Source organism: Parasteatoda tepidariorum, chromosome 12 (genome assembly GCF_982258835.1).
Source record: "Parasteatoda tepidariorum strain Cologne lab strain chromosome 12, Ptep-v5.0, whole genome shotgun sequence".
Taxonomy (NCBI): domain Eukaryota; kingdom Metazoa; phylum Arthropoda; class Arachnida; order Araneae; family Theridiidae; genus Parasteatoda; species Parasteatoda tepidariorum.
In genome coordinates this window covers 790532-897447 of record NC_141766.1, presented here as the reverse complement: position 1 = coordinate 897447, position 106916 = coordinate 790532, and the positions used below count along the sequence as shown (strand labels likewise).

The 106916-nt window shown below is 28.8% G+C and overlaps 2 protein-coding genes and 3 long non-coding RNA genes across 5 annotated transcripts in view; 3 read left to right on the top strand and 2 right to left on the bottom strand.

Annotated features, from left to right (window-relative positions):
- Positions 1–12242: 12242 nt before the first annotated feature.
- LOC107450429 (protein D3) lies at positions 12243–71680 on the bottom strand. The gene is made up of 4 exons (XM_087156120.1): positions 71421–71680; positions 36948–37071; positions 18029–18166; positions 12243–12603 (listed from the first exon to the last, which is right to left on the bottom strand). The coding sequence occupies exons 1-4, from the start codon at positions 71616–71618 to the stop codon at positions 12389–12391; spliced, it is 675 nt and encodes a 224-aa protein (XP_087012246.1). The 5' UTR covers positions 71619–71680; the 3' UTR covers positions 12243–12388.
- LOC147800879 (uncharacterized) lies at positions 67380–69600 on the top strand. Its single transcript, XR_015430894.1, has 2 exons — positions 67380–67563; positions 69557–69600. It is a non-coding gene; the product is annotated as an uncharacterized LOC147800879 (long non-coding RNA).
- A 15153-nt stretch (positions 71681–86833) lies between the features above and the next one.
- Positions 86834–87670, top strand: LOC147800878 (52 kDa repressor of the inhibitor of the protein kinase-like). The gene is made up of 2 exons (XM_087156045.1): positions 86834–87191; positions 87297–87670. The coding sequence occupies exons 1-2, from the start codon at positions 86834–86836 to the stop codon at positions 87668–87670; spliced, it is 732 nt and encodes a 243-aa protein (XP_087012171.1).
- A 2167-nt stretch (positions 87671–89837) lies between these two features.
- Positions 89838–94792, top strand: LOC147800877 (uncharacterized). Its single transcript, XR_015430715.1, has 3 exons — positions 89838–90070; positions 92951–93073; positions 94583–94792. It is a non-coding gene; the product is annotated as an uncharacterized LOC147800877 (long non-coding RNA).
- Positions 94793–103929: 9137 nt separating this feature from the next.
- LOC147800876 (uncharacterized) overlaps positions 103930–106916 on the bottom strand; it is a 4529-nt gene continuing 1542 nt past the window's right edge. Inside the window, exons 2-3 of the long non-coding RNA XR_015430836.1 lie at positions 106327–106413; positions 103930–104642 (exon numbers count right to left, since the gene is read on the bottom strand). This is a non-coding gene — a long non-coding RNA (uncharacterized LOC147800876). The remainder of the gene's footprint in view (positions 104643–106326; positions 106414–106916) is intronic.

Sequence of the window (106916 nt, the reverse complement as noted above, 5' to 3'; positions counted from 1 at the left end):
GATGTTCCAAAAGCTTGCAACTGATTCATCTAGTATGGAAGCAGAATATACAGCCTTATATGAAACTTTTAAAAGAAATTGTTTGGCTTGACATTCCGTAGCTTTTATGTGATAATCAAAGTATAATTTGTTATTTCAAAAATATAGTTGAAAGTCAGAGAACAAGACATATCGATACCAGATATTATTTAGCAAAGGAGAAGTCTAAATTACTCTATGTGCCAGGAAAATTGAACATAGCTGACTAAAGTATTGTTTAGAGAAAAAAAAAATTGCCAACACTTATTTTTGAATATATATTAAGAAAAAATAATGGGGGAATTGGCAGTGACAATTTCAGTTTTAAATTGAATATTTTTGACTTTGTATATTTGGACTGAGAGTATCTTCCAAAATATTTACTTCAGGCATATATGTTTGTAAACAAAGTACATCATTGAGGAAATTTAAACACAAGGTGAGTGACCTCACAAACTGATATAACATGCTGTTTTAGGGGGGGGGGGTTGCTAGTCTTGCCCTTAGAGGAGTAATTTAGGTAGAGAGAACCAGTCCCCCATCCCTCGTTGCTAAGAACATCGTCACGTGATTCCTGGACAACTTTTCCTCCAGTAAACCCTATCCCCAGTCTTTTACTATGGAGGTGGATTGATGAGCTGCGTTTTGAACTATAAAATCTTAAAATAATGGTAGTACAGTGCTGTAGATACGAGTGTGACGAAAAATTCATTAAAGGAGGTCATTTCGCATTTCACAAATAACATTTTTATTCTTTTATATTCACTTATAAACATTTATTTGCAATTTTTATGTTAGCACGTCAGGTTATGAAATGAATTTAATTGGTTTTTAACTAGCAAAATAGCTATTATTTTTTTATATAAATTGATAGATTATAATGTAGTTAACATTTATCGGCATTTCCATTACAATTAAATTTCATATTGATATAAATATTCTGATATTTTTACTCCTTTTTTGATGAGCACGCGCATCGGATTTGGGCGCATTTTTTTCACGCCAATGTTTACAAACAAATCGCATTTTATTTTCGCTCTGTAACTTATAATGATTGAGTTAAAATAATTTTTTTTAAATAATTTCAAGCAAATTTAAGTGCATATTTTAGTTGAACAGACTTAAGAAGATATGAAAGTACATTTCATGTAAAAAATAATTTTTTTGATCAAAAATAAAATTTTTTTTTAAAAATTACGTTTTTAAATAAAATTTATAAGTCGAAGAACACTTTTTTTATTATATAGGAAAAATTGTTTGGATATTCATATTTATGTAGGAAGTTCTATATTTATTACTGTACATTTATTGTTCAGGAAAATATTAACTAGGTTATTATAGGTTATATTATTAATAATAGGCCCTATTATTAAATAATTGTTATAGGATTGTCAAACGAGTAGCTATTTATTATTATTATGTGCATTTTATTTTGATTTCTAGAAATAAAAAGTGAATAATTCTTTTTTTTTTAACATTAATTAATTTTTTTAATATAAAATGTTAATTAAGTCGAAAACTATCAATATTTCAAACAACAGGTAGATAGTATGTTCTTATATGGAGTTTCGTAATACTTTTTTTTAAATAAAATAAAGTGACAAATAACGAAACCAAAATTTGTTATTTTAATTTAAATTATTCTATTATATTATGTTAACTCACTAAAATTTTAATTGTATGCATTGGTTGAAATAAATTATTATCGCATGGCAGGCAAACTAGAATTCCAAATTGTGCAGCATGTAAAAATATTAATATTCATTTTAAAAATAAAACAAAATATTTTGTTATTATCAGAAAAATTATGAATAACACTAAAACCATAAAAAAGTTATGTAAAAGATGAATTGCATACCAGTGTATGTATATATACAGGTGGTACAGTGCCGTAGCGAGCTTAACTCGCGCCCGGGGCACAATACCTTTTTAGCACCCCCCCCCCATTTGAAAACCATCTAATATAAGTAAAATATACTCGCAAAGTAATAAATAAATAAAGTCATAGGCTCTAGCTAGGCATTAAATTTGAGACAAAAAATGTAGTTGAGAAAACAAGACTAGATTTTGAAATGTATATGATCATCTAGAATTAGTTCAAAAGATACCTATTATTTATTTTACATATTTATAAAGAAATATTTTAAAAACACGCAGTTTTAAAACAATAAAAAAGTAAATATTTATTATCTCTAAGGAGATACATATATTTAATAATATGATTATAATGCATTAATAAAACTAATTACTATGTATAAATTTTCCGCTTTTGATGAAGCAAATTTATCAATAATATCATCAAAGTTGATCATTTCAAATTTTTTCATACCTTATTCACTGAATAATAGAATCGTCGAGTAGATGTAGTAAGTAATCTTATTTGTTTTATTACTAACCAAGAATGCCTTGAACTTGAAAGGTAGCAACACAGTGAAATATACACTATAATTTATGCTAACATTAAACTTACAACATTTAATAACATTTCATTTTTATTCTAAGCAGAGCGCGATGACAATGACGCAAAACTGAAAAATACAGGCACAAAATAACTTAAACGTTAATATTTCGGGTATTTACCTAACTTGTAGCGGAATTCCACAACCTATCGCAAGTGTCACGGATATGTACAGTCACGGAAAAAAGTATCCGGAAAGTAACAAATAAAGAATCATTTATTTTTTGAAACAGATAATTCTCAGGTACACAACAAATACGGCGCTTTTGTCCTTTCCTAGAAACAGCAAAACGCTGTATTTGTTGTGTGTCTGAGAAGTATCTATATTAAAAAATAGACAATCTTTTAGTTGTTATTTTCAGGATACTTTTTTCCGTGACTGTACATATAAGTACATTAGAGTGCTATTGTTATCGTTTTAAAATAACAAGCGTAAGCTACATTGCGTTTATAGAAACAAAAATAAATAGTGTTCTGAAAGAAAGAATGTTTGTACTTTGTACACTGTACAAACACTTTGTGCACTGATGTTTGTACTTTGTACACTGCAAATATTTGGAGATAATATATGTAACCACACAGCGTAGATGCCATAAGGAAGTGCTGACAGGCACAGGTCGAGTCAGCCCAGTGGAAAAGACGTGTCATTTCTATTATGAATATATTATTACAGTTTGATTAGTGTTCCTTTTTATTTACGAATTAACATTTATTATATTTCACCGGCACTAAATTTAAAATATATTTTCCGGAAATAAATTATAATAAAAATAAAAATTATCCAATAATTTTTTTTGTTTTGCTGACCATTTGGCGCCCCTTTGTGTGTAGCGCCCGGGGCATGATGCCCCCCCCTTGCTACGCCACTGGTGGTTATCAAAATAATGGAAACACTTGTGAATAAAAGCGACATTTGAGAATTCGCTTCATAAGCATTAAAATATAATCTCACATATCAGTTTTTTTTAATATAAAAAGTAAATATATTAGGTGGTATGAGAGAGCTTTAGCAGAGTTGTCTACGTTTTGATTTTCTGTCAGAAGCGTAAAATGTCAGACCTCACAGATTTTCAGAGTCGCCAAATTGTAGGAGGCCGACTAGTTGGAGCAACAGTGACCGAAACATCCCACCTATTAGGCGTTTCTAGAGGTACGGTGTCTAAAGTCATGACAGCATACACACAGCGCGGAAAGACAAGCTCAGCAAAGCAAAATAGTGAACGGAAGGAGAAAGAGACCGACGGGTAGTGAAGCGGATTGTAATGTCTAAAATGAAAACAACTGCAGCCAAAGTGACCGCAGAGCTCAATCAGCGTCTGGATTCTCCAGTGTCAACAATTGCAGTTAGGAGATACCTTCATAAAGAAAACATTTACAGCAGAACACCTTCATAATCTAGGGTGTTTCCATTATTTTGATAACCACCTGTATATATTAATAAAAAAATTTAAAATTGCCATTTCAGTTGCCCTGTTAAATTTTTTTAAATTATTATACGTAATCTAAATAAGAAAAATTATGCATCGATTAAAATTAATTATAAAAGGCTTTCATTGTAAAGTATGTATAAATGTTAGGGAAATATGTTTTAAAAATTTAACTAAATATTTTTATAATAAAAATTAAGAAAAAATAGAAGATAAGTAAATTATTAACAATTATTAAAGCAAAGCATTCCCACAATAGCCCGTTGAGTGCCTGAAAGTCATGAAGGTTAAGTTAGCACAATTTAATGATCAACAGTCATAAGAGTGATAATGTGGTTAGCACTGCATATCCTCCGCCTTTACTTCACGGACAAGCTGACCCATCGATCTGAACCTGAATTAATAATTCTTCGTTGTACTAATAGAAGCTACACATTTTCTTTTAAATTACTTTGTTTTTTAGTAACAATTTACATAATTATTTAACTCAAATATAAAATTTCTAATTTTTTATTCACACATATTCTGCATTTTAAAAATCAGATACTAAATGTGTAGTGTATTGTGAGATTTTTTCAAATCATTTCAGTTAATACTTTAATTTAATTTTAAAAGACATTTTACGTATTTTTCAGCAAGTTTCTTTATTATTTTATTTGTATAATAATAATTTTAAAACCACCCAGTATTAATAGCTAACTGACGTGGATTTCCTAAAGATGAGATAAAACGAAAAGTATGGAAAGTAAATGTCCACAGAGAAGAATTCACAGCATCCAATAATAGTGTGTTATGCTCTAAGCATTTTACTGCGGATTCATTTAATGGACAAAGATTCTTATCTATTATGAGCTTTTGACAAAAATAATTAATACATATAATCATTTGCAATTGTTTCTTTATATTTTACATACTTTCAAATGTATCTTCGATTCAAAAAATCATTATTTTTATTTCATTGTTTGGTAAAATCATGCTTAACTAATGTTATTAGCTTTTTATGATTAAGCAATTAAAAGCAAATAATTAAATGTAGCGCACATATTATGATGCATTTTTATTAGAAAACTTATTTCTTACAATCATGAATAAAATTGGGAAAGCATGCAAAATAAAATACAAAAAAAGACAGAAAAGTCCTTAGGTACTCTTAAAAATATTCCTGTACGATGCGACCGCCAGCTATGAATTTTTCGCCAAAAAGGTAACCCCCATCTTTGAACAAGTTTTCCGAGCCCAAACAATAGACTGGCTCTCTCTACCCTAATATCTCCTCTAAGGTCTTGCCTAATATTGTGTGTTAAGAGAAACTCTAGTAGATGCTGTTCTGAAGTAGGAATGCGTCGTTTACCAGTTGTTCTTTATATTGGTTTTGCAAGTGAGCTGCTTGTAAATTTTCATGTTTAATTTTAAATAAACTTTTTGTTTAAAGAAACAGTCTTTACTTAGATAAAATGAAGAAAAACAAGGAGTTTATAATGTTTTCGTTTCAACAAAACATCGCTGAATTTTAGGAGAGAGAGAAAAGGTCACAGTATTTTTGTGCGAAACTAGCTTCTGTGGCTTACATGCCAAGCTAAACAAACCACTGACATATAATCTATGGATTTATAAGCCGGGTGTGAATCATCCTGTAGATTATACACCACCTCAAATAATATGCAGGAAACTAAGGTATTAAATTAAAATCATACTAGATAAACTGTAATAAGAAATCAATTCAAATCTAAACAATTTAATCTTTATCAGATAATATATAATTTTATCTTATAAAAAAAGCAAGTAAATGATTCCCCATTATAAAATTTCAAGATAAAGTATAATTAACTATTTATTTTTTAAAATAATATTCAGGAGTCCTAGAAATTTTAAAAGTTAAAAGCTCTGTATTCAATTCTGGATGGTTTTCTACTTCAACATATCAAATTCATGCTACTTGGGAAAAATTAAGACTATAATTGCAGAAAAGGGGCACATCTAAATATCAGAAACAGCTACATGTAATACAGGAATTTCTAACAAGTGTGAAATACTTACTCTCTTTTTTAAAATTTTATAACAAACTTTTTATCTATAGACATGTTTATGATAATAGAGTTTTGGTCAATAAATTACAATAAAAGCAGCTGAAAAAATAACTACAAAAATTTCATAAAACCTTAATCCAGACGTGCCAACCTAGCAAAATTAACGTTCAGGAGTTTCCCTAACAAGAATTCAGGAGATTTCAGGAGGGGTAAAAAAAGGTGCATGGTATGCAACATTTGGCACTTCTAAGGAATTTTAAGTAAAAAATTTATTAAATATAAGAATGCAAGAAATTTTACACACTAATAGAGCAATAATTGTTTAAAAATATTAAATGGAAATAAAATAATTAAACACAGATTTAGCAACACAAAACTATATTAGGTAGATACTCTTTAAATAAATACCATTTCCTTAATAAAACATTATTCAAAAACCCTTGACACTGTAATAACAATGCACAAAAACTTTTAAAAAATAAACAAATTGAATAACTATTTTATTTTAAACTAGCCGCCTAAGGCGGCCAGCTGTCCGCCACGCTGAAGGTTTTCACAAATAAAGTTTTTTAAAACGTAGCAGGAAATCTGAAGATTAGTGGACAATTAAAGTGTTCCTGTCCTGCAATTTTGTCTTCATATCCGGTTCTGCTGCAGATGTGTTATAGCTCTTGAGGATGTTTGAAATTATATAGCTACAACGCTTAAGGAAAAAAAAAACTAAAATGCTAAATACATGAAAAGAACACGAAAACGAATAAATGTTTTATGGTATCAATTTCTATTTCTATATAATTTTTTATGGTATCAAATTCTATTTCTATATCTGTTACGTCAAGCACTCAGGTATTATAATTTGATCTAGTTGTGCTTGTATAATTTTGATCTAGTTGCGCTTTCTACGTCATTTTGTTAACATCGTTTGGTTTGTTATTTAACATCGTTTGGTTTGTTATTTCTAAGTTAACTTTCAAAAAATTGGCTGGCATCAGCATTTTTATTCTTTAAGTTGCTTATTTTTTCTTTTGGAATTCGTTCCTTTTTAGCAAAATGTTTTTCAACCTAATCGAATTCTTTGCCGACTGTTCTCTGTATATATAAAGAAAATAAAGTAAATATTTTTAAAGTGTTGTGAAAAGAATTTTTAGTTGTACAAAGTACTACAATATCGCTACAAAAATTATCGTCTTCGCTTAAGAAAAAAAAAAATAGAGCGTGGAAAGAAGAAGAAAAACTTATTATAACAATTATGAACAGCGACAAATATATCAAAGCGAAGCGTTCTATTTACGTATCGAATATGTTGCCACATTTTTAATACAAAAGTTAAACTTTTCTCCACTTTAATAAATGTAAACTAATGCGAACTTTACAATTAAATTATTAATTCCTTCGTATATCATTGGTTTAAGTTGTCGAAAATTAATATTTCAATTGTAAGGTTCGCATTAGCATACATTTATAAGAGTGGGGAAAAGTATATGCATTTTTTAATAGTTTTTTGAATATGGCTCTTTGAAGACGAAAAAGCAGACGAAAAGCATAGACTTACAAAATGACTGATAACTAAATAACTAATCCAAATTTTTAAAAAAGAAAAAAAATACTTCATTATGTCAAAACACAATTATGTGCCGAGTTTCGTGCCTGGGCGAGGCTTCTGGGGCGATATATTGTGATTACAGACACACACACACAGCCGCTTTTATTATTATGTATAGAAAACCAATTCAATACTAATGTATAAAAATACTAATGTCTGTACAATAAAGAACCAATTATCCGGGATGCTCGGGACCATCGCTATCCCGGATGTCTTAATTTCCCGGTTTCCTGGATCGACAAAAAAGTGTCGTTAATCGATGTTTTATCAAACCCAAATTACAAGGATAAAATGTAAACACATTTTAAAGTAAGAGAAAAAAAAAAGCACTCCTAAATCTAAAAAGGAAAAAAATTGTAGAAAAATAAAATTTAAAAGAATAAAAAAATTTGCAAGTTTAGACAAGAAAAACAAGTTTAAAAAATAATTACGATTCCTAAATCAACTAATAAACAAAACCAATGATTAAATAACGCAATATACACTGGTTATCATAAATTAAGGAAAAATCACAAAAATAGCGATAACTCTTTCAAAAGTAAGCCAAACCGTGCAAAATTTGCATATGTTGTCCACTAAGAGTAGCTGAGTAAAATTGCAATATGCAAATTAGTGGCGCTGCACTCGGCTTACGTCATCTGCCTGGAGCATAAAAGTCCAAGTTTGAGAGAAAGCACACAAATTTTACTGTGATTGCGACATTGAAAATCTGAGATAGCCAATTCGTAATAATGACCTCTAGGCATCATTTGCCTGAAGAACTACGATGGAGAGCCATCGGGAGACTAGAGGCAGGGCAGAGTCAATCAGAAGTGGCCAGATGGCTAAATGTGAGTCCATCTGTGGTTCATAGACTTTGGAGGCAATTTCAAACCACAGATTCGGCATCTAGGAGGTTCAGTCAAGGACGGCCAACTGTTACGACCAGTGCCGATGACCGATATTTGACATTAAGTGCACGCAGGAATAGAACCGCTACTCCGACACATCTTAGATCCTCTCTTGCTGCAGCCACCGGAAGGTTGGTGTCAACGTCAACTGTGCGCAGAAGGCTCCACGAAGGTGGTCTGTATGCGAGACGACCAGCCATTTGCGTGCCGCTCACATCACGCCATAGGAGAGACCGTTTGCAGTGGGCCCGACAACATGTCCACTGGACGTCAGATCAATGGAGGCCTGTTCTCTTTACGGATGAGTCCAGATTTAGTCTAGAAAGTGACAGTAGACGTTATTTGATATGGAGAGAACCTGGGACCCGTTATCATCCATCAAACATCCGTGAAAGAGATGCATACGGAAGAGGCAGTGTCTGTGTTTGGGGAGGCATATCCTTAGGAGGGCGCACATACCTCCATGTCTTTCCAAGGGGAACCGTGAATGCTCAGGTTTATCGAGACAACATCCTTGATGCTTATGTGCGCCCATATGCCGGGGCAATTGGTGATTGCTTCCTGTTACAGGACGATAATGCAAGACCACACAGAGCTCGCATTGTTGATGATTATCTTCAACAGGAAACAATTACTCGCATGGAGTGGCCAGCTCGATCCCCGGACTTGAATCCTATCGAGCACGTTTGGGATGCTCTAGGGAGGCGTGTATCTGCCATCAATCCGCCCCCTCAGACCCTTGCCACGCTTGCAACTGCTTTACAAGAGCAATGGCTCTCACTTCCTATTGAACTGATAGACCGCATAATTGAAAGCATCACACATCGCTGTTTGTGCTGTATTGCTTCTAGAGGCAATCATATTCCATATTAAAGGTACTTTTTCTATTGCAAACCGATACTTCCAATTTGTTTATTTTATACATGTGCTAATTTCTATACTACTATTAATGCCTGATAATTTCTTTTTATGTTGTTTAATACCTTACTATGTGTTGTATATTGTGGGTAAGTTTCATAAAATTCCATGTGTAATTTCTTGAGTTATCGCGATTTTTGTGAATTTTCCTTAATTTATGATAACCAGTGTATTTCATGGGGGGGGGCGAAAATAAAAGGAAAACCTATTAATCTAAATAAAAACAACACTTGAAAATTATCGAACCGAAACGATAGTTAAAAAACGGCACTAGCATAAATATTAAAACCTAGAACAAGGCAAGATCAACGGACTTAAAAAAAAAAAAAAAAAACTAATGAAAAAATTTGGTAATACAAATAATTTTATTGAGTGCAAAATTTATCATGAAAAAAAAAAAAAAAAAAACGTAGTGGAATCAGAAAAACGAAACTGCAATCTGCTTCATAAAATAATTGTATGCTTAAATTAATAAACAATTCTCCTTTTTTTTTTTTTTAAATAAAAACGCGATTTTTAATTAAAGCAGGTGTGATTCCACATCAAGAAAAACTTGCGAATGATACCGCACTTCCAAGGAATCAGAATTTATTCAAAAGAAAAACATTTTATTTTTATTAATCGATGTCAAATAGATAAATATATTTTTCTCTTTCATCTTCTGTTCTCTGATATGCATGTGCAATGCATTTTCCCCACCCCCTCGTAAATCAAACAGCAAACGAAATCATCATGCCACTCCTTTGAGTTTAATGACCTAAAAGAGAATAAAGATCTAAAATCTTCAAGGTCGCGGAAGAAATGACGTTTCTCTGGGTAAACGGGGAAAAAAATTCTTCCCTTCCTCACATTTTCCTCTACTCAACTTCAAGGATTAGTCCAGTTTCCGCTTTTTTTTTCATATCGTTTTAGTTCAAAATGGCGGGAGAACCGAGCAAATTTTTTTTCCGGATTATCTGGATACCAGATAAATGGTTCTCTACTGTATGCATGAAAAAAAGAGTTGCAGACTTAGCTCTCCGCAATTAAGTTTTGCTAAAGTCATTGTTACATGATTTGTTGAAATTGATCCATACTTCCGTTTCGACTTAAGACATCCTTGAATTTTTTTTTTTTTTTAAATATACGAAGACTAAGCGAATAATTGATATCACGTTGCTAGTTTACGAGCTTGTTGCCAACCGTGGAAAAATACGCATTAAAAACTATAAAAACAGCAAGATACAATATCAATTCCAATCCAACTATCGAGAGTACGAGTTTCCCCACTCCTGAACGGACGACACTCGATAACGACATGTGACGTCATTGCATTCAACTCCACACGAAAGAAGAGGAAGATTAGTTCAAAATCTTCAAGAGGATGTTAAGGGAGGTTAAGGGTAGAGTGCCTGTATTGAAAAGAGTGATGACAATATCCAAGAGCGCATGCGCTGCCGTCAGATTTTTGTCCAAGGGGGTTGCCAGATGATACACCGAAATTGGCGCCACTCGCTCATTTGGTGTTATTCTGAAGGTTCTGTTATTCTAAGAGTATATACTAAAGTATCAATAATATAAACTTTAAGATTGGAAAGCACATGATATTACAGATTTTTTAAGAAACATTGTCTAGCATCTGAAATTGTTAAAAAATTAACGTCAATGAAAAAAAAAAAGACTAATGAAAAGACTTCAGCTTTTAATAAATGCCTTAAATAAAATATAAAAATTAATAATGATTATGCCATTTATTTCAGAAATAATAATTAATAATACAAATTATATAATTTATTATTATTTAGTACTTTTTCAGGAAAAAATTATCGCATATTCACCTGAAAAGGTATTGTTTATTTCAACAAATTGTAAACAAAAATTTCCATAATTAGTTGAAATTTAAAACAAACTAGCATTTTATACAGTTGGTAACGAAAAGTAAACAAATGCTACTTTGTAACGCGCATTGTAACATTGTAACGCGAACATTGTAACGCGCCAACATGTCAAAGTAATATCGCCAAACTCTGCACTTCTGAAGTTTTGATAAAAAGATGCTCAAATCTTAAAAAATTTATAAGTAATTTAGATAGAAATTATGTGCATTAAAAGTAAATACATTTATTCTTATCTAACCATTAGTTATTTCATCACCTTGTTCTCTTTACAATGAGATAAACATAACTTTATATGCACGCAAGTAAGTGATAATAAGGATAAATTCTAATAACTAACAACTATCCAAATTTTCAGCCATAATTTTAACATTTACTGTAACTGTGAAGTTTCTTATTGAAAAAAAGTAAGTAATGAACTTATTACATGCATTTATTAATACAGAACATAATTTTTTTGAGTCAGATAATTTTCAGTCCATGTAATTCCAATGGCGAATTTTCCACTCTCGCCTCCGGCGGTAAAGTTTTTCTGTCCACCAATCAGGAATCGTTTCTCCCTTGTCCACTCTCTTTTACTCTAGGCTCTCTAGTTAAGGGATGTTAAGGAGTGTTAAGAGGTAACGTTGAAGAGGGGGGAAAATAAAGCATGTTCAGCTACGCTTCAGGCAGATGGTAGTTTGATAAGAGGGGATGGAATTCAAGCTGAAAGAAAAACTTACTTTCGCACTCGCGGAAAAATTAGGTAATTTTGAATTTGGCCGTCGATCGCAGTAAAATTCGGGAGTTTTTCAAATCAATTCCGGAGGGCGGGAGAATAACTCAAAATTCGGGAGACTCCCGCAAAATGCGGGAGAGTTGGCACGTCTGCTTAATCTTTAAAATCATAATTGATTTCGAAAAAAAAAAAATCCTGTAATTAAAAATTATTTTAACAGCATTTTTTTTTAGTTGAAATAATAAAAATGCATTTTTCTTCATATTTTCTTTTTTTTAAAGAAATTAAAATAAAAGGAAATTCAAAGCATTAGCATATTGTAAGAAATTTATTGGACACATAATTCACAGCCAGATATTCATTGATACAAGAAATGCACCAGTTAATATAATTGAATACAACACAGGGTATAACAATATAAGGCTCTTTTCTTCACTCATAGTTCATAATTCTTTTTAACCAGCAAGCTGCTCATATAATTTAGGAACATAATCATCCCATTGAGCTTGGTAAAAATTTCCAGCAACTGGGTCACCTAAGTTGTATTTCTTAGCAAAATTCTTGATCTTGAAACAACCACGATGGTCACCACTTCTATTAGTCAAACGTCTTTCATCACAATTTAACTTACCTGGTTGCTTATAAATCAAATATACATATCGATGCAAACCTAAAAAGAATCGATAAAAAACTTTATGAAGTTACATACCCTAATATCAACTACTGAAGTCAAATTGTTAAAATCAATAACTTAACTATTTTTTTAAATTGATTTAAACTGTTCAAAATGGCCACTTTCTGGCCACTACACTAAAATTTCCAGACTAAAATTTAAAAATACATATATACTGGACATCTCAGTTAAACTTTTAAGAGGGGTGCACGCATTCTGCCCACTGGAAATCTTATAGCAATGCCGGGTATCTGGCGGTGCGCGAAAGTCTTGCTTGTTCTAGTACGGAATCGCCATTTCGCAGAAGTAATAGATGTGATGTTTGCTTCGCAGCCAGTAGAAGAAACTTTAAACACTTTTACCATGTTTCTTTTGCTTTTTAACATTTATTATTAAGACAAATATTCACAAATGGTCTTACTTTAGGATGTTTTTGTATATATCAATGCTTTATGAAAACATTTCAGCATTTACCTGCATAGCTAAATTATTTCGAGTTAATGCATTAGCTTTTAATTAAATTTCCTTAAATTAAAATATCTTGCGATTTCAAATTAAAATACATCTTGTAATGGTGTAATATGAAACACCTCATGAGCTTTTAGAGATAAGTTTCGTCAATACAGTTAAATTATAATAAGAAAAACTACAAATATATGTACCCGAACTGTTTATATTTAAGTTAAAATTCTATTTATGAAATGTTCATTTATTTCAAAAATTAAGGTAAATAAACTTCATGAATGCCAATTCTATCTAGCACTATTTCATAGTTATGCATGCACTTCACATGCAAAATGATTGAAACATTCAAGCTAGCATATGTCTAATAACCCTTAGAACTCATGCTTATTTGAATTGACTACACAGTATTCGGGTTCTGCAGAAGGTGCAACACAGATTGCCTAGAAAGCTTGAGGCGCTGCTGGAGTACCATCTGCAAAGATTTGCTGCCCAGTATGAAGCAATGCACGCCAACAGAATGCATGAAATTGAGGCAGGAGTCACCCAATGTTGGTAGGTCTCAAAAGACCGAAGAAAAACGTTTTAACATTTAATATATGATTTCCCATAAACCATGTATTTATGGTTGACCGTTTGATTACTACTTCGAAAACTACTAGATTGATTTTGATGTCATGTCGCTTTGGAAATTTGTAAAGAATTGGTAAAAAAGCAAAGAAAGTAATATTTTCTAAAAATCGGATTTTATTATGCAGGTTTAAATGCCAAGAAATCGCTTTTGTTAGCCTATTATTTAAATGGCCACAATTTTTTGAAAGACATTTTTCTACAATTTTTGGTTCTAACCATAACCAAGCTCATACATAATTGTTAAATTTTGGTCTCTTCTGTTTCAGACTGCACGGTATGGAGATCGAGCAATGCATGTGCACTGCAATCATCTTTTTATGTTAATTTATGATTATTTCAAGCTAGAAAATTTTAAAATGTAGCTAAAAGGTGACAAAATCATATAACTTATCCTCTCATTTCACTGAAAAAGAAAATGCTAAAAATTAGGCTTCAGGATGCATAGCCAAATTTTCAAAAAAATAAATAAATTTAAAAAAATAAGCACATTAAAAAAAAATATTAGGATATGCGCAGTAATAAATTTTTTTTCTTCCTCCATTCGTTAAAAGTTAATGCATATACAAAGCAACAAAATGCAAAATAATTTTCAAACTTTACATGATCATGATGAATTAAATACAGGGTGGTGGCTAAAAAATATTGAATAATTTTATTGTACTGATACAATATAGAAAATGATAAATACTATACGTAAAACACTACAAATGGAAGTTTATCTTAAAAAGATTTTATTCCAATCGACTACCCTCTTTATCGATTACTAAAGATAATCTCTGACGACATTGCCCGATGGCACAAATCATTTTAAGAAGAAATTTGTCACATTCATGCAATAAAGAAGCTTTGAGAGAGTCCAAACTTCTGTGCTGCTTAGCATTAACTTTAAACTCTAGAATCTCCCAAACACAATAGTCTAAAGGATTTAAATCCGGTGAAGAAGGGCGCCAATCTTCTTGCTTGATAAACTTCGGGCAATTGACATGGGGCCCCGCCTGTGTTGTTTTGGTTCAGTGCAATGGTGCAGAATATTGATGAAATATCCAGTCAATATTTTTGGATAAAATCTTTCAGCATGTGGCAATAAATGTGTAGCCAATATTTTCTATTTGTAATATTTAGCATAGAATTTTATTCCTTCCTTAATGAATTTTAAAGGAAATGTTTTTGTTATTTGACACAGCAGGCCAAACTACTATAGAATTCTCTTTTTGAAAGCGTTGTACAGTTAGAATACTTTCGTTGCTGAATATACAACATTACTTTTAGCATTATAACTTCGTTCTGTGCAAAATATTTTCTTACCGGAAAATATTATTCTTTCATCACTTTTTCGACAGTGCCAGTCATGCAATTTTTTACATCTTTGTTACCCTTTTAATTTTTGAGCAGTTGAAAAACCTTGAACTTTTCTTTTGCGATAAGGGTGAAAACCCAAGTCTTCATTTAATATAAGTTTTTTTCTGCAGCCATTTTATTAGTAGAACATTTTGGATTTCATCTTTAAGCGGATTCTAAATATTTTGCTTTAAACAAAAATCTTCTGAGCTTATAGAAAGTGTTACAGTATTTTAGTAGCCACCTTCCAGTTTCTGATAAAGAACTCTTTTTCTTGATTATATTAACCACCATAAAAACAATTTATTCACAATTTTAAATATATAAAAAATTATTTCAATTAGTTCTATCATTTAAAAAAGTTAGTGTTTTTTAAGAATTAAATGCAAGTTATTTATAAAAGCTTATTTAACAAAACATTAAGCAACTAAGAAAACTTTAAATTCATAGTATTAATGCAAATTAGTGAATAATCCCTTTAAAAGTTGTTACTTGGTTCAGTATTTCTTTAATAAAATTATTTAAAAAATTTCAATAATTTTGAAATGTAAATACAATGAGTATTGAAGCTACACATTGTCAAAAGTTAATTATTATATGGTCCCTACACTCATAATATTTAACAAATCTGAGATTGGATCAGAGAAAGAATTATGTAATATTGAAACGCAAGATAAACTTCTTAAAATGAATTACTTAAAAGCCGAATAAATTTTTGCACTTGTTGGGGATGGTGAATAGAAATGTGAATTTAAGGGGGAAGCCAGAACCAGAAGCACTCACAAATAAAGGAAACAAAACTATGATTTCAATCACTTACATGTTCAATTTAATAAATTAACTCCCGAGTTGTAAGCAAAACCTAATGTTGTAAACTCAAAAAAAAAAAAAAAACTGTTGAATTTTGGGAGTTTACCCAGCTAAATAACCAGGGAATTTGATATCTCTAACTATCCAAAGAACGCAATAGGGCGATGATTTCACTGTGTAGAAAAATTATACAGAAAATATTGGATTTATAGGAAGATTTTGACCCCTGTTTTTTTCTACCCAAATTGTTCATTATTTTTTTAATCAAAACTTTAGACCTGAATTAATATTTAAAAATGTATGATCTTATTGTAATTTATCAAAATATCACAAAATAAGCACATGCACAACCATCTGAAGGAGGGAAAAATTTTTTTAAAAATAAACACATCAAAGGTAAAAAGAAACATAGCTTAGATATTGAAGTGCCAGTGATGGTAATCAACCGGCATGCATGTACCCTTTCTTAGAATTTCTCAAATTTCATGCACCAGTTTTTAAAATTTCCTCACAACTGATTCAAAACAATAAATTTTGGCAGGAGTTCAATTCATATTTTGCAGGAAAAGTGTATTGTGGATTTTTACTATTTTGGAACATTTAATGCAAATCAATCATTGTAGTAATTAATTTTTACTTAATTAAAAACGAAAACACAAATTTAGTGGATTATTTTTCTAAAAAATATAAAACAAATTCTAAATTGATTGCAGAAACAACCAAACAAGAAAAAGAACATTACAAGAAAACAGAAGAAACACTAAGTACCAATCAGGAAAACAATACTAACATTTCCTTGGGACACTAGTAATTTAAATATTTCATCGAAAAATATAAGGGAATATATAGATATATAGCTGTTAAATTATATAGGTGTTAAAGGTAAATTCGGATGCAATTACTGCCGCCATTTGGATAATGCAAAAACTGGAGACATTCACGTTTCTAAAGAATGTAAAAAACTCTTAAGTGTGGAACCCTCAGGAAATGCAAAAAGAAACCAGCAAAAGCAACAAAAAAAACTAATTCAAAATAACACAACTTATGTCAGGATAACTTTTGATAAGTAACTGAGGATTGAGTTAGTTACAAAAATATAATTGCTTAAATCAATCAATCAAAAAGTACGAAAATTATGCAATACCGAATGTAAAACATTAATGTAACGAAACATTGCAATCTATGGAAAGATAGTTATTTTAGAGTGATGATACATTGTGTTGCCAAAATCTAAACATCATTCAGTCTTACTAGGAACGTCGTTTATAAAGATTCGAAGAAATTTCCTCAATGTGGCAAGCGAGGGGGAAAAAGAAAAACTTGCAATATAACTATGAATTTTCAAACTAAATTCTGGCACACCTAGTGGCTGCCCACCGCTAAGCACGCCAAAAATCATAGGTGGGGCATGGAAAAAAAGGAGATGCTGTCCCTGGAACACGTAAGTTTCCATTTGGGTTATGGGGGGAGGAAGACAGAATAAAACCAAACTAATTTTCAAATAAACGAATAAAACATTTTTCCTTTTCGTATATTGACAGAGTAAGAACATCAGAATACATTGACATTGCTGCCTTTTACATTTAACTTTAAGTTTTTAAGCAACTGCACATTTTACATCTATTCTTTAGATCAAGCACCTAACTAAAGGGAAAAGCAATATCACTAAAATAATGTTTATGCAGTATCAAAACAAAACTTATACTTCAAAAACTTACAAGTACCAAATATAAAAAGAAATCACACACAATATTCATCTTTTGAGTATTTTTTTTAAAAAACAAAAATTGTTAAATAGTTCCATGAATCACTTGTAAAAAAATACTCAAATGATGAATATTGGGCATGAGCGTGAAGTTCTACCTAAAAAAATTCTAACTAAATCTATAAAAAGAGCCTATTAAGTCAAGTGTTATTCAAAATGGATATAGAAACAAAAATTGTCAAATGTGAACCAGAATAGGAAGGAAAAACTGGAAAAAAATAATAATAATAATAAAATAAAAAAAAATCACATGACTTTTCCTGTATCACCTTGCTTCTTAAACTAACCCTATACTACTAATTGAAATTACTACCACAGTAACAATGAGAGTGAGATTTTGGTGCCAAGAAGAATTTTCATGATAGTAATAGTTAAAGGTGGAGACAAGGTATTTGTTGTAGCATGAATACAAACCAGTTCCACTAGGAGGTCCAGAGCCAACATACTCTGAAAGTACATCTCCACGCTCAACTTCTGTACCAGGAATGTTTACAACCAACCAATGATGCCATTCCCTATACTTAGGAGTCGCACGACTTGGAGCATCAGGATCTAAAATAAAATTTTATTCTAATTCATAACAATTAAATGCATCATATCTAAATCATGCAAGGAAAACTACTGTTTGTCTACGATAGGTACTCTGACCGACACAAAGTCTGCGACATTCTGGTGCTGTGGAAACAAGAGGGCATTTTAGGGAGGGTAGCTTTGATGATAGCTTGTATGGGAAGTATACCAGATTGGCTGCCTCAGCCACCAGTAGGAGACTTATTTAATCTGATTCAATAACTTTTTTAAAGATTCGCATGGATATTTAATTTCTTTCTTACTTAAAAAGATTCTCTTTACTCAATCGTTTGCTATTTTTTATATACAAATGGAAAAAAAAAGAAGAAAAAAAGTTTAATTTTATTTATTATGAATGTTCATTGATTATTAGATGGTTTAATTTCTAAACTTGCACATTTTTTAAAGCAGTTAATTTCTTTTATTGAGTTTTCTGGAAAAAGTGAAGTGCTTAAACTTATTAACTCTGATTTTAAAAGGAGATAAAACTTTTGCTGAAAATAGAAATAGTTCACGTTATCTGTGCGAAAAAATATTAAATAGCTTCATTTTTATTATTTATTTTTTACTTTTTTTTAAACTGAAAGCAAGTTACCGCAAATAGGATGAAATCTAAAACTATCAACGATGATTTTTATCAACACCCATCAAACCATCTGAAAGTTTTTTTTTGTTGCTTAAATTACGTTTTCTTACTCGTATTTTAATGTAACCTGTATAGTTTTTCTCACTATTTATTAAAAAAAATAATTCCAACAGTTTTTTATTAGCAAATTTTTATTTTTTTTCTTCTTAATAACCAATTTGCTATGTATGATAAATTTATAGATGAGTTATTTATTAATAAAACATTGAGCTTGCTTTAAACAATTTTATACAATTTCCATACACATCCTATTTATCAATCATTACATAGAAATAACAATTTTAATTTGTCATTGAATCAACATTTTAATAGCGATTACACCCAAAATTTGATATCATAATTTTTACATTTTTTGAAAAGTATATATTATACAAAACAATAGCCCAAAACGATTTTTTTTTAAATTTAATTTATTTTACAAGATGTTAACAACTAAATTTTAAAGCTCTTTTTAATTAAAAAATATCTAAGGATAGAATCAATGGTTTAAAAAATTTTATCTCATTCTACGCAGAAGTAATTGAAATTTTTGATAAAATAGTTATAAATAAAATATATTCTTCTAGTTCCAAGTTTGAACTCAAAAAATTATGTAAATACATTAAAAATAACTAATTATTCATAATATTATTCACCTAAAATTATAAATTTATTATTTAATACAATGTTTGCTATTTTGTGAAACTTTAGTTGAGGTATTTAAATTCCCTCCAAATCAACTGATACAGCGTGATTGAGAGATCAGCGGAGTGGAGTGGCAGAGTGCGCCACGGTGCAGCGTTTTGCGAAAAAAGCTATAACTTTTTATGGAATTTGCTTATGGATCCATTTATTTTGAAAAGCCATTTTGTTCAGAATAAAATTTACTTTAAAATGGGGTTTGTTTGAACTTTGTACGACATTAACAACATTTTTGTTTCTCATTTTACAACTTAATTTTGCAATAAAAATTACATTTTGTAAACATTTGTTTTATTATAATTATTTTATCAAAAACTTCAATTATTTCCGCGCAAAATGAGATACATTTTTTAAAAATCCATTTATTCTATCCTTAGATATTTATTTCTTAATTAAGAAGAGCTTTAAAATTTAATTGTTAATATCTTGTAAAATAAATTAAATAAAGAAAATCGTTTTGGGCTATTGTTTTGTATAATATATACTTTTTAAAAAACAACAAAAAATGTAAAAATTATGATATCAAATTTTGGGTGCAATCGCTATTAAAATTTTGACTCTTTTAAAAAAGAGAAAATCGAACGATCTAAACGATGTTTCAGAAGCAAATACTTATTTCTCTTCACTTTAGAGCTAACATAATAGACCGAAGAAAGAGGTCTCATTTTCTCTCGCCGAAACCAGTCTTAAAGAGGGACCCGCACCCCTACTTGAAATAATCATAACTCGTTACCATAGTCACCGCCACACCTCCGGACGAATGTCTGTTAGAGTACCTAGCGTAGACAAACAGTAGTGATTGCTTGAACTGTATAATAATTCTATTTTCACATTTTATACATTAAGAAGTAAATAAAGCTAGTTAAAAAAATAAATTATGCAAAAGAAATTGCATGTGTGGTAAATATCTAACCTTCTGAGTAAAATGTAGACACAAAACTCTTAACATTTATCTAATCTATGCAATAAAAAAATCTATAAGCATAATCTATGCAAGTTGGACACATAACATGAACTATATGAATATGTTTAGTTTTACAATATATACGTGAAGAAACTGAGTCTTAAAACTTAAAAAGAAAAGAAAAAAGAATTGAATTTTACTTGAAAAAGTTCTAAAATAGAGAAGACTTAAAGTAGTTAATAATTTTTAAGTATATTTATAGAAATTGAAACATCAAAGAAAGAAATATTTACTATTTTCCCCCTTTATAAGGTTTACTCTAGATAACTTTTCAAAAAATTAGTTATTAGTCAAGTCCTGAAAGTTATCTCTAATTTTTTATGTTTTACAGATAAATAATTAAATTAAAAGATAAAATAATTTTTGAAATGAACAAATTCTATGAAATCAATCAAAAAATAATTGAATCATTGTGTAAAACAATAAATACTCCAGTTATATCAGGATTTTAACAACAAAAAAAAACATTTTAAAATCAAGTGCATCAAAAAGTGATTCAAATATCACATGCCCTAATGGAATTGTATAAAAAATATTGGGAGTTTAAAATCCACCTAGAAATCAGAATTGCGAAAAGTCAACCAAGAAAAAGGTGTCGTCACATCAAGTCAAAAGATAACTAATTATATGCGCAACTTGAATTCTGCATTTTGTAATAATAGTGTATGAAAAATAAAGAGATTTTAAAATATCTTAGAAAATAAGCAGCAACAAATGCCAATAAAGCGAAAGAAATGTCCCATCGATTTATTATAATACTATTCACAATCCAGCACATCAAAATGTGGTAATTCAAGTGGAATTTCGTATGCCATAACAGTATCTGAATTTTAAAAACCATGATTAAATCACTCAAAACTATTATTTAAACTCCACACAGATTTAGCTTGTGGAAAACAGTGATTACTTAAATGTGAAATTTCCGCATCTTAACATCATTTTAAATATTTATTCGATTTCACTACGGATAAATAAAAGAGGACAAATATATTATAATAATATTAATTAAATAATTGTTTCAGCAATAATCTGAATTTCTTAACAAAATAATCACTCTTAGTCAATCTAAATTAAGTGATAAGTTTTTTTTTTATAAAAAAAACAACACACAAGTTGAAGAATAAACATTCCTTAAGAGTTCGAAATAACTTTTTGGATTATCAATTTTGCTTCTGTTTTAGCCAAGGCCGTTACTTAATTTTATTTGAGTCCTGTGCTATCAAGGTTAAAGATACATTCTTGAGATTCGTGGAATTCCTCAAATTAGAGGAAAAGTCGCATGCTAGATTGTAAGCATGTCGAACTTGGCATCCTTATATCACGTGCACCAAAAAGAAAAATTCTCATGATTTGAAAATCAGAGCTTATTTTTTCAAATTTCATACAGAAGTAGCATTTGTGTTTTAGCACAAAAATAATAAGTTTGTATCAACTTTTTTAACCTACCACAAGTTGGCACAGGTGTGGGACCTTTGAAATTTCTTTTTCTTTCCTCTCTCAGCCCCTGCCTCTCATAATTTATTTAAAATAAATGTTTTAAAGTTGAAGTATATTCCTTGTTAAATCTGACAGGGTTTTGTTTTAATTTTAATCATATTTAACCCTATAAACTTTCTTTAAATCAATTAAATTATTAAATTTATTTTAATAACTAGAATATTTATTTTTTTAAATTCAATTCTGAGAACAAATTTTTTAATTTTAAAATTTATGTTTAAATGGACTTTTGATGTAATGTCATTAAAAAAAACATGAATTTTTACAGTTTATCTGAATTTTTTTTCTTACAGATTTTCGGATACTGTTTTATTTTAGAAGAATCAGTTAGGCAGTTTCTAATTTTCAGCATTTAAAAGTATTTACTTTTATGCAAACATATTACAAGATTAGCTGATCAAAAGAATTTAGTGCCTTGAACATGTCTGTGTAAATACTTTGGTATGCGGCCCTTCGTTGGTCAATCTGCTGCGCATGTGGCCTTTCACTCACAAAGGTTGTGCACCCATAAATATTACATGGTAGAATTTCTGTTTAATAGACATGATTGCTGTAAGAAATTATCTGAAATTTTTCTTTTTAATGTGTAGTTTTTTTAGGGGAGGGGGATGTGCTTTGTACATAGGAGATAAATAGAATTCCTTTTCGTGTACAAAAGTAACAATTATAAAATTTAAAGAAAGAAAAATTATTTCATGTAAAAAAAAAATTTCCACCAACACTACACAGGTGGTAATTGGGGATGTAACAAATATTTCTCCATTATTTGGCCGCATATTCGGGAAAGTATTATTTGGAAAATTATCTCTCAACAAAACTTTTTGTGGGAAATTTTAATAGATTTTGTAAAGAATAATCTAAAATCATATTTTTTACTACACGTTATTAAAAATAGTTTTCACACATATTTGTTAAGCTCTAAAACTTATTAATTTATGTCCTGAAAGACATATGGAAAACGAATTGAAACTTTATACTGAACCATGAGAGTTTCAATACTAATTTTTTAACTAATGCAAAGCCTTTTAATGCAACATTTCTAATAGACTTTATTTTTTTTTATTGTCACTTTTTTCTATTACGGTAAAACAGATAACTATAGAATACCCTGATTCTCAAGATTAAAGTTATTTTTTAAAACTAAGAACAATTTCTTTTCCTGTTTTTCTTTTGATTTTTTTTTAAAACTTTTTTCAAAGTGTTTTTATTATGACAGCATTTTTAAAGAGCATTTCTAATGAACCTCTTTAAGCTCACTTTTTTCAAAAAATATGGCATTGTGAAAAAGTTGAAGTTTTTACCTTTAAATCTATCGCTTAAAAATTAGGAAATTTCTTTTCTTTTTGGTTTCTATACAGCTTTTTCTTTTTTAAAAAACCTATGTTTTTATTGACATGACAATTTAGAAGGTCTCTATTAGACTTTAATCTTCACTTTTTTCTTTAAATTACGGTAATTGGTAAACTGAAATGTTTAGCTTTGTAATTTTCTTTCAAAAATCGAGAATTTTTTTAAATTTTTTCTATTTGCTTTACAGTCTTTGTTTTAATGATAGCGCTGCATTTTTAAAGGCATTTCTGTTAAACATCATTTTTTTTAATGCGTAATGGATTATTTTTTTTTTTCTGAAAATTTTTTTTTGCATTTAATTTTGTTTAAAAAATTAATCAGATAATTATTTACTATATCTTTTCTTTCAACTTAGTTTTTTTTTATTTTTAAAATTTTTATAGCTGTTAGTAGGGCTGGGCGGTATGAGAATTTCGACATTGTGGTATATTCTGCTTCATATCACAATCTTACGACATACTATGGTAATTTAACTGTTTTGTATATTATAAATGCAAGACTTTTTTGCAAATAAAAGTTTAATGTGTTTAAAGAACATAATTTAAAAATATATACCCAATGTTTACATCGGTAGCTCATAAGATAAGTATATCACAGAATCAACTAATTATGAAGCATCATTATTTTAAAACAGAAAAATTATATTCACATATATTGTAAGCATTACTTTATTTCTCTTAATTTTGCAATACATTTTAAACGTATTTTAGAATTTTTACTTAAAAAGATCTGCATCTCAGCTTTGTCTGGCAACGAAGAAGTACGATCTTTAGCAATGACATTGCCTGCAACACTTGTACCTGGTATTGCAAGGAATTGCCTCGTAATTAACTGTAGTTTCGGAAAGGAAGAGCCGTCTTTTCCACGACATTAATGTTCAATTCGAAATACTTATCTTTGATACATTTAAGTACCTGTTCAGCTTAGTCTCAGCTTTTGCTGGTGGAGTATATTTCCCAGCACTCAAGTCTCCTTCCTCATCTGAGTTAGAGAACTTTGCAAGGCCTTTTTTATTGCATTTGAGTACTTGTAGAAGAAACACTTATCTTGCATTGCATATGAAGAAGCCAAGAGTTCAAGCGCTCTACTTTTAACTTCCTAAACATTTTCTATATGTGTAAGTTATAATAAGCTTCTATACATTGGGTCACTCCGTGGCAGAATCGTGGCGACACGGCGACATAGTAGCAGAACATTACCGTGATCTTGCAGAAAGACTTTTCGTTTGGGAAGTTAAAAGTTTTTTTTTTCTGCAAAAATTTTCGAAAGATTTTATCTTTTCTTCAGATTTATATTCAAAAGATACCTTTCTCGCCCATCTGAGTCGGAAAAAATGCTTTTTCCATTCTCATTTGAGAACACTGAAAAACAAAGATTAATGAAGTAAAGAATTTGGTTTGCTTTTGTGCAGAAACTTTCGTTGTAACTTTTTAATGCGGTTATTACTATTGATTTCCACATAGTTTTAAAATCCGATATTTTAAATTTAATATTATTTAATACAAAAACTGAATCTCGAAATGAAAACGCACAATTAGTAACCCTTTTGCAGGGTTGGCAGGTTTTTGACATGTGACAGTTTTTGACGGTTTAAACCATGGTATAAACCGTCATATCAAAAACCTCACTGTCAAAAACCTATATTCATATGTGACATTTAATTAATACATAAAATTTATATATTTTTTAGAAAGGATAGTGTTTCTAAATATGTTCTAGAAAAAATAAATTTAAAATTTGGAAGAAACACTTATATTTTGAATAGTAACCAATGTGCATATAGGAGCAATGTGTAATATAGGAGCAAATGAACTAGACTATTGAATTTTGAATTAAATTTCTACTTCCATCATTTTCATTTTGATTATGTAGTCTGATGCATGTTCTAATTTTTAAAATTACTTATTTAATTAGGATAATTAATAAATTTCCATTATAATTTGTTTAAATATTTCATAGATCAGTGACTGTAATGTTCTTCTGTTTAGTTTGACTTTTGTGATTGGTTGTTAGTTTTTCAGAAAAATCAGTAATTCTGAATTTTAAATCTTCAATTTTTTAAAATTCATAGTTAACATAAGACAATACAAATTTAAGTGCTTTCTGTTAAATACACAGAGTAGTTAGTGTCGATTTACAGTGTATTCAGCCTATTCATTTACTATGCTGAAAATTTAGTTTATCCAAATACTTGTGAATTTCATTTTGCTGAATACTATATAGTTTTGTTGAATATCTAAATATTCAGCTGCTGAATAATTACTTCTTGCTTTCAAGATATACATTATTTGTATTCTTAATACAAGGAGAAAAAAAATTAAGAGATAAAAATTGTTTTAAAATGATAATTGTAATAATTATAATAAACAATATGAATTATATTTATCATTATACATAAATATAACCACTTTTAAATTCAAATTAACATACTGGATAATAAAGATATTCGGTATAACATTAAAATTTTTTTTTTATACACTTGTATCAAGTTGGTATTTATACAACATAACTTGTAAGTTCCTTATAAGTATTAGTTATATGTTCCTTATATGTCAAAAATGCATAGAAATAAACTTTTAATTTTCTTAAATATCAAAAAAAAAAATTTCAAAATATAAATATTTAAAAAATTTTTGTGCAAAATTTTTGTGCACTTGCATTTGAATATGTATATATATATATTCTGAGATTTTAAATCTGTAATTTTACCTTAATTTTAATTTAAAAATATTTTAAAACCTGCTGATTACCTATAGTATAATTAAATTTCAATATAATGCATGGCAACTGTTGGTAGTTTTGAAGTTCATATATTTTCTTGGCAAACTTCAATTTTTGACATTTTGACGGGTTTTTGACAGTTTAAACCAGTATTATACCCTTGTCATGTCAAAAACCACTTTTTGACATCAAAAACCCAACCCTGCCCTTTTGTGAAGAGTTCGATTTACCTACTACGGATTTCACGATTTTAAATTATTTTTTTTTAATGAGATGATTTACAAAATGCGAAAAAGGAAATAATTAGTGTGTTTTACCCCAAAAAATGCGAGAATATAGCCCACAATATTAGAATAAAAAGAATATTGCATATTTAATAAGCAATTATTTCATTATTTAAAGTTTTTTGTTACTTTAATTTAGTAACATGTATAATTTTTATTTTTAGAAGTATCTTGCAGAAGGATATTAATATTAGGTATGTCGCAGAAAGCCCAAAAAAATTCTTGATTTTTGTTTGATTATTTACAATTGTTAAATAAAGTATTGTTTGCTAAACTTCTACTATTCAGTGAACCAGCGCATTGTGTACATAATAAAGTGATCCTAGTAAAACCGGAGACGTCGTAGTTTCGAACTTTCGGCTTGTTGTGGAATGCATAGTTTTATTTCGTTTTCTTCATAATGAGCAGTGGTGGTGAAGAAGACAAGAAATCTGAAAAGACTGTGCTCAGTCGCAGAAAGGGTTACTTGAAAGGTCGAATAACCAAATTAGAGACATTTGTTCGTGAGAAAGCTGAACTATCATTGCTTCAATGCAAATTAGAAAGCATTTTGGATACTTGTGATAAACTAGAGAAATTAAAATTGGATTACTATGCCACGTTCGATGAAAAAGATTTGCCCAATTTTGAAGCTAAAGTGGACAATTTAAAAGAATCTACAGAACATATAAAGGTAAGCTTGCAAACCTTTATACTTAAGTTTCAACACAATGAAGTTAAGAGGTAATGATTCCATTTCAACTAAAATGAATTTGAAGTTACCAGATATTAATTTGCCTACATTTAATGGACAAGTTGAGCATTGGTCAAGCTTTAAACAACAATTTGATAGTCTGATATCTAATAATTCTTCACTGTCTGATTAACAAAAGTTGATTTATTTGAGATCATCGCTTAAGGGCGATGCTAAACTTATAGAAACTAGTGAAGATTCATTTGAATCTTTGATGAAAGTTTTAACTGATAGATATGAGAATAAGCGTATTGTGGTAAATAGTTATATTTCTAATATTTTGAACTTAGAAAAGTCATCGTAAGATTCTTTTAAAGACATAAGAAATCTTATTGATTTGTTAAACCGTAATTTAAGAGGTTTAAAACTTTTGAAATTAGAAAGTAACGAATTATGTTATCAACTGCTAATGAATATTATTCTACAAAAAGTAGATAAAAATACACGTAAGGAATTCGAAATGTCTCTAACAACTTCTGATTTGCCCGAATGGGATAAGTTTTTGGACTTTTTCATAAAAGAGCTTAGTTATTAGAGAATTTACAAGGTGTGCAGCCAAATAAATCGAAACTCCATCCCGTAAATAAAAGTAAATCTTTTATTCTAAAATCTAGTTTGAAATGTTTGTTTTGTAAAAAACCGCATGAACTGCATAATTGTCCATTATTTTTGGATCTTTCCCCTTTAAAAAGGTTTGAAGAAGTTAAAAAATTAAGGCTTTGCATTAATTGTTTTGGTAGTAATCATAAACTTTCTAATTGTTTTTTGAAAGTTTGTTGTAAATTTCGTAACTTTAAACATCACGATTTACTTCATAGAGATAATTCTCGCCCGCTCTTCAGAGAGATAATTCGGTGAAATTGCTGACTCGAAGAAATCGAAAGACAGTAGCGTTTCCCACACATTCTCAACTCGTAGTCTAAATAGTAATAAATTAGTTCTTCTATCTACTGCTTTAATTAACATTTGGAGTCTGCTTAAAAATAAATATGTCTCAATTAGAGCATTGTTGGACAATGGCAGTCAATCGAATTACTTAAATTCTAATACTTGGTTTATTTGGGGTTGAAGCGAGAAAAAATAAACATCTCAGTTAGTGGATTGGGAGAGAATAAAATGAATGTTAAGTGGAAGGCCACTTCTTTGATTTGTAATAAGGAATTATCTTTTTCTTCGCAGGTTGAATTATTAGTAGTTCCTAGAATTACAGGCTTGATTCCATCGACTCCTATTAAAATTAGAGAGCATTTAATTTTTGATCGTGCATTATTAGCTGATCCAAATTTTGAGATAATATAAACATGATTATAGGAGCTGAGCTCTTTTATGATATTATAAAGGAAGGAAAAACCAGAGTTTCTCCTAATTTGTTATTCCAAAACTCTGCTTTTGGTTTGATAGCAACAGGTAAGGTTTATGAGAACAATTTAAATTCCTTTTGCGGTTTAACACATACCTCTGAAAATATTGAAGATTCTCCTCAGAAATTTTGAGAAATCGAAAGTGTTTCGTCACATATGCTTACTGGTGAAGAAGAATATTGTGAAAACCATTTTTTAAAAACTCATTATCGCAGCGAATGTGGTAGATATGTGGTTCAAATGCCACTCAAAAAGGATCCCTAATGTTTAGGTGATTCAAAGTACCGTATTTTTCGTCGCAAGCGCCGCTTCGTCGCAAGCGCCGCACATCGATAAAATTGAAATTTTTAAAAAAAAAGTTATTGTAAGCGCCGCTCCGGCGCAAGCGCCGCAATGGCGCTAAACCGGGCATATCAGCATCCTTTTAGAAGAGACCTTTAAATTACCATTTAGAGTATCTGTATAATAAAAAATTAAATATTTTTATGCATTTCATAAAGTAAAGTTTTAATTTCTAAATTATAATAAAAAATTTCTTTTTCAACAAAAAAAAAAAAAAAAAAAACGAAAACAACAAAACGATATAAAATAAAGTTGTTCTTACCAGTTGGCACCGCGCCAAAGAACAGAAGAACAGCAAAAAAATTATTTATATGTGCAGTAGCTACGCTGAACTGATTACAGAAATCAGTAAAACAATGTAATAAGAAAAGTAAAATAAAAATTTATTATATGAAAAATTTTAAAATAAAAAGATTTTAAAATTTATTACTGTTAACAATTTGAGGAAAAACTAATACATAATAACGAAACAGCTAATAATAACGAAATAACTAACAATAACAAGAATAATAAATAACTAAACAAGCCCCAAAAAAATTCTGAAGGAATGAGAGAAGAGGAAATAAGTTTCACTTTCACAATCTTAGGGGGTGGAATTTTAGTGGGTAGAATGCCCTCTCCTTCAATGGAAATAACCCAATGTGACTCAACTAGAAAGAGAAGAAAATGTTTAAAAGAGGGGTGTACCCCACCTCCTCCACGTGTCATTTCTACTGGAGCTGATTAGGAGAAATCAATCAGTTATATTTTAAAGGGGTTGGGGAAAAGAAAAGGGTATGGGACCCCTAATCCAGCATTCCAAAATTCAGCACTTAATCTGATCTAATTTTTTTTTCTTTTTTTTTTAAGAAATTTATATTGATAAGATAAAAAAAAAAATCAGCTATATTCTTTTTATTTGGAATTTTATTCTGTTGAAGTAACTTACTTTATTTTATCTTTTAAAAATAAAAAAGAAGCTTGAAAAAAAAATCTGTGTCAAAGGAAACATCTGTTTCTTAAGCAGTTTAAAATAAATTGAGAAGTAAAAACATCTGCATTTCCAATGAACAAAATAAAGAAATGCAAGTTGGAAAAAACTGATCAATCAATCTTGACAGCTAGGCTTGCACTTTACTGATTCGCCCCCAATTCTCCCTCCTCTGTTTGACCATAAATTGGCCACACCCAGTTGACATTGAAACTACCATGTAGACAACAAAATGAATTCTATCCCTTTTGCGGTTTTTTATTCGATTTATTAATTTTTTATTTTGCTGCTTTTTATTAGTTATTAACTGCTAATTTGTTGTTTTTTTTTTCTTTGTAAATAGTGAGCTTGTTTTTTTTCTTGCTAATAGTTGTTTGCTTGTTTCTTTTTTTTTAACGTTATTAGTTTTTCGCTTATTTTTTGTTGTTATTCATTGTTAGTTTCTTAGCAATAATTGTTAAATTTTTTTTCTTTTTTTGTAGTTCCTTGTTAGCTTTTTTTTATTTTTTTTTTCTTGCGAGGTAAGCGTCTTTTGTTAAAACAAAATGTTATCTAAAAGAAAAAACGAGAACTATGATCTCGCTCCAAAGAAGAAACGATTATTTCTTCTTCATAGGATTCGAAATATTTCTTCTTGATTATATTATATAGATTATTATTTTGATTAGTAAAATTTCTTTAGATGGGCCAGTTTTAAATTCACCCCATCATAATCTACGATCGAAACTTGACTAAATTTATCGGTTTTTCTGAAATTAACAATGGAATTGAATTATAGTAATATTAGGGGCCCATATTGGAATTTCCGAAAGAGATCCAAAAATCGGCATTTCGTCAGTCCCGTGAGTGTCGGATTTAGGGTCCTATTACTTCCTTTTCTGTTCGCTCAAATTACAATTGCCGATGTTCTGCAGCAGATCGCGATACGGGCGAATATTTCGTCGACTTCGTTATTAATTTTTTTTTTAATAGTCTTTCTCTCAGAAAATTATTTCATCTTAAATAACTTTCCTTGAAAAATTTTTTTGCTACTAAAAAATATTTCGTCGGAAGCGCCGCTGCATCGGAAGCGCCGCATGTAGGAAAAAAACAACTTTTTTTTCGAAAGCGCCGCGGCGCTTCCGCCGAAAAATACGGTAACTAGCTATAAAGAGATTGAATAATATATATAGAAAGTTAGACTCTAATCCTGAACTTTGTTACTTATAATCCTAAACTTTGTAACTTATATAAAGACTTCATGCTTGAATATCAAAATTCAGGACATATGCAACTAGTTGACACCGATATTAAAGTAAACGCTAGTTATTATATTCCCCAACTTGTTGTACATCGCCCTGACAAAACTACCACAAAATTGAGTGCAGTTTTTGATGCTAGTGCGCAAACATCGAGTGGTGACTCACTTACCTCGTTTACAAATGAAGGGAGGCGTGCTTCAGGATGATTTATTTTCAATTATGTGTAGATTTAGGAAACATCCTGTAGCCTTTACGGCTGATAAAGGTATGTTTCGCACTGTCTTAATTGATGAAAATCAACGAGACTTACAAAGAATATTGTAGAAATTGAATAAAGATGAAGAAGCTAAAATTTACAAGCTCTGTACTGTTACCTATGGTACTACCCCTGCTCCATTTTTGGCAACGCGGGTCTTAAGACAAATTTCGATTGATGAAGGGAAGGACTTTTGCCATTGCAGCTCGTGTCGTCAAAAATTATTGTTATATGGACGATGTAGTCTCAGGGGCTAATGAATTAGTTAATAAACCTTCTTCATCGAGGTGGCATGGATTTACACAAATGGTCATCTAATGCAGTGGTTCTTAACCTTTTTAAGCCGCGACCCAAAAAAAGAGTCAAAATTTTTTCATTGCTTTATTTTAGATCGTATTTTTAAAAAATCTTCAATCCTACGATAATGATTTTTTTTTTACTTACAAATTTTTTATTTATTTTTTTAGTAATAAAGATAAACAAAAGTACTTTTCGATCCAAGGAAAATTTAATTAATAATCAAGTGTTAATAATTTTTATTGACCAAATTAAAATATATTTATAACTTTTTGAAAATAATTGACATTTTAACTTATTCCTAAAAAAAAAAGAAATATCAATACATATGTTAAGTCTTTTAAATTTTAAATGCAAGTCATACAGTTTTAATGAGAACCTTGTGCTTGAATACATTTTGAAAGATCTTCTAACCTCCGTTGAATGCTTGTCAAGGAGCACCTTATATCTATTTCAGGATTTAACTTGTTCCGGGAATTGTTTTTGATTAACACAGAGCCGAAAAACCAGCCTCACACATATATGTTGTTGAAAAGGGCAATAATACTTTTAGGGCTTCTTTAACAATTATTGGCTTTTCGGTTTTTAATTTTAACCAGAAAGCACATAAAGATTCAGTGTTTTTGTCGAAATTGTATCGTTTGAATTTCTATTAATTGTTCTTGAAATTGATTACCTTAATGTGCTGACCATTCTTTGGCGTAACTTTAAGCATGAAAAAATAAATAAAAAGCACAGTAACAGGTGGAAAAAATGATGATGAAATTTCCAGTGGGGTTTCTAAAAAGCAAAATTTTTTAAAGAAGAAAAAAAAAAGTAATACTATATAGGCCGCCCCGTTAGATACGCCTTCCTACTAAATTTTCATGTTTTAAATCAATAACGCCGCGGCCTATCTCCGCGAAATTACGGTAATATTAACAAATTCCTCATGCAAATCACTTACATCAAAATTAAATGGCATTCGAACCCAATTATGTTTGAAAACATCGTCTGCAGGGAAATATCGATAAAAGTCTGCTATTAGTTTTTCTAAATGATTAATAATAATTTTCTCTATTTCAAAATCTGTGATATCAATATTATTGTCTTCAACAAGTAAATTAAGAGTCGGGAATGAAGTAAGTTTCTTTGCTTCAACCTTATTTCTCCATAATTTGAGTTTATTTTTAAAACATGTAATTTTTTCAGTTAATTCAATAATAGTATGATTACGTCCTTGCATAGACGCATTTAGATTATTTATTTCAAATAAAATATCTGACAAATAAGCAACTTGAGTAATCCACTTCAACTCGGAGAATTTAGATGCTAATAGGTGTTCTCTCAAAAATAATTCGACTTACTCTTTGAACAACTTTGCCCTGTGACAGCCATCTAACTTCAGAATAATATAATAAATGTTCGTATTCTGCACCAGATTCGAAACACAGTTAAGAGCTCTTGATTTGATAAAATTGACTACCGCAACAATTTCATCCAAAACGATACATTATTCGGGTGATAATTTTTTTGAAGCAAGATATTGTCTATGTAACAAACAATGAATCGATATAATTTGTGGATTCATTTGTTTTGCTCTTGTCGAAAATCCCTTTTGAGATGCTGTCATGGCAGCTGCACTGTCGGTTCAAATACTGAAACACTGATTCCAATTTAATCCTTCTTCTTTAATAAACGAATCGACCATAAGAAAAATATCTTCACCTCTAGTTGTTGTTGACATTGGCTTGCAAAATAAAATGTCCTCCTGTATATCTGTTAAACCTGGATACCGCATGTAAACCATGAGTTGAGCATCTTTACTTACATCTGTCGTTTCATCCAGTTGAATACTAAATAAACCAGCAATTTTTATAGCAGAAATAAGTTGATTCTTAATATCAAATGACACATCATTAATTCGTAAACGAATTGTATCATTTGATAATGGTATCTTTTGTAATTTCTTTGAACTTTCATCTCCGCACATGATACGTGCCATGTCAATGGCAGCAGGTTTTATAAGTTTTTCAGCAATATTATGAGGTTTCTTTTGTCTTGCAATATGCCAAGCCACGTGAAAAGAAGCAAGTGTAGGCGCGAACCACATAGGATTGCGTAGCAATTCTCGGGGGTTGGCGAGCATTAGCGAACAGGGAGCGGAGCCTCCTAGTTTTAAATAAAATTGCAGCATTTTCTAGAATTCTTCAAAATATCAATAAAAAAAAGAATTTCAATCGCTAAAATCATGGCAATTTGTTTAAAAGTGCAATTTTAAATACTAAAATATTATCTAAATATTTCTTTTAGACTCAAAATTGTGGAATTCTATGAGTTCCCCGCAAAACATCGATAGAGATGCATTTGATTTTCTAAAATTCCAGGAGATCTTTTAAAATTGGTAAAATTCAAGCATTATTTTTAAATGTAGGCTATTTTAAATTTAAATACAAAAATATTACCATTTTAACATTGTTTTAAATAAACTTACGCCATTTTCTAGATTTCTTCAAAAAATCGATAAAAATTAAACAAATTTCAATCGCTTTAAATTATATTTTACTTTATAACCGTCGTTGAACAGCCGACCCAATTTCGTGGGTTAACGACTACTAATGTTCAACTCCGTAGCCTTGTAATTTTGAACCAATCCAGAAGACAAGGAAACTCCTGGATCAGTACCCCCAGAGGTATTGATTTGTTATGGGAACATGGGGGACTTTGAGACTCGGCAGATTTAACGTGCATCAGTCACCATTTACTACACGGGGAGTCTTCGGCCGGCGAGGATCGAACCCACGACCTCTTGGATATGGGCCCAGCGCCCTACGAAGCACAGAAATGCATTTTGGGAGGATATTTTCGCATCGTGATCTGACACGCCTACTACAATCGCCAAGGTGCAAAATGGATTTTAATCATGCAAATTGAAAAAAAAATATATAAACAAAAGGTCTTGCCCGGTGATGGCTAATCTTTCAAGTTGGTCATCTTCTGTTTAAGTTTCTCGCATCCATTTTGATGTCTCGAAGTCTGCTGCCTAGAAGTTGACAAGACTTATTATTCTGCCACAAATCACGATTCGGAAATTTTCCCCATTTTTTCTAATCGAAAGCATTTTTTCTTTTTAACAATAAATAAAAAAAATAAGATTATTTTAATTTAATACAAGACAAATAAGAAAAACAATAATTTTTGTATTAAAATTGCAGAAATTTACAAAATTCCGCAAAACATCGTCCAGGTCACCAATGAGCAGGGTTGGCAAGTTTTTGACACATGACGGTTTTTACCGGTTTATACCATGGTTTTTACCGTCATGTCAAAAACCCCTCTGTCAAAAACGTCAGAAACTGTCAAAAACCCATAGTTTTGATAAAACTGTATTTTAATTTGAGTTTAACTGCTCATGATTTAAAATTAATTCATTTTTGGGCAATAAAATTAGAAAAAAATTTGTTAAAAGATATTTAAGAACAGATTTTTAAGAACATACGGAAGAACGGATTTAAAAACAGATTGTCAAGTCATTCCTGAGTTTGTTAGTACAGTACAGAACCCGTTATCCGGAAATCAGAAAACCGGAAAACCAAAAAACCGGAACGAAATTCGATAAATTTTTCCACAATTTTTTAAAAAAATTTTTTTTTTCCTCATAAGATTTTACGATTTTTCTTTCTTTTTTGAAAGATGTTTACCTTACCATCATTTCAGAAATAATCATTAGTGTATTACCTCATCGTTTTTTCTTATTTTAAAGATTATTTCCAAATATTTTTTTTTAGCTAGGTTTAACACTAAAAAAAACGGCTTTTTGTAGCGATCAGAAAACCGGAAAAATCAGTTATCCGGAATAGCGATAGTCCCGATCGTTCCGGATAATCGGTTCTCTACTGTAGTTACAAATTTTGAAAGTTCTGTTTAGCTTAGAATATTTAAGAATTATTAGACTATTTAAGAAATGCCAAATTTTAAATTCTTGAATTTATTAATAGTTCCAAGTTTTTTTGTTTGTTTATTTCAAACAATTAAGAAGTGCAAAATTTAGAATCTTTTGCAAATCAAGCTATAATGATAAAAGTTAAGTATCACTATTTTCAATAAGTATGTTACAATATTTCTGTATGAATGTATATCCTTCTATAAGAATACGTGTATATAGTTGCAAAATCAATAGCAATCATTTACAACATTCATTTATAAAGGCAATTAAGTGAAAATAATATATTGTCCGCTATATGCTATAAATTAAAGAAAACAGTAGGTTTTTGACGGTTTTTACCAGTAAAAACATGGTTTTTACCACTGTCATGTCAAATACCAGTTTTTGACGGCAAAAACCCAACCCTGCCAATGAGGGAATTTAATCTCAGACTATGTCAACCTTCATCTATCAAAAGGTACCTCAAGATAGAATCAAGTTAGCATGTCTTATATACTAGTGAATTGGTATTTAATATTCAGAGCGGTAGTTACGCCACACATCTATAGAAACGAAATTGCATTATTATGTATTTTATTTATTTATATATAAAATATTTATTGAAATCACAATATATACATACCTTGATCAACAATCCCAGATATTTTTAAATTCAGAAGCACGCTAGCCTCAAAATGAAACCATAATCTGCAACTAAGTATATCGTGGTGGGTTGATATAACGTTTATAAAGTGGATACTTATTATCTGATATCGCGAATACCACGGACATGACACATGCGCCTTAAAGTTAAATGAAACTTCAATATATTGTATTCACGGCAGGAGAAATTTCTAGCCACTGAAAAGATAAGGAGAGGAGATACCGTAAAATAAATATCCCCTTAGCAAGCCTTAGAGTAGCCATGAGCTGATTCGTAATATCCCGGGCGTTGTGCATATCATTAAAATAAAGAAACAGTAAAAAGTATAGTGGTATACATTCTCTTCTTAAAATAAATATTTAAAGATTTATACAAAAGGTATGTTATTTCTCTAGAAAGGTAACAACGCTGAACTTTAATTTTACATTATGGTGAGTTATGAAAAAGGCATAATACAAGGGAAGATTCGACTGATTAGTCACACTATTTCCAACAAATAGAAATCGCAATGTACAATTTTAAATTAGGTTTTCATCGGCAGGAAAGAGCTTAAAAATTCATCTTTTCTTTTTCATCTCGGAAATTCGAAGGGAAAAAAAAAAGAAAAAAACAATTTCTTTGAAGAGGCAGATTTTTTTCTCTCCCCTTTTTACTAATGGTAAAAAGTTTTCCACAATTGTGATAAATTTTCTGCAAACTATGTTTGTGTCTGCTGAACAACGAAGGATAAGTAGGACCACATGGGCCCTTCTGTCTTTTAGTGTAAATTTACGCTCTACTTTATTTACTCTTGTGGAATATGTTTAGTAATTACACTACACGCAACTAATAAAACAGCATTGTTCTATTTACCTGTCATACATAAGGTATACAATGAATTTGCCACTACAGGATAATTGATATGAGTAGGAGGATCTTTAACTTGAGTAGGAGTCAACTCATTGCCTTGATCAACCACAGCATCTTTATATCTTACCTAGAAAGAAGAAAAAAAATTATAATTCAGTAGCAAAATTAAAGAAAATTGGTTAGAAACTTAAAATGAATAATTTAATATTGAGAGCTTTTAATATTTTACAGAAATTAATACCATATAAAATTCTCCACACATTTTGTTGTCCCCAGACAGAATTCCGATTAACTAGTTTCTATGAAAACATTGAAAGTTAATAGAAAGACATGATCTAACGGAAGAGACCATGCATTAAATTTCTCATAATTTCTTCCCATTATTTCAGATATTAATATTCTTATCTATTAAAAACTATACATAAAACAAAAGAAAATTATCTAAAAATTGTAATTCTAAGCTTCTTAGCTGATAAAGGTTAAATAGGAAATAATTTGCTGCTACATATAATTGAGACAAGTATCAGGGTTCATTCTAGGGTTTGAGGGTGCTTCTTTTCAGATCGTTTCTATCATAAATCCATATCATTTATGAATAATTTTATCAGCAGCTGTTTGTTGTTTTTTTTTTTACTGTTTTCTCAAGGCTTTTTCAATTCTGATGCAATTAATAAACTGTTATAACTAGCCAGGGGTCTGTAAAAGCCAAATTTACTACCGTTTAGCGGTACCTTCACAAATTCAATTTTAGGAAAAACGGTAGTTTCACAAAATACTTTTTCCTAAAGTTTTATTTTTGTGTTGATTTTTGAATATAATTTTTTAATTTTCACAAATTATGTCTAAATTTTCACAAAATAGGTACCTCTCAGAAAAACCTAGACAGACCCCTGCTAGCTAATTTCATATTTTAGTAATCACTTTTTCACACGCTTGATTAGCAACGAATCAATCGTAAATCCACATGAATTTTCAATCGCTTTTTCGGCAGTTATTACGATTAGTTACAGTTTTTTCATTCATGTTGACATCGTTTTTTAAATCTCATATTTTTATGTTCAGTGAAGTCATTATTACAACTCACAACATTTTCAAAATTCCAGAATTCAAAATCCATTATAAAATCAATTTATAGAATATGTGAATTTAACACAGGAATTATTTTAATTTAAACTAATTCTCTTTAAAAAATATTAATATTTTTTTAAATGACAAAATTAAGAACTTCGTGTATTTTTTTGGGTGTCCTAAAAGCTATGCAAATATTTCTGAACAATGCCTTTTTTTTGTAATAAGTACCCTTTTTTAGGGGGAAACAGTGTTCTTGCAGTTTCTAGAACCCTCCACTTTTTAAGGTCTTCTAGGATGAACACTGCAAATATAATTAATTATATACACTACCGGTCAAAAGTTTGGGAAAATTTTAAAATCAACAAAGAAAAGGTCTAAATTCAAATGTTCATAGAACTGCGAAAAATCATTCAAATTGCATGAAAATTTGATATGTTCTAAAGTGAACCCTCTACAGTTAGTTACATATGTTCAAATTGCAATACAGTAAGATCCGCTTAACGCTGTTTCATTTAGAGCTGTTTCGGTTTAGTGCTCTTTTATTTCAACCTGGGGATTCCCCAAATATGTACATAACATATCCGAAACAGTGTAGTTGTGCTTCTTGTTTGGTGCGGTGCTGTACGGAAGTATTCTTATCATTTGAAACATTTGTTGACATTATTGTAAGTACATATAAATTTATATAACACTATAACGATTAATACAATGACAAATATTATGATCTTTAGTTTTTATCACAGGTGATAATGAAAAACAAGAAAAGAAAGCAACTAGAAAAAGTATTTCACTGGAAACTAAAATGCAAGTGATTAGAAGATTAGATTCTGGTGAACGTCCATCTCAAATAAGTGCTGCATTGAATTTGGCAACTTCAACAATAAGGACAATTCTTAAGAATAAAGAAAAAATACTGTCATCAGCAACAGCAACTATGTCAAGCTCTGCAACTAGAATTACCCGTTCTAGAAATAACATTATAGAGGAAATGGAAAAACGACTGTCTATATTGATTGACCATGAAATTGAACACAATATGCCATTAAGCTAATCTATCATAATGGAAAAAGCTAGAAGAATTTTTAATTGCATTCAGGTTGAAGCAAGTGAAACTTTCGTTGCTAGTCGAGGATAGTTTAATAGATTTAAACATCAAAATAATCTTCACAACATAAAGATTACAGGAGAAGCAGCAAGTGGTAATACGAAAGCGGCGGCTGAATTCCCAGCGACATTAAAAACAATTATTGAACAAGGAAACTATCCTCCAGAATTGGTTTTTAATGTTGATGAAACAGGCCTGTTTTGGAAAAGAATGCCAAAACGAACCACTCCAAAAACCCCAAGAGTGATGAAAGGCATATCTAAATCAACTTTACCTGTAATTCCGGAGTCTAATAAAAAATCATGGATAACTATGACAATTTTCCAGGATTGGTTCACTGAACATTTCTGCCCATCTGTTAAACGTTATTGCGAAATTAAAAAACTTGAACAAAGAGAACTATTATTAATTGATAATGCTCCAAGCCACCCAACAAATTTATCAGACTTAACAACATGCATTCCAGTCGAAGTGGGTTTTTTGCCGTCGAACACAACTGCCTTAATCCAACCAATGGACCAAGACGTTATATCCAAATTTAAGGCTTATTACTTGCAGCAAAGCGAAGACATTGGACACTCTGTCGATATGGATGAAATATTGTAAATTAGCAAAACAAAGCGGTTTAGATGAGGTGAATGTGGAAGACGTCGAAGAAGCTAGTCCTTCTAATGATGAGCTAAGGCAGTGTTTCCCAAAGTGGGGTACGGGAGCAGTTCAGAGGGGGTACACGCTCTTATGCGAAACATCTTGCAACAAACAAAACTTTCAAAAAGTTTTATTTTAAAACAAAGCTAGCCATGAAAATTTACAATTGCGTATTTTCCTATTTGCTATTTTTTGCAGAGTGAACAGTTAATAATTAGTGGTGTCAACAGCCAGTTGTGATTTTTAACTTTCATGCATTTTTTTTATAACAGCAAAAACAATATCATCCTTCTCACTGATGCAAATAAACTTATTAACAAAACTTAGTACCAATAAAGAAAAATAAACATAGAAAACGTTTCATTAGCATGCGTTCATTCTACAATTAAATAGTTCAATGAAACAGGACTCTACGTTGATCGGACATGTTCCGGAAGGCTAAAGTTTACATCAAATCGAGATGATCGAAAAATTATTGTTACAAGTTTAAAAAATAGATTCGATACATCTGCACAACTGAAGTGTAAATAAATTCCAGGTTCAGAAAAAGTTTCAACTTCAACAATAAAATGGCGTTTGCGTAAAGCTGGCTTATTTGGACGTGTCGCAGCAAAGAAACCTCTTCTTAGACCCAAAAATAAAATACTACGATTAGAATGGGCTCGCAAACATCAGCATTGGTCAATCGCAGATTGGAAAAGTGTACTATGGACTGATGAATCAAAATTTGACATTTTTGGGGCCAAACGCCACATGTTTGTAAGGCGCCGTGAAGGAGAACGAATGCAACCAAATTGCATTCGACCAACGGTTAAATGCGGAGGGGGTGACATAATGGTATGGGGATGTTTTGGAAACGATACTGTAAGAGAATTAATTAAAATAGATGGAATAATGGACCAAAAAAAGTACTATTCTTTTTGCAATGACATGCTATTCCTTCGGGTGAAAAAGTTGTCGGTCCAAATTTTTTATTTCAGCAAGACAATGATAAAAGCACACGTCAAAATTATGCAAAAATTATTTTTAAAAAAAAAGAAAACGAAGGCCGATTGAAAATTATGACGTGGCTAGCTCAGAGTCCTGATTGTAACCCGATTGAACTTTTATGGGATCATTTGGATCAACAAATTCGATGCTCTGATATTTCAAATCGAAATCAGTTATGGGACATTTTACAACAGGAATAGAACTCTATATCACTTGAAGTGATTAATGGTTTCTTAGAACGAATGCCAAGCATATGTAAGGCTATAATAAAAGCAAAAGGTGGATGGTTCGAGGAATCTAAGATTTAAATGTTAATTTATTTAATTACTAAATACGAATAAGAATATGTTAAATATTTGACCTGTTGTAAATTAAATAGTTTAGTGAAAATGATAATTTTTTATACAATTATTATTTTTTTAGAATTATTCATGTAATTATTGTTATAACTTTTTATTTTAATTTAGTATAAAGTAAAAATATCACAACAAAATTAATACATATAAGCAATAAATATAAACACTAATAATTACAATAATGAATAAGAATATCTGTTTTATAATAAATATCAAATTTTTGAAAATATAGAAAACATTAAAAAATTTCTTCGGTAGAAGATGTATAGACCAAAAGACTGCATAAGTGGAATGCTCAAAAATCGAGAAAAGTACTTGAAAATTCTAACTTCGTCAAAAAAAATCAAATTGATTTTAAATTCTGAGGGCTTACATAGAACAGTTCGAATAACTATTTTCCATTAACAGAATGTACGAAAAATTTTGTTTGCAGGTGTTCAAACTTAACAAATTTTTTCACCATAAAAACAACCCATGATGAAAAGCTGGATTAAGCTCACAAAAAACAAAGTATTGCTATTTGATCATATGTAACTAACTGTAGAGGGTTCACTTCAGAACATATCAAATTTTCATGCAATTTGAATGATTTTTCGCAGTTCTATGAACATTTGAATTAAGACCTTTTCTTTGTAGATTTCAAAGTCTTAGCAAACTTTTGACCGGTAGGGTATGGCACAAATACAGGGCCGGATTAAGACCTCTTGAGGCCCTAAGCACTGAAAATATTTTGGTGCCCCCCTCTAACAATTAAAAATACATCTGCTATTAAGTCACGTGTTAATTCTAAATATAAAATCAAAATTTTTTTTAAAAGAAAATATTTATTTAAATAAAAAAAATTAAAATATGATCAATTGAAAACTTTTCAATTAATATAAAAAAAAACTTCTGTTTGTGCACATGTACCATGTGCAAAAAAGCAAACACTTTGAATGACATATGATCGAAAGTTTGAACTTTTATATACTAAGACTCAAAATACTTTAGAAAAACAGACACATCTTTTTCTAAAAAAAGCATAACTTTTTTTTTAAATGTTCGAATTCTTGACTCTCGAAATATATAGCCATACCACGAGAATTTTTTTAAACGAACTAAAAAATTTTAGCGCACAATAATAAAATTCATTTTCCTAAAAATAGTTCCTTGTCAAAAATAATTTTTAAGAAGCATTAATTATTTTATATTATTTTATTTAAGAGAATAGACGAAAGAACTTTAAATTGAAAATTTAACAAATGTCATTTTAAATGACAAAATATAAAATTTAATGTGTATTAAATCAGTCAAATACAACTGAATTATTCAATTTTAAAAAAGTTATATATTTAACATTTAATTTCTCAAGATAATTCGACAGATTTCTTTCAAATTTTGTATTTTACCATTTACATTTATGTTCTTTAAAATTATATAAAAATTTTTACATTTTTAAATTGAAAATTTTTCCGACTATTAATAATAAATAATTTTAAAAAAAACTATTTTTGTCGGGAAAATATTTTTAGGTAAATGAATTTTATTATTAGGTATAAAATTTTTTCAATTCGTTTCAGAAGTTCTCGAGACATTGCAAAATGCGTGAAAACTGAAATTAAATAATGGAGCCCAAACTTTCAACCTAAAAAAAAACTTTTGGGACCTTAATTTCCTTATTGCGAATATCATCCATATTTTGAGGGACAAATATCCAAATTTAACAACATACATATAGATATGTATATATATAGGTAGAGGAAGCACGTTTGCCTGACTTAAAAAAATATCTTCTGCACCATCTAATTAGCATATTTTAAGATTGGCCCTTAAACCATTTAGATTGAGATCTAGAACCTAAGTTAAAATCCGATCACTAAATCAAGAGTTATTCAGGTTTTTACTTTTTTTATTTTACGCACTGTATATAATACAACATACTTTTACAAATAATAATGCTTTTCATTATTTCTTTTCCTTTTTAAACCTAATATATTAATAATGATTGGAAGAGAAATGTAAATTTATAAATGCAACAATTATCATAAATGATCCTATAAAATCTGGATTAAAAATAATAAGTGAACTTATTTTATAATAACAACTCACTCTAGATTGCATCTGTGGAAAACAGAACTAATTACCTAATAAAATTATTACTATTTTGTTTAATATTTTGGACATTCTATTAATTAGGTAGCCTGTCAAAGGTACAGAAGAGTTTAGGAGCAATAAATAACTAACAATTAAATCTTAATTTGACTAGTAAAAAAATGACTTTTTAGAAAAAATGATAGAAATCACTTAAAACTACTCCATTAAACCTGTACATAAAAATGTCATAAGTGATAGCAGTAACTTTGGTCTGAAAAAGCTGTCTCAGTAAATAAACACTCTGTCCTCAATAAGTAAATAAATGCAAAAACAAAATACTTTAAATTACTATAAATTCAATTATCAGATTTTCGTTTACAAATTTTGAGCATTCGTGTTTTTATAATACAAAACAAAAACATAAATAGAGCAACAATGAATATAATATAAAAACTAAACTTAATTAATAATCAGTAGAACATAACAAACCATCATTTTTAATTTATTCACTTTTTTTTTCTTTTGGTGTATGTTAACAATATTTTTTATTCCTGTATGCATACGCGTACATAATACCACATAAGTTTTATCGAAAATAATTTTAGGTTTGGAAAAATACAATCCTTAGAAACATGAACAGAGGTATTGTATGTAATTTTATTGAACCAACATTTATCTTAAACCAACCGAAATCTACTTTGCCTACTCAAATTTTATGTACTAAATATTTCACATATTCTTTACAACATTTAAAGACAAATTCATAAAATAAATCGAAATAAAATTTGTGTATTGTTACTTAAAATTTTTATTTAAAATCGAATAAATATTTAAATTATAACGTCATAGAATAAAATTTATTTCAATAAGATCAATTATTTAAAAAAATTTAATTACTTCTTAAAACTTATAATATGGCATCCCCTCCTAAGAAATACCTATGTCACATTGTATTTTTAACAAAAACTTGAAATTTGTTTTTATTACTTTTGAGTATTATTCTGTAATAGAATGCTTAAAATGTAAAAAAAAATATATAATTTTTAAAAATTGTAATTTTATTTTTTCATTTAGGTTTAATTAATTTTTTATAATTAAAATATTATAATGCTTTAGAAAAATTAAACTCTTTACTTATATTTATTTACATAATCAATATTGATCGATAAATAATAATTATTGATAAAATTATTTGAGGGGTTTAGCTACTACCTGAAGCAATATAAGCTGTAAACTATTACAGCATGCTTTCAAAAGCAAGAATAATGTTGATATAATGTTTATATTTAGAATAATGTTTCAGTACAATAAACTTTTTCTGTGCATTCACGTATAATTTTACCTTTTTTTTTTTCCTTTCATGAAATTTATTTTTTTTCTTCTCATATTTCCGTAAAAATATCATAATAATTTTTAGAGTCACAAACAATAGTTTTATTTGTTCCTTATAAATTTTATATACAAGAAATGACTTTGTAAAAATAAGGAAAAACTACCGATACTATAATTTCAATAGCCTATTGCAATATTAACTATTTTAAAGATTAAAATGATAAAATTTAATTACGAATTGCAAATAAACTTTTAAGTTTTTAAGAAAAGATGGTTAGTTATTTTACATATTATACATTAAATGTTACATTATATGTTAAAATAACCAACTTTGAAATACCTTCTACTAGATCTTAGTACACATTTTAACACAAAAAAAGAAGAAAAAGAACTTTTGAATTTAAAATTTCGGTACAGGCAAAGATGATAAAAGAAAAATTTTGAAAATAAATATTTTCGAAGTGGAGAAACATCAAAGTTAATCATTTTAACAAGGCTATTTATCAAACACCTGACTTTAGCTTTTCCTAAAAATAAATTAGTGATTTCGTTTGAACAAAATTAAAGTTATATTTCATTAATCTGCCTTTAAAAACCTGTTCAAAATTTAATAATTAAAATTATTTGCCCAATTCCTAGATGATTCCTCAAGTATTGTTTATAAAAACATTTTCATTTTCAATAAACATTGGGAACAAGGAAAGGGAACCAATTTAAATAGAATAAATGGTTACTTACGTCAACTCTAAAATTTCTGCAAGAGTCATGTTTGTCTTAATATGATCGTTGCCCGAAATAGTCACAAAAATCAAATAGTAAAATAATCGATAAAGTTAAATAAAAATAAAACAATGCGAAAAAGTAAAATAATCTAAACACGAACCAAGTTGAAACAAAATCCTGCAAACTAAGGTGTAAAGTGTTTACCAAAATGTTTAATTTGTGTGTATATACGGGGGTGTGTAAATACGGGAAATTAGTTACTGATTGTAGCTTAAATAAAGTTATTGGTTGAAAATTATGTCAATCAAGAAACTTTTCTTTTCCTAGACCTCCCACTTTCTTCAATCTTAAGTTATCATTTATTTGTATCTGTACCCCTCGAAAGGAAGACAATTTGAATTTTCTGAGATATGGCCCTTTCCTCTAAAAAAAGAAGGGGGAACAAATCGACTATAGGATGCTTAAAGATATCTGAGATGAAAGGATGTTCTCTGTCTGTAGTAAATCAATTGGTTACACTTGTCTTGTCCTTAAAGTGGTTCTTCTCAGAAAATTTAGCTTTGTTAACGCATATGTTGGGGACAATCACGGTGGTCCTTTTCAAGAGTCTTTGAATTCATGAAATCGAATGCTGGCAATAAACAGCTTTTGCTGTTTTACGACGGGATTGCTTGTTACATGCAGAAAGCAAGATCAGGTTAAATTGAACCCGTTTCCCAGCAGTCTGGTGCTTATAATAAAATAACAGGAACAACAATATTTTTCCCACTCGTTTATGCAGAATGACCAATTTTTATTTTAAGAAAAAGTTAAATGGACAATGGAAATACCTTAATTAGTTATTTATTTATTTCAATCTGATGTACACACGAGCTGCAAGTAAAAATTAAAAGCAACGATTAAATTTATTTTTAGTGACAGAAATAATATTATTTTCAAAATATTTACATGTTCAAATTATCATCTTAATAAAAGTTGATGAAATTACACACACATATATATATATATATATTCTCATTAATAATTTTGATTGGCTCTAACTTTAATCGTAATCATTAAGGATTTTCTTTATTAGTTATTAAACATATTTTTAAATTCAATTAATAAAAATATCTTTATATCTTTCTTAAATTTGCTATTTAATTTTGATTTGAAATTTTCAGAACTTTTCTTATTTCTTAATTGTAATTTTTACAAATTTCGTTATAAGATGCACAAAATATAGTTTACTTGCACTAAACCCAATTCAATGATCGAAAATTTGATTTTATTGCTACTTATTTCATATATTTGATTTTAATATTAAATTAGTTTTAATGGATACTCTTTTTAATGTATTTTTCACCGTCAACGAACATCCGATTCACATTGTGAATTTACACATCTTTTGTGCTCAACTTTTATAACATTTGTATTTATACAAGACTCTAAGGAACCTGTAATTTTTTCCTTATTAAAAGACTAGCTGCTTGCAATCATATTACATAGTATATATTTTAAGTTTTAAAATCTAATTTCAACATTCGCTATATATATAGATAAAAAAAATATAAGTAATGCGAAGTGTGTGGTCATATTTTCGCAAATTTAACCTCTCCTCCACAAAGAAATTTCGAAAAATGATACTTAAACACAGCTCCTTTTTCTTAATTTAGTGAATAAAAAAATTATTTGACGTAAAATTTTGAAATAAATTTTTGTAACACAACCTTTACGTAATTTGATGACTTCTTTTTCCAGTTGCAATGAGAATATAATTAAAAATAAAGTGTAAGCAAATATTTTTGAAAAATGCACATAAAAACAAAAACATGCACAAAAACTGCAAACATGCATAATACAGTTTTTTTTCACATCAGAAATCACATATTTTGCATCATCAAATCATTGCATCAAAATGTTGTAAATAAATCTTTTTTTACATAAAAAATCAAATTGACGAAGTATTAACTTTGCTACAACTGCGAAAAATATTATGTAAACATGAATCGTAGCAGTATGTTGTATCATTGTAATGGATAAATAAATAGATCTTTTATCGCATAGAAATTCGCTACCTAATTTAATTATAAGACCAAAAATTTTTGATACATAACATCTTTTGTTTTTTTCTTCTTTTATTATGTAAAATTTCGTACTTAGAAAAGCTTGTTATCTACTCTTAAAATGGAAACTCAAAATAATAAATTTTTTAAGTAATGTTTCAAAAAAAAATTTTATTATATACTCCTAACATTTAGTCAAGCTTTGTGGTGCCCCCCTATCCCCTGGTGCCCTAAGCACGTGCTTAGTGTGCTTAATGGTTAATCCGGCCTTGCACAAATAAAATCCAGGGAAAGAATTTTTAGAGGAAATATTATTATAAGGAATACTGATTTCATTATCTCTTCATCCAATGTAATGACATACAGCACAATAGAAATAAAATTCCTAAGTTTACTCAATTTTGAAGGGACAGAAAAAAGAATACGATTTTTGTGATCACTGAAGCCTTTCTGATGAAATAGGAGGCTTGAATCTAAAATTAAACATGTTCTCCTAAAATTATTAAGTGCACAACAAAATAACCACCATAGTTAGTAATAGGAAATGGATGTCTTATTTCAACACCTTTGAGTTGCTCATTGTTGTCTGGTTAAAAATTGGTAACTTTTTCAATTTTGCCATTACATACAGCAAAATATATTTAGTTTAATTTATGTCTAATCAATAAATAAAATCCAAAATGTATCTTGCAGAGTTGTAACCATTTTTGAATAAATAACCATTGGAGAATTTTGGTTATTTTCTTCTTGTGTAATTCAAATGTTACATACAAGAAATTATCCTTCATGTTTCATGAAAAATTTAATCAAAATTCTCTTTTTTGCTTAGCAAAAGAGTGAAAGAATAACAATATTTTATATAATTTATTATGCAAATGACAGACTGCACAAAAAAATCACAAAGAAAAAAAGAATATTTGTACCCTTGATTTCCAGTCTTGCAAAATCAAGTCCAGTCTTGAGTCTTTGCAAAAGTTTCAAAACTAGTTCCTACTTGCAAATATAAAACGCAAATATATTCACGAAAAACAAACTGCTTGTGAATGTGCTAATGGTGATACTCTTTCCTTGCCCAGAAATTTATTCACAGGACTTCTTGGTGTCATTCTGTTTTGGTCTTGATTCTTAATTCTACATAATAGCTTTTTGTTCGAGGGGGGGGGGAGGACAAGTGAAAGAATGATATACTGCTATATTTTAATTCTTTTGTTAACCTGCATTTTGAAACATTTTCCTCTAAATTTCTTCTTCATAAGTCGTAAAACAAACATAAATTAAACCGGAGACATGTAAATGACTGTTTTTGTGAGATACTGCTTTAAAGAAATAAAAACACACATAAAATACAACCTGTAATGTGTAGCTTTGAAATCCAGCATAAATATAAAAATTTATGTTTGATATCACAAACAAGTGAATATAAATTACAGTGTTCTCTCTAAGTGTTTTTAGACGGACGGCCTGCCTTTTATGCCCTTTGGTGTACATTTTTTCCACTTTTTGTAAAAATAATCTGCCATCCCTTAAAAACGCTGCCTTTTTATTCATATTCCATTTAAAAAAATTTATTCGCCGTTTAAACAATAATTACACAGTGGTAAAACTGCCTGTGCTTATAGGTTTAATTCTTATCACTATTACAGTACAAATATTTATTTTGATAGGATAATTTTTATAACTTTTCTTTTTTCAGGGGTATATTAATTGATATTTTAAATGAATTTGAATCTTAAAATTATTTTTTAAATAAATATTTTTTTTTTTTAAAAATGCACTTTTAAAATCTGCACTTTTTCTCATAATTTCCACTTCAAATCACAGAAAAAAGCTCTCAAGCCATTTATCCTTTTATTATTTTTATTTTTAGCATACTTTTTTTGAAAGAAAAAAAAACTGCACAGTGATTGTCTTTTAGCATGCTTTTAAATATTTCCTATAAACTAAAAAATTTTCTCTCATTTTTATAATGAGTGAGAATTAAGTTTCTGAAATACACACATTTCAAATTAGTTGAGGATCAAATTCAGTTATTACACAATGTTATACATTTTGATAAATTTTAACGGTATTGAGTGCCCTTTCAAAATTCAAAAGTGCCTTTTTCTGTAAAGGAAGCGCCTTGCCGTTTTTAATTCCCAGGGAGAACTCTGCTAATTGTATTTTAAAAAAACATTTGATTTAAATCAAGACATTGGATTTTCAACTCGCATGAATACGAATCACAATGTGTTACTTTTACAGGGTTTATTCTAGGCAGGGTCTACAGCGCAGCCCGCCCCGTATGCCCCTTTGATGAAAAATTTCCGCCCTGATGTAATAAAATGCGACCTGGTGTGCCCCTCCAAAAAGAGACCACCTTCCCGCAAGAAAGAATTTTTTTTGTTTTGTCCCCCCCCCCCCACTTAGTGATACTTTTCTTGAAATCAACTTGTCTTCCCTCTAGCTCAGTGTTTCCCAAACTTATGACTTCTGTGTACCCTTTCTAAATTTTTCGTAACGCTATGTACCACTAATAAAAAATGAATGTATTTTTTACCATAAAAATTTCCACAGAAGTTAAAAATCACAACTGAGTGTTGACACCACTAATTATTAACTGTTAACTCTGCAAAAAATAGGCAATAGAAAAATACGTAATCGTAAATCTTCATGGCTAGCTTTGTTTTTAAATAAAAATTTTTAAAATTTTCGTCTGTCGCAAGATATTTCGCACAAGATCGCATACCCCCGTTAAACTGTTCCTGTACCCCTGGGGGTACGCATACCACACTTTGCGAAACACTGCTCTAGCTCAATAGCTACGGGTAAAAGAGATTCCGAAACGCCCCCCCCCCCCTTACTATTTCCTCTTGAAGTTAGTAGTTTAAATAAGAGATCTTCCAAGAAGTTCCTCCTGTCAGGAAATGCAACCCTCCTGCAGCTGTGTGGGTTGCTATTTTCTCTTTTTAGAAAAATGTCTTTTTCTTAGAAATGGAAGTATTGCTTATTTTAAGAAACCATACCGCAATGGTGACGGTCAGTAGGCCTGCCAAGAGTTTTCTTGGAAAGAATTTTTTTAAGGGAAGAAATCTTGTTCACAAAGCCTGTAGACAATTTTAGGGGTCAGACTAAACCATTGAAAAAGGATACATTCTCATGTATCTTCTGGAGCCCTCCACCCCCCTCTGTCCAGCTTTATTCTTTTGAAGGAAAAAAGAAATGTTTTACTTTTGATTTCAAAAGTGAAGGGACTTAGACAATTAACTACGAAATTAAAAAAGCTTTTTTATCAAAAAAGGAAAACAAAAAAAAATATTAATTTTAAAACGAACTTTTTTTTTTTACAATGACACAATAAGTTTCAAGTTATGTTTCATTACAAGTTATTTTAAGAATTTATATTGGCAAACGATTATTTTTATTTATTTATCTTAGATATTTTTTTTCGAAGATTTTCTCATTCTTCATTGGCAGTAGTCACCATTTTTTAAAAGACAAAAGATAGAAACAAAATTCCCTGTATTTTCCCTGTTATTTTTAAATTCCCTGTATTTTCCAGGTTTTCCCTGTGGAGTGGCAACCCTGTTGTAGATGAAGCATACTTAATTCAGTTAATCGTTTTTTTTCCCCTTTCTTTCCTTACTTACTATTTGGTTCCAACTGTTCATCCTAATTAATACTGAATACATCCTAATAAATGCGGAACTTTCCTTTATTTAATAGTATTAAATTTATTTATAGTAGCTGTATGCTTGTATTAAAAAATAAAATTTATTTGAAGATACAACATGTGTTATTCGAAAAAATTTCTTCTTTTTTCTGAATGATCACAATGCAGTATAAATTTGGCCGCATATTTTAAATAGAACTAAATAAATAGATAAATTAAGAAATGGTTTTCTTTCTTTAGTAGGAACTCGTTTATTTGACGATATTTTTCAAATGAGGTTTTTGATTCAATACTATCACAATTACCACGCCGATCTATAACTCTATGTTGTACTTTCCATATATTTAAATATGACACTTCTTAATTGTTACTTAAATTATTTTCTTCTCGTTATTATAGAAATTTGGTCTTTATTTCGGCGCTTATTGCAATTTCGGCTATGATCTATATCACATACCATGACGATTTGACAAAGCATTGTAATATTAGATAGATTAATTTAAATACAAAACTTTTTTCATTTAATATTTTTCACCTTTTTATTTATTTATTAATATCAATGCTATCGCTATTTGCTAATTCTGCGTTCATAAGATCGTGCATTGTAAATATTGTAAATTGAATTTATGTGAATATGATAAGCAAATTTTTATTTCGATTCTTCTTAAAATTTAAAATGTTCATTTAAATACAATAAAAAGTGCTGCAGTAGCAAATGAATCTTTTCTAATAACTTATTTATTTACTTTATAATAATTTGTAATTGCTTAAATTGTTTTATTTTATTGCTCTTAGTCACAGGGTTCGTACGCACCTGGACTTAAAAAGTCATGGAATTGTCATAGAAAAACCTAATTTTACTTGTAACGTACTTGTACGTTTGCGACATTTCCCCTTTTGAAATTGAAAATTAAGAAGGGAAATAAGTTTTTTTCCACATTAGGTTCATCCATACCCAGAAAAAAATAATAATAATCCGAATTGGCAAAATCAGTGGTAAGACTCGCACTCAGGGGGCGTCGCCTTTAGGCAGGGCATAATTAATACAGTGACAGTGATTTACAATAGAGAGTCACTTAGGCTGTTCCATGGTCATTCGATGGTACTAAGAAAACTGAACAGTGCGAGCGTATTTCTTAAACTTCAGATAAGTTATATATTACTTTTTCATATAGTATTACTTTTTGTGTTGATTTAGTATTTATCATGAAAGCAATTCTTTTTAGTTATTCATTATTAATTTAGTCTCTTTAACATCTTAATTTATATTTCTTTTTTTATCTATTTATCCATCTTATTTATAATTAATTATTTATTTTTATTTTTGTAACAAAATCTTGACTAAATGCATTTTTATTATTTTTTTGGGGGGTTTTTTTCCCTTCTGTTCTTGCAAACGTTCATGTATTGATGAAGTAGGATTTTACTTCGATTCAATGCAGATTATTGGGTAGTATTATTAAATTAAATTTTTTTATAATTTTTTTTAGTTTTTGAAAAGTTGTTTTTTTATTTATTAGTTTGTTTTTTTGGCAAAGACTAAAATATATGATTTTATCCTTTATTTTTTTGCTGTACTTTGATTTGTTAGTTTCTTTTTAGGGTGGTTTGATGTTAAAAATATGCCTTTTTTGAAGTTTTTTTTACTTAATTTATTTTTATTGTAACACTTTATTAGAATTTCATTTTCCTATAATTAATATTTTAATCGATGCTCGTGTATTGGATATTTTAACTGTTTATTGCGTTTTTTTGTTCGAAAATAGCGGTAGCGTTTCTGTGCTCAAAAATGTTCTTGCATTAATTAGGATTTAATTTTGATTTCACACAGATTATTTATTTGTATTATTTTTTTAAACAACTTCATAACTATAAAAGAAGTTTATCTTTTATTGTTGCTCTGTAAATTCTTTTAGTCTTATTTACCCTTTCGTTGCAATTATCATAGGGGTGCACAACCTGCAGCCCGCTGACTACTGAAGTGCGGCCCGCGAGAGCTACTGAACACAATAAAAAATTTTAAAAAGTTTTTAATCGCACTTTTGAGTTATCACGTTTAGACACGTTCAAATTTAATAGATTTTGTAGTAAATGCATGTTTAACGCTCTTTTTTTAATACCAATTTATCGTAAATATAAATTATTTTGTTAAACACTTATTTCCACTTTGTAACGTGATTTCGTCAGTCCCGAATTTTTTATTAATTTCAATAAACACTTTTCGGTGTTATTTCTGACGATTTCATCTTAAATCGAAGTAATTTTTTCTCTTTTTTTTTCTTTTTTTGCTATTCTTTCTTCTTTTAAGCTATTTTTTTCGGTAGTAATTCCCACATACTATAAAAAATTCCTATAATTTCATTACGACATGCGAATTTTAAATCGCACATTTGACAAATTTTATTCGTGCTGAGTTTAGCATAAATGTAAGTAATTTTTTTTCTTTCTCTTTTGAATCGCTATACTTTTCCGCGTGATTTTGACCATCCCATTATTTAATTACAACACGATGTTATTATTTATGTTATTACAACACATTATGTGTAACATTATGTTATTACAACACGAGCATTTAACTCTAATTCGGTACACGCCAGAATTTCTGATCACGCATTTTCATCAGAACGCTATCGAAAAATTACAAGATGGATTTGTCTGATTAAAAAAAAAAAATTTTTTTTTTTTAAAAAATCAGTAATTTAAAAACTTGTGGTTCAGAATAAAGTAATCTAGTTTTCCAACTTTCGTTTTTCCCTTTTTCCCCTAGAAGATAAATATGCAAGCCATGGGCAGAAACATGGATTTTAAAATTTTAGAACTTTATGTTAAAACTATTTCTTATAATAAACAATACTACAATATAGTCAAAATACAATTTTATATCATATCTATACAAATTCAAAAGAAAAAAAAAGACATTTTTAAAAAAATATTTTGAGAAATTTAAAAAAATATTCTGAGGACTGATCATTTAACCAACTGAATTTTTGACTAAAGTGCCAAATGCTCATTAAATCCCTAATTTAAGAGCAATATGATAGCAACCAGAGAAATTCAAAAGAATTCAATTTTTAAACTGCTCACTGTTTGTTGCTTAAGTAATCTTTTTCGATAAAAAAAAAGATAACATATATAAAAAAATCTAAGAATTAATAAAATGAAATAATAAAGTGCATTACCAAATAAGTATTGAATTTTATTTTGAACTGTAAGTTTTGTTTTAATTTTAGGCTTTTGTTGAAAACTTATAAATTTTCTTCAATTAAAATATTTAATTTGAATTTCTATTACTTAATTATGCATTAATTTTTTTCTTACCTTCATTCTGTGAGCATTGCAGTTTTTTTTTATTAGAATTTATTTTTAACATTAGTTTTTGATATGATAAAAATGGCATTTTTTCGTTTTTTAAAAGTATCAGTTTTTTTAATTTTCGAATGAATTCTAATAATTGAACCAGGGTTGGCAAGGTTTAGGATAGAATGGATTAATCCACGGTTTAAACCCTGGTTTAAACCGTCCTGTCCAAAACCCCTTTGTCCAAAACTGTCTTAAACTGTCCAAAACCCTTTTACTCAAATTATGTCACAATTTTATCTGAACAATATTTAAGAGGTAAAATAAACATAGAACTAATTACATATTGATAATTAAATATACTAGAGAATATTTGTTTTTAAAAGTATAATGTTTTATTAATATTGTTTGACTATTCAATTTAAACAAAGGTAGATTAATCAGTAATCAAGTTCAATTGGTCCTCTCATTCAATAGTACATAACTGAAGTTTGGCCTTGCCATACAGGTTCAAATATTAGGGACTAAGTGCTTGTTTTCTTCATAAACAGGTTTATTTATCTATAGTACTATTCAAGAATACTTTTATTTCATTCATGTTCAATTCTTTTAGCATAGTGGTGATACATCACCAGTGTCAGTAACTGAAACTGATGTTATGCCCTTCAAAACTGTTTATACATTTTTCAGTTATTTTGTATTTTCAATTTAAACTAATAAAATTATCTTTAAAAACAATTTTTTTTAAAATAGATGTCTTTTTTTATCATCCTGTAATGCAGAAATTATAACATATTTTTAAAAAAATATTGTGAAAAATAAAAGGTTAATTTTTGAACAAATTTAGTATTTTTTTTAAGAAAAATTATTATTTTTTAATATTGCCATATTTATCCTTATGCAAAAATATTATTTATCAGTATTAAAAGCATAGTTATATTTAAAGTATTAGGTATTCACTTTTGTTGTTCAATGAATTGTGGAGCTTCAAAAATTATAAACCTTTTCCTATTATATTAAATTATTTTCTTTTAATAGTAAATTGTATAAAAAATATCAAGTATTTATTGATGCATGTAATTATTATGTGTACAATGGTTACACTACACCTATAGAGTTTTTACCTTTTACAAAAGTTCAAGGTATTGGACACTTTAAGACAGTTTAACCCAGTTTAGGACAGTTTTACCCAGTTTAAGACAGTAAAACCCTGTCCAAAACCAGTTTAGGACGTCCAAAACCCCAACCCTGAATTGAACGACTTTAATTTTCTACAAATATATTACTAAGCTTATTAATAAAAAAAATTAGAACACTAATCAGGGTTGGGTTTTTGATGTCAAAAAGTGGTTTTTGACATGACAAGGGTATAATACTGGTTTAACCGTCAAAAACCCGTCGAAGACATTAAAAACTGAAGTTTGCCAAGAAAATATATAAACTTCAAAACTACCAACAGTTGCCATGCATTATATGGAAATTTAATTATACTATAGGTAATCAGCAGGTTTTAAAATATTTTTTTATTAAAATTAAGGTAAAATAACAGATTTAAAATCTCAGAAATTTATATTCAAATGCATGTGCAGAAAAATTTTGCACAAAAATTGTTTAAATATTTATATTTTGAAAACATTTTTTTTTTGATATTTAAGAAAATTAAAAGTTTATTACCATGCATTTTTGACATATAAGGAACATTTAACTAATATTTATATTTATAAGGAACTTACAAGTTATGTTGTATAAATACAAACTTGATACAAGAGTATAAAAAAAAAATTTTAATGTTATACCGAATATCTTTATTATCCAGTATGTTAATTTGAATTTAAAAGTAGTTATATTTATGAATAATGATAAATATAATTCATATTGTTTATTATATTTATTTATAATTATTACACTTATCATTTTAAAACTATTTTCATCTCTTAATTTTTTTTTCTCCACTTGTATTAAGAATACAAATAATGTATATCTTGAAAGTAAGAAGTAATTATTCAACAGCTGAATATTTAGATATCCAACAAAACTATATAGTATTCAGCAAAATGAAATTCACAAGTATTTGGATAAACTAAATTTTCAGCATAGTAAATGAATAGGCTGAATATACTGTAAATCGACACTAACTACTCTGTGTATTTAACAGAAAGCACTTAAATTTGTATTGTCTTATGTTAACTATGAATTAAAAAAAATTTAAGATTTAAAATTCAGAATTACTGATTTTTCTGAAAAACTAACAACCAACCACAAAAGTCAAACGAAACAGAAGAACATTACAGTCACTGATCCATGAAATATGTAAACAAATTATTATGGAAATTTTTTAATTACCCTAATTAAATACATAATTTTAAAAATTAGAACATGCATCACACTACATAATCAAAATGAAAATGATGGAAGTAGAAATTTAATTCAAAATTCAATAGTCTAGTTCATTTGCTCCTCGCAGCATACAGTAGCACATAACTAGTTTTGAACATTTTTCCACCACCAAACAAAGTATGTTGAAAGCGGTTCACTAATCCCTATCCCCCCCAGCTTACTTTAGAAGAGCTAAAAATAGACAAAAATTCCCTGATTGTGAATGTTGCATGTGCCCAACCTGTTTAAAAGATTTTTCTTTAAAAGATGTCTAATGTACAAAACTGCTAATGTTTATCTTTAAAAATGTCTAATTTTTAGTATAATCTATATTATACACTAAATTTGGTTTTAAATAAATTTCTTAATAATATCAATGCAGATTTTCAATAACACATGAAAATGAAAACATAATATTACAAAAGATGTGAGCTTTCAAAAGTACAAGATTTTGGTTACTTTTCAAAATATAAGTGTTTCTTCAAAATTTTAAATTTATTTTTTCTAGAACATATTTAGAAACACTATCCTTTATAAAAAAATATATAAATTTTATGTATTAATTAAATTTCACATATGAATATAGGTTTTTGACATTTTTGACAGTGAGGTTTTTGACGTGACGGTTTAAACCATGGTTTAAACTGTCAAAAACTGTCACATGTCAAAAAACTGCCAACCCTGACACTAATGTTAAAAGAAATATTACTACATTTGCCATTAATGTGTCTAAATACATGTCAGGGGTCTGTTTAGAGGAAATTTGGGTTCGTTAACGGACCCTTCACAAAATATCTTTTCATAAAAACGGACCCTTCACAAAATATTTTAACTTAAAAACTGACCCTTCACAAAATGATTTTTCTTTTAATTGGACCCTTCACAAATTTGTTTTCTTCATTATTGTTTTGTTAATCGAATAAACCCTTCCCAGGGCAGAAAACAAGAAAGATGGATGTAAACGAATTAAGTTTTGTCTTCGGCAGACGATTCTTCCATTACTCGTCCGAAATGAATATTCTGCGTTCAGCAGTATAGGCTATATATCAAATGTTGCATCTCTAATTTAGAAGCAGCAATTGCTGTTTATTTTTGAAAATTTAATTTTTTTATTATAATTTTACAGTGCCGAGCATAATCTTGTATCTATTTACAATTTAAAAAGTCCTTGAAAAAGTTTTTTGCAATAACCGGACCCTATTTACACAAATTCATAAAAGCGGACCCTGGTTGAAAGAATGTGAGTAATTTTTTCACAATTTCACGAAAAACGGACCTTTCACAAAATGTCTGGACAGACCCCTGCATGTGCGGCCCTTCGTTAGTCAACCTGCTGTGCAAGTGGCCCTTTACTCAAAAAGGTTGTGCACCCCTAAATTATCAGATCTGATATATACTGTATAAGTTAAAGATGAATGTGAAGTTAAAGTTTGATATTATTGCTGCAACTGAATTCAAGTATAAAACTTCCAGTATGTTTTATTTAAAAGGACGAAGTAAGAATTTTATTTTGAAATTTTTTTTTGTAAATATTGTTTTTCCTGTATATACTTCAGAACTTCGTTTTCAACAGTTAACACTAGAACCGCGGGACTTTGAATATACCTAGAACCGCGGGGCGGGTCATTTTGACCCGAGATAATAAACCTTATAAAAATATATGTTATCATTTAACTAAGAAAGCTGAAACATATCTTTTTATAAATTAATACATAAAATGTTATATTAATAACCAAAAATGTCTTTTTTTAATGAAAGAAATATTGTTTTATTGAAAAATTATTCCAATTTAGAAATCTCTTGCTTAAAATAAATATATCTTAACCTTTATATTTTAATGGAAAAATTAGAGTTTTAAGCTTATAATTTTTACTAAAAAATGAAAGAAATACACAAAATAAATACCTCTTATTCACTTGTTTCACAATTTTTTAACCCAATTTATTGTATGCACTCAACACACAATTTAGTAATGCGTTTTGTGCATTTACCACAAATGGGTGCTTTGCAATTTGTACAAATATCTTGTGTTTAATTCTCACACTTTGAACTATGGCATCGAACTCGTTTTCGCTTAACTTGTAGTTGTTCATCATTTTCAGAGGTCCCTTGGTACACTTGTGTTTTTTTTTCTGCCGGGAGAGAACAAATTTTTCTGGCAATTCTTCAATTAAGCCTTGAATAAATTGGCGTCTACTAATACATTTCCCGGTTACAGCTTTGTATAAAACCCAAGCATTAATAGCAGCAAGGTCCAATATATTATAAAAAACCTGCACCGGCCACCTACGTGAACAAGCTTTGACAGTATACTTTCTTGTCATTTGATCAATTACGTCGACACCGAATTTAGTTCCATTGTAGAAAGCAATGGTATCAGGCAATTTTTTTGAATCATTTGTGATTTCAACTGTTGGGTGAAGACTACTTAACAATAAAACATTTTTATCTTTTTTCCCCTGGTAAACAGTTAGACTGATGTCATTATGAGTAAGTACAGTGGTAGAATGCAATTCAGATTTCGACACTTTCACAGAGACAGGTATTTCTCTTCTTGAACGTTTTACAGTTCCTACAAGGCTGGTGTTTTTTTATTTTAATGCCTCTGCAAGTTTCAACGTAGTAAAAAAGTTATCAGTAGTAACGTTTCTGCCTTTGTTCTCATATGGACTTATTAGGCGCAATACAACATGTTCGGAAAGAGGAACGTTTGGTGGACAGTGTTGATCTTTTCCGAGATATGGGAATCCATTAATCAGATATTTTGAATCAACATCTGCTGCCAACCAGAATTTTATGCCAAATTTGTCCGGTTTGTTTGGCATATATTGAATAAACCTACAGCTAGCTTTGGTAGGAAATAACTGTTCATCTACAGTTAAGTTAGGACCTGGTGTATAGTTAGTCTTACAATTTTCAATGAAACGATTCCAGACATCGGATACAAGGGCAAATTTGTCTGTTTGTAGACGATCTGATCTCGTTGATTTTACATCGAAGCGCAAGAATCTCATAATTTCACGAAATCTGTCTCTTGGCATCGTATTTCGGAAAAACGGAGGTCCCCAGTCCATTGACCACAGACTATTCAGCTCAAGTCCTTTTGCGCAATATATGCCACGTGCATATAAAATTGCTATAAAAGCATCAACCTCTTCCAATGTTACGACCCATTTATTTTCAGGAATATGACGATGAGCTTCATCTTCAGTACATTTCTTTATATGTTTTAATATTCATTCATCGATGAAGAGTCTCCAGGCACTTGCCGGACTACCGTCCATAATATTGAGTTTAGCATGGAGTGTTGGGCCTCCAACTTCCCTCAAAATATTATGCTTTGATTTTCTTCCTATGTTCTTTGTTCCTAATTGCGATACATTCCAAACTGTCCCATCATTTCCAACTTCGAAAGTTATTGCTAATTTCCTTTTCTGATTTCTTTGTGTAAATGTTCTTTTTCTTATAATTTTCGATGTTTTACTTTTATCTGACAAATTAACATCATTATCATGATGAGAAGGGCCAGGAATTGTTAGCGGACTGACAGAGTCATCTTCACTTTCATTTTCTTCAGCCGAATCCAAAACGTCTTCATTAGTAGGCAGGTATTCATCTCCACTACTCAAAATTGAAACATTCTCATCATTGTCATCTTCTGAATCATTTTCAGGTAATTGTTGAAAATATTCCAAAGCTTCCTGAACGGTAAGGTTACGACGCCGTGACATACTTATAATAGAAACAAAAAGAAAACCTTTCAATAGTCAACAAAGTATTTCACTCTGAGCTCGAATGGTCTTCACATGCAAACGTACATACTCATTATGACCTTGACTGAAATCCTTCACTTATCCCCCCACCACCGGTTCAGAACATACCATTTGCAGATTTCAAGGGTTGAGGCAGACATGCTATATCGCTTTGACGTTGTTTGAACGGAAAAAGGATTCCCCCCCCCCATAATTCTGGTATCAAATTTATTTACGGGTCATCTTGACCCACCCCGCGGTTCTAGGTATAAGTGTTAATACCCCATTAAATTATCTTATTCGTTTTGAAATTTGGCAAGTAGTTTTTTACATAAAATTATTAAAAGTCATAAAAGGAATATTTTTTTTAATTAATACTTTTCGTGTAGTGACAAATTAAACATTTATTTGGGTCAAATTGACCCGCTCCGCGGTTCTAGTGTTAAGCTTAAAAACGCAGTTTATTTTATTTGTTTATAAGGGAGAGCCAGATACTTAATCAAGATTAATATCTGAAAATAGTTATTCTAATCATCAACTCAAGAAAGACATATTTGAAAAATTTCAATTGTTTCCCCAGGTCTTTCAAAGGTATGTGTAAAATTTTACATATATTTTTAGTGAACTAAGAAATATTGAGATTAAGGGGAAAAAAAACCTTGCTTGAATTTTTTTTCTAATTTTTCAATTCAAACTGTAGTCTTTTTTCTTTGGAAAATTGTAGTTATGCATTTAATAGTTATAATTGTGATTAGTGATAAAGTAAACATATATAATTATTCATTTAAATTATGCAAAGAAGGCTAAGGTATCGGACTTTTTTTTAAATACAATGCCCTTTTTTTTAAAAGTATAGTGCCCTTTTCAATTTTTAGCACCCTGTCCTTTCTTTAGCCTAGAATGAACCCTGACTTTTAAATAAGGTAAATTCAAAAATCTTTGCTTATAATAAAATAGTGTTAATATGAATCTCGATATTAGCAGATTCCAGCACAGTCCCAAATATTTAAAATGGGGAGAATCTGCCAAACCAACGGAATTAAATTGGTAGACTTCTGCCAATTGGTGTGTAAACGTCTTGTCAATGAGATTTAACAAATAATTTCAAAATTAAAGTTTCAGATTGTGGAAATCTGAAAATTCGGTCGGTTTATAAATTTTTGATTCACCTAAGTGCGCGAACCAGTGATCTTGAGATTTGCAGAATTTAGTGAAACTTACAGAAAAATCACATGCTCTGCTTTAGCTTTTAGACCCAGAAGAATGATACAAAAAAAACCCGAATACATCACCCCCGACTGTGTTACAACTTAAAGTTTAGTAGACACTATCAACAATGTTTTGATTTTTGTAGGTTACATTTAAGAGTATTCCTTCATTTTTTTATTGTATAAAGTATTAAATAGGTTTTTGCTCTCTAATAACCATTTACCACAAGCAGTATTTTCAGAAAATGAAAAGCAAAAATTTTTCACTGAAGTTTTACAACTTCATGAATCATCCACAACTTGAACCAAATAATTTAAAAACGAAACAAATAAATATATTCCTATCTAATTATATGATAGAATTGTATACTTATGAATAAAAAAATAGAATATAAAAAATTAAAGGTTTATTGTAAAAATATTAATATTTACAATATAGTGGACAGATGGAATAAAATTATTTTTTCAATATTTTTTGAAATTTTGGTTTGAAAATGCTCTTTTTTCTTTGAGATATTTCTGTATTGTGATATGTCGTGTCAACTACTATCGCCTAGGTGCAGATTTTAAACCTGCAAATTTTATTTAAAAAACTTGTAAATGTTTGCCAGCGGGTGGCTACGTATTATGCTTTCAAGTTGGTTCCTTTTTGTGATGTTTTTTTTTCCGAGGGTTGCTGCTCGGAAGTTACTAAGACTTTATTCTGCCACAGATCAAGATAGAGAAATCTTTTTTCCCAATGCAAACATGAAGTTTTCAACTTTTGTAACATTCTTCTCCTGTTACAATCCATCCTTTTTTTAATTTATTCCTAATAGCAATTATTTTTCTATAAATTAGTGTGAATACAGAAAGTGTCTCATTGAATCAAAGGCTTTAAAAACCTGCACAAAGGTAGCACTGGTTACGATTGTGCTTCATGGCCTGCATTGTTATCATTTGCTCTTCAATATCTGCAACCATCTTTGCAATCAACATCACACCACAAGTTTCACCAAATGATGTATGAACATCAGAAGCAATGGTCGGAAGTAGCGCATTACAAGTAGTGCTGTAGTCCCTATTTTTTGCTTAATTTGTAGTGCAGTGTGCTACTTTTTTAAAAAAGTAGTGCAGTGTGCTACTTTTTTAAAAAAGTAGTGAAATGAGTAATGCCATACAAAAAACAGTAGATTGTAGCAATTTCTGGCAACTACTTTTCACCATAGTTTCGTATGTGAACAGGGTTCTAACCATACAACACAACTCATTTTTCAAATTTGATGGATACATACCCTCAAGGGTCTGTCAAAGGACACAATTTTAAATACCTTCGTTATTGTTAGGTAACAAGAATTGCATATTTAGAATTAAGAATAACTAATAATTAAATTAAGCAATTATGAATAAAAGATAATTTATCTGCTTGGTCACACGTTCACATGCGAATGTTAACTCATAAAACATTGATGATATTTCAAAGGAAGGAAACATATTTCGATGCACTTTTTAGAGGAAATAAAATAACATTGAGAAATTAACGAAATTACAGGTATTTGATAATTTCCTAGCATCTCTTAAATTAAATATTCACTGTCAAGAAGGACAAAAATAGTTGAATTGAAGACTAAAAGAACAAATTTGAAGGAAATATTTCAGATTAGCAAACTGGCTCATGCAAACATAATAACCCACACAGCCACCGCTGTCCCAGGGATATCCAAACACGTCTGTTACTTATCCAAATATCCAGTGGATATTCGGATATGTTCTAGACTTCTTACTGATATCTAAACACTATCTGATATCTAAGTCCATGAGTTAGATATTTTAGACATCTCTGGGATATCGTTTTTGGATATCTGGGGGATGTGGTAATTTGGTTATTATAGAGATATCCAGGCATATCTAAGTTCTAGATATGGACATTTTGGATATCTTTAGGATATTTAATATAGATAAGTTTAAGATATGGATCACTGGATGTCTGTAGAATGTCTAAGAGATGCTTCAAATCGTACTCAATAGCTGACGCAGATCCAGTTTTCGATATCTCAGAGATTTCAGTTTTTGGATATTGATATTCTTTTATTTACAATTCCAAACTCTGATATAATTTTCTTTTTCTGATGCAGATTTTTTTTTTCTGAATTAAAACGGAATTTGGAATTTTTAAATATTCTTAGATAATTATAATTCTAACCGTACTCAACAAAAATAGAAACCTGATACCAAATACAAAACTGCAGAATTTATTGTTAGCGAGCGTCTTCTTTTACAACCTTGATATAAAAATCATTTATTGCTGAAGTAAGTAAGAGTTTTTTATTATTGAAATATTTGTTTTCTTCTTATTGGTTATATTGTCATTTTTATTTCTCCTATATGCATTTTACATATCTCTGAAATGTATGAACTTGGATATTGTTGAATTGTTATGGCTTACAATATGAAGAGTTACTGTTTGAAAAATTTTCTTTAAAGATTTCATTTTCTAACAATGTATGCTTATTAAAAGATAAATCTATTTGTTTAATAAAAAATATTATTAAAATATCAGATGGTAGTGTAAATATTGTAGTCACCAAATTTCTTAGCTGTGTTGATGTTATGAATATCTTGCTAAATCTTCACAGCTATGAATATCCTGCTAAATCTCATATAATTTTTGGCTCGGAATCATTCCTCTTTATTTTATGTGTGTCAACCAGGGTTCGTGATTTTTTTGATTTTTTTAAAAAAAAATAAAAAAAAATCGGATTATTTTGATTTAAATTGGATTTTTTTGATTTAAATCAGATTTTTTTGATTTTTATTTAAATCCACTATAAGAGCTTTAATTTATGATCAAAAAAACTTTATAAATGTTTAATCAAAATTAAATTAATATTAAAACTATATTATAACAATATTTTAGAAGCTCTAACTTACTAAAATAACTTTTCATTATAATGCATAGCGACCATTTTGATACAAAGGCATGATTGAAATTAAAAGACAAGATAAAATAGATAATTTAAAGAATACTACTTTAACTAATAACACAAAGTTTCAATTAGCACAGTATAATTTTAATTTAAAATTGTGATCTCTTTTTTTTTCTCATGATTTATAAAATGGCAAAATAAATGCAACAGAATGTGTTTATAAATGTTGTTATTCATCAAAAAATAAATATTCAATCTATATATTTTTATGTTAAAATATTCATTTTTAATCCTTTATCAAAATACATAAGTTAAGCTAAAAAACATTTTTAAAAAAATCTATGTACTCATTGGAATTTTTTTTCACAAAAGAAAATCTGATAATTTCAAAGATACCGTAAACATATTATGAGAAGAAAAATAAAAACCAGTTAATAACCCTACTGCTTCAAATAGACTTTGATAGGGAAGAATGACACTATATCAGAAAAAAAATATCTGAACTCAGCTTTTTTTTTTCTTTCTATTTTTGGCATATTAAGGTAATTTCTTTTTAATATAACCTCAAGCTTTAGAAATATAGAAATTTCCATCAATAAACTATGATGTAGATTTGAATTTCATGCTTTTTTAATCAAAAGGTAGAATTTTAATTAACATTTGCTTTCTGAAAAAAAAAGCATGTTTATTTACTTTCTACAGCTATGCAAGTCTATATTAAGACAGCATTAAATATTTACTTTAATCTGTACTTTCAATGTTAAGAATCAAAAGATTTTTAAACATGTAATTTTAAATGTGTTTAACACACTCCAAGAAAGAAAGTAATTTCGTTAACTAAAATTAATTAATGCAGCAATTTATTTAAAATAAATTTTAAAACTGAGAAAAGAAAATAATAAAAGTATCAATAATTTAAAGCACTGTTTTTTAACTTTTAAAATCAATATAATATATATATAAAACTCAGTTGATTTAAATCAATGATTTTTTTAAAAAAATCATTTGATTTTAATCATGATTTAAATCAAGCTGATTTAAATCAACGAACCCTGGTGTCAACCATATTTTATGTAAATGCCTTGCCTTAAAAGAAAATGATAATTACAACATATTTCCTTTGTATTATAAATATTAATTACGTTCTAATTAGATTTTAGCTTCTTACCTATATTACATTACACATATTTATTATTTTTCATACTTTTTATATCTTATTGCAAATAAAACGGATCGTTTTGTTCTTGTATAAATTACTTAATCTTCCTCATGTGAACACGCTTAATGTGAACTAATTTTTATCTTCTCGCTAAAAGTCTTATTAATATCAACAGCCCCTTTTTCCTAGACTTTGCAGTTCAGATTGACAAGTCTAAATACATTAATTTTTTTTCACTTAGTAGAATTGAAAGTTTTAACAAGGAATTCCTGTTTTCCTCACAAAATCATTCCTTTAATATTAGCGTTGAATTCTGTTCAATATATATAAATATATACGATTCTTCTATTTTGTTTACCCACTTACAAATTGCTGAGCCAAATTTTTAATTTTGAATACATTAGCCATTTGTCAGGCTGATGATATTAATACATCATTATTTTATTTGTATATATTGTATATGTAATATTGGCTGCTGAAATTGTTAATAATATTTTATTATTGTGGTCATCCCCATGGCAGAATCACAGCGACATTGTCACAGAATGTTACGGTTCTTGCAGAAAGATTTTTCTTTTAAAAAGTAAAAAAATTTAGTTTTCTTTTCTACAGAAATTTACACATAATATTTGAACCATGCATTTAGATAATCACTTTTTGACGCGCCTAATTTGCGCCGGTAGTATCGTAAATCAATGTAAAGTTTGTATTATATTTTCGGCAGTTATTGATATTGATTTTCACCTGATTTTGTAAATATCTCTATTTCACACTATATGGAAAATTCGAATCTTGCATTTGAGTATTTACTTTTAAGGCAATGATTCTGTCTAATTGTTGGCTGCTATTGATTTCTCAATAGTTTTTATATCAGATATTTTTATACAGTATTAAAATTATTTATTACGCATTTGAGTAACCCCTTTTTGATGAGTCCAATTCGCATGATTTCATCGTTAATCTTCGTTTTTTTCTTCTTATATAATGGATTACATTAACTTTTAAAATTTTGATGATTATTTACAAAATGCGAAGAAGAAAATAATTTGTGTGACATCCTCTCCCTCCAACAAAATGCGTAAATAACACCCATAATATTAGAATAAAAAATTATTACATGTTTAATTAAAAAAATTATAGTTTTTTTTGGAAACACAGCTTTTTTGTTATTTTTAAATTACTAACATATATGTTTGTTATATTGAAGTTATCTTACAGAAAGATATTAGTGCCAGACAGTTTTGTTGCAAATAGCTTGAAAAAATTCTGCCACAGGGGTGGTCACTATATTATCTTTGTGCAATTTGCATGTTTTTAAAAAAATCATATTTCTTAAGCAATATTTCCACACATACTGAAATGATTGCTTGAGTGTTAGGAATTATCATTGTACTATATATAGCTTTTAATTTAAAAAATGTTTAACTTAGAATTTTGTTATTTTCATTTTTTATAATATTGCAATTGCTTTATTCATGTATATATCTGAAATATGTAAATGTTCAAAAGTATGTTTAATTTTGCATTATATGGATAATGACCAAGTGCATCAAAACAATGTTTCCATGCACGGACATGATTGCTTGAATGCAATGGATTATCATTGTATATATAGCTTTTAATTTTAAAAAATCATTAACTTAGAATTTCTTTATTTTCATTTTTTTGATATTGTAATTGCTGTATTCATGTATATATCTGAAATATGTGTTCAAAAGTATTTTTAATTTTGCTTTATATAGATAATGCCGAACAATTTTTCAATTGTTAAGTTTCTATTGACTGATGAGGTTGCAGTTGTGCCAGTGACCTGGTTGTCAACAAAAGGTTGTGTGTGGCCTCCTTTAAAAGCGTATGAAGTAATGAAACTTGTTATGAAGCTAACTAAACCTTCTCCAGATTGGATTTGCCATGAAGCAAAACTTTTGGGTGAATATTTTAATAACTTTTTACTAAAAGAAATTTTTTTTTTTTTTTGTCCAAATGCAATTTCAACTGGTATGTATACACCAGTTAAGACACGATGTTTGTATATAATTAAATAGGATGTGATGAACTTTTTATAATTTTTGTTATTTAATTACTAATTTGTTCTTCTCAGGTACAATCTCAGAGTGCTGTACACTTCACTATTTTATTATTTACTTCCTTGCTCTTTTCTCACTTTTTTTTCCCCATTTGGTTTTTTCCTGTGTTACCCTGAGTGTTCAATATTGTTATTGTTATGAAGTTTTTTAACTCAGAATTTTACAGTGCACCAGTGGATCTAGCCCAGATCTAGATGTAAAGTTTGAATATACATTCATTCAATCTGATACAATTGTTCTTAACCAATTTTGGAAAGTTAAAGCTTATTCATATTATCTAAACTTGTTACCAGACCCAATACTAGACACTGTTAAAACTCTCATTTCTCAACAAAATAATTTGGAAGTTAAAAATAGTATATTTTACAAATCTTTCCCAACAAAATTTTCATTTATTTCATATGTTTACCGATATGATTAAATAAATCAAAATGACATAAGAAGTATAAAACATTTTTATTTATGAGTTGATTTTAATGTAATAAAAAAGAAATATATATATGTGTATGTATGCACAGATATTTCATAAAAAATTATAAATTTATAAAATAAGTGAAAAGAAAAAAAAAGAAAAAAATTAAGAAGAAAAAAGTAGCTGTCACTTTTTACTATTTGTTTTCTTCAGAAAAAATTGTATTCCTTAAGTAAAATTTTTTATGAGTTAGTATTTAACAATAATTACAAAAGCATATGAGCTATCACTCAAATAATGCGCCCTTATTTACAATGCATCAATTCATAAAAATTTGTTTAATTATTTTGTTCATTGTCTGACTCATGGCATTTGTAGAAGAAAAAAATTTAACTTTTTAAATTTGAAACATAATTATCTAATATATATAAGCAAGCAAGGTATGTAATAGAATGTGATGAAATCTACCTTCGTTTTCTATCATAACAGGGTGCCTAGCATTTTTAAAAAGTGCTTAAAGGTGCTTATTTTTTATTTTCATATTTTAAAAGCCATTTAAGGTGTTTTTATTTTATTGTGGGTTTGTAAAAAGTGCTTAATTTTCTATCTTTTAAAAAGAAATTTTTTAGTGTGGCGATTGTTGTCGTAAATTACAAAAACAAAAAAAACGTGATATTCACGATTTTCTTTGCAATATTTAACCGAAACTAGTTAAAGTTTTCAAAAATGTGCTTGTATTTTTTTGGAAAGTGATAAAAAATATTTTTTGAGTGCTCATTTTTTGTTGAAAAATTTGATTATGCATGCTGTATAAATATTATTACTGTATCCTTAAATGATAAAGTACGATTGGGTAATTTTAAGAAGCAAAAATATGGAGAAAGGTTACAACAAAAATGTTTAAACTAATATGCCAATAAATTAACCACTGGTCTTTTAATTTTCACCAGCACACATTTTAGAATTTTTTTCTTCTTCTTAGCATAAATTAAAAGGATTTTTATGCTCTTTCTGGTAGACTTCCCCATAATTCCTTCTATTTTTATCAATCAAATTAGTTTTAGCTTATTGCTTTTAACCAGATTTTAAAAAAAATTAATGTGTACTTTATAGTGGCAAAATAGTGCATCATATCATTCTGTATGCAATTAAAAAGTTAACATTGAGAGTAAATGCTATTTTAAAAAGTCACATTTAACTTTTTTGCACATTTTTTACTTTAACTCATTTCTGTAAACAAACTAAACTACAGAAACAAAATTTAAAATTTTGACTATTTTTATGAAAAAAAAAATTCTGATGGAGAATTGAGGGGTAAAAAAATCTGTTAAGGAAAGAATAGGTAGTTTTCTTGAATGTCATTAATAAATATTTAATTTCAATCATTTCTAAAACTTATGCTATGCCATTGCTCTATTTTTAGGTGCTGTGAGGAGAACCAACTTAAAATAGACCAAGACATAGCAACAGACCATGAAATTGAAAAATGTATGAAAAACGGCATGCAAAAAGCAAGAAATGTTTCTTCGTTAAAAAATTTTAAATTGTAAATTTTACTTTTTTGTAAATAAACTATTTATATATGATTGTTTCGATTTATACCCTTATTTATTTAACATTCTTTTCTAAAAGCATGAAAATGTAAAAAAATTTCAGTTTCAGAAATTTTCCTTTTTTTCTAATTTAAATTAAAACTCATAATAATAATTTAAACTTTTCTTAAAGTTAATTTAAATTTTTTTTTTAATTTTAGAAAATGATTCATTGATGTTCTACAATTTTTTTTTTTCATAATTGAAAAAATTCAGAATCTTGAAATATTTTCATATTATTCCTTCAACCTTCATTTTTCAAATACTACAACCAGTTCTTTTCTTCCAATAAAATTTTTTATGACGTAGTTGTAATTACGTTTCTAATTTAAAACACTCTTTCTGAATATTACAATCACCTTGGAAAAAATGTATTTTAATAAAATTTTACTAAATTCAGTATATTATAAAATTTACTACTTTAACAAATTTCTTAAGGTAGCAATCAAAGCAAAAAATATTTTCAAGTATACAAATATTTCAAATTAGAATTCTGAAATAATTTGTAAAATAAAGTGAATCGGGTATTATGAGTATTTTACATATATCCTAACATTTTGCAATTAATATTCTCAAAACTTACGTGATATACAATCTAAATATACTCATAATACAAGATAAATCAATTTAATGAGAAATTCTCAAATAAAAATTTGTATCGTTTAATAATAAATAATACAAATTTAGTAAATAAGCATTTTTTAATACTTTAGTAAACAAAAATGAAATATGTCTCTCAGACATTCAGGGTTGTCTCTGAGACATCTAAAAGAATATCCTTGGGATATCCAGAAACTAAATATAACAGACATCTAAACGATGTGAGAGAGATATCAATGTTTAACTTAGGACATCCCTTGGATGACTGTGGTAGGTCAAAGATATCTGTCGGATGTCTCTTAGATATGCAACAGACATCAATATCCAAATATCTGCTAGACATCATACAGATGCGACCCCTGGATTTCTGTTGGATATTTCATGGATATTCAGACGTCTCGAGGATCTCTGGTGGATATGGCAATATCCAGTTTTTTTATCCAAGAGATATCTCAAAGATGTGCTGTGGATATTTGTGGCTGTGTGGGAATATTTCTAAATTCTTTATGTTTAACATAAGCCAATTTATTATTTAAAACCATTTTGAACATGTGTAAATTAATATCTCCAGCAAAGTTTGGTTCCTTAAATTGTGAAGTAGTGCTACAATTCCAAAGTAGTTCTTAGTTACTACATTAAAAAAAAAGTAGTAGTAAACTACAAAAATAGTGTAGTTTTCCGACCACTGATCAGGAGTGATGTTGTAGGCATTTTACCCAAATCCCCAAAATCATTTTCTTCTCAAAACAAAACAACTTTAATTTTCTTTTCAAATGTCGGTAAATTTCAGAGCGATGGACGAGGGATTATTAAAATTATAAGAATAGCATTTGTGGCGAGACAGTTAAGACAAAACGATACAGACGGGAAAACGAAAGATGCGGGAACGATGGATCAAGGTTCGAAATGTACCAGAATGAGATTGAAAAAAAAGAAAACGGCAGCATGAATGCGAAACTAATTTAAGAATTAGCCTATTCTATATATTTCTGCAGGAAAAATCGCTTACACCTGGTAACATAATATTAAAAAAGAACAATCTGTAGAGATAAAAATTCTTATAAGAAATTTTGAGGAAACGTTGAAAAAACTTACTTCGGCCACACAACCCGGCTTCACATTTACTACATCAGGGACGATTTCATGAATACTCCATCGTGATAAATCACTTGACATGTTTAAAACACCAAAATTAAACCCTTTTTGATTAAATACACAGCAATATGGATTTCTAAGATGAACTTTAATTTCAACACTTACTACTCTTCGTACAGCAACAACACGAGATAGCATAATTAATTGTTCAAACCATTAATGAAGAAAGTTGCCACTCAAATGTTAGAGAATGGGAGTTTTACTCATTTATTAATGACGTAGTTAAAAAGAGACTGACATTTGATTGGTCGATTACATCATCGATTTCATCGTTATCGCTTAATCGTTTTGTCAGGTTTACTAGAATGGCGTTTTTAGCATTTTTGTTTGGCGCAATTTTAATAACGCGCATGCTCAGTTTGATAATTTATTCAAACCAATCGAAGTACTTCGTAGACAATGAATATAGACGCTTGTATCCCCTCCTTTGCTCGTGTATACTCAAACAAAGACATAAAGATGGAAAGATCAATCACTGTACCAAACAGATGTCAGGGTGAACTTTGACATTGGACACATCACTGGTCTCTATTTTTTTCATTTGATTTTCATAAATTGTTATGATAAATAATAACATTCTGTCTCTGTGCCAGAAAAATCTGAACACATTTTTTTTAAAGATTTATAATTTATAAATTTTAAATGAAAAAATTAATGTATTTTAAAAATTTGATTTTTATATTGTTCTGAAATTCAAATACTTGAAATAAATATTAAAAAAACAATTTAAGTGCTTATTAAAAATATATAAAAAAATATAAAAATAACTAAAAAATAAATAAAATAATTAAAATATAATAGAACAGTTTTATAAGCAATCTAAGCTGCCCAAAGCATTTAATTTCATGAAGAACAATAAATTGGAAAATGTTAATAATTGCTGAGATAGAGTCTCATAATTGCCTGTTAGCGTTCAGTTAGTTAGTTATTAAAACTTTTTCATGGTTTTCATTTGTGCGTAATCTAAATTCTAATTATTTTCATTCAAAAAGTCTTTCAAAATATAATTTCATTCCTGTATTTAAATTACAAGTAACTTTGATATCTGGGTTGCCTACAAAAATTCAAAAAAGTACAAAAAAAATTTAGAGCATTTCACAGCATTTACTATTTATCAAAAATGATAAAAAAGAATTATTGATTATTAAAAAATAATTTTATTGCGATAATCAACATTAAGCTGGAAACCTATTATTATTAAGCAATTTAAAAGACTTTTTCGTGCTTTTCCTTCGCATGTAACACAAATTTGATTACTTTAATTTAATCTTCATTAAAATAAATTATTCTTATAACTTTCATGAATATGATTGTATTCTGATACTTAAATTGTTTAATTACTTTGATCTCTGAATTGAATTAAGCATAATAAGGGTGTTTCATTACATTCACAAAATAAAAAAGCTCACACTTTGATTTCTGGGTTGAGTTAATAAGAAGAGCTTTTCGTTTTGTTCAGAAAGATGGTACCCTATCTATTAAGGATAATAATAATGAAAAAATGTTTATTTATAATTTTACTCCGATACTTAAATTGCAAATTATTTTATTTTATATACCAATAACCGCAATTTGAAAAACATTTTTGTCTGTTTTTCATAGCGTGTAACGCGAAATTTGATAATTTTAATTTCAATTTAATCTTGATTATAATTAATTATTTTTACAACTTAATTATTTATTAACTTAATTATTTATTAACTTAATTATTTATTAACTTAATTATTTTAACTTAATTTATAATTAATTAATTAAAATATATAATTAACTTAATTATTTTAACTTAACTTTAATTTATTTATAACTTAATTATTTTTATAAACATAATTATTTTTATAACGTAAATATGGTTTTATTACTAAAATAGCGAGTTACTTTGATTTTCGGTTAAAAACTACAAAAATTTGAAGAACATCTCGTTATAGTCACAAAGAAGTCTCTCAAAGATGCTGAAAAATGATTCATTATAAAAAAAATTCATTGCGATTACTGAACTTCTAAATGGAATCAAGCCATCTGAAAGATATTTTCGTGGTTTCCCTTCACGTATAATGCAAAATATGATTGTTTTCTCAAATTTTTATTCAAGCAAGGAAGAAAAATATTTATACCATTATTAACCACTCCAAAAACCAGAGTAAATGCTTTATTATAAAACTGATACGTTCAGAATTTGGAATTATGATGAACTTGCCTGTATATTTTGATTCAATAAACTGATTTATTTTCTGCTTCCCTTCTTACCATTATTTTTTTTTAAGTGAAAAATGATTCTTCTACATTACTGTTAGAAAATTTGACGGTTCATCAGGTTGTCTTTTGTCAACATCTGAATAAAATTCGAGCAAATAGTATTGTATTTGTAATGGCGAAAATATCCGAATGATAAAATAAACATGAACTTTTTTTACAGTGTTAAAATTAAAAAACTTAAGTACTCGGGTTCCTATGATTTTATTATTTTACTTATAACTTATTCTAGTATGTTATATTGAAATATCTGATATATGTTATATTGAAATATCTGATATATGTATTTTGAAATATCTGATATATGTATATTGAAATATCTGATATATCTGGAGAAAAAAAAATTTCGAACCAAATGTTCTTTGAGTCAGGAAGAGACAAAAAATACCTGTTGATTTTTTTGAAATATACTTTCTATCACAAACGCCTTAAAACTTTGTTCTCGATAAAAATAATTTCAGATGATTTTAATCCTTCATCTCTTATTAACCTCGTTATATCATGCTTTTGATCAAAGTTCAGCAGTGTGTGCGTTCTTTCTCTCCTAAATATTAATTTGATCCCTACACACGTTTTTTATTCCATTACTTATAAGGATTCGTAAAATATATATTAACGGCCCGGATTAGAGAATAACTGAATTATCTTCTTCAAAAATGGCAGTTATTTAATTTAAATTTGATACTTTTGTGTGTGATCATATCTCAGTGTCAACCACATCGGTGTCACGTATCAATGACATCCAATAAAAATCTAACTGTCAATGAAATTATTAACTGAGGTGAAGGGATTAATTGAATGCTTAATAAAATAAGAGCTTTCTTTGATGATATGTTTTTTAAATTAGTGGTGAAATCGTCTAATAATTATTTTTAAAAATCGTTGCAGGAAAGGTTTGCAAGGGTATTTTTTTTTCAGACTCATGCGAGTTAATTCAAATCAAATAAATATACTATATGTACTCTCTTTTTCTTTCTTCCGGATTCTAACGAATTAAAGAGTATTCATACTTATCAAGGTATTTTACAACAAAGTGCTAACATAGTACAAAGGTACATATACTTGTATTGATTTCTGTGTATAAATTTTTTTTTCCTTCTATATTTGCTTTCAGAAATTTAGCTGTATAATATTTAATACCCAATTATGTAATTCTGTTGCGATTGTAATTTTTCTTAGAAAATTATTATTTAGATGATTAGTTGAATATTCATAAAGTACGTTAAGAAGAGGTTTGAAAAAAAAGTAATCAATATCATGCGTAAATGCTTTGGTTTTTTTCCTTCTTTTTTTAATAATGCGTTACGTTTTCTTTTTTTAAATCATTCATTGCCACTTATTTAATTTAATTACATATAATTTCAGGATAAAAACATATCTCAGTTTTTACATAAGCATGTGAAAATATAATATTTCATGCAGTCTTTCTGGTGGTTTGTGTTAGAGTGATAAATATTTGTTTCAAAACTATAATGTATGTTTCCGCAACTCTATCTCAGTACTATGACCCTTAGCAGTGAGTTCATTAACTAACATTATATTCAAATGTTCTGTAAATGAAATGAATATGTGGGGATCAGTAGTTACAGACCATGTCAACCGTCATCTATGAAAAGGTACCCCTACATAGAGTCGAGTTAACATGTCTTATATACAAGTGAAATGCAGTTCTAATTTTGTAGTGGTAGATACGCTACAGTACTCCCCCACCAGAATTATATCTGTGATAGAATTCGATGAATGAATACCACTAGTTGAATCATTGCTGTTTTTGTGCGGTTGAGCCGGGAGAGCTGTATTAAGATCACCGTACTTTTTGAGTGCTGAATGTGAGAGGTGTATTAACTTCACGGTCGTAGTCGCTCCTGTGTTGCCTTTAGCAGTCGAGTGTATGCAGGCCGACGTTGTGTGCTTGAGACTGAGTAGCAACAGTGCGAGGAGGTGGACAATGTTGCAGTCACAAGTAGCAAGTCAACTATTCAATGTGGACCATCCAACGAAGTAGGCGTTACTGCCGATGTAAGCGTATCCAGATCAAAGTGGGCGTTTTTTGCCAAGGTAGGCGTGTTCACATCACGTCCGAAGGTCACCAATGTGGGGGCGGAGTTATCGACCAGGGGTACCCTTTCATAGATGACGGTTGGCATGGTCGATAACTCCGCCCCCACAAATATAATAATTTTAAAATCTAATATTTCATGCAGTCTTTCTGGTGGTTTGTGTTAGAGTGATAAATATTTGTTTCAAAACTATAATGTATGTTTCCACAACTCTATCTCAGTACTATGACCCTTAGCAGTGAGTTCATTAACTAACATTATATTCAAATGTTCTGTAAATGAAATGAATATAATAATTTTAAAATCTAATATTTCATGCAGTCTTTCTGGTGGTTTGTGTTAGAGTGATAAATATTTGTTTCAAAACTATAATGTATGTTTCCGCAATTTTATCTCAGTACTATGACCCTTAGCAGTGAGTTCAATAACTAACATTATATTCAAATCCCAAGTAGCACAATTCACAAAAACGATATCGTAAAACCTTAGCTTTGAACATTGTACAATATCGTAACGAAATATTGTACTATATAAAAATGGACCCCTTTTATAACGTATATTCAATATTGCAAAACAATATTGTTCGATATTGTAAAAACGTTGGGGAATGTCGATCGACATCTCTCTGCATTTACAAACGTTGTACTATGCCGCCCGACATCGTCAACACGATATTCAAAAAACGAATGCTGCGGAATGCCGACTATCGCCAAAATTACGTTATTTGAGAAAATAAAAATTAGTTTTTGAAAATATTCATGCCTGCTTGTAACCTGGAAAAAGCTGATAACAAAACCGTTCTAACTTGTTTAAAATTAAATTATTCGTTATTACCAAAACTTATAGAATTTTAAAATCTGCAGCTTAGTTATTAATATTTAATAAGTTTGGGTAGGCAGGTATATTTTATTATTATTATAGAAAATAAGCTAGAAAGTAAATAGTTTTGTTAAGATATTTTTTCTCTTTTTCAGGGTACAAGCAGCCATTTATACTGTGAAATAATTTTAATATTTTAAGTGATTTGTGCAATAATTTTTACAGCATCTATATTTTACTATGTAGATTAAAATTACAATATGTTTAATTTAAAACTATAAACTTTTTTGCTGTGACGTTTTAGCATTATATAATCTGTATTTTACTAAAATAGTATGTATAGAAAACAAAATTCCTTATCTTCACAGCATCATGTTCGATTTTACTGATTAAAAAGATAAAAAAAAAGCAATATTTACACTGATGTTGTCATAATAAAATAACAGGAGTCACTTCCGCAGATTCCCGATTTAAAAAAAAGGGTAAGCATGGTGGAGTAAGCCGCGATTTAATTTACTTATAGCCTTTGTCCATTAAAGTGTAGCCAAAATATCTATTAGGACATGAACGGTTGTCAAATGTGTAAATGAAATATAATTTTTATTAAACAGTAAAGAATAATATACTAATTTCTATAATTTATTGTATTCTTTAATACAACTAATTGTTTCTAAAACAAAACTGTGTCAGTAGAGGCAAACTTAGTCTTCCTGCCTTCCCGGTCGTTGACGGTGGCAAGAACTTCACCAAATTTTTCAGCTTTTTCTAGTGTGCTAGTTTCTTTAAACAGTCTGAAGGTAGCAGCTGAAAAAAATAAGACATGAACTGTGGTTAATTTTAATATTTTTAAATTAAAAGACAAATAGTTATATTGAAAACATTACATGAACTAAAGTAGACATAAGAATAACGCAAGTACTACTAGCAGCGTTTATGATAATCCCTAGGTTGATAATTCATTTGTATACAATCAGAGCAGTTTTTATGTTTTCAGGAGCACTGGGCCTGTTTTTATATGGGGGCCCTTTACGAGTAAGTTTATAACATATGGAAAATATTATATTTTATAATATAATAGAGGGAAAAAATTTTTTCTTTGAATAATTTTTAAAAATTATTTGGTCACCTTTCGATGAGGTGATCCGGGTTCCAATCCCAGTATCGGCTGGGATTGGAACCCGGCTAGTCAATACAAATTCCACATCTAACATGTGCTTACCACAGTGCTGATTCAGATAGAGTGAAGTATTTTGTAAAGGTACCGCTAAGTGGTAATAAATTTGGCTTGAACACAGATCCCTGTTCTTTAACTATTAAAACTAAGTTTTAATTAGCAAACCATAATTTTAATTAAAAAGTGAGATTTTTTTTCTCTTGATTTTTAATGACAAAATAAATGTAACAGACTGTGTTTATAAATGTAGTCATTCATCAATAAATAAATAAATATTTAATCTATATATTTTTATATTAGAATATTCATTTTTAATCTTATATCAAAATAGATAAGTTAAGCTAAAAAAAAATTTTAAAAAATCTATGTACTTATTGGATTTTTTCCCCAACAAAATTTCTTAATAGAAAATCTGATAACGTCAAAGATACTATAAACATATGAGAAAAAAAATTCCAGTTACCAGTTAATAACTCTACTGGCTCAAATAGACTTTGAAAGGGAAGAATGACACTATATCAGGAAAAAAACATCTGAATTCATCAGCCCCCTTTTTTTCCCTTCTATTTTTGACATATTAGGGCTGGGGTCCCCAACCCTATGCCCGCGGGCACCATGGCGCCCGTCGATCGATCTAGGTGAGCCCGCTGCTCAACTATAAAATATTTCAGTTTTCCATTTTCCCAATAAATGCTATGCAAATACATACTGAAGTACGCTGGCTCAGTAAAGTACTTGAATAGATTTCTACTTATAATTGGAGAAATAAAAAATTATCTTGCAACCAAAAATCATACATTTTTAGAACTAAGAGATCCTCTTTGGCTAGCAGATTTGTCTTTCATAACGGACGTAAGGAAAAAACTAAATTATTTAAACTTGGAGCTGCAGGGAAAGGACAAACATAAAGCAAAAATGATAGAGGCTGTTAATTCGTTCAGAGCTAAGCTAGTTTAGTGGATATCACATTTGAAAATGAAGTCTCTTGTGCATTTTCTAAACATGAAAAAATTGATAGGTGACAGTGAAATTGACATTTGTCATCAACCTCCAATTGCTTAAAGATCAATTTAATAGCAGCAATTTAATATCATCAAACCTTTGATATCTTTTTTGTTAATCCTCTTACCAACCAAATAAACGTAACCGTAATAGCAACATACATTTCAGAATTTCTTCAAGTAAAGCGAGAAGAATTGGATATAGAAATTTTGGATCTGCATTGGATGACATTTTCCTCAAAACTATTATATCACATGAGAAATTCTGGAATATATTTGAAGGACTAAATTCCATTCCTAAAAAGAGCATCATATTCTCCCAATTATGTAGCGCTGGTCAGCGAAATGCCATGCCAAACACCACATGCCACTGTATTTTATAAATAATTTTTATACTTCGTATGTTTTGAAAGCAATTTAGTAATCATTTATTTTACACAAAAATATTAATTGCATTCATAATTTTTAAAATTTAATTTTTGTGCACTATATGTAGTGTGTATTATTACCTATGTCTACCAACTATAAACTTATATTGAAAAAATAAATGGTGCCCGCCATTCGACCGATATTCTGGTATTTGCTCTTAGGTACAAAAAGGGTGGGGACCACTGTATTAGGGTAATTTCCTTCTAATATAACCTCAAGCTTTAGAAATATACATTTTCCACTAATAAAATATAATGCAGATTTTAATTCCATGCTTTTTCAATCAAAAGGTAGAATTTTAATTAACATCATTTGAATTTTTTTTTGTTGAAAAAATTCATATTTATTAATTACTTTCTACAGCTATGCAAGTCTAAGTCTATATTAAGACAGCATTAAATGTGTACTTTAATCTGTACGCATTTAATGCTATCCAATCAATCTCAAGAATCAAAAAGATTTTTATAAATGTAATTTCAAATGTGTTGGAATTTAACACACACCAAGAAAGAAAGTAATTTCAATAACTAAAATTAATTAATGCAGCAATTTATTTACAATAAATTTTAAAACCAAGAAAAGAAAACAATAAAGTATCAATAATTTAACACACCGTTTAACTTTCAAAATCAATGATTTTTTTTAAGAAAATCATTTGATTTAAATCATGTATTAAATTATGATTTAAATCAACAAACCCTGATAGCTAGTAGTTGAGAAAAGACGCCATGAAAAACATTACAAAACTTTAAGAGTGGCTAACTTTTGAACTTTGAAACATACAATGCTGTAAAATGTAAAAGTATTAGAGTTTAGAATACAAACTAAGCAAAATAAAACAGGAAGGACCAGGGTAATTAATTTAAGGAATAACTGATCCATTTTAGTGCAAGATAATGAAAAAGTAAAGTCTTATTACAAATTTTAAAATTCTATGTCTATAAAATTACCGAAGATGGAGTTTGTAACAGCTGAGAGGCTTTCAAAACACTTTCCCTTTTCACTCTAATATACAATACGTCATCGCCAATTCCAAGATGGTGCTGAAGTAAAAGAGCATAGATAGCCTTTACAGATGGTTTCAAAATAACATATCTGAAAGAATAAAAAAAATATATAGATATATAATGTTTTAATAACCATTACAAAATGTATCTCATATTTTATCATCAATTAAGACCATACAAATAAAATGGGCATGGGATTGCTGAAGGAAGAAATTATCTAAATTTTTCATTTTTATAATATATTATTTCTTATTTCAGTCACTTTATTCTCGAAAAGAGTTCTTGCATTAGTCTTTACTTTGTATATGAGAAGCTTCCAAGGCAATGGCCTTCGCATAAATATATTAAACATTGCAATATCAGATTGTATGTTAACGAATCCAATTATCAAGAATTCTATGTATAAATTGTGTGCAGAGAAATACCCATACCATCAAAACACTTATCACAGTCACATTTGACTTAAGAATCACATAAGTTAAAATATGTTGCAAAGTTATGACATATTCAGCTATGGATTGCTTTTCATTTTGATATGTGCAGGGTATCTGCGATATTTCAGATTTTCAAATCCCTGACTTTCCATCAATACCAAGAAGTTGTCATGACTTACCGAAGTTACTATTTTCTCCAACAAAATCACAACACTAAATTTAAAAAGGCAATATAATAACATTAATTGAAATGATAGGTATAACCAAAGCTGTTATACTCTGAATCCTTGAGGCAGAATTTTTTCGAGCTATCTGCGACAAAACTCTCTAGCACTAATATCTTTCTGCAAGATACCTTTCATAATAATAAACATGTATGCTGGTAATTTAAAATAACAAAAGCGCAGTGGCGTAGCTACCTAGGGGCTAGGCGGGGCAGTGCCCCGGGGCCCTCAAGCTCAGGGGGCCCTCGAATCCTTACCGGAAATCTCGATCGAACTGAACTTTTGAAAATTTCTCCCATTTTCAAAATAAATATGACAGGTTGCAACCCCACTTTAATCATGACAACTCAGTTGAGAGAAATTCAAAAGTTATGCCTAGGGAATTCCCCTAAATTCTTTCTGTAGGTTGGCAGTGTTGTCAATTTGACGGATAGTGATATCCCTTATGAAAAAATCGAGGTATAAATGAGGTATAAACGAGGTATATTTGAAAGGTATGAAGGAGGTTGTTATTTAAATACGTCGTTAAGGTTGAAAAGGGTGCAAATGAATACCTCAAAATCAACCTCAAATATACCTTAAATATACCTCCAGAGGTATATATGTTTCAACCTGAGGTGTTTAATTTTACATCTGTGGAGAGGTAGATATTTACTACTTTAAAGTGTTTTATTTTCAACCTTAGGTTATTACTTATCAGCCTGAAGTATATTTTTTTACACCTGTGGAAGTATTTTTTCAACAACCTAAGGTGTGTCATTTTACACTTCAGGTTATTATAAATCAACCTCAGATGTATTTTGTTCTACCTCAGGTAATTATTTTTCAACCTCAGGTATATAATTTAATGCTTGTAGAGGTATATATTTATCAACCAGTGGTATGTCGTATTACACTTCTGGTTGTTATAAATCAACCTCAGGTGTATTTTGTTCTACCTCAGGAAATTATTTTTCAACCTCAGGTATATAATTTTATGCTTGTAGAGTATGTATTTATCAACCTGTGGGGCGTCGTTTTACACTTCTGGTTGTTATAAATCAACCTGAAGTGTATTTTCAACACTTGGAAAGGTTATTTTTATATTAACGTCATGTGTTCCATGTTCTACCTTAAGTTATTACTTCGTAACCTGAAGTATATATTTTTGTATTTTTAGAAGTATTAATTTATCAACCAAAGATGCGACATTTTACACTTCTGGCTTATGTAGCTCAACCTAAAGCTGTTTTTTCAGTACTTACGAATGTGAGGTGCTCACCTAGTTGATTAATTTTTAACCTCACTATATAAAAAATATAATACATATATAAAGATATTATCTATATTATATGAAGAATAATGTATGTCATTACATTTTTTCACTAGTAGAGATCTTCATTTATCAATCTAAAGTTTTTAATATTAAACCTTCGGCAGTAATTGCTTCTTTTGTTAAGTTATAAAAGAAGGTTTTAAATGCATAATTCTTCTGTAATTTTAATAGATTGAATTAAATCATCCTAAAATAACACTTATCCAAATTCTACAATTAGTAAAAACTATTTATGGGAACTCATATTTTTAGAAAATAGTTGTCTAATGTGCTTGAATTTCTTAAGTTATAAAACTACAAATTTAAATAATTAGTCAGCTGAAATTCAAATACTTTTATTTAAAACTAAAATTTAATTTTTTTACAAATCAACAAAATTATTTTAAATACTGTTTCCGTCTACCTGTTGAAACTTGTAATTATTGGAACCTAAAAGAAAAAAAAATGAATTAGTAAGTAAGTCATATTTACAATAATGGTGGCAGGTTTTAAACTATTAAAATATTAGAAATTATTTTTTTTATGATTTAAATTAACTGGATGAAGTTAATTTTCTTTTTCAGATAAATAGTAGTACTCTTCTGCCATTTCTATTCAATCCTCATAGCTAAAAAGCATGACAGGTACCACAGCCACAAAATAAAGTACACTGAAGTCAGTACTACCATTAACAACATTTACAGAAATTCAAAGATATAATTCCAATCTTAATATGCAATTTTAACACTTTGTATTTTTCTATACATTTGGTATCATTATGGTACTTGTAAGTTTGATAATTATATTTTCTTTCATTCTTTTCTTACAAATCTTTAAACTCAATAAACCTAGTCTATATATTTTTAAACTTTTTGTCAGACTTTATGAAACTAATAACTTTTTTATAAATTTTAGACGCTGATTCTGAAAAGGACTTCCGTTATTGTCAATCACATAAGAGTTTCTTAAAAAATAGTTATTTTAATATTTTTAATAAATGTAATCAAGAATCAACAATCGTCTAAAAAATTCAATTTTAAAGTTATGTACCAATTTTTATTCTTTTTTTACACTCAATCGAATCGAACCAATTACAAGTTGATAAGGAGCATTTATTTTAAAGTTGTGAGTAATTTTATGTGAGGAAAATGTCCAAGAGAGAATGATTTGAAATAATACTTTTAAAATAAGTTGAGTACAATATCTCCTATATAATTTATAATACCAAGCAGAATAAAACTAATAGCTAGTTGTTACAAACATTTGTTTAAATATAAAAACACATCCCATAAGATGAAATTCAAAAAATTGCATATTACTTTTAACAATAAATGTCTTTATTTGCAATTGATTTTATTCAATTCAGCATTAAAATTGCATAAGAAACTATACTGGCTTATTTCTAAAACATTTAAGATTTCCGAAAGTCGCTAATTTTTGAAGCAGTGAACTATAAACAGCTGCATAAAAATGCTCATAACCTTGAAACAAATTGTCATATAAACGTGAAATCGGGTTAAATTTAATTCTATTCAATATTTTAATAAGTAATAACAATCTGCTTAGTAAATAATTAACGTGAGTAAATTGAGAAAAAATAACACGTAGTGAAAATAGCAGTGTGATCAAACATAAAGAAAGTGAGCTAGTACAGTTACTAGTTTTCAATTATCAAATATCTAACAAACTATTGTTATCAACAATTGAATAAATGCTGTAGTTTATTAGGAGAGATTACTTTTTCTTTATGGTATGAATTCAGAACTATTTCCTCGGGGAAGGCTGAGCAGTAACTTGCTAGTCACTTCTTCATCGCTGCTGCACATGTGTTATTTACAGCCTAGGTCATCTCAGCAATATCAGGGAACAGTGGATAAGCTCTGTAAATATATATATAAATATATATATACACATATGTAAGAGAAAGAAATTGCACGTTAATCAGATTTTTAAAAAAAATCAGATTTAAATGCAGTGTTATTATACATATTTTGACTCATAAACAACAATATAAACTTTGCAACAGATATCCGAGCAAACGATAAGCATGCAGCTATAGCAGAATTTCAAAGCAAAATTGCTATTTTAAAGATATTTTAATTTTCAATGATTTAGTTATAAGAGAAATTATGAACATTTTACTCAACTAATCAGCTTGCATACTGCAACGTTGAAACATACACATTTAAGCAAAAGAAAAGAATAGTTATATTTGAATAAATTACGAACAATAAAATATACTGTGCATAACCTGCTGTAACGATTCACCAGTAACGTTACCCTAAACAGCGACGAGAAATATTTCGATTGTTCTCTCTTTGCTAAGCCTACACTAATAGCTTCTAAGAATATCCTCCAACTTAAACTATTTAAGATCAGGAGGCATCTTTAAAACAAAAATAATAAAATTTAAGTTTGAAAATTGAAGCATATTGTATTAAAAGTGATAAAACCAAATTAATAAATGTCAAGCACACTTACCGAAATTTGAATACACTTTCGATTGTCAACACACACGCCATTTGCCGGCTCGCACGGAACTCTGGGAATTGAGCTAGTTAATATGAAGTGTACTTTAAACAACCTTAAAACAAGTTCATGTATAAATAAAATGAGTTCACACACCTCAATAAATACCTCACTCTCGTTAGTTGAAATAAGGTTGATTTTTTTATACCTCATAAATACCTCTTTTGTTACAAGTGTAAGAAAAACAACCTGGTATACCTTGGAAACTGCCTCATCAGTCTGGTTGATATGAAGTGATTTTAAAATAACCTCAAAATAAGCTTAGGTATAAATAAAATGACTTCATATCCCTCAATAAATACCTCACTCTCTTTAGTTGAAATAAGGTATATTTTTTATACCTCGTAAATACCTCATTCTCGTTAGTTGAAATAAGGTTGATTTTTTTATACCTCATAAATACCTCTTTTGATACAAGTGTAAGAAAAACAACCTCGTATACCATAAAAATCACCTCATCAGTCTGGTTGATTTGAAGTGGATTTAAAACAACCTCAAAATAAGCTTAGGTGTAAAAAAAATGACTCCATATACCTCAATAAATACCTCACTTTCTTTAGTTGAAACAAGGTAAAAAATTTTATACTTCAAAAATACCTCTGTTGTTACAAGTGTAAGAAAATCAACTTGGTATTCCTCAAAAATCACCTTATCAGTCTGGTTGATTTGAAGTGAATTTTAAACAACCTCAAAACAAGCTGAAGTGTATATAAAACAACCTCTTACACCTTAATTACAACCTTTACGAGGTATAATTTTTATTGCTGTTTTCTCTGCAACCTTAAATATACCTCAAATCAACCTTAATACCTCAAAAATACCTCAAATCAACCTTAAATATACCTTAAATTTTCGTAAGGGATGTGCATTTTATTGTAAATTCGAGATTACTCATATTGATGTATCGAGTAAACTCATATTGATGTCCGTTAAGTCAATAAATCGTTAAGTCAATAGATCCGTTAATAGAATCCGTTAAGTCAATAGATTTCGGCTACAACTCATTGTATAACGCGAAATATCGTGAAAAAATGCAAGTCACCTGCAGTAGGTACATTAATTCAATTCCGTGGGCAGGAGATCGTTCATGGTCTCTGCAATGCCTTTCCTTTCCAATAAATAAACAGACCAGATTTTTAAAACAGTAAAACTTAACTTTATTTAAAAACAAAAGAAATAGGCATTGTTTTCCAGTCAGAGCTTCCAGCTCTTAGAATACCAAGAGAGACCCTCTCCCGATGACATCAAACATACATCTACCTTTTTCTCTCTCGCATCCCTCCGACGGGATGACAAAATGCGCCAAGTGCGCCTTAAAAGGTCGCCAAACAGTTCCAACCATTACAGTCTCCACCGTTAAATGTGGTAACACTAACGGTGATAATTTTTTTTGCGGGGATTCCCCAACGATACTTGTAGCATATCATTGTGTTTCTCTTTCCTTTTATTTTACTTTTAACGTCGTCAGTGAACAGTGAGTACCTACCTACTCGAGCACAATCTAATATTGTATTGCTTAAATAAATTAGAAAACTAAAATTATGGATAAAAAGAAGCAACCCAGTGGTGCATTTAAACGCAAACAACGCCAAGAAAGAGAAGATAGTAAACAAAAATTGCCCAAAATTGACAAGTTTTTTAGTCAGCCTTCTGTACATCTCGCCAAAATATTTCTATTGATGGTGACTCAAATAATGTAGTAACTACAGTGTTGGTTGAGAAGCCTACTGAAGAAGATTCGACGATTATTGCAATTGGAGATACCTCCGCCGCCTATCATGTGAACGTGGATGATGTTTGCAAGACGCACATAAGAGCGGAGGGTTTGGAGGAACCACAGACCTCTACATTTCTCGAAAATGTGTACGACAAATCTTCTTATGACTTGGGAAACTTCACGAACACGATATTAAGTGATAACGAAAAACGTCAAATTTTTGATATGGGGCCTTTACAGCCTTCAGGACCTTTTCCAACAGACAACAACCAGAACAATAGGCGTTTTTCAAAATCGTACTACGTTTCGTGTTCTAAATATGGGCCAGTTAATTGATTTTGGTTGTGTTGTGTTATTCCAAAATACTAGACGCTGCCTATTGTCAATCCTGCTGGTTATTTTCTTCAAAAAGGAAATGTTTGGTGTACGGGAATTCGAGATTGGAAGCATTAATCAGAAAGAATTAAACAACACAGTTGTTCGAGTGGCCATTCGGAAGCATGTGCTGTGTATGAATTTTGGAAGAAAAAAAAACGATACTAATGCTATCAACAAGGAACTCGAAAATGAAATTCGCAAAGAAACATCAGTTTGGAAAATGGTTCTTCAAAGGTTATTCGATATCATACTTACCCTAGCAAAGAGTTCTTTAGCTTTGAGAGGACATCAAGAAGACTTAAGTGAGAAAGGATACCACGGAAATTTTCTGTCCTTTGTAGAGCTTGTCGCCCGATATGATCACATTTTGCGGCAAGTTTTGGATATGCCCAAAGGTAATAATAATTATTTCTAAGTTTTTTTATCGTTTTATTTTGTTTATAATTATTAACTGTTTAATATCAGGACTTTTTTGAAATTGTGTTTTTTTATGTTTTTAGGATTTACAAGATATCTGAGTGCAACAATTCAAAATGAAATGATTGAGAACTTGGGGACCACACTCGAAGCCCATCTACTAGAACAAATTAGAGCGTCACCGTTTCTTGCCATCATAATGGATACGACACAGGACATATCGAAGGTAGATCAGCTAAGCATTGTTGTGAAGTATGCAGTAACAACCAGATCGGAAAATGGACAGCCAATTGATATAGAAGTAAAAGAAGTGTTTCTAGGCTTTTATGCAGCCATCAAACATGGCGCAGTAGATTTAGTCAACCAAGTGACAACATTATTTATCGACAAAAATATTGATTTAAAAAAATGGCTATGGGCAAAAATGTGGGGCAAGGCTATGACGGAGCCAGTGTGATAAAGGTGTGTATAATGGTGTACAAAAACATATTAAGGATATCCAGCCTAACGCAGAGTACGTACATTGTGCCCTCATAATTTAAATTTGGTGATAAATGACGCCGTTAGCAGTTGTGTAGAAATACAGATTTTTTCGCAACGTTGAAAGATTTGCATAATTTTTTCGGAAACGTTGGGATCTACTGTGAAAATTCACTGGCGAATCGGACACCACTCTAAAAAAACTAAATCCGACTAGATGGTCCAGTAGGATCAATACGATATCTGCAATAAAAATTCGTTATTTTGATATTATCAAAGCATTATCAGAAATAGTTCTAAAGAGTCCTAATAAAGATGAGCGTAGAGAAGCAGAGAGTATTAAAACAAGAATGCTAAATTTCGAGTTCGTGTTGCTTTGCGAATTCATGCACAGTGTATTGAACGACATCAATTATGCATCCAAAACTTTACAAAAATGCGACATCAATTTGGGCGAGGCGAGTAAAGTTTTAGCAGAGACCAAAGCAAAGTTGCAAATTTATAGAAATGATTTCGAATTATTCAAGTGAAAAGCCAGTGAAACTGCAAGAAAATATGATATTGATACCCATTTTCAAGAAAAAAGGCAAAGAAAAGTTAAAAAACATTTTGATGAATTAGCTGCTGATCACCGATTTCCAAACCGAGAAAAAATATTTAAAATTGAGATTTTCAATAATGTATGAGACACAGTAATATCTCAATTAGATACACGTTTTATTGGTATGAGTGCAGTCCGTCATATATTCGGTTTTCTAACACCAACATTTTTATTACATGTTGATGAAGCAACTTTATTACAAAAGTGTGACGAATTCCAAAGAAAATATTCAGATATAATAGGCCCTAGTTTTTCACTTCAATTTATTAATATTTACCACCTAGTTTTACCTCAACTAACTCAAGCATGGACTGTTCACCAATTATGTAAGGAAATAATGAGCAAATATGGAGTGCTAGAATGCGACCTAACGGAAGTATTTGCAGCAATGTTGCTTTTCTTTACAATTCCTGTCACTTCTGCAGCAGCTGAAAGGTCACTTAGCAAATTAAAAATAATAAAAAATTATTTAAGAAATAATATGGGCCAAACTCGACTCCGACATTTATCGCTAATAGCAAAATTGAAAACAAAACCGCATCAAGCCTGGATTTAAACGAAGTCATTGATACTTTTGCGAAAACTAAAGCTAGGAAAAAATTGTAAATATAATTGTTATTTAGTCAGTTGGTAGGCCCGACCTTTGTATAATAAACCCTTGAATCTTCTTTATTTCGTTTTATTAGCCAAACCTACACCAAGTATTAATTGTAATTTATGTTGCTACTGTTTAATATTTTTATTACCTGCCCTGCAGTGCACAAAAAAGAGCTTAAGTAGCTTAGCATTTTTAAAGTATTTGTATATTTCATATTTTTATTTGATAAAACCTAATCAGTTTACATAGCAGTGGGGCCCCATTTTTTAATTTGCCCCAGGGCCCTTGGTTACCTAGCTACGCCACTGCAAAAGCGCTGTGTTTTTTTTTAAAAAAAAACTATATATAACTTTAAATTGAATGTGTATATTTTATTATAACATTACATGTAACATTTTCGCATTTTGTTGGGAGGCCAGGGGACACAGATATTATTTCTTTCACCTTTTGTAACTAATCATCACAATAAAAAAAATTGCAAATCATTAAATATGCAGTAGTACTTGGCAAAAAAAAAAAAAAAGATTGACAACAAATTTACACGTATCGGTCGCCTCAAATGAGTGCTTCGTTTCTAGATTAGCCCAAGTAGCACAGGGATATTGTAACAGCTTTAGTTTACATCGACCGACATTGTCAATATTGGCGAAAATCGAAATTGTGTGTACGATATTGTACGATTCCCGTCGATTTCACATTAAAAATATGTTTGTAAAACTTATCATTTAAAACTTTATTGTGTCCTTAAATCAAAATTAATCATTTAAAAGACAAAAAATTACGTCAAATTGTTATAATTCCAAAAAATAAGTTTGAAATATAAATTTAGAGACATCCGAACAACCCTGGACAATATTTGATATCAATATTGCAATCGTGTTTTTGTCACGACATCGATTTTTTCTCTAAATACTGAAATCTACGATCTATACCACTCGGAACCGTAACCATAACCCGTTAAAATGCTGTTTATCATTTACCGCTACACCTGCGATCTATTTATCTTTTGTCTACTTATATTTAAATCTAAATTCGTCTCATAAGATTTATACCTTAGCTCATAATGTAAATGGAATGAAAATTATTTCGATTTAGCGAGCCCGAAAACTCAAACCAGTTGAAGATGAAGGGGCATTAATGCACCTTGTTGAAGTGAACGAATTCTCTGATCTTGGCAGGTATGTGCTGTTTTTAATATATATAATTAAATTATATATTGCAAGAATTACATTGATTTCCACCTTTTTCTTGTCCAGGCTGCTTAACTATTTAATTATATCACGTTATTCAATTCTCATATTCACAAACAGTGGCGTAATTTTATAGTATGTTTGGAGATGTTAAGCCTTCTGACATGCTTATGTTTATATTTTTCACACCTGCCAAATTGTACGTTTGATGAAAAATATTTTTTAGTACTTGAACTAATTAAAAATTTAAGAGCAAAGTGAGCTAACAAATGGATCATATTTGCATATTTTTTAATTATAAATTTGTCATGGTAGATTGAAATGTTTTTTTTCTTCGAAATTTTAAATTGAAGATTTAGTATGTCTACTAGATTGATTTAATATGTACACTGAAGATTTAATAAGATATCTAATGTTGCTGCTAGTAAGAAGTTTTTTTCTCAACCGTACAAGTTTGCAGTGTGTGTGTTTATGTGTTTAATTATTATTTAATATTATGCTCACTGTATCTAATTAATATATAATGTTTAAATTACAAAAAAAAAATAATTGAATCATGAAAATTTTATATGTCTACATCTTACTTACCGAACTGAGTAGCTCATTAATCAAATAATTCATAATTTCAGGAGGGGTTTTAACTTACATAGACTGAAGTTTGTTAACTATTAAATTATATCACATTATTCAATTCTGATATTCCCAAAGATCTTGTTTACTTTTATTAGTTCTGTGCACTATAACAATTTGTCTGCTTTTCTCGGACTAAAAAAATGTCTGAAAGATGACGAACTTGTTCAACGTTCCTCCCATTTGCTCTTGCCAAAGAATAGGATATCTCTCCTGATACTATTCTTTGGGTACATATATGTATTTATTAGGGTACATATAGGGTATCAGCACACCTAGAAAGTCATGGATTTCTATATTGAACAAAATTTGTCATGATCTTTACTATTATTTTTTTAAAAATTGCGGATTTAGGTTACTGAAAAATCTTAACTTTAAAAATAGAATCCCCCGAATTTCATAGCGTTCTGAATATCTGAATTTGTAACAAAATATCCAATCTTAATCGTATTTTATTAAAATATAAAATGTTTCAATTGTGTTCTTTAAAATACTTAAGGAAAGAACATCCTTTCTAGAGCAAATAATCTTTTAAACTTCAGTGATTTCAGAATCTCATTAATTATTTTATTTGTTTAATTGTTTTTTTATTTTAATCAATTTAAAATTCTTGTTTAGGCTTTTTATGTTACACTTACTTTTAAGAAGAAAAAAAGCAGCCTTAAAGAGCTATATAAAAGTTATTTACTTTTGTATTTTTATTCAGCTATTTAAATGCTTTAACTCTTTCTTTACTCAATTTTTTAAGTTTAATATCAATAAATGAGAAGATTTAGAGCCCCGTAGCAGATTTGCAGAGACACAGCAACATTGTCGCTGAACATTACAAAGTTCTTGCAGAAAGATTTTTCTTTTGAAAAAAAAATAAAATTTACCTTTATTTATTTTTTGACAGAAATTTACCAGTTATATTTGAATCATGCATTTGAATTATAACTTTTTGGCGTGTTCAATATACGCCAATAGTAGCATAAATTGATGGGTTTTTTTCTGTTGTATTTTCGTCAGTTATTGATGTTGATTTTCAAGTGGATTTTAAATATCCCGATAAGCAACCTGAAAAATTCGAATCTTGTATTTGGGTATTTACTTTTTAGGTCAATAATTCTGTCGAATTTTATCAGTTATTGCTATTGATTTCTCCATAGTTTTTAAATCTGATATTTATTATACGATATTTTTGTACAACAGCCTAATCAAGAAACGAAACACTCATTTGAGGTGACCAATTCGTGTGAATTTGTTGTCAATCTTTATTTTTCGCCGAGTAATACTGCGGATTTAATAATTTGCAATTTTTTTTTACTGTGATGACAAAAGGCGAAAAAAATAATTTCCTCTCAACAAAATGCGAAAATGTTGCATGTAATGTTATAATAAAAATTATACGCTCAATTTAAAAAAAAGTTATACATAGTTTTTTGTTTTAAACACAGTGCTTTTGTTATTTTAAATTAGTAACATAACTGTTTATTTTTGTGAAAAGTATCTTGCAGAAAGATATTAGTGCTAGAGAGTTTTGTCGCAAATAGCTCGAAAAAATTCTGCTTCAAGGATTCAGAGTATAACAGCTTTGGTTATACCTATCATTTCAATTAATGTTATTATAATGCTTTTTTGAATTTATTGTAGTGTTTTTGTCGGATAAAATAGTAACTTCGGTAAATCATGACAACTTCTTGGAATTATTGATGGAAAGTCAGGGATTTGAAAATCTAAAATGTCGCAGATACCATGTACATATCAAAATGAAAAGCAATCCATAGCTGAATCTGTCCCAACTTTGCAACATATTTTAACTTATGTGATTCTTAAGTCAAATATGACTGCACAGTCAATAAAACACTTATCACATGATAAGTGTTTTAATGGTTTGGGTATGTCTCTGCACACTATTTATACATAGAATTCTTGATAATTGGATTCGTTAACATACAATCTGATATTGCAATGTTTAATATATTTATGCACAGGCCATTGCTTTGGAAGCTTCTCATATACAAAGTAAAGAACTAATGCAAGAACTCTTTTAGAGAATAAAGTGACTGAAATAAGAAATAATATATTATAAAAATGAAAAATGTAGATAATTCCTTTCTTCAGCAATCCTATGCCCGTTTTACTTGTGTGGTCTTAATTGATGATAAAATATGAGGTACATTTTGTAATGGTTATTAAAACATTATATATATATATATATATATATATATATATATATATATCTTTTTTTTCTTTCAGATATGTTATTTTGAAACCATCTGTAAAGGCTATTTATGTTCTTTTACTTCAACACCATCTTGGAATTGGCGATGAGGAAACAGTGTTTTGAAAGCCTCTCAGCTGTTACAAACGCCATCTTAGGTAATTTTATAGACTTAGAATTTTAAAATTTGTAATAAGACTTTACTTTTTCGTGAGTCATTATCTTGCACTAAAATGGATCAGTTATTCCTTAAATTAACTACCCTGGTCCTTCCTGTTTTATTTTGCTTAGTTTGTATTCTGAACTCTAATACTTTTACAGCATTGTATGTTTCAAAGTTCGAAAGTTAGCCGCTCTTAAGGTTTTGTAATGTTTTTCATGGCATCTTTTCTCAACCATGGCATCTTCTTCTAGTTATCAGGGTTTGTTGATTTAAATCAGCTTGATTTATTACATGATTTAAATCAAATGATTTTTTTTTTTAAAAAAAAATCATTGATTTTGAAAGTTAAAAAACAGTGTTTTTAAATTATTGATGCTTTTATTATATTTTTTTTCTAGTTTTAAAACTTATTTTAAATAAATTGCTACATTAATTAATTTTAGTTATTGAAATTGCTTTCTTTCTTGGTGTATGTTAAATTCCAACACATTTGAAATTGCATTTTTAAAAAATTGTTTGATTCTTGAGATTGATTGATGGCATTAAATGTACAAATTAAAGTACACATTTAATGCTGTCTTAATATAGACTTGCATAGCTGTAGAGAGTAATTAATAAACATGAATTTAAAAATAAATGCAAATAATGTTAATTAAAATTCTACCTTTTGATTAAAAAAGCATGGAATTAAAATCTACATTATATTTTATTAGTGGAAAATGTTTATTTCTAAAGCTATAGTAGAAAGATGGGTTATATTAGAAAGAAATTACCTTAATATGTCAAAAATAGAAGGAAAGAAAAGGGGGCTGATGAATTCAGATGTTTTTTTCCTGATATAGTGTCATTCTTCCCTTTCAAAGTCTATTTGAAGCAGCAGAGTTATTAACTGGTAATTTTTTCTCATAATATGTTTATAGTATCTTTGGCATAATCAGATTTTCTATAAAGAGAATTGTGAAAAAAAATTTCAATGAGTACATAGATTTTTTAAAAAACTTTTTAGCTTAACTTATCTATTTTGATATAAGATTAAAAATTTATTACCACTTAGCAGTACCTTTACAAAATACTTCACTATATCTAAATCAGCACTGTGGTAACCTCATGTTAGATGTGGAATTTGTATTGACTAGCCGGGTTCCAATCCCAGCCGATACTGGGATTGGAACCCAGATCACCTCATCGAACGGTGACCAAATAATTTTTAAAAAATTTTTCGAAGAAAAACTTTTTTCTGTCTATTATATTATAAAACATAATATTTTCCATATGTTATTAACTTACTCGTAAAGGGCCCCCATATAAAAATAGGCACGGTGCTCCTGGAAACATAAAAACTGCTCTGATTCTATACAAAAGAATTGTCAACTTAGGGCTGTTAGTGGTACTTGCGTTGTGCTCATGTCTACTTTAGTTCATGTAATTTTTCAATATAACTATTTGTCTTTTAATTTAAAAGTATTAAAATTAACCACAGTTCATGTCTTATTTTTTTTTTCAGCTGCTACCTTCAAACTGTTCAAAGAAACTAGCTGCTTCCTTCAGACTGTTTAAAGAAACTAGCTGACTAGAAAAAGCTGAAAAATTTGGTGAAGTTCTTGCCACCGCCAATGACCGGGAAGGCAGGAAGACTAAGTTTGCCTCAACTGACAGTTTTATTTTAGAAACAATTGATTGTATTAAAGAATGCAATAAATTATAAAAATTAGTATATTATTATTTACTATTTAATAAAGATTATATTTCATTTACACATTTGATAACTGTTCAAGCCCTATTAGATATTTTGGCAACACTTTAATGGATAAAGGCTATAAGTAAATTAGATCGCAGCTTATTGTACCATGCTTACCCTTTTGTCAGAAATCTGAGGAAGTGACTCCTGTTATTTTATTATAACTATCAGTGTAAATATTGCTCTTTTTTCTTTTTAATCAGTTTTCTTAAAATCGAACCTGATGCTGTGAAGATAAGGAATTTTGTTTTCCCATACATATTATTTTAGTAAAATACAGATTATATAACAATAAAACGTCACAGCAAAAAAGTTTATCGTTTTAAATTAAACATATTGTGATTTTAATCTACATAGTAAAATATAGATGCTGTAAAAATTATTGCACAAATCACTTAAAATATTAAAATTATTTCACAGTATAAATGGCTGCTTGTACCCTGAAAAAGGGAAGAAATATCTTAACAAAACTATTTACTTTCTAGCTTATTTTCTGGAATAATAGTAAAATATACCTGCCTACCCAAACTTATTAAATATTTATAATTAAAAAATTCTACAAGTTTTGGGAATAACAAATAATTTAATTTTAAACAAGCTAGAACGGTTTTGTTAGGTTTTTCCAGCTTACAAGCAGGCATGAATATTTTCAAAAACTAATTTTTATTTTCTCAAATAACGTAATTTTGGCGATTGTCTGCATTCCACAGCATTCGTTTTTTGAATATCGTGTTGACGATGTCGGTTGACATAGTACAACGTTTGTAAATGCAGAGAGATGTCGATCGACGTTACCCAACGTTCCTGCAATATTGAATATACGTTATAAAAGGGGTCCATTTTTATATAGTACAATATTTCGCTACGATATTGTACAATGTTCAAAGCTAAGTTTTTACGATATCGTTTTTGTGAATTGTGCTACTTGGGAGGCTGTTGTATAAAAAATAACAGATTTAAAAACTATGGAGAAATCAGCAGCAATAACTGATAAAATTCAACACAATTATTGACTTAGAAAGTAAATACCAAATACAAGATTCCAATTTTTCAGGTTGTTTATCGGGATATTTAAAATAAACGTGAAAATCAACATCAATAACTGACGAAAATACATCAATTTACGCTACTATCGGCGTATATTGAGCATGTCAAAAAGTTATTATTTAAAGGCATGATTAAAATATAACTGGTAAATTTCTGTCAAAAAATAAATAAAGGTAATTTTCGTCATATTTCAAGTCTTTTAGACATTTTTTTAGTCCGAGAGGAGCAGACAAATTGTTATAGTGCACAGAACCAATAAAAGTAAACAAGATCTTTGGGAATATCAGAATTGAATAATGTGATATAATTTAATAGTTAACAAACTTGAACTAAAAAAAAAAGAGGAAATTGGCGTAATTCTAGCAAATATAACAACACATATCAAATCCCCGTCCGAAATAATTCATTACTTGATTAATGAGCTATTCGGTTCGGTAAGATGATAGCTGCAAACTTGTATGGTAGACATACTAAATCTTCAATTTAAAATTTCGAAAGAAAAAAAAAACATTTCAATCTACCATGACAAATTAATAATTAAAAAATACGCAAATATGATCTATTTGTCAGCTCGCTCAGCTCTTAAATTTTTAATTAGTTTAAGTATTAAAAAATATTTTTCATCGAACGTACAAGTTGCAGGTGTGAAAAAATATAAACATAAGCATGTCAGAAGGCTTAACACCTCCAAACATACCTACTATAAAATTTCGCCACTGTTTGTGAATATGAGAATTGAATAATGTGATATAATTAAATAGTTAAGCAGCCTGGACATGAAAAAGGAGGAAATCAATGTAATTCTTGCATAATATAATTATATATATTAAAAAACAGAACATACCTGCCCAGATCAGAGAATTCGCTCACTTCAACAAGGTGCATTAGTTCTTCTTCATCTTCAGCTGGTTTGAGTTTTCGGGCTCGCTAAATCGAAATCATTTTAATTCACTTACGTTATGCGCTAAGATATAAATCTTATGAGACGAAATTAGATTTAAATATAAGAAGACAAAACTCAAAAGATAAAGCGGATGGTGTAGTAAAGGTGTAGCGGAAAATGATAAACAGCATCTTAACGGGTTACGGTTACGGTTCCGAGTGGTGAATATCATGGATTTCAGTATTTAGTGAAAACGATCGATGTCGTGACAAAAACACGATTACAATATTGATATCAAATATTGTCCGGTTGTTATTCAGATATCTCTAAATTTATATTTTAAATTTATTTTTTGGAATTATAACAATTTGACGTCATTTTTTGTCTTTTAAATGATTAATTTTGATTTAAGAACACAATAAAGTTTTAAATGAAAATTTTACAAACAGATTTTTAATGTGAAATCGACGGGAATCGTACAATATCGTACACACAATTTCGGTTTTCGCCAATATTGACAATGTCGGTCGATGTAGACCAAAGCTGTTACAATATCCCTGTGCTACTTGGGATGTTCTGTAAATGAAATGAATATAATAATTTTAAAATCTAATATTTCATGCAGTCTTTCTGGTGGTTTGTGTTAGAGTGATAAATATTTGTTTCAAAGCTATAATGTATGTTTCCGCAATTTTATCTCAGTACTATGACACTTAACAGTGAGTTCATTAACTAATATTATATTCAAATGTTCTGTAAATGAAATGAATATACGTACATCGATTATCACTAAATGTCAAGTTTACTACTATGGATTGCAAATTCATTCAATTTCTTCTATTCTTTATGTAAGTCAATTTCATGAAATTTTGAGAAATTTTTTGTACAAGTTGAAACTATTTAGAGATAAAAGAATTCTTTGCATGCATTCTGAGATGTATAAAGCAAGATTTTGGAAATGTTTAATTAATTTTTTTTAAGTACTTTGAAAACTCTGGTATTTGATAACTCCTTTAATATTTACGCGATTTCTCTATAAATTTGTTATATAGATAACTATTAATCTAACTAAGTAATAACTATTGTTATTTTAATTAAGTAAAGTTAATAAACTGTATACGATTGGAACAATCAATTGAGCAAAGCACAAAACGGGAATAAATTTAACTATTATAGGTTATATTCTCTAAAGAATAACTACCTCGTTTTTCTCCCACAAAAAATTTACTGAATTTTAAAAATAATTTTTTTTTTAAGAAAATAAGATCAATGCAGAAAAGATTATATGGACAATATATAATTGATTTTATTTTGAACTAATATTTATCTAACAGATAAATTTTTTTTAGATATAAAAAAAAAGTTATAAGGATAGAATATCTCTTTCTAAAATTAGATATTTATGTAAATAAACTATTTCAGCTTAAAAATTGGCGTTTAACTTCTAAATTAAGTTAATATAAATGAACACATTATGTTATATTTTTTAATCAAAGTGAAATAATATGTTTCTTGAAATTCAAGCAAATCTTTTTCGTGTATTATATGACCAAGTTTAATCATAATGCAAAACTGAAAATGTGTTTCTCTCATTATAAATATGTAAAGTCACACTTTAGGGCCAAATTAAATACTAAATAAAAAAATTAAAATCATTTTTTCTTTTTTAATTGTGTTGTTATGTCTTTCTGTTTTGTGCATATTCCATATAAATAAGAAAAGATTGGTTGCAGATAAGACATTAATGTATAATTTATTCAAAATAATTCATAAAGTAATCAAGAAGGATAAAATAAAATTATCAAGATCTCTGGAGAAGTTTATTTTTTATTACAGCATTGATTGTTATACCATGTGTTCATTTATTAGTTCAATAATGGATCAGTAAAAACTTATTGCAACATTTCACATATTTCAATAACGGTTTTGCCAACTGTAGATATTTCTTTCCTCAACTATGTTAAACATAAGTTTAATCTGTAATTTAATCTACACAAATAATCAAATGAAGGATATTAAATTAATTAACCAGTATCTTTTGAAAAGCCAATTATATTGTTTTAAATTCTGATGTTAATTATAAAATCAGAATGTGAGAGATATAACTTGCAACATTTTAATATTTCAACAGATTTTTTCTGACAAAATTGTTATAAGTCGGAACAAATTATATTTGACCAGTATTATCTTCTTACATATCATATTTTGCTGGCATTTCACTATTTCTTTTTCTCTTTAGAACATTGAAAAAGTTTAAGCTTCATTGGAAGTAAGATAATTTTCAATTTTTTATAGGCTCAAAGTATATTAAAAACAAAAAATAGGTAATGGTTGTAAACAAGTTTTTGTTAATTTGGTAGGCCAAGATCAAGAGTGTCTATATATAAAGAGAGAAAAAGTTTAAAAAAATTTTCTATTTGGAATTTGACAATTTATTTTAGGAAATTACTCGCATTAAAGCTAAACCTATTGTTTTTCCTGCACACAAATAATATTAGTTATGATGTGATGATGTGCTGCAAAATGATACTCAAGTGTATAAACAATTTAAATTATCTTATTTTTTATTTATGAGTTAATTTTCAGTTTTTCCAACTTAATTACTAATGGATAAAAAAAATAGAACTTAATCATTTTCAAGAGTGTAAAAAATATATGTCAGCTTAAAACTTTCAACAATTTAGCATTTTTAGTTGAAACAATGGCTAATTTCTACCATTGTGGAGAAAACTGCGCTTGAAAAAATTAACTAAGTTACCTTTTTTTTAAATTTAAAACTGCATGTGTTTATTTTTATTTGTGATCATTTCTTTTTTTTTTTATATAAATCTAACCAAAGAATTATATTTTAATTAAGATTATTACATGTCGTATCCTCTATATTCTATACTTGATATATTAATAATATTTATTAATTCGTACAAAAATGTTGCATTGAAATTTTCTGCAAGTAATATAAAGAGGTTGCTAATGATGCAAATGCAGTCAATAAAATATGACTAAAAATAAACTTTATCTCCCTTATTTTTTTATGCATATAAACATTAATGAATAATATTTTATTTAATAATAATGTAAATATAGCACAAATACATTACATAATAACATAAATATAGCACAATAAAGATAAAAATGATAAAAAGAAAAGAGAGGAAACGTGTTAAATAATATAATAAAGATTAACGAAAAGAGAAAAAGAAAAATTATTAAAATAAAATATTTTTAGAAATATTAAAAAGCCGGAAAACAAAATAATAAAAAGTTGATGATTATATTTTTTCATTATTTTGTTTTCCAGCTCTAAATTGTTTTAATATTTAATATTATTTTCCATGTTTTCTCTATATTGTTACATAAATAAAAAAATAATTCTGCAAAACACGCGTGGACAGTAACTAATTTATTTTGAGATTAAGACGATATATGAGACGTTGAGAAATTTTAAGATATTTAAAAATGTTGACTACATATTAGCATTAATAATTATAAAATATATAGTGAAGAAATCGATACACATATTATTCCAAATCTATGCCTACCTTTGTATACTATTAAAATTGTATCAATTATTGAAAGTACAAACTAAAAAATAAAATTAAAAAGAGCTGATGTATAATTACATTCTATCAGAAATATAAAATCAGAATTATAAAACTCAACATTTGTTGAAAAAAATGCTTTTATTCAATAAAATGTTTTATTCAAATCTCTTTATTAAATTACGAATTAATTTTTAGACGACTGAAAAAGAAACACCCTAATTTATAATTAAAAAAAAAAGGAATAGCAATCGGTTATTCGCGAAAAAAATGTGAATGAAATTTTGCTCTTCGCGCGCGTAAGTCAAGTTTCTAAGTTAACCACTTTTAAATATGAATCGTCCCATTTAAATATGTCTTCATTGTCACCAAATTATTTTTTTAAAAATAATTAATTAAAATTTTTCTGGGCTTCTACCATATAAAAACTCTTGGAACTTTACATTTTGAAATAGAAAAATACGTAGATTAATATGGTATTAAAAAAGTTATACCTCATAATTAAAGATTTTTTAACCCGCAATTAAATAAAATAATAAATATTCATTAAAAATTATTTTTTGCATTAAATTATCTTTGGGTAAATGGGTATAAATGAGAGCAATTAGTTTTAAAAATATGACTAAAACTCAAAAAGTGAAATTCTGTCCAAACTATGGGGACCGTATTTTCCAGATTGCGGCTACCTCCTATGTTTTTAAACTATTACCTTAACGCTAGTTTCGTGTACAAAATCAATAAATTATGAAAATATGACCGAGCTTACACTTAATCGTTCTCATTTATCTGCGAACTCGTTTTTCTGCTATATAACCAAAGTTTTTCTGGAAAGTTGGTATATCGCCAACGAAAGACGAAGCACAGCAGTAAGTTGTAATTCTGGGATGTAATAACCCAATACCTAGTTTTGTTAGGAGAGCAGTCCAAAGTTTTGAGCAATTAATGTTAATTCTACTTTTTGCGTATTTCACCATATCCCCAAAACCTTTATAGGAATTTGAAATATTTTTGAGCTCAGTTATAAAATTCGTTTATCTAAAAAGAATTCTATGCAAAACATAACTTATAATAAATGGTAATTATTTTATTTAATAAGAGTCAAAAAATTGAATAGCAAGGTAGAACTTTCACTAATTGACTGATTCCACTGAAATTTTGCTATTTAAAATTGCATTCTCTTAAATGATTGTCATGCTATACAATGCAAAATTTTTCCGACTAATATTAAATAAAAAAATTAATGATTATTTACTAAACGATATATTTTGTGTGGAATTATATTTGAATAACCGAATTTGACAATTGTGAACAAAATTTTTTTCAATTCGATTAAAAAGTATTCCAGACTTAGTAAAATACACAAAAAGTAAAATTAATATTAAGGGATTCAAGTTTTGGAACTCTCTTCTGTTCAAACTATTAGAACCATATTTCCTTTGTTCCGGCTACCCACAATATCTTGGGGGTCAGAAATCCACACGCGTAAAAAAGTAGATTCACTCAGAGAAAGTGAATTTTTGTGTCTGATTTCGTAAAATATTATTACTGTAAGACTATGTCTTTTTTGTGTTAAAAGGGCATTTATATTCTATTTCTTTACGATTTGATTAAAAGCATTTAGAGGCCAAATACTGTTTTAGGGGATTCTGGACCTCATTTTAAATCAACTTAAATAGAGTTAAACCGTTTAATTCTCATTATATGAATTATTTGTATTTGCTTAATCTTACATGGTTACTGCTACTTTATAACCTGAATTAATAGTGCTTTGTTTTTTTAATCAAGTGGAAAACTGTATTCTTTCTTCTAAGATGTAATTTATTTGTCCTTTTAGCATGACGCTGATCCACCTTAATAGGACCAACAGAACAGAAATTAACAATAATGCCTGCTACGTGCCATGAGGACATATGTTGCCCGAAGTGGTGGGCATTGAAAAAATATTTCCGAGAAGTATTAATCTTCGGAATGTCTCGCACATCATTAAAAGTCATCTTAAGAACTAACAGTTAAAATTGAGTCAGTCACTTTCAAAAATAATAAAAAAATCTTATTTTTTTTCTTGTTTGTGTTTGAAATTTTATAAATTAGAATGTTTTTAAGGAATAACAGAATATTATACTTCAAGTTTATACGACTGTATAATATTTTTATGACTTAATTAAATGATAAATTTTATATTATGCCTTTTGAGCTAACAGTTTTAATAACTTTTTAAATCTGTTCTGGCTCTTTCTTATAGTATATTTTGCTTTTTTTGATGTCTCATGTTAATGCATTCTTTTATATATATATATATATTTAACGTCGTTGCCGTGAGGAAGGATAAATACTAATACAGGTCTTAGACAGGGAAAGAGGGCACAATATTTAATTTTTAGAGACAGAACAATCATCAAAGTTATACAAAATCCTTGAGCTCCTTAATAAAAGTTTTCCCGTAACTCCGGCTTTTCTTCAAGTCAAGTGCTAGCTTCTATTGGTCAATACTTTCTACTAACATACTTTAGGACGTATTTTCTAAATTTAAGGTGACAAGGGACTTTCAAAGAAGCAAAAATTTGTCAAAAAATCGATATTTTACATTTTATATTTTTGAAATTTAGGCATTTAACTGAACATTTTAAAAAAAAAATTTTTGGAATAAGAGCAAAATTGATGCAGTTATGGCCATTTCAGTTTTGACCACGCCCCTTTTTTTACCTTTTTTTGTCTGCAGGTAACTGTTAAAATTAGTTTAATTTAAAATTAATTTAAAATTAGATGAATATTTTGTTAATTTTTTTAAAAAAATTTAAAGTATATAATTATTAAACTAGTTCATTAGACAATATTTATAGGTATTTATATTAAAAACAAGAAATATTTGTTCAGATGTAAAATTTGCAATGAAAAAGTACTAAAAGTCATTTTTCTCAAAATGTCTTTTTTGAGAAATTTACAATTTTCAAACTGTTCCCGTAATGAATTTTCATTCTATTGACCTGAGAATTTAATGCTATATATTTATAAATATTATTAACATTTTGTTGGAAAAGTTTTTTGAATTAAGTGAATAGTATTTTTTTTATACATGATATTTTATAGAGGTATCATGATTTTTTCCTAAAAATGTAGGTTTTTTACTGTTTTTTTAATGTTACTTGTTTCTATAATAAAAAATAAAAAAGTACTTCCAACAATTTTTTCAATATTACCTAATATGCAATATTTTAAAAGAATTTTGTCATTTTGAAAAAATTTCAGACGCGAGGAGTAATATAAAAAAAACATAAAAAATTGAAAAATTTAAATTTTTTAATTTCTTAAATTTTTAAATATATTTTTGAAATTTTGTATAAAAGTTGTTTTTAGCAATATAAATGTATCCTGAAAATTTCAAGCAAATCCCTTTATAATTTCAAAAAAAAAATTTGAAAGCCCTTTGTCGCCTTAAGAAGTTTTTAATTAAATATAGTAGCATTAAATTCTAACTTGAGAATCATTTAAACTGAAACAGTTGTAGTGATATAGTAGAAATGATAAATAAATGAATAGCTTGTATATAAAGTTAATTAAATACCTAGAATAGATATTCTATAAAATAGTGTATTTCTCTTAATATGTATCTTCAAGAAATGATAAATAAATGAGTTACTTTTTCTTTTGATAATCTTTATTTTTACCTTTTTATTTATTTTTTAAGCATAGTTGCCAACACTGATAGGAAAAAATCCAGTAGATGTTTACTCAGAATTTTGAATAGTAATAGGCTAATTCATCAAAGATAGTTAAAATATTTTTTTTAATTAAATTAAAAAGAGAGTTCTGAATAAAAATAACCTGAACATTTTTGAACAAAAAAAAAGTGTTGAACTATTTTTTATAAATGAGGTTTGCATCATTATGAATTATTAATACTTATTTAAATATTCAAGCAATAATCTGCACAAAAATTCTATTTCAATAAGGATTTTTTTTAGGAAATTTCCTCAATATTAGGGAATTTTCTAAAATGTACAAAAACCAGGAGAAATTTTAATGAAACCAGTAAACCAGGAGAAACTGGCCTAATCCAGTAGTCTACTGGAAAATCCAGTAGAGTTGGCAGCTATGTTTAAGTGGTAATTAAGAGATAAGCATATGTATTAAGTACAAAATAGGAAGAAAAAAAATTTATAAAGTTGGATCTGACAATTTGAAGCATGTCCATTTTTTTTTGTTCTTATACAATAGACAAGAGTATTGGTAGCCAGCTTGACTCTATGAAGGTGCTTGCTGGTGCCATCATATAAGGTCTATGCCCACTACTAGTGGCAACATCCTGAGGAAAGGAGCAGCTAAAAGTCTTCTTTATAACTATCGTCTGGTTAGCCAGCTGTAAAATAGAAGCATTTTTCTTGATAAAAAAAAAATTAGAAATCATGTTACCTTAAAATTCTGCAGTAAGTCAGAATTTAATCTAAGACTTCAATTATATTAATATCTGAAAACCATGCCAAACAATAAAGAGCATAATTATTTTTTATGAATTTAAAAAATATACAATTATATTTATTACATATTGCAAAATCAATGACTGAAATGTTATGTTATGGCACAAAGACATTCTTCAAAGTAAAGGAAAATCTGCATAAACCATTGTAGAAACATAGTCCTGGTAAACATATCTCACAGAAAAGCTTTAAGCAGACAATGCTGTGAGACTATTCCCCGGGACAAATATGGATCATCAGTAGAAGAACAAGCTGCAATCTGAATACTAATTAAATTTTTAGATTAAAAACAAACTATATTAAATAAGTAAAGAATAATTCCATATATAATCCAGGCAAAAGCTAGAAGAGAACAAGTTGCTTCTAATAAGTATTGCAATTAAGATACCTTGTGAAGATTTCAATCAATGGTTAAGTATATAACTAAAAGCACAGCTTTTTAAATTGTAAATCTATAAAGGCTTGCATACATTACCTTGAATCAACTTGAGTAACAGAGTGACATTCAACACAAAAGTATACATTTTAAGATATTTTTAATTACTGGAAAAGTGTTAAGCATGCAATTACATATAGATATATTAAAAAAAAAAACATTCACAGGCTCACTCATGTTGACGCAGTCAACGGAACATTGGAGCACACATCCACAATAAGACAATCTCTCTAGTGCTTTGCTAGTTGACCAAGCGCCCATTATTAACAATAAAAAATTGGCCCACTTCCTCCATATATGTCTAACTTGTCATGAGGTTGAACTAATTCTCTCAATTCAATCTTTTAGCATTCAGATGTCTTATAGTTATTATGGGTTTTAGTCAATGAGAGTTAAATTGCTAAAATTAAATAAATTATTGTTATGACAGGTTTGTTGCTCGGTTTCAGACTTTCAATTCTTTTGCTGGTTTCCAATTTAGTCAGGTTACTTACGTCTAAAAGAGAGGCTGTTTAACCTTATTTAATATTTCTATTGCAGAACCCATCAGAGTTTAGACATAAATACTAACAGCATTAAGAAAAAGGCAACCATAGGACATAACATCACAACATTTAATAGTTACTCATAGCACAGATTTTTTAAAAAAATTTATTTTCTTTACATATGACATAAACGACCTCACAGCCAACTGCTTGGTTGGCGCGTGCACTGCCTACCAAAGAGAATAGTTGTAGAAATGTGGTAGGCAATAATTTTTTTTACAAAATAAGAGATTAACAGCAGAACAACAATTTTGCGCTTTGTATAAACAACTGAAGTTAATCTTTGCCAGGTCCTGTGAGTGTGCCATTTACATAGCAAATGTGAAATTGCATTGAATGAAATAGCTGTAACTTTATCATTAGTCATTATACAATTACTATGTCTGCAATTTTAGATTCAAGAGAAAGAAATAATGGTTTCTACATCTAAACTGCTAGTAATAAACTGTGCTACTGGATAACTATGCCCTAACTATGCAACTGTAGTTTATCTGAAAACATGATAAATATTTGTGTTATGAATTATGCTAATACTACTAAATCAGCAAGTAAAATTTAAATAGAATCAAATATTAAAAAACAAACCTCATATTTCTTTTAGACTGTCTCTTATACCACACAACTTGCAAACTTAAGTCTGGTTTTTCCGATCAGACAGTAACAGACTGATGGCTGAAATAAGAAATTTTAAAAAAAATAACATAAACAACTAACTTTCTGATACAAGAACTATGTTAACCTTAAAGGAGAAAATACAAATCTTTAAAAAATAACCACAGTATCAAACCAATATTAACAAAAATATGGTTTAATAATAAAAGTTTATAAACTTTTCATTGCTTTTATTTCTGTTCTCTTCTTTAGCCCATATTTCATTTAGGGAGAAAAAAGAGACCTTACATTACTTTGAAAGTTTTATAAGTAAAAATCAACCATGTTGAATGCGTATGCATGATAATTCATTTATTAAGAGGTAAGATTTAAATACTTTTAAAATCTTTCACCATTTTTAGAGATTGAATGCTAAAATAATAAATTTCTAAAATTGATAAAGCAAATAGAATAAATAATTTTTAAAATAATTAATATAAAAAACAATATATTAATAAATTTATTGTTTAATAATAATAGAGGAAGATAATAACCAGCAAAACATTGACTTTTTCTTAACCTAC

Bases quoted from the DNA above. Each gene is read 5' to 3' on its own strand.
- LOC107450429 (XM_087156120.1), bottom strand. From the start codon at position 71,618: ATGCTATCTCGTGTTGTTGCTGTACGAAGAGTAGTAAGTGTTGAAATT. The intron at 37,072-71,420 runs GTAAGTTTTTTC...TCTTCTTTCTAG, and splicing joins AGCCGGGTTGTGTGGCCGAA to GTAAGATATAAAGATGCTGT. The intron at 18,167-36,947 runs GTAAATAGAACA...ATTTTATTTTAG, and splicing joins GTATACCTTATGTATGACAG to ATCCTGATGCTCCAAGTCGT.
- LOC147800878 (XM_087156045.1), top strand. From the start codon at position 86,834: ATGTTTGGTGTACGGGAATTCGAGATTGGAAGCATTAATCAGAAAGAA. The intron at 87,192-87,296 runs GTAATAATAATT...TTATGTTTTTAG, and splicing joins AGTTTTGGATATGCCCAAAG to GATTTACAAGATATCTGAGT.